Raw genomic sequence first — 144179 nt, forward strand, 5'->3', positions numbered from 1 at the left:
CTGGGCACATCAGAAAAGAACAGTTAAAACAGGATGCAGTACAACAACTGTTGTACAACAAAACAAAATCACATTGCAGTAATGCAGTACAAAGGCAAAGCAACACAAGTAGCAACAGCACACATAACTCCCACAAAAAGATGTCAAACAACAAACAAGCACAAATCGTCTTGCGAAATACTGTTTTCATAATACAATGGTTAAGTTGTTTGGAGCAAGGACTGGCTTAACTTACCACCAATTAAATGAAATTGTGCAGTCTACACTGTATTGTGATCTGGCCTTAGAGTTTGGGATTGTAAACAATAGCAACTGGCACATAGGCAAGACCTTGAAAGCTACAGAATATGAGGATATCGACACAAGAAGCACTTGGGGCTGAGGAGTGTGGGCAAGAGGGACGGGGTTAGTGATTGAACGAGAAAGGGTTCATTTAATGCATATTAGAGAAAAGAGGGAGAATATTTAAACGTGAATGGGTAAAAATAAAAATGTAAACCACATGGGTGAATAAATCAATTCAGGTGTTTTTACATTTTCACTAACATGGTAAATGGGTGAAAGTACTACTGTGTGGTTGTATAGAGTGCTTCAACGCCAATACTGATACATAACTCACTGTGGTGGAAACCATGGCAACGAGCAGTAAGTGTAGAATATTTACATTTACTGAAGACAGGTGAATATCAAGAATGGACTATTTTCCAATATAAGTGTAGTAAAAGTATAGAATTAAGTTTGCGATAATTATGTTAGATGAATTGTTTAACCCTTTTAGTGCTGCGAACGTTCGGCGGACGTCGCGTGCACTACCTCGCTAGTGCTGCGCACGTCCGCTGAACGTTCCTATCTCATTAGCTCAATGGAACGTTCCGCACTAGCACGGAATTTGCGGCGCAGGCAACGGGTTAATGTATCTATCTATTTAAATATATAATATATATATATATATATATATATATATATATATATATATATATATATATATATATATATATATATATATATATATATATATATATATATACACATGGAAAGGTGGGATTTTCTCTCTAGAATCCCATCACAGGTCGACTGGACCTTTTTACCTGTCATAGAGTGTAGAAGGCAATCTATTTTAACACCACAATGTCAACTTGAACTATCCCCAACCACTGACAAAAAGTCAAGTTTAAAGATTTATTATAAAGCCAAAAACAGTTGTGTATATAAACACCTCAGTAAAAGATTCAAAAGATAGACAGGCACTAATACAAACATAATTCTACGGAAAAGTCTTAATCGACTAAGAAACAATACAAGTATCAATTCCAAAACCATCAGACTAACAAGAATTGCTATAACTTGCGTCTTAGTAGGCATCGGGAAAGGAAAGAATAAATCCAGGTTAATCTGTCCCTACACTATACTAAGTGACATTCCTGCTTTACAAGGTTCCCTCCTACCAAAGGTGTCAGCCGTGGTGACTTCCAAAGAAGCACACTCACTTTGTTCGGACTTAGCCTACGAACCCATCTTGCATAGCAAAGCTCTCTGCCTGACCAACATCTTCCTTCGCCCTCATGCTTATCTGCTCTAAACTCCTACGGGGTGCTGTCCCTAATACAAATCCCCCAATATGGGCGACACGCCCTAAGGTACGCCCCTCTCAAAGGTATTAACTTTCAAAAAACTCCATTACGACATCTTCATCCTTGTTCATTGAAAAACGTCCTTGGGTCCCAGAGTCTTCTCCTCTTGAAGTTGCTTCCCTAAATTCCGCAGCCACTCCTCCATGTCTGGGACTACCATCCTAACGCTCATACACAATGGGCCCTTCTTCTACTATCTCTAGTTAACCTTGCACCTGCAAAGGAACGCACATAAATCGATTCACAGTTCCATGCTACTTGCAATTAATTTTCTAAAGCAACCTTCTAGAGAAGACATTTCCATGATTTAATGTCAAGAAAAACATTCTCAGTTCGGCCTACACAGCCTTTCTCCCCACCTGGGCCTCTGCACGTTTCTGGGTATCACATTCTAACATGAGCAAATACATTTTCGTTCGTAAGGCCTTCCTCATTATAACAAAAGAATACTTTTTCTAACTTAAACACTTCTATGTCGTTATACGAATACAATAATGAATTTCTAAATAAGTATTTAAATACATCAATGACTTATTGAGCATCCCTTAACTGAATTAGTATTTCACTGCAAACAATATTTCCAGATTAACGTGGCATTATTACTTTCAACACACATCACGTTACAGCTATGTAAATTCTAACACATTATTTCATAGCCCTACGTCACATTTAGCATGATTATAATCCTTTATATATGCAGGTGCTGATTACTCATGAATATGGTGCACCCCTACAATTTCTAACACAGTTTAGCGCTATCTCAGTCCCCCCTTTGATGACCTGTGTCATCACCACCAACCCAACATTCCTTAGGGTAGGGACCGAGCTACACAGCACTTGTTGCCAGTTTCCCTCGCTTGAGCATCTCTAATGCCCTTAGACTTCGATATTGATTGTCTTGCAAGTTCTCCATTCTCTGCTCTTGTACTCTCATCGATCTTGTCAACCTATTTGACCTATACCATTTGTACAATCTTAGCAAGCCCCATAATCCGATCACACATGCCACTATGATGATAAGGGGTTTCAGTATGTATCCAAGGAAACTCCTTCCCAGGCTTGCAAACCAGTTTCCAACACTTCCAAATCCTTTACCAACTTTTTCCCATGCATTCTCTTGCGTCAAATCCTCAATTTCATAATGAATTGCAGTAATGTTACGTATATATTTCTTCAGATCCTTGGAATTATCTGGAATATACGTGCAATATTCCTGAACCTTTCAAAGTTTACAGACTCCCCCCTCTTTCACCAGAAGGACGTCTAGAGCAAGACGGATCTGCAAAACCATTGTCCTTATCGACAGCATCTCACCCACAATCAACACCAATGACTTAGCTGTACTCATTGACAATTCATCCACCACAGTTGCCAACCGCCGTATCTTCACGTCATTCAAGATTACTCCCAACATTGGTATTGCAGCTCCAAACACATCTCCCACTATTGCACCAGCACTCTCTCCTCGCTTCACCCTCGTCAAGTGTCCACCTTCCACTAAAGCAAAGTCCTCAGTGTGGTATATCTTAGGAATAATAATCGCCAGGTAACATGTCCCATACCAATTATCCGGCAACCTCAGGTACGCATTTTTCCCACAGACGAAAAACACCGTAGGGATCACTTGTACCACACTCTTCAGGAAATCCTTGGAGTAATATTCTAATGTGAAAGTGTGTTCGCAAGTTGTCTGCCCACATACACGTTTTCATAATACGTCTTTGGTCTGTGAAGGCATAACTTCCCTTTCTGTACCTCGTCCAATGCTATCAGACCATAGCTTCCCCTTGTCTTATGCAACTTCTCTTCATCCGTCCAATCTACTTTACCTTGGCCTGGCGCCTGCAACTGCTTCTGTTTTTGATACCTATCCTCTACCTGTTCTATGAACTTCTTCTCTACCTCTGCCAATGAACAGGTCAAGTTGTGTCGATGAGCATATGAGGTGTCTATTTCTCGTGTTGGAATGAAAAAGTATCTAAGTCTATCCTCTGACTTATAATAATCCCACTTGTTCAAGTGCTTATAATTTGGGACTTCCGGTAGCACAGCATCATAATTCGAAAAGAAATATTCAAAATGATTCCGCCCATAAAATATGCTAAGCAGCAAACTACATGAAATTCCATATGTCAGTGGCAGGTGATGGTATCTAATACCCTCATCTACTGAAGCAGGCAACTGCATACACACATAACAATCTTTCGCATCCATCGCATCAATGTACTCATACAACAACTTGGCATACGCATTCTTTCCAAAGTTTCCTTTAGACAAATCTGCATGCAATCTGCGGCTTTCTTCTGCTAGCAAAGCTTTCTCGGCTCCTATGTTTACCTCTTTCTGGTTAGGAGTGGTAGGTGTAGGTGTTCCCTCGACCTCCGCTTCCTGCTCTTGTGGTGCTAAATAAGAAACTAAAACTACTAAAAATATAAAGAATATCACTACCCCTATAAGTGTGCCTATAAAACATTTTTCCCTACGGGTCGGGTTCCCAGCCTCCATGGTCTCAGACAGTGTGATTCGATTCTAGCAGCAACACAAGGTCTCTTCCTTGGCTTTATGGAATTTCTCGAACCACACCTAGAAGCAGAGATCCCCTTTCAATTCTTCATTTCAATTCGCATTCAGGCGACCCTGACCCTTCTCCGTCCTCTAAGGGATGTCCCTAAATTTCTTCTTCTTCCACTCGGCTCTAAGTAAATTTTAACAGCTATTTACAAAGTCTTTACTGATCAATGATGATATTTTCTCCAACTGCACATAGCACGTAATCCAAGAGTTCCATTCGAAGGACTATTGATTCATAAGCAGGTATCTCAGGGCCAAATGTAGGGAAGACCAGTCTATTCAGGATCAAGTCATTTATCTTGCTTAGGTAAGGGGGATTACGAATCGTAATTGTCAGTATACCTTCAATTTCCAGTTCAGGTACTAACAGTATCACTTCCAACTTAACATTGGGGGTCGTATTGGTCACAAGCACTGACCTCACCCTCCCGGACCTCAGTACACCTGGCATTTGTCAACGGGTAGGTCCACTCCGGAGTGGCGTATCTTCGAAAAGATACTCTCACCCTCCTTGATCTCCTCGGACCTTTTTCCTCTGACTCTTTGTTTTCCCCTTCCGGGTCTGATTCTTCAGATACAGGTGCAAGATCTCTTTCAGAGGTCAGTCTCACGTTCAGCCTTCTTCGCCTTTCAGGCCAACTTGCCTCTGTGCTGTTCACTCCTCTGCTTCTTGTCGGCACAACCTGCTCATCACTGCCTTCAGCTCTTTCAGGGTTGAGATCACCTTCACAGCAGCTTCCCCATTCAGAGGCGGATTCTGTATCACTGTCGTCGTGATCTCCTTCAGCTCGGTCAGATGAGTTACCAGCCTCTTCAGACACCCCCACAGCTTGACTTGTCCCCTCTAGTGGATCTTCCTCCACGGCTGGATTTCCTTCAACGAGAGGAGCTGTTTCTTCCAGGGGCGCTGGGACTCTTCGAGTGTGAGAAGCATGTATCCAGTTCGTCAATCCACCACACTTTACGGCAGTGTTCGTCACCAGGATAACTTGAAACGGGCCTCGCCAGCGCACATCCAAGCAGCTCTTCCTCACGTGCTTCCGCACCAGGACCCAGTCACCTGGACACAGGTCGTGACAAAGGTCTTGAGAAGCCGGGATTTCAGCAGTCTGCACCTGAAGATACACAGAATGAATGACATCAGATAGTCCCTTGCAGTAGTCAAGAATCAGATCATCTGTGATATTTAGCAAGGCTGCTGAAGGGACGGACAGCAATCTCATAGCTCTTGCCATCAGCACCTCATGAGGCGAAAGTCCTGTCCTCCTGTCGGGTGTATTACGCATGCTCATTAACACCAACGGTAAAGCATCTGGCCATTTCAGGGACATGGATGAGCACACTTTCGCCATTCGAGTTTTGAGGGTTCCATTTATTTGCTCTACAGTGCAAGAAGCCTCTGGTCGATAGCTACAATGCAGTCTCTGGTCAATGTTCAGTGCAGAGCAGAGCATTTTCACAACTTCACTGTTAAAATGTGTCCCTCTGTCCGATTCCAAAGAGGTCGGGACCCCGAATCTTGGCACTAACTCCCTCAACAATAGTTTTGCTACTGTGAGTGTATCGCACCTACGAGTTGGGTATGCCTCAACCCATCTGGAAAACACACATACAATCACCAAGACATATCTGAGGCGATTACACTTCGACATCTCAATGAAATCCAGTTGCATTCTGTTGAAAGGCCCTCCAGACCTTCCAACGTGACTTAACGTGACTGGTGTCCTTTTCCCAACATTCATTTGTTGACACGTAACACACCTCTGACATACTGCTTCCGCAGCCGTTCTAAACTTGGGATTGTACCAAGTTTGCCTGAACACTCGTATCATTGCATCCCTTCCCAAATGCACAGGACCATGTATCTGTCGAGCCATCGGGCTCACCAGCTCATTTGGTAACACAGCTCTCCCATCAGCTGAAATCCACAAGTCCAAATCTCCTTTGATACAACCAGAGGTCACCCACACTCTTTTCTCAAAATCTGACGCTTGTTCCTGCATCTTCCTCAATTCATCCCAAGTATCTGCCACTTCAAGTATCATGTTTAGCTCGGCCCCTTTATGCATTCCCTCGATAACTTGGTCAGTTAATCAGTAAGCTTGTTCTGCACAATAGCGTGCAACTTCATCAGCATAACGATTACCCAGGGACACAAAATCAGCACCTTTGCTATGTGCTGTATATTTCACCACAGCAATTTCTGCTGGGCCCTGCAGAGCCTCCAGCAATAACCTGACAAATTCTCCATTCCTAATAGGGGAACCTGACGATGTCATGTAACCCCTTTGAGACCACAACTGACCGAAGTCATGAACCACACCAAACCCATATTGGCTGTCGGTGTATATGGTGACTCGAATTGTGTTGGCTGCCAAACAGGCACGCGTCAACGCAACTATCTCAGCCACCTGAGCGGAGTGTACTCCTTCTAGACAGGCAGCTTCTATTATCCCATGAATCGTGCAAACGTCAAAAGCCGCTCTTAACTGTCCAGCACTGTCTCTTATGCATGAGCAATCTACAAAGAAAATTTAATCAGGGTCTTCCAATGGCTCATCGACAATGTCTGGTCTAGGTTTGGTGCACAGTTCAGTCACCTCAAGGCAGTCGTGGTCTTCACAATCATCATCTAAGGCATTTGGCAATGGCATCAAGGTAGCAGGATTCAAAACCGAGCACCTCTTAATGGTCACATTCTCCGCGGCAAGTATGACTTGCTCGTAGCGTGTGAGCCTATTGTTGGTCAAGTGCTGCGTTTTGGTCCTGGTCATTAACAGTTCTACTGAATGTGGAACATGTACAATTAATGGATGCCCCATCACATCACATCTCTCAATGCTGACACCCGTTGCAGCAACGGATTTGAGACATCCGGGCAACGCTGCGGCTACTGGGTCTAAAGTAGCCGAGAAATAAGCAACTGGTCTACGGGCACCTCCATGATCTTGGGTTAAAACTGCCAACGCGCAACCCTCTCGCTCGTAGCAGAATAATGAAAACAATTTGGTATAATCAGGCATTCCCAGAGCCGGAGCATGACATAAGTCCTCCCTCAGCTCAAGGAAAGCCATCATGCAGTCTGTGTCACATGGTACCGGATCACTCACGTCCTTGAGCGTCAGTTTCTGCAAAGGCTTCGCCTTCAGGGAAAAGTTAGCAATCCACTGGCGACAGTAGCCAACCATTCCCAAAAACATTCTAATTTCTCTCTGCGTCGAGGGCACCATCATTTTCATTATGGCCTCCATCCTATCCGGAGATACCTTTCGTTTGCCCTTTTCTATTCTGTGTCCCAGATACTGGACTTCAGACAGACAGTACTGTAGCTTGCTGGGAGATACCTTGTGACCATTTTCTGCCAGATGGTTCAACAAAGCGATGGTGTCTATTCTACAGGCATCTTCTGTCTCTGACGCAACAAGGAGGTCGTCTATGTACTGTACGAGAACCGAGTTCTGGGGCAGTACTAGACTCTCAAGATTCCTTTTCAACAATTGATTAAAGATCGATAGGCTCTCTGTATACGCTTGAGGGATACGACACCATGTTAACACGCGATCTTCCAGCTTAAAAGCGAAAAGAAATTGGCTCTCCTCATGTAATGGTATTGAGAAAAATGCCTGGCACAAGTCAATCACTGTGAACCACTCAGCCTGTGCTGGAATCTGAAACAATATCACTGATGGATTCGGTACCACTGGACAGCATGGAACAACTATGTCGTTCACTTTTCGTAAATCCTGCACAATCCTAAACTTCCCGCTAGGCTTCTGCAAGCCCATGATCGGAGAGTTACATGGACTGCCCATTACTTCCTTCAGAATTCCCTGTCTAATCATGGATTCAATCACAGGTTTTATTCCCGCAATTGTTTCTGGAGTCAGCTTGTATTGGGGTGTTCTTGGAAACTCTGCATTAGGTCTCACTTGAATCTTAACTGGCTCCACTCCTTTGATCAATCCAATCTCCTCTCCTGTAAAGTCCCAAACTTCCTGTCTGACTGTCTCTCTCAAGTCCCAGGGGAGTTCCTCCACCGTTAGTGCAGGATACAGTTCTATGCACACACGTGTGTTTGCAACCTTAAAGGCAGCATCATCATCATTTGTCTCTAACTCTACTCCCTTTGGTGTACAGTAGATGGTGCAGTTAAGTTTACATAATAGATCCCTTCCTAGTAGACACACAGGACTAGAATCGCATACCACGAATTGGTGGTTGTCCCTGAAATTCCCTATTTTTACTGGGACTGGCTCTGTCAGTGGGTTTGTCATTCTCCTATTTGCGACCCCTACAACTTGGATAGTTTGTCCGGAAAGTGGTAAGTTAGGAACTACTGCGGACCGTACAGTAGAACGAGTAGCACCCGTATCCACCAGGAAAGTGGTGGGGTGCCCAGCTACATCAGCTTCTACAAAGGGTCCCCTCTGGTCTATCTCTAGTACTGCTCCTAAGGTACAATCTTCCCCTTCTCTCAGGCACCGTCCTGTCACTGGGTCAAAGTGATAGTACTCGTCTCCGTCTACCAGGAGAGGCATCTGTTGGTAAGCCTTGTTCCCTGCTGCTATCTTCGGTGGCTGGGGAACTGGAGCTCTAGGAGCGGAAGTCCCCCCTTTTGCCGCCTTGAACTTAACTACCGTTGTTCTCGGTACTTGAGGGGCCTGACTCTCCTCTTCCTCCTCCTGTACCTGATTTTCTGGGTTATGGGGACACTCGCGCCTCCAATGCCCGATCTCGTGACATTGATGACACCTACTTGTCTTTTTCAGAGTCGCCAGGTCCACCCTTGGCCTTGGACCATCCTCGCTGTCTCTTTTCTGACCGCCCGATTTCCTCCCGAATGTTCCATTTCCAGACTGACCCTGTCCTCCCGGTTGCATCTGGACTAGCATCAGCTTATCTTTGAGCTTCTTAGTCTTAGAGTCTATCTCATCACTGCAGTACCTTGCATACCTCAGGATCTCGTCTAGAGGTTTGTTCTGACAACAAATCAAATGTTGCTGTATCATGAGGCAGATCTCGGGCCTCAGTCCCAGAACAAACTTGGACACAAACTGTCCCATGTCCTTTGGATCCATCACATCCAAACCACTGCACTGCTTGAATATCTGCAATAATCTCTCATAGTACTCATGGACTGTCTCCTTCGGTTCTGGTCTAGTTCGATCTATTTTCACCCAATCTATGTCTTGTGGTGGCACCTTAGTTTTTAACCACGTAATCACCTGCTCGTACTTTATCATTACCCTTGATGAGGGTCCATTTGTGAGTGCATCTCGTTCTGGCTCCTCTGTGGGCCATTCAACGCTGACCTTACATGCTACCCACAGATCTCCTGGAACCACAATGTCAAACAATGTGTTCAAATCAACCCACAGTACCTTCGAGATCTTGACAAACCTCTCTACCTGCTTGTACCATTCTACTGGGCTCTCTCTTAATTTAGGAAATGTGTTCGTAAAAGCAGGCAAATCTCCCCTGCTCCAGGGTACATGCACATATCCTCCATGAGCTATCTCCCTGAAGGGTTATGCTTCTGCATGCATCAGCCCCGCTTCTGGAGATGTCTCTATAATGCTCCGCCTAACACTCTTCTTTTTTGACCACCTTTCCTCCCATTTGTCCAGTTGAACTCATGTTCGGATTCCCACTATTAATTCTCTGTTGTGGGTTTTTAATCCGATCACTCTCTTCTCGTCTAGATCTTGGTCTGAGTACTGCAGCCTATGGCTACCCTGCAAGGCCTTTGTCCTGGTCAGATCCACTGAGTATTTGTTCGCTAGTTCAGTTAGCTTCTCGTGAGCTGTCCTAGTTCTGCGAGTAACATCTTCCGCTACAAACAACAGCTCATCTGGTTCGTAAATTTCTATTCTTTCCAGGGGTATTGTACCTTCCACTATCTCCTCCACCTCTGATTTAAGTCTCAGCACATCTAATCTCCTTGCCTTTATAGCCGCCCTCAATGTGCCTTGACTAGAGGTTTCACTCGAGTCTCTCCCCTTACATTCCTGACTCACTCGTCTGTCTTCCTCGGGTGTGTTATGGGGAACGCTTCCTTGCTCCCATCTTTCACGGTCCCAGTCTTGTCTTCTATCTGTAGATGCAGGGGGGGACGCTCCCCTATGTTCCTCCCCCCTACGGTCCCATTCATGCCTGCTTCCATTAGACGTACAGTGAGACACCCCCCTGTTGTCCTGACTTTCATTGCCATTTCCATCCCTTGACCTGTCGCTCTGAGTATCCGCGACCGTCTCCCAAGTTCGCAGATCTGGCCTTAGTTCTCTGATCGGCCTTGGCCGTGGCCCTCTCAAATTCATCGGTCCTCTAAAACCCCCCAGTTCTCTGGATGAATCTGTCAACAAAATTTGTACAAAGTTCCCCACCGGGATTAACTAAAATAACATGGAGGAGCCTATCTCTTGCAGGGTGTGATAAAGCAGGGAGTAAAGTAATCCCTTATCGGAATTTAGGGTGCCTCACACATACCAAAGGTTTGATGGCTGTTGTCATCCCACCCGATGAATGTCCAGTATCATCATTGGCACCCTGCTCCAACGGCAGGCTGGCGGTGCAATGCCCGTCGGGCAGCACAAAGTGCTGCACTTTAGCGGAGATCTTTTATTCCTTTTGCCAGTGGGTGCATGTGTGTGAGGGACCTAGAAAGTGCAAAGGTGAGCGTGAGTGAGATTAAAACAGGTCAGTAGAGTCCAATAGGGGAACCTTTAATAACATGGCTCACTGCCTCATTAAAATACGTGAAAAGGTGAGGGGTACTGAGGCGTGATGGTTAGGGTAATCAAGCCTCATTCAACCCTCAGTCCAAGTGCGGTCGACATGTTTCATGCCCAACAGGGCAATTCATCAGGACCAAAAGTGCTCATAGTTTGCTATTAGATTCCTCAATAATTAAGGAACTGGGTATACGACCTGGCTTGTGTTGCAGGATCAACCCTTCATTGAAGCCCTCCCTGGGACCCCAGTCCCTGGTTGGTGATCCCCCCGGCTTTCCTGCGGTGAGACCGACGTGGGCGGGGTAGGTGTTTAAACGCCAGTGACAGAAGTCAGTCAGGTGCTAGTTAACCAGCACTGACCCCACCAGGTCAGCCGGGGGGATCACCAACCAGGGACTGCGGTCCCAGGGAGGGCTTCAATGAAGGGTTGATCCTGCAACACAAGCCAGGTCGTATACCCAGTTCCATAATTATTGAAGAATCTAATAGCAAACTATGAGCACTTTTGGTCCTGATGAATTGCCCTGTTGGGCATGAAACATGTCGACCGCACTTGGACTGAGGGTTGAATGAGGCTTGATTACCCTAACCATCACGCCTCAGTACCCCTCACCTTTTCACGTATTTTAATGAGGCAGTGAGCCATGTTATTAAAGGTTCCCCTATTGGACTCTACTGACCTGTTTTAATCTCACTCACGCTCACCTTTGCACTTTCTAGGTCCCTCACACACATGCACCCACTGGCAAAAGGAATAAAAGATCTCCGCTAAAGTGCAGCACTTTGTGCTGCCCGACGGGCATTGCACCGCCAGCCTGCCGTTGGAGCAGGGTGCCAATGATGATACTGGACATTCATCGGGTGGGATGACAACAGCCATCAAACCTTTGGTATGTGTGAGGCACCCTAAATTCCGATAAGGGATTACTTTACTCCCTGCTTTATCACACCCTGCAAGAGATAGGCTCCTCCATGTTATTTTAGTTAATCCCGGTGGGGAACTTTGTACAAATTTTGTTGACTGTTACATCATAGGACATGTACACTGGACCCCAGTAAAAATTGTCCACCCCCTGTTCCCTCTCTTTGATAACACTCTGGATGAATCTGCCGATGCTGCCAAAGGTGTGCTCCTTTCTATAGGTCTGGACCATTGGTTCCACTCGTTCGCCACATTACTTCTACCTTCGCTGGTATTCCTTTCTCTATCTATTTGTGGTAGACTCTCGTTTTGTGTCTGTTCTGGGTTGTACACTGATACTATGGGTCCTATGGTGACAGGTACCGTAAGAGCGTCTGGTAGCCTCTGGGTACTGACTCCCTCCTCGCAGTGTACTTTCTGCACCGTAAATCTTCCCACTACTCTCGCTTCTGGGGACTGTTGAGATACCCCCTCTCCTTCCACTGAGCCGAACCTGTCCCCTACTGGGCCCAAGTCGCTCTCTCTTAAAACTCCACCGTCTACTATGGATGTCTCTCTTCCTATTGGTGGTGCTGGCCTCCCTTCTACTTCTGGATTATATGGAGGTGGTCTTTCCGACAACAGTCTCTCTATCAGACTGTCATCAGTTTCGCTGTCATCATCCTCTGTACTCTTTTTCTGCGCCTCCCCTTCATTGACCAACAGTGGGTACAATCTGTCTCCCTCTATGGTCTGCACTCTCCACCTCTTGGCCAGTGCATCCCACCTCGCGTCCTGTACCGCCCTAACTGATCTCTTCACTCTTTCCTGTCTTCTATCTCTGTTTTTCTCGTAGGCTGCCCTGATCCATGCATTTAATGCTTCAAACTGTGTTGGTCTAGGTAAAGGTCGCAAAGAAGACATAGTCGCTTTTAACTGGTACAACACCTCTAACCTGAATGTCCTGTACCTAGGAAAGGTCAATTCCTCACTCCCGTCAGTCATCTTACACCAGTTCTCAAGCCACAGTATGGTATGTAACCCAACATTCGTAGCCATATAATGAGCTGGTGTATCCTCGGGTGGAGCCTCTTCCCCACCCCGAGGTTCTAGCTTCTTTTCTCCCGTAAAACAGCTTTGCAATCCTTTTAGACATTTCATGATGAAACCCACAACGCTTCCTTGTTTACTATGCTCGTTTACTTCACAATGACAATCCACCAATCCCAGCGCGGCTTCACTCTAACCGTCCTATCCCAGCGCGGCTCTCTTCTGACGTCACTCGCTTCTCGCTAACCGCCCAATCTCAGCGCGGCTCCACACTAACCGTCCTATCCCAGCGCGCTCTTTCTGACGTCACTCGCCTCCGCTTCGCAGCAGTTCCCCTCCCGTCTCCTCTCGTCTCTCGATCATGCATGCGTCCCAATCATACACCTGAAATGATCACTTCCGACCAAGCCACCACTTCTTTGACTGTACGTCCACAGTCTGACTGTAATTGTCACCGAACTGGCAAATGTCTGTCCACTTAACGACCAGACAATCGCCTCTCTGATAGGTTACATACACACGGCAACTTCCGACCAGCGTCCGTTACCCACGCATTCACACATTCGTTCCCCCTATCTCGGTCCTGCGGGCAATCAATGGTACCTCATGATCCCCTTTTCAATGGTCGACAATTACTGTAGGTGTTCGATACACCCAAACCACTTAAACTCTCCTTGAGCTTAAGATTTTCACCGGTTGCGCGCGCTCACAACCTGATCTCCTTTCACACTACAGGCACTCAACTCCGCTAGACAATACAATTCAACAACACAATGCACACCCCAATCTAACACGCATGACCCTTTTCATACTCACTCTCTTACGACCTGCTGCTTTCTGCCGCACCGTCACTCTCTGTCATTTTCTGTGGACCGCCATCCTCCATCCGCTGCTCTACGGACGCACATCTCCAGATCTCAATGGGCCTTGGGGAAATCTTAGCCTACTCTAGGTTACCCTCACTCCAGAAGAATAACCATCCTCTGCTACCAACTGGAAAGGTGGGATTTTCTCTCTAGAATCCCATCACAGGTCGACTGGACCTTTTTACCTGTCATAGAGTGTAGAAGGCAATCTATTTTAACACCACAATGTCAACTTGAACTATCCCCATTGTTTTCCCCGAAGAACCACTGACAAAAAGTCAAGTTTAAAGATTTATTATAAAGCCAAAAACAGTTGTGTATATAAACACCTCAGTAAAAGATTCAAAAGATAGACAGGCACTAATACAAACATAATTCTACGGAAAAGTCTTAATCGACTAAGAAACAATACAAGTATCAATTCCAAAACCATCAGACTAACAAGAATTGCTATAGCTTGCGTCTTAGTAGGCATCGAGAAAGGAAAGAATAAATCCAGGTTAATCTGTCCCTACACTATACTAAGTGACATCCCTGCATTACAAGGTTCCCTCCTACCAAAGGTGTCAGCCGTGGTGACTTCCAAAGAAGCACACTCACTTTGTTCGGACTTAGCCTACGAACCCATCTTGCATAGCAAAGCTCTCTGCCTGACCAACATCTTCCTTCGCTCTCATGCGCATCTGCTCTAAACTCCTACGGGGTGCTGTCCCTAATACAAATCCCCCAATATGGGCGACACGCCCTAAGGTACGCCCCTCTCAAAGGTATTAACTTTCAAAAAACTCCATTACGACATCTTCATCCTTGTTCGTTGAAAAACGTCCTTGGGTCCCAGAGTCTTCTCCTCTTGAAGTTGCTTCCCTAAATTCCGCAGCCACTCCTCCATGTCTGGGACTACCATCCTAACGCTCATACACAATGGGCCCTTCTTCTACTATCTCTAGTTAACCTTGCACCTGCAAAGGAACGCACATAAATCGATTCACAGTTCCATGCTACTTGCAATTAATTTTCTAAAGCAACCTTCTAGAGAAGACATTTCCATGATTTAATGTCAAGAAAAACATTCTCAGTTCGGCCTACACAGCCTTTCTCCCCACCTGGGCCTCTGCACGTTTCTGGGTATCACATTCTAACATGAGCAAATACATTTTCGTTTGTTAGGCCTTCCTCATTATAACAAAAGAATAGATTTTCTAACTTAAACACTTCTATGTCGTTATACGAATACAATAATGAATTTCTAAATAAGTATTTAAATACATCAATGACTTATTGAGCATCCCTTAACTGAATTAGTATTTCACTGCAAACAATATTTCCAGATTAACGTGGCATTATTACTTTCAATACACATCACGTTACAGCTATGTAAATTCTAACACATTATTTCATAGCCCTACATCACATTTAGCATGATTATAATCCTTTATATATGCAGGTGCTGATTACTCATGAATATGGTGCACCCCTACAATTTCTAACACAGTTTTGCGCTCTCTCACACACACACACACAGGCAAGTTACGAGGATCTGCTCATGAATGTAACCTATATATATATATATATATATATATATATATATATATATATATATATATATATATATATATATATATATATATATTACCTACTGGCGGTCGCCAGTAGGTATATATAGTTAGGATTTTTTCCCTATGGGATTTTTGAAAATTCTATGTCTAATAACTTTGGCGTTTGTGGACGGAATCGGCTGAAATTTTCAGGAAAATGGCACATTTTGTTTCTGAGCAGCCCCTGAAAATTTGGTGGGGTTTCGTCAAGGGGGGGCCGAGAAAAAAGGGGGGTCCCAAAACGCATTTTTCCCATTCATTTTTCCATAGGGCGGTTGGACTCACTTTTAGCTCGAACGGCTGAATGGATTTGCACGAAACTTGGCAAAATTGTAGGGACTGTTAGCCCGATGTGCCTTTGCTAGGTCTCAATATATGTGCTCCGGTAGTTTTTGAGAAATTAACGTTCAAAACAAGATATATATCTGTAACAGCGCTCCGGGCAGCGATCCGGTCCGCTTACTTTTCGCGAAACGGAACTTTGCGCGCAGAAAGCTGATTGGCTCTCCGGTGTCTGTCAACATTCTAAACAGTCCGGAGCGGCCGCCATCTTATCTCTCGGTAGGATCGAGAGAGAAGAAGAGGTGAAAAACAAAGGGGGAATTTAATGAAAGGGGGCAAGGTATACCCCTCTTGACCCCCTAGGATTGTTGTTGGGGTTATTAAAGGGTCCCGTGGGGAAAATAAAAAAAAAATGATTTTTCACGGTAGAAGCGCTTCACGGGCCGCGAACTGGGCCGCAAACTGGTAGCGAAACGGGAATTCGCCATTTTGTGATCGCCGCACATCGGCCACAATGCATGAATATCGCTGAAAAGTCAGCGATATTCATGCATTATCCAGCAAATGCTCTTAGCCATGTTATCCACCTTCCATTGGATAACATGGCTAAAAACTGCTCTGTGTAAACAACAAGGAGATTTTCAAATTTGACCAGGGAAATTGGGCGCACACCCGTGTGACCGCACGATAGGGAGCACTATAAGTGGTGGGTATAGGCAAAAGGGCGAGCGGTAATCTCACAAAACTGCCCAAAGTTGGACCCAGAGGATCCACACAAACAATAGAACAACAATGCCCCTGCACTACACAAGTGTGAAAAACATTACAGTAGTGACATTTGTAGCAAAAAATGATCAGTTAGAGTACATCCACACTTCCGGAGTGACTTTATGAGGATCAATTAGTCCAGGTTCAGGTACAAGAGTTCCGGAAAAGAAAGAGAAATGTTCTGTTCTTGGTGTTAAATAAATGATTTATTGTTCCTTTGTTAATGCCAACACGTGTTTCATCGCAGGGAACCTACTGCGAATCTTCAGGGCTGGACGGAAAACATAAAAAGGTGCATTTGCAAGAGGTTCTTATTGTAAATGCAGAAGGTTGGTGACTTGCCACAGTGAAAAAGTGGTCATGCTTATAGTGACTCTGTGCAATTGTGACATGTTTGTTATCAGAGTGAATTTTGTGATTAAAAAGAGTGTGCGAGTGGTTGAGTGAGTTTAAAGTGACATGTGTTGATATCCTTTATTACTTTTTGGTGTAATTGTCTGTCTGAACACTGGATTTTAGGAACATTGCGTTGGTGATGCGTAGTAGGTCAAAACACTTGCCGTAGAAAGAGTGTGGTGGTGTTGTGAAAAAAGAGTGCCTGTGTTTGAAAGGACGGTAATCCCATGTGACATAGGTAAACATACGAATGAAATCAAGGTTACGTTAATGCAGTACACACGATCATCTGTATGAGATCTTATTAGGACGCTTGTCATATATTGCCCTACTTGGGCCTTGCATCATAGTTACTTCACTATGTGTAATCTGTAAGTAAGTTAAAGAATTCGCCTGGCTGGAGTGTTCAGATACCATTGTGGCTAGTTGTTAAAATATCTACTCGATATCTTCAGAAAGCCTAGATGAGTAAGCGTGATGTGTTTGCAAGTATATGTTGTTAGGTGAAAAGACCTACAGGGTGTTTCGAAGGGAACACTGACTGCCATTAGTGGGGGAATTGTATATATTTGAAGGGTTAAAAAAGAGGACAAAAGAGGAACTAGTTCTGTCAATTGATGGACATGGAATATGAGAGGTAGTGTGGTTTTTTAGAAACGTAGTGGTTTCTATCTGGCTCCAAGATATAGCCATTGGGCTAGACCTTTCAACAGTATCTCACGCTTACCTTTGTGAGGAAAGTATGACAAATAATATCGGAATGGTACCGAATGTCCGTGTCTGGACGAGATTCTTGTTATTTGATTCGAGTCAAAAAGAGGTCTGTCGCACGCTGCCTGCGTGTTTAAGAGATCTGGGTGGGAACAAGCTATATTTAGATTCTTAATTGACACCCACTGGCGAAAAAACACCATACACAAAAGAACTCGTAATATATAAAAACACACTTGTACCTTATTCGGTTTAGAAGTATATCACAAACCGGGAGGAGTTGACGAGAATAAATGCGGTGTCTCAGTTCGAGACATAGTTTTCATGAAAGGCGGATACACCTAAAAGAAAAGGATTGGGTGAGGGCGGGTGCGAGAGGAAATATATTCTTATGCTAAGTTCGATTGGCGCTAGGCTATGGAGTCCTCTCGGGAAGGGGGAGAGCTGGCTTACCTTCTTAGTGCTGAACTCCCTCTTGTGGTTCCCGGTGCCGTTTTACGATGACGGTCACGTGACGGGAAGTGTATGCCGGTTATATACCGGAAATCCGTCTTCAACTCACTGAAAAGACTAGAGCGTGTCTATCTTTTCGGAGGGCGAACAGTTATTGTCCCAGAAAAGAAGAGTTGCTACATATTACTGTTGGGAGGTGTAGAGAGAATTGGGATGTCGTTCAGGCAGCGTTAATATATAGGAAAGCTCGATGCATTTAGATGCGAGTAGAGCTAAGTGGTGGCAGTGATTTAAGATGTCTTATTTGTAACGTATCGAGGAGCCATCAGTGACAGTTCATGAAATGAGAACATTGACTCCTGAGTCGGTGGGTTATGAACAGGAATTAAACTGTGGTTAACGGTACAGAAATTCATTGTTGACTTCTCTTTTATGAAGCTGATGTGTTGCACATGGACCCTTACTAGTGGGGCAGAGTGTGCCTGGTAGTGTACATGTGAGATGAAGGTGGCAGATGAATTACGCTATTAGTGTAAACATTGATAGAGAGAGAACTGCTCATAGTGTGTCTATGGATAGATGTAACTGGATTGGTTTCACTACTGATTCAGATTACATAGGGAGAAAAACACTAGTCAAAGAAATACATCAAAGTCTGTTAACCTAGGAAGTACTGAAGCTCGGGATCATAATTAAGCCCGAATTCAATACTCCGGAGACGCATGATCCAGGTGGCTTCTTTCCGTCTCAGAGTTAGTTCACGGTTACCCCCTCTGATATGGGCGGGCACTGTTTCGATTCCGTAGAAAGACACACTAAAATCCTCCGTGTTGGCCTGACATTTGGCTACATGAAGGGCTACCGGATATCTTGGATCTTGTTTTTGGATGGCTCTCATATGTTCCGATATTCTGTCTTTTAGCATCCTGATGGTGCTTCCTACGTATTTCTTGCCACATCGACATTCTATTATGTAGATCACATACTTTGTGGTACAGTTGATGTTAACTCTGATGTCAAATTTTTCTAGTTTGGGTCCTTGAAAGTACTTAGTTTTGTGCTTGGCCCATTTGCACATTGTGCAGAAACCACATTTAAAAAACCCATTGTTGCGTTGGGTGAGCCAGTTAGGGGCCATATCTGCCTGGGGGACAGTGGGGCTTAGTCTGTTTCTCAACGTTCTCCCTTTACGAAAAGTGATTTGTGGAATGACTGGGATCAGTTCTCTCAGTACCGTGTCTTCTTTAAGCAGATCCCAATGTTTGGTGATACTTTTTCTGACCAAATGGTGTAGACCATTATACTCAGTGATCATTCTAATAGTGGAGTCTTTGGGCTGTTTGGGGTTCGTCATTTTAAGAATATCTGGTCTTTTAATTTTTGCGAGTCTCTTTTTAGCTGTCGATAGTGTGGCCTTTTGATAGCCACGTTTCACAAATCTGGACTCCATATCATTGACAGTTGATTCAAGATCTGTGTCATCACTGCAATTGCGTCTGGCTCGCAGAAATTCTCCGAAAGGTATCGCCTTGATTTGATGGTGAGGATGGAAGCTGTCTGCACGGAGTATAGCGTTGCAGGATGTTGGTTTCCTGTAGAGTTTGCTTTCTAGCTTGTTGTTCTTTACATAGAATTCCAGATCTAAGAATTCTATGTTGGTTTTGCTGGATTTCATGGTGAAACTGAGTTCCCAGTTGTTTTGGTTGAGGTGATTGGCAAATTGTTGTAGTAGGTCATCTGTCCCTGTCCATAATAGAATGCAATCATCTATATAGCGACCCCAAAACAGAATAGAGTCTGTATATTTGCTTCCATGGGTGCCCCAGATGTGATCAGCTTCAAATGCACCCATGAAGAGGTTGGCGAAAGAGGGAGAGAATTTAGAACCCATGGCTACTCCACGTTTCTGTTGGAACCATTGTTTGTGGAAAATAAAATAGTTGTTTTCGAGGATCAAGGTCATCATGGAAATAAGCATTTGAGTATGTGCCCATAGGGATGCCGGTCTGTTCGATAGTACGCGAGTAATTTCTTTTAGTCCTAAAGTTGGATTGATACTAGTGTAGAGTGCTACAACATCCATGGTCACTAAGGTAGTGTTGGGTTGCCATTCCAGGTCACTCAATAGGCTCAATAAATGTTTCGAGTCCTGTATATAGGACGGAAGATTTCTGACTAGTGGACCCAGAAACACGTCCACATATTCTGCCAGTCTTTCAGTAGGACCCCCTATTCCAGAGACGATAGGTCTGCCTGGCGGGAAAGGGAGATCTTTGTGGATTTTTGGGAGAGTATATAGCCAAGGGTACGTGGGTTTGTTAACTTTAAGGTAGAGAAATTCGTCATCATTTAAAAGACCATCCTCTTTCCATTTGCGTAAGTGGTCGTTGATGGTCACAGTTAGTGGACCCATAGGGTTACATGCAAGTGGTTCATAGCAGGTGGGATCTGCTAATTGGCTTGATATTTCATTATTGTAGTCTTCGGTGTTCATAACCACGATGTTTCCTCCTTTGTCTGCCTCACGAATAACAATGGTGGGATTTTGTATGAGTGTTTTAAGTGCAAAACGTTCTCCTTTAGTTAAATTATCCTTGAATGTAAATGTCTCGTTCAGTTTGCTAGTGTTAATTTTGTTCAAGTCTTCCAGAACCCGTTTATGAAAATTGTCAATGTTATTTCCACCCGGTAAAGTGGGTATCCAGGTGGATTTACTTTTGAGACCACTTACCGTCCCAAGTTCTGTGTCTATATTGAGGTCCTGCAAAAGTTGTTCCATTTCTATGGGACTATCCTCTCGTTCAGTGATAGACAACAGTAGATGGGTGGCTTGTACATCCTTTATTGTAAGCTCATCATGCAATACAAAATCAGGAATATTCAGAACATTTTTGTTAATGCAATTTTTACCAGCAAAATGTTTTTTTATTTTAAGATTGCGGACAAATTTGAAGAGATCTATCTTAGTTTGGCAGATGTCTCCTGTGGAGTAGGATTAAAGTTAAGACCTTTTGAGAGAAGTTTATTCATGTCAGGAGATAGAGAGAAAGACGAAAGGTTTATCACTTGGACATCATTGTTCACGCTGTCTATTTTCTCATCGTCCCTGATCTTAATTTTTTGCGATAATCTTCGCTTGCCTCCTCTACTACCTCTATGGGTTTTTGATTTTGTACGACCCTTTGGGGTTGAGTCCTGCTCCCTTTGCGGATACGTTTCATTTCCACTAAAAAAGGGAGATTATTTGCATCTGAAAGTCCACCCAGTTCTTGGTCGGGTGCACTCGTGCCCGCACTGTTCAAAGATGTGTTACTAGATGAAACAGAGCTGGGGGCAGATACATTGTCTCCAGATTTTTTGGAGTTGTCAGGCCGGATCATCGCATCATATTTGCGGTCATAGGTGAAAATTCTACCGTTGCGGTAGTCTGCGTCGTCTCTCTTAATTTGCCTCGCTTTTCTAGTTTTAATTTCTTCCTGGTGTTTAAGTAGGACATCATCTAGGATAGTATAGTTTTTACATGTGGGTTCCGGTAGGTTGAGATCCTTGATCTCTTGTTCTAGTATAGCGATTTCTCCTAGTAGTTGGTTAGATTTGCGGTCTGCGCTTTCTATCAGGATATCCATTAGGTAGAAGGAGTTATTGGTTACAGAATCTTCCCACTTTTTTAGAAGGTCTATGTCAAGATCATCATACGTTGGGAAGATGTTGGAGCGCAAACCTCTAGGTATTTGTTTAACTCGCATATATTGTTTTAAGGTCCTAGCATCCCACCATCGGGAGTTTTCTTGTTTTTTTAGCTTTTCTAGTCTTTTGAATTTGTCTTTAAGGCCCTCTGTTCTAGGGGGACCAGAGTTGGCCGTGGCCGTATGTGTAGGTACGCCTTTGGCAAGATTCTCAAAGAGGTCCGTTGCTATCTTGTCTCTATCCATGGTTGTGGTAGAGGACGTGTGGGTGTATCGTTGTTCTATTGTTTGTGTGGATCCTCTGGGTCCAACTTTGGGCGGTTTTGTGAGATTACCGCTCGCCCTTTTGCCTATACCCACCACTTATAGTGCTCTCTATCGTGCGGTCACACGGGTGTGCGCCCAATTTCCCTGGTCAAATTTGAAAATCTCCTTGTTGTTTACATATACTGTATTCCAGAGAAGGCTGCCCCCCGCTTAAGACAACTTTATCTATTTCCCTCCGAAATCAACTCTCTGACACTCACCTTTATCGATACACCCACACGTCCTCTACCACAACCATGGATAGAGACAAGATAGCAACGGACCTCTTTGAGAATCTTGCCAAAGGCGTACCTACACATACGGCCACGGCCAGCTCTGGTCCCCCTAGAACAGAGGGCCTTAAAGACAAATTCAAAAGACTAGAAAAGCTAAAAAAACAAGAAAACTCCCGATGGTGGGATGCTAAGACCTTAAAACAATATATGCGAGTTAAACAAATACCTAGAGGTTTGCGCTCCAACATCTTCCCAACGTATGATGATCTTGACATAGACCTTCTAAAAAAGTGGGAAGATTCTGTAACCAATAACTCCTTCTACCTAATGGATATCCTGATAGAAAGCGCAGACCGCAAATCTAACCAACTACTAGGAGAAATCGCTATACTAGAACAAGAGATCAAGGATCTCAACCTACCGGAACCCACATGTAAAAACTATACTATCCTAGATGATGTCCTACTTAAACACCAGGAAGAAATTAAAACTAGAAAAGCGAGGCAAATTAAGAGAGACGACGCAGACTACCGCAACGGTAGAATTTTCACCTATGACCGCAAATATGATGCGATGATCCGGCCTGACAACTCCAAAAAATCTGGAGACAATGTATCTGCCCCCAGCTCTGTTTCATCTAGTAACACATCTTTGAACAGTGCGGGCACGAGTGCACCCGACCAAGAACTGGGTGGACTTTCAGATGCAAATAATCTCCCTTTTTTAGTGGAAATGAAACGTATCCGCAAAGGGAGCAGGACTCAACCCCAAAGGGTCGTACAAAATCAAAAACCCATAGAGGTAGTAGAGGAGGCAAGCGAAGATTATCGCAAAAAATTAAGATCAGGGACGATGAGAAAATAGACAGCGTGAACAATGATGTCCAAGTGATAAACCTTTCGTCTTTCTCTCTATCTCCTGACATGAATAAACTTCTCTCAAAAGGTCTTAACTTTAATCCTTACTCCACAGGAGACATCTGCCAAACTAAGATAGATCTCTTCAAATTTGTCCGCAATCTTAAAATAAAAAAACATTTTGCTGGTAAAAATTGCATTAACAAAAATGTTCTGAATATTCCTGATTTTGTATTGCATGATGAGCTTACAATAAAGGATGTACAAGCCACCCATCTACTGTTGTCTATCACTGAACGAGAGGATAGTCCCATAGAAATGGAACAACTTTTGCAGGACCTCAATATAGACACAGAACTTGGGACGGTAAGTGGTCTCAAAAGTAAATCCACCTGGATACCCACTTTACCGGGTGGAAATAACATTGACAATTTTCATAAACGGGTTCTGGAAGACTTGAACAAAATTAACACTAGCAAACTGAACGAGACATTTACATTCAAGGATAATTTAACTAAAGGAGAACGTTTTGCACTTAAAACACTCATACAAAATCCCACCATTGTTATTCGTGAGGCAGACAAAGGAGGAAACATCGTGGTTATGAACACCGAAGACTACAATAATGAAATATCAAGCCAATTAGCAGATCCCACCTGCTATGAACCACTTGCATGTAACCCTATGGGTCCACTAACTGTGACCATCAACGACCACTTACGCAAATGGAAAGAGGATGGTCTTTTAAATGATGACGAATTTCTCTACCTTAAAGTTAACAAACCCACGTACCCTTGGCTATATACTCTCCCAAAAATCCACAAAGATCTCCCTTTCCCGCCAGGCAGACCTATCGTCTCTGGAATAGGGGGTCCTACTGAAAGACTGGCAGAATATGTGGACGTGTTTCTGGGTCCACTAGTCAGAAATCTTCCGTCCTATATACAGGACTCGAAACATATATTGAGCCTATTGAGTGACCTGGAATGGCAACCCAACACTACCTTAGTGACCATGGATGTTGTAGCACTCTACACTAGTATCAATCCAACTTTAGGACTAAAAGAAATTACTTGCGTACTATCGAACAGACCGGCATCCCTATGGGCACATACTCAAATGCTTATTTCCATGATGACCTTGATCCTCGAAAACAACTATTTTATTTTCCACAAACAATGGTTCCAACAGAAACGTGGAGTAGCCATGGGTTCTAAATTCTCTCCCTCTTTCGCCAACCTCTTCATGGGTGCATTTGAAGCTGATCACATCTGGGGCACCCATGGAAGCAAATATACAGACTCTATTCTGTTTTGGGGTCGCTATATAGATGATTGCATTCTATTATGGACAGGGACAGATGACCTACTACAACAATTTGCCAATCACCTCAACCAAAACAACTGGGAACTCAGTTTCACCATGAAATCCAGCAAAACCAACATAGAATTCTTAGATCTGGAATTCTATGTAAAGAACAACAAGCTAGAAAGCAAACTCTACAGGAAACCAACATCCTGCAACGCTATACTCCGTGCAGACAGCTTCCATCCTCACCATCAAATCAAGGCGATACCTTTCGGAGAATTTCTGCGAGCCAGACGCAATTGCAGTGATGACACAGATCTTGAATCAACTGTCAATGATATGGAGTCCAGATTTGTGAAACGTGGCTATCAAAAGGCCACACTATCGACAGCTAAAAAGAGACTCGCAAAAATTAAAAGACCAGATATTCTTAAAATGACGAACCCCAAACAGCCCAAAGACTCCACTATTAGAATGATCACTGAGTATAATGGTCTACACCATTTGGTCAGAAAAAGTATCACCAAACATTGGGATCTGCTTAAAGAAGACACGGTACTGAGAGAACTGATCCCAGTCATTCCACAAATCACTTTTCGTAAAGGGAGAACGTTGAGAAACAGACTAAGCCCCACTGTCCCCCAGGCAGATATGGCCCCTAACTGGCTCACCCAACGCAACAATGGGTTTTTTAAATGTGGTTTCTGCACAATGTGCAAATGGGCCAAGCACAAAACTAAGTACTTTCAAGGACCCAAACTAGAAAAATTTGACATCAGAGTTAACATCAACTGTACCACAAAGTATGTGATCTACATAATAGAATGTCGATGTGGCAAGAAATACGTAGGAAGCACCATCAGGATGCTAAAAGACAGAATATCGGAACATATGAGAGCCATCCAAAAACAAGATCCAAGATATCCGGTAGCCCTTCATGTAGCCAAATGTCAGGCCAACACGGAGGATTTTAGTGTGTCTTTCTACGGAATCGAAACAGTGCCCGCCCATATCAGAGGGGGTAACCGTGAACTAACTCTGAGACGGAAAGAAGCCACCTGGATCATGCGTCTCCGGAGTATTGAATTCGGGCTTAATTATGATCCCGAGCTTCAGTACTTCCTAGGTTAACAGACTTTGATGTATTTCTTTGACTAGTGTTTTTCTCCCTATGTAATCTGAATCAGTAGTGAAACCAATCCAGTTACATCTATCCATAGACACACTATGAGCAGTTCTCTCTCTATCAATGTTTACACTAATAGCGTAATTCATCTGCCACCTTCATCTCACATGTACACTACCAGGCACACTCTGCCCCACTAGTAAGGGTCCATGTGCAACACATCAGCTTCATAAAAGAGAAGTCAACAATGAATTTCTGTACCGTTAACCACAGTTTAATTCCTGTTCATAACCCACCGACTCAGGAGTCAATGTTCTCATTTCATGAACTGTCACTGATGGCTCCTCGATACGTTACAAATAAGACATCTTAAATCACTGCCACCACTTAGCTCTACTCGCATCTAAATGCATCGAGCTTTCCTATATATTAACGCTGCCTGAACGACATCCCAATTCTCTCTACACCTCCCAACAGTAATATGTAGCAACTCTTCTTTTCTGGGACAATAACTGTTCGCCCTCCGAAAAGATAGACACGCTCTAGTCTTTTCAGTGAGTTGAAGACGGATTTCCGGTATATAACCGGCATACACTTCCCGTCACGTGACCGTCATCGTATAACGGCACCGGGAACCACAAGAGGGAGTTCAGCACTAAGAAGGTAAGCCAGCTCTCCCCCTTCCCGAGAGGACTCCATAGCCTAGCGCCAATCGAACTTAGCATAAGAATATATTTCCTCTCGCACCCGCCCTCACCCAATCCTTTTCTTTTAGGTGTATCCGCCTTTCATGAAATCTATGTCTCGAACTGAGACACCGCATTTATTCTCGTCAACTCCTCCCGGTTTGTGATATACTTCTAAACCGAATAAGGTACAAGTGTGTTTTTATATATTACGAGTTCTTTTGTGTATGGTGTTTTTTCGCCAGTGGGTGTCAATTAAGAATCTAAATATAGCTTGTTCCCACCCAGATCTCTTAAACACGCAGGCAGCGTGCGACAGACCTCTTTTTGACTCGAATCAAATAACAAGAATCTCGTCCAGACACGGGCATTCGGTACCATTCCGATATTATTTGTCATACTTTCCTCACAAAGGTAAGCGTGAGATACTGTTGAAAGGTCTAGCCCAATGGCTATATCTTGGAGCCAGATAGAAACCACTACGTTTCTAAAAAACCACACTACCTCTCATATTCCATGTCCATCAATTGACAGAACTAGTTCCTCTTTTGTCCTCTTTTTTAACCCTTCAAATATATACAATTCCCCCACTAATGGCAGTCAGTGTTCCCTTCAAAACACCCTGTAGGTCTTTTCACCTAACAACATATACTTGCAAACACATCACGCTTACTCATCTAGGCTTTCTGAAGATATCGAGTAGATATTTTAACAACTAGCCACAATGGTATCTGAACACTCCAGCCAGGCGAATTCTTTAACTTACTTACAGATTACACATAGTGAAGTAACTATGATGCAAGGCCCAAGTAGGGCAATATATGACAAGCGTCCTAATAAGATCTCATACAGATGATCGTGTGTACTGCATTAACGTAACCTTGATTTCATTCGTATGTTTACCTATGTCACATGGGATTACCGTCCTTTCAAACACAGGCACTCTTTTTTCACAACACCACCACACTCTTTCTACGGCAAGTGTTTTGACCTACTACGCATCACCAACGCAATGTTCCTAAAATCCAGTGTTCAGACAGACAATTACACCAAAAAGTAATAAAGGATATCAACACATGTCACTTTAAACTCACTCAACCACTCGCACACTCTTTTTAATCACAAAATTCACTCTGATAACAAACATGTCACAATTGCACAGAGTCACTATAAGCATGACCACTTTTTCACTGTGGCAAGTCACCAACCTTCTGCATTTACAATAAGAACCTCTTGCAAATGCACCTTTTTATGTTTTCCGTCCAGCCCTGAAGATTCGCAGTAGGTTCCCTGCGATGAAACACGTGTTGGCATTAACAAAGGAACAATAAATCATTTATTTAACACCAAGAACAGAACATTTCTCTTTCTTTTCCGGAACTCTTGTACCTGAACCTGGACTAATTGATCCTCATAAAGTCACTCCGGAAGTGTGGATGTACTCTAACTGATCATTTTTTGCTACAAATGTCACTACTGTAATGTTTTTCACACTTGTGTAGTGCAGGGGCATTGTTGTTCTAAAAACTGCTCTGTGCGTGAGCTTTTTTTTTTTTTTTTTTGCTGCGTGACGTTTGTTAACGTTCGATTCGATGGAAATCAGGAAGTGTTGACCACCATTTTGTCACTGCGAGTAAATATTTTGTTATAAATGAATCCTTATTGATAAACATTGTCTGCGCCATCTTGCGTTTTTGTCCAATGCCACAATTTTGTCGTGCACGGCAGCCATTTTAGATGCCTTGACCAGGGCCACTCTCTGTACGTCGCTGATCCTCAGCATGGCTCCCCACCCTCGCAAGCATCTCCCCCACGCACTGGTCACCCCCGCTGTTTCTCTCATGCATGGGCCATATACTTCCCCCCATCTGCGCTGCTCTTCTCTGAGAATCACACCCTGTGCCCGCCCGACACCTCCCTTTCACCCTATTCACTACCGCACCCTCTGACACTCCTCTTCCTCTGTGTCCGATTGTCCAGGCCGGACCTAGGCTATCACCTAGCCCTGCGGATGTAGTTTATGGCCCCAGCTGTAGAGTATCCAGACATGCCAACCCTCCCGATTCAGGCGTGAGACTACTGATTTCAGTGCTAGTCTCCCACCTCCCGATTCCTGCAAGCAAAAACCCGGGGGCATATTACCAACAACTAGCGATAATTTTTGTCTCTAACTTGTTTAGAGACAAACATTATCGCCGCACATCGGCGAATTTTATCGCACATAAACCTTGCTATTAGCAAGGTTTATCGCAAATGCGATAAAAAACGGCCGCAATGCATGAATATCGTTGAAAAGTCAGCGATATTCATGCATTATCCAGCAAATGCTCTTAGCCATGTTATCCATTTCCCATTGGATAACATGGCTAAAACTGCTCAGGGCAGGTGTTAGGTTTTGGAGATATTCGCGCTTAGCGCGAATATCTCCAAAAGTTTGTAATAGGAGATAGGGATGGTTAGGGACTGTTTCCAGTCGCTAAAATCTTGGCACGCCCACTTTGCATGTCATTAGTGATAAATATCACTGATATGCAAAGCGGGGCCCAAGATGGTCGCTATCACCTTTTAGCTGTCACTAACTGGTGTTAGCGACAGCTTGGTAATAGGGAGATAATTTTATCTCTTTTTTTTTTGGCTTTTAAAGCCCAAAAAGCGGAAATAAACCCCCTTGATAATATGCCCCACGATTCCTCGGGGGTTTCAGCTGACAGGGCTTGGTATTGTGTTACGTGCTAATTCTTCCAGGAAACGTCAGAGGGTCGATGCAGGGGTTCTAGAAGGGGTGATAAACCATTTAAGCCTCATGAACAAGCGCATGGTCTTTTAAAGATTTGTGAAGTACTCGGGGCGGCGGTGTGTGTGTGCCCTCTTTCAGGAGCGGGCGGGGGGGCACTGCCAGCAACTTGCCAGGCCAGGCAGTGTTCAACACGTGCATCACCCTTTCTCTGCCTGCTATTGCGCTCCATGCTTCGGAAAGGTAAGAAAAAGAACGTGCATTTGAGTTTGAAATGTCCGATCTTGTAGCAGTACACTTGCAAAGCCCACACATGACAATAACCCGATTCAAGGCCCCATTCACCCGATTTTTTAAACATATATAGCACTCCAACAAAGTTAGATTTTAAAACTTTATTAACATTTAACTATAATGAACGGAACAAAAACTGTAAAAACATTTAAACATTTTTCACCCAAAAAAGCAACAATGGTCAGAAGCTGTCTTTTGTGCGAATAGTCCCAAGGCAGCACAACGTGCAGAGTTCTGGACGGCACCCAGGTGATGTCGCCTGGGTGCCGCACTGGTTTTGGGATCCTACAATGCTGCTCCGAAAATTGGCGTGGGGCGTCCCGGGTGGGGCGGGGGGAGGCCTCATCAGTAGCGGTCTGTTGTGCGAATAGTCCCAAGGCAGCAGAACGCGCTGAGATGTTGATGGCACCCAGGTGATGTCCAGTAAACTGCCGCACTGGTTTTGGTATCCTACAATGCTGCTCCGAAAATTTGCGTGCGGCGGCCCGGGGGGAAGGGGGGGCGTGGGGGAGGCGGCGTGAACGGGCCTCCCCAGGTGGCGGCCATCCAGCTGAGTTGCGCCCGCTCTTGCGGCTACAGCGTCTCGCTCACCATGTTGTTGAGTTGCTCCCACTCTTGCAGTGCAGCGATAGGCGCCTGCCACATGACTCTTAAAATGGCGGACGGCTCTTCGGTTTTGGGCCTGGTGCACTGAAATGGCCCTGGGACACCTTGGAACTCGGACACTTGCCTGCTAGGGCTTGGGCTCCATTCTCGAAAAGCGTCCCCTCAGCCGTGAAGATTCTACAAAAGTCTTGGGGGCCCCCGACTCCCGCAGGCTTCCGGTGGGGAGCGGCTGCCATGATTGCTCGCGGAATGACCACGACGGAGCCACGAGATGGTGGTGCTCTTATGCTGACGCCAGCTTCAGTCTGAATGATCCAGAAACAAGGTGGGGCTTTCATCGTTTGGGAAAAAAAAATGTTCTAAACCAATGAAAAGTGTTATTTTTAGGTCATATGACCAAGCCTTCCATCTTTAGGAAACCAAAAGTAAAATGATCCAATGAAAAGTTTTATAAACAAGTCACATGACCTGTTATGCGGCATAGGGCTACAAAAAGCGTAGAAAATCCGTTGGCACGTGAGGTGGCGTCAGTAGCGGACCGATGTGCGAATAGGCCGAAGGCAGCACAACGCGCCGAGATCCGGATGGCACCGAGTTAGTGTCCAGCAAGTTGCTGCACTGGTGTGGCTATCCTACAATGCTGCGCCGAAAGACGGCGTGTCCAGCTGAGTTGCGGTCACTCTTGCGGTACAGTGACTCGAACGCGCCGAGATCCGGATGGCACCGAGGTGGTGTCCAGCAAATTGCCGCACTGGTGTGGCCATCCTACAATGCTGCGCCGAAAGACGGCGTGTCCAGCTGAGTTGCGGTCACTCTTGCGGTACAGTGAGTCGAACGCGCCGAGATCCGGATGGCACCGAGGTTGTGTCCAGCAAGTTGCCGCACTGGTGTGGCCATCCTACAATGCTGCGCCGAAAGTCGGCGTGGGGTGCCCCGTTGGCTTATGAGGTGATGTCAGTAGTGGACCGATGTGTGAATAGGTCGGAACCAGCACAAGGCGCCAAGATCCGAATGGCAAGTCCTGGATGTTGAGTGCCTCAGTTGAGATTTCTGAGCAGTGCTTGTAAGACTGTCTGAAGCTTATTTGCACCTGCTGCAGCTTCACTATTGCCCTGGTGTGGCCAAAGGTCGCACATGACATAGGCGGCCGGCTCCCGAGGTCCGGCGGAACTTTTTTCCTTTTCCTTTCTGCTTCTTTTCCTACAATCCGTTTCATCTGAAGACACGACCAGGTCCCTGAATGTGTGCAGGGGGACGCTATTGATTGAATGAAAATGGCGGCTTGACACAAAGCTGACTCAAGCGTTGCTGTTGATGCTATACAGACAAAAATTGGTTTTCAGTTTGTACATTCTTCAGGATTTTTTTTTCTATCCAAGTCTGATTGAGAGTTTGTAGAAAAATGGCTTCAGATTTTCCACATACTACTCTTCAACATTCTTCCTAAATGTAACAATGTGAAACTCACTAGGAGAACGGCTGTTTCTGTTTCCTTTCAAAATGCTGCCAACAATATTTTCTGAATGGAAGACACCATCTTGTAGCATAAAGGGCCGAAAGGGGTTCTGGTCTGGCCGATGGTTGGTGGAGACATTTTGACTATATCTTGGACCTGCCCGGCCTCGCCCAAAATGGCGCCGGTATAAATGGGACTCGTAACTCCTTGCCCGCAAATGTATATCTAGAAAATGTTATTGTAAGTGGCCCTGTCGTATTTTAATTACAAAATGTACGTCCACCGATTCCGCAACTGTTAGACACCTTAGTTCTTGCAACCTAATGGCCCGCCCGTTACGTTCCTCTACAGTGTAAATGTCTCCTCATCATATACGATTTCAGTTTGCTCCGTGGCCGGCCCACGTGGTTATAGGCCCGTATTTGTATACTGACATTTTCACAATAAAGGTTTTTAAAACAAAACACGGTAGTAGTATTTACATTGGTAAAGTTTTTACTTTTAGTCACTGTTTTCGAATCAGTAAAAGGCAAGTGAAATAAAGCAGTCCAATTACATGACGGATAAAAGGTATAATATGTAGGAACGCAGTAAAGATAAATGGTCAAGGGCAGTTGTGTTTTTCATTTCTGCAACATAAAGTGATCGATAAGAATCTGATAATCAGGCGTATCAGCGACTAAGACAGCAGGCCGAGTCTCTTTTACTCAACGGCTCCGTCATGGAACGAAGAAACGCCCTTTTTCTCGAAAAAGGAATATATTTTACTTGCAGGACAGTTGTAAATTTTCCGGGAAAGTACATTAGCCTGGAATATTATAACATATATGTTTTTAAAAAAATAATGTTCGAAAACAATAAAAAGCGTAATTTTTAGGTCATATGACCAAGCTTTTCATCATTAAAATAACAAAAGCAAAATGAACCAATGAAAAGTTTTATTAACAAGTCACATGACCTGTTATGCTTACGTTACGCGCTGCGCGCCGCGCCTCGGATCACTTCCGGGTGCGCTAATGCGGCGTGTCATATAACGCATTACGCGACAACGTAGGTCAAGAATATAGTCAAAATGTCTCCACCAACCAGCGTTCGGAACACAACCCCTTTCAGCAGTCCAAAAAGTTCTGTTAAATGACAACAGAGGGGACAGGCAACAAGAACCATCAGTCAAAGAGGGGAGGGCAAGTTCTTCTCTTCCGGGTCATGTTGGGGCGCTACCGGAACTGATCGAATTGGTAGTCTACAGTGTTTCTGGATGTTTCAGACTAAAGCTGGCGTCAGCATGAGAGCACTACCATCTCGTAGCTCCGTCGTGGCCATTCCACGAGCAATCATGGCAGCCGCTCCCCACCAGAAGCCTGCGGGAGTCGGAGGCCCCCAAGACTTTTGTAGAATCTTCACGGCTGAGGGGACGCTTTCGAGAATGGGACCCAAGCCCTATCAGGGAAGCGTCCGAGTTCAAAGGTGTCCCAGGGCCATTTTAGTGGACCAGGCCCAAAACCGAAGAGCCGGCCGCCATTTTGAGAGTCCTGTGGCAGCCGCCTATCGCTGCACCGCAAGAGCGGGAGCAACTCAACTACATGATGAGCGAGACGCTGTAGTCGCAAGAGCGGGCGGTAAACAGCAGAATGGCGGAAGAGGCACAGTGTAGCAAAAGCGGGCGGAATGGCAACTGAAACGGTAAAGGGGCGCCCCACTACAGCGTGTCTTCAGGTCAAACGGATTGTGGGACAAGGTCCAGAATTGAAGAGTCATCAAAAGGCAAAAAGTTCCGCCGGACCCCGGGAGCCGGCCGCTTATGTCGGGGGCGATCTCAGGCTACACCAGTGCTATAAGACTTGGGGAGGGTGTCGGAGCCAAGCGTCTTCTCCGAGTCCATGGCCATCACACCGCCCCTCAGGGGCCTCCGTCAAGCTGTTTAGGAAGGTAACATATCACATTGTTTTCTAATGCAGTCAGGTCCACAAACGACACTCACTTACTTTGAGAATAGTGAAGCTGCAGTAGGTGGAAATAAGCTTCAGACAGTGTTACAAGCACTGCTCAGAACTCTTAACTATGGCACCCAACATCCAGAACTTATGCCATTTGAGAATGGCAGTGACATTGAAGCAACTCAGGGACCAAAACCATTAACGTACTTTCACGTATGAAAAACTTACTTGGGGAGGGGGCAGGAGCGAAGCGCCCCCTCCCAGTCCGCGCCACCACACCGTATGTTGAAAATCTGAAGCCATCGTTCTACAAAGTCAACCAACCTTGGATTGAAAAATCTAGAAAAATGTACAAACTGAAAACCAGTTTTGGTCTGCATAGCATCAGTAGCAACGCTTGCTATCAGAGTGCATGAGTTTCATGCTCGATCGATTGAGCTAGCCGGATCGGGCAATAAAAAGTATAAAATAGTTATGTAAATCGTTAGTTAATAAAATGTTTTACCCTGTTTCTTTGCTGGTGTGTTGTCTATATTTTTAATATTTGCATAGGGTTTGTCGTTATTTTGGGCGGGGTGGGTGACGGAGTCGAGCTGTCTTGCAGCCCTCATGGTGTGGAGCTCAGTTCATCTCACTATTTTCGTATTTCTCATGAAGGGTTGTTCCTAATATTTCTATTTTAGCGAGGTCAAAAAGAGATCCAATTAGTGGCCTACTGATTTTGCTCGATTACTTTTATTTTTTTACACGATTTTTCACTATCTGCAAAGACTAAACAGAGTATTGCGACTTTGTGCTTGTTTGTAAATAGAGAATGATCCAAAGAGAACCAATTCTAAAACAGTAAATGCTTGGATAACAATCAATCAAATGGAGAGACAAGCAGGCACGACGGATTACAACGGGGGCAAAGGCCTGCGTTAACTACCGTTCACTATCTGCAAAGAGAGAGTACTACTAAGAGAAAAGAGGGGAGGGGGGGGGGCAGCGTTCAAAGCACATCAGCGTGCATAAATACGAAAATGTTTTTATCTATCACGTACTTGACATTTTAAAGCTTTTCATATTTGCTATTAAAAAACCAATGAAATTCACAGAAAAAACCATAGGTTATAGTGGATATATAGTTAGGAATTTGCATTTACAAAACCTTGAAAATTCAATGAAAAAACCATTGGTTTTAGGCCATATATAGTTAGGGATTTGCATTTACAAAACCTTATTTTACTCGCATAAAACCATTGAAATTCCATATATAGTTATAAGCGCTAACTATATATCGCGCACCCGCAATCCACTGCTGATGATGTCACATATTACATCATTCATGACATGGTTAGTGACATCACTGATGACATCACTGATGACATCTCAAATGACATCACTGATGACATCACTGAAAACATCTCATTTGACATGACTGATAACATCACTGATGATATCATTCATGTGATAATACCATGAACCTCTTCAGACTCTAATATAACCTTAGATACAATCAGTGTAAACAGACAGTCACAGACTGTCACTCATCCATGGAGTTACTCACACACCTAGTCAGTTATGCCAAAAATCAATCACACCTCCATTTTCTCAACTATACAGTTATACACACCTTACTTATTCAAACATATACTAACACATATTTACTTTACTCTCTTATACAATCTCTCAGCCACTCACACATTCACTGGCTCTTATGCACAGTTATTTATAGATGTCAACTCTCACATGTACTGTGTTTTACATATGTACTTAATTTGACATGTAGCACTGAGATATCCATTCACTCACTAATACACTCATGCACAGTCAACCGCCCATACAGCTGTTTCCACATACACTTTTGAATCCATACATATAGTGAATCAACTACTCACACATCTATGTAAAGTCCCACACCTCCCAGCCACCCATACACACACACTCAGTTTCCCATACAAATACTTGGACAACCAATGAATAACCCATACAGTTACTCATATAGCTACTGATCAACATATGCAGCAGTTTGTAGAACAACAGATATAATGATGCACAAATTAAAACAGTTTAGTCACTAACCCATGCACTCAGTGAGACACATTTAATCACTCACTCATACAGTCAGTCATGCACCTACTAAATCCTTCATCCAGACACTTATACATCCACTCATTCTTCAATATGTAAGACATATTTTAACTTTACAGAAACATACAGTCACTGGATGTTGTCATCAGTGATGTCATCAGTGATGTCATTTGAGATGTCATCAGTGATGTCATCAGTGATGTCACTAACCATGTCATGAATGATGTAATATGTGACATCATCAGCAGTGGATTGCGGGTGCGCGATATATAGTTAGCGCTTATAACTATATATGGAATTTCAATGGTTTTATGCGAGTAAAATAAGGTTTTGTAAATGCAAATCCCTAACTATATATGGCCTAAAACCAATGGTTTTTTCATTGAATATATATATATATATATATATATATATATATATATTTATATGGGTTACATTCTCTGACACCAAATCCCTTTGATACGTCATGTGATAGATTTTTGTGAAGAACACCTATGCTGTGATTCATGGTGCTATATGAAGCCACAACATAACACATTTCAGATATCTGGAGAAACGGCCACAAACAACTCTATTAATTCAAAAGCATGGGTTTGAGTTTCAGGTTTCCGCGGGTAGTGTAATGCAGCAAATACATCTCGCATCTCAATGTTATTGTGCGCTTATCTGGGCTGTAATGTTGCTCCTGTGGCATTGTGTAATGCTTGTCGTCGGCCTACACAAGGTGTAAAAGACACAGCAGCCAGACTGCTTGATGCATATCACACCTCTAATTAACCACGCACGAGGCTGGAGATACCTTACTGTGCTTTCCTTCTGGGACAGAAAATAGACCTTGACGCCAAAATCAAAGTAACGCAACGCCCCCCCCCTCCCCTCCACCTCCCCATTAGTGAATCAGACATAAGTGTTTTAAATGACATGGGAGACTATATTTATGTACACTTGCTGTGGGCAATGTCTGTAGTAATTTCAGACAGTGGTCGAAGTGGTGGGGGGGGGGAGCGGAGGGGCACGACTTGCCCACACTTTTTTAATTTTAGAAAAACAGTTCCCATACTTTTTGTGAAATCAAAGGTGTCCCGAGATGGTTAATTTCGAGAGTTGAAAGCTTCAGCAGAAGTGTGAGGCAGGGAGTCTCCTGTGCTGTGAAACCGAGAGAGGGGCAGACAGCTAAACAAACCTTCTTGCCAGGGTACCTACTTCCATGAAAGAAATGTAAATGAACACAACTGGTCAATCTGCAAATGTAAAAGGGGCTTGGAAGCTGGTAGTGGCTTTAATTGATGGAATCATTTGAAGCTTCCTGATGACACAGATGTATTCTTTTTCAGAGGTACTGTAAGGGAGATACCATCTAAGCTGTGAAGTGTGTGCTTTTAAAAGACAGTTATATAAAAAAAATTGCTTTAGGAACAGTCTGCAAAAAAAACGACATTTTGAAAACACTATTTATCTTAAACACAGTGAAATGCAAGTTTAAAACGATGACTTAAATGTTCACAGTGCTTTCCGCCACAGACTGGGACCTCGTAGCACTAAACATACACAAGTCACTATTCTCCACTGCATCAACCAGGATTCAGTTCTATGGCTCTCTGGTACTGTGCATCAACTATAGAGGTTTCATAATGGATGACAGTGCATTTGTGACGGATTAAAATAACTTGTCATTTATTTTCATTTAAGCTGTGTTTTATTTCATATGCCATTACCTGAAGGTGAGAGACTGAAAAAAGTTACAGAATATTTTTATCAACCACTCCTTTGACCATGCCCCCACTCCCACTCACCCTCCCACCCTTGCGCACAGCATCACAGTTCCCATACACTTTTTAATGCACTTTGACCATTCATATCAGAGAACAGTAAAAACCGGCCCATCAGTCCATAAAACAGCCCTACAAACAGCCCAAAAACTGAACTGACCCACACACTGATCTGTCAGACCAGCTCTATTGGCACGGCCAGATTGCATTGTTGGCCAGTCCGATCCTGATTCCCTTGATGCACTGCTCTTTAGTGCTCTGGCTCTTTGGGAGTTATTGTCCGACACAAGCTCCACATTACTAGCTGTACACTGTCCCAATTAAGCAGTAGACATATTGTAGTGTGTATGTCCTAGTGGCAGATGCCCTGGCGTAGCCTATATATTGCAGAGACACAAAGAGACCTGTGCACACAGTTTGTCAAGTGGCTAATGGGACTAAAAGAATATCCTGTTTCTAATTTGTGAATGCAAACCAATTGAGGAAGTGCAATGGGTGTCTTAGTAGTACGTTTGTTCTCCTACGCATGCGCACAGCGGCAGGGGAGGCGGGGTTGCCTGTTTCGGCACACTAGTGCACAGTCGCAGGTGGGTTCAGACGTCAGTTGTTTAATCACGAACTATTCATAAATTACAGCTATGTAATTAACTCGACTTCAGAGGTCTATTGCATCCCACCACCAATTACCTACACTTTTGAGTTTTTTTTCTGTGTTTACACAAGATTTACATGGGCAGGACTAAGAGGCGGTACTAGTGGTAATGAAAGTCCCTTGTATTGTAGTGGAAAATAAAAGCATAGTCAAATGAAGGTGCGGCTAGTACCTAGGCTGACCTTTCTAATGGGCCCTCTGTTGATACACCACAGGATACAAGTGACAACAAAGCCAAATCTTTGTTGTATAGAGAAAAATGTTTGCCAAGAATCACCAAAGCACAGCATGCAAAGCAGCCGTGCAAGCTTCCCTAATACACAGAAAGGCTCAGCAAAGCCAACAGCAGAACTAACTACACCGACAAGTATTACAACAGGTGCAGTCTCCACCTTAGACTCCATTACGTGTAAAAGTAGGGCACTGGGATCAGCAGTGCAAGTGTCTCTAACACACAGGAAAGGCCTAGCAAAGGCATCAGCAGCAGGACTAACTTCCCTCACCTACACAAAATACAGCTACAGCAGATGTAGGCACAGTCCTAGTATCCTTTATGTAGAACAGTTCAAGCACTGGCAACAACAGGTACAACTTCCATTGCCCTTTAGCTTCTCTGAGTTATTAACCAGCATACTGTTCCACTAACACATCACCTCATGCACTCTGACCTGCACCAGACAATCTCCAGTACCAGATGCATGCCCCTAAATAACCACTGCTAATACTTTTGTAGCACCTTCCACTTCCTGCAATACATTAATGGACCCTCGTGGGACACTAGAACGCAGTCTATGTTCCACTTCTCTTCCTTTTAAGTTCAAAGAATTGTATTGGTCAGAGAAAAAGATTAAGGTGTCAATACAAAAAATAATAGCAGGCAATGAGAAAAGTACAACACAACATTATTAAAGGTGAGATGGTCTAAAGGGCTAAGGATATGAAATACAATAATTGTGAAGGTTACAGCAAAGCAAATGTGCAAATACATAAAACGATAAAGAAGAAGAAAAGGAATGTAAAGAGCAATTAAGCAGGTTTAGAAACTTCTTGCTGGGCGGGTTGCGGTTGAAATGAACAATTAGCACACATATCAAGGTACATTGTGAGAGGGAGCCATAAGTCCATATGTTTAGTTGCCAAATGAATGGGAAAGACGAAAGCAGTGTCCAGCCTGTGGTTATAGCACACATTGTACCACCATGCTCAAAAGGAAATGTTAGAAGAATTTTTCCAGTTGAGTGTAATTTGTTGAAACGCTACAGCCAGCAGTAAGTCAACAATCCGAACATTAAGTTCAACGTTTTCCCAGCAAGGGGAGAGACTCCCCAAGAAGACATGGGTGTAGGAAAAATGAATGTAAGTGTGAAAAATGACATTAATTTGGGCCTATACTTGTAGCCAGAAACTGTGGACCGATTTGCAAAGAAACAACATATGAAATAAAGTGGCTTGTGGAGAGGAGCAGGACCAACAAGTGTCGGAAGTGCTGGGAACCGCTTATGTAGGTCAGAAGGTGTGAGAAGTAGTCTGTTATATATGAAGAAAAGGATTGCGTCAAGTTCGCCTCTCTGGATGATTTGTGAATCTTAGTCCATATCTTGTCAAGTCAAGTCAAGTCAAGTCAGAAAATTTATATAGCGCGCTACATACCCAGAGGGTCTCAAGGCGCTTGAAGAGGGGTGGGGAATTACTGGTCAAATATCCACGTTTTAAGTTGCTTTCTGAATGCAAGGTGGTTCTGAGTAAGGCGAAGGTGAGTGGGAAGTGAGTTCCAGGTTTTAGCTGCCAGGTAGGAAAAGGATCTACCTCCCATGGTGGTTTTGTTGATGCGAGGTACAGTGGCCAGGGCTTGGTTGGATGATCGTAGCTGGCGAGAGGGGGTGTAGAAGGACAGTCGAGTGTTGAGGCATTCTGGTCCGATTTCATAGAGTGCTTTGTGTGCGTGGGTTAGGAGCCGGAAAGTGATCCTCTTATTGACGGGGAGCCAGTGGAGGTTTTTCAGGTGACCAGAGATGTGTTCTTTGCGTGGGATGTCTAATATGAGCCTGGCTGAAGCGTTCTGAATTCGTTGGAGTTTTTTCTGGAGTTTAGCGGTAGTACCGGCGTATAGGGTGTTTCCGTAGTCCAGTCGGCTCGTGACCAGAGCGTGGGTGACCGTTTTCCTAGTTTCGGTGGGGATCCAACGAAATGTTTTTTTGAGCATGCGAAGAATGTTGAAGCAGGATGAAGAGACGGCGTTGACTTGCCTATTCATTGAAAGTGAGGAATCCAGGATGACGCCCAGGTTCCGTGCGTGGTCCGTCGGGATGGGTGCTTTTCCAAGGGCTTATGGCCACCAAGAGTCGTCCCAGGCAGAGGGGGAGGTGCCTAAGATAAGGACTTCTGTTTTATCTGAGTTCAGTTTCAGACGGCTGTGTTTCATCCATTCGGCTACTTCTTTCATTCCTTCGTGTAGGTTAGTTTTTGCGGTGCTAGGGTCGTTGGTGAGTGAAAGGATCAGTTGAGTGTCATCCGCGTAGGAGATGATGTTGAGGTTGTGTTGGCGTGCGATGGCCGCGAGGGGGCTCATGTATACGTTGAAGAGGGTGGGACTGAGTGAGGATCCTTGGGGTACGCCGCAGATGACTTCAGTGGCCTCTGAGATGAGTATCGGCCAAGACGCAGCAAGATCATGTTCCCATTGTTCCTCTACTTTAGATCTGTGCCTCAAGGACTCTTTGGTATGGAGGTATTTGTAAATGTGGGAAGCTTTAGAAGTGGTACGTAGAAAGGAATGAAGTTGTGCAGTTTGGGTAATTGGTGCGGGAGGGGCATGTATTTGTGAGACTCGAGTATAAGCTGTCATCACCGCCTCTTTAAGTAAAAGATATTTGTGGAAAAAAGAAGCGGGCAAGGCAAAATAAGATCGAAGAGTTGGAAAAGATAAAAAGGAAGAGCCTGAGAAAAGTTGGGAAACCCAAATCAACCCCTTGAGTCTCCAGGACTTCCAATAAAAGGGCTTGTTGCGAATCGTCAAATGTACATTGTGCCATATAGTGGAAGTGAGTAAGTCAGCTACAGTAGTGGGAGGAGAAGGAGTGGAAGATAAGAGTATCTTAGTGGTGAATTTGTGGATGAGTGTAGAGATAAAAGAGGGTTTGCGTGAAAAGGAGACATATTCAGCAAAAGAAAAGGGGGAAAGAAAAAGGCGCTCAACTTTGGCCCATAAAGGGCAAGGAGAGTCAGGGTCTTGTAGCCAAAAGGAAGCCTGTCTGAGCAAGAAGGCCTTATGATAGGCCGGAAAGTCTGGAAAATTGACTCCGCCTTCCGATTTGGGACGTATTGGTCTAGCGAGAGACATCCTAGATTTCTTGTTGTGCTAGAGAAAGGAGGACAGAATCGAATTTATTTTCTTGAAAAATTTCGAAGGGACGGATTCCGGGATACTTGAGATTGTGTAAAGGATTATGGGAGAAAGCACCATCTTGATAGTGTCAAGGCGTCCCCACCAAGACAGGTAGAGAGGATGCCATCTAGCTGTAAGGTCCGATATTTTTTTAATACATTTATTGAGGCAAAGAGAGACCATTTCGGAGATAGTAGGAGTAACATGCATACCTAGATATTTGATATGAGAGTAACTCCACGTAAAATTGGAAGCACTGAAATCGGGCTTGAAGGTAAACTTCGTCAAGGGCAGGATCTCACACTTATCGTTATTGAGCTTGTAACCAGATATCATGGAGTATTCCTGAACTTCAGCAAGGAAAGCAGGAATAGATACGGTGGGGTTAGGAATAAACAGTAAGATATCGTCAGCGTATGCAGCAAGCTTTATTTGGAGTGCAGAGTCTGGAAACCATGGATGTTAGGATTTTGGCGAAGCCTGGACAGAAAAGGATCCAAAGCCAAATTAAAAAGAAAAGGGGACAGGGGACAACCCTGACGAACTCTTCTACCCAGATCAAAAAAGGGAGAAACCAAACCATTAGCGCATACTGCTGCACGCGGCCTAGAGTATAGAAGGGAGGTAAGATAAATAAATTTGGGACCAAACCATGTAAGCCTGTGAAAAAGATTAGACCATTCAACCCTATCAAATGCCTTCTCGGCATCTAACGCAATGGCTGTGAGGGCATGGGGCAAACGTGGAGATTTAGACAGAACATTAAACAAAAGCCTAGTGTTGTCAGTGATATATCGGCCCTTGACGAAGCCAGATTGTTCTTCACCTAGGAGGTCAGGGAGTAAGAGGTCTAATCGTGCAGCTAGTGACTTAGCAAATATTTTATAGTCAATGTTTACTAAAGAAATGGGTCTATAATATTTGCAGTATTGAGCATTTTTCCCTTCCTTGGGTATGAGGCAGATGTGGGCGTCAGAGAAAGAGCCTGAGGAGTTACAGAGGGTGGCAAAAGCATCAATAAGGGAATTAAATTTTGGAATAAGGAGTTTGGAGAAGTGGAGAAAGAATTCGACTGGAAAGCCATCTGGCCCAGGGGCTTTGTCTTTTTGAGATGTTGGAGCGCAGTGAGTAATTCTTGTTGGGAGATGTCTGATTCCAAATGAGAGAGATCAAGAGGGAAATGATCAGGCTTGGTTATGGTAGAAAAGAAATGTGCTAAAGAGTGGGGAGAGGGTTGAGTTTCGGAGGAATAGAGGGATTTGTAAAACAACGAAAACTGATCAAGGATATCAACATCGTTGTGTTTGAGATTAGCATTGATATCATAAACAGATTCAATATTCAACTTGTTGTGTTTGATCTTCAGATAGTAGGTTAGAATTTTCCCCGCTTTATTTCTACCCCCATAGAACTTTGCACTTGATTTCAATAGATATAGAGAGGCATCCTCTGTAGATCTTTTGTTAAAGCTCATTTTAGCGGTAACAAGGGCTGTCAAACTGTCTTGCGAGCGTGTAGTGAAGTAGGCGTGCTCCAATCTCTTGATATCTTGAGTAGATCCCCAGTGTATTTGCGAGCAGCTTTTTGTTTTTTCGCCGCAAACCCAATTATAAAATCTCTTGCTGCGGCTTTAAAAGCATCCCAAATAGTATGTTTAGAAATAGAGGGAGTGTCATTAATCAAAAAAACTCTTCAAAAAATGCGGTAAAAGAGGCAGTAAACGAAGCAGCAGATTTATGATAACTGGCGCATCCCCAGGGATGCGCCAGTTATTTTGCGCCGCTGCTCCGCCACCCATGGTGCGCCGCATTTACAATGCTTTACAAAAAGTGAGCAACCCAAGAATACCCTTGAGGGCTTGGGTAATGAAAATGAATGGGTGAAGATACCTTCAAGGGAATTTATTTTATGCGTGCTTAATTATTTCGACTAATTTTAGGAAGGATCGATTAGTGATCCTTATTAAGAATCAATCAAACACTGTGGAGTTTCAATTCAGTTTAAACAATTTGTTTCAACAAGACACAACATACAAAAAACAACACAAGGTGTATTAGAAAAATATAATTTTATCCAAGACATCAACAAGACATCTTATCCCTGTCTTGTTTTATTCAGTGTGATTTGGGATAGGTGTTTTTAGGTTCTGTTGAGTCACGTATTAATTACTTATGTGTGTACCCACAGTCCTAATTTTCTGTTTGTTCACTTATCTGTATATGAAGTGATTTCTTTTAAAAAAAATTGGATAAAATTATATTTTTCTAATACACCTTGTGTTGTTTTTTGTATGTTGTGTCTTGTTGAAACAAATTGTTTAAACTGAATTGAAACTCCACAGTGTTTGATTGATTCTTAATAAGGATCACTAATCGATCCTTCCTAAAATTAGTCTAAATAATTAAGCACGCATTTACAATGCGGCGCACCATGGGGCAAAAACGGCACAGATGCGTGACTCATCTGTGCCGTAAAAGTGGCGCATTGCTGGAGTTGGGTCGCAAGCGCGACGCAGCTCCAGCAAGGCTCGGGGGTGCCCCATCTTTACAATGCTGCGTCAAGACCTACGCCTGCTTCAAGCAGGCGCAGGGTTTTGACGCAGCATTGGCCTGAAAGTGACTGAGTGAAATCTTATAGATTTCACTCAGCCACTTTTGCGAGGCGCACCCACCCTGCGTCGGAACGCCCACAAGTGGTGCAGGGCTTTACAACGTGACGCATCTGCCTAGATGCGTCACGTTGTAAATGGGTCGTAGGGATGCGCCACGTTTACGCCGCAGTTGCATGACGCAAACGTGGCGCATTCCCAACATAAATCTGCCCCATAAGGTCCAAAAGAAGACTATTGTTAAAACGCCACCTTTTGGGACCAGAGACTTTAGGCAATAAGTCAACATTAACTGAGACAGGAGCATGATCCGAAAGTAAAATCGGACCTATTTCAGCCCTGGTGAGGGTCTGAGCAATGTTATGAGTAACAAAAATATAGTCAATCCAGGATTGGGAATGATGGGAGGGGGAGTAGAAAGTGAATTCTTTTATCGTTGGGTGACATAAGCGCCAAGCGTCAACAAGTTTGTGTTGGGAGATTGCCTGAACAAAAAGTTTATGAGATTTATTTGGGATATAAGAAGCAGTGGAGTTCCTGTCTAAGAAGGGATCAAAGGGTTGGTTAAAGTCCCCTGCTAGAATGAAATTATCATCAATGAATCGAGTGATATGCTGGGACATTGCATTCCAAAAACTGGGGTCTCCACCAGTAGGGGCATTAACGTTAAGGAGAGAGATTGGAACACCTCTAAGAGACAGTTTGACATGAACCCATCTACCATCGGCATCCGATTCCTGAGCGACCAATGAGTGACATAAAGACTTACGACACAATATTGATACACCATTGCGCTTACCATCGCCCTGAGAGTAATAAACATCGCCCACCCAACTTCTCTTAAGTTTTGCAGACTCTGCATCAGAAAGGTGGGTTTCTTGCAAAAATACAAAGTCAACATTCAGTTTAGCTAAATGGGACAAAATCCTCTGGTGCTTAATTGGGGAGTTGATACCCTTAACATTCCATGTTATAACTTTCAATGACATAATATGCAAAACATGCTAAAACATGCGAATAGAACGAATATGAGAAAAAAGCCCATGAGAAACAACAATCGAGAAAGAAGCCAATACTTGTGAAGAATGGAGAGGCAAAAAGTAAAGAAAAAGGAAATGAAGGAAGATTTAGGGGAAGGAAGAGAAAGATGGTTAGAGGTAGAAGAGAGGACAGAAAGAAGAGAAAATAGAAACACATCAGAGAGTGAAGAACGTGAGGGAAGCTGATAAAGGAAAGTAGTAGTGCAGTCTACGTGATAACTAGCAATATTCTGGAGCAAGAAGAAAAATGAGTCCTCAAGGTGCGGAACACTGAAGAAGGAAGCGAGAAAATGAACAGAGGAATAAAAGACTGAAAGAGTAAAGGATGAAAAAGCAATCAAGATAAAGACCGTCAGAAGGAAGCAGGAAAAGACAGAAAAACAGAGCACAGAGGTCCAGAAAATAGATGTACGAGGCATATAGAGTCATTTAGAAGAAATATATTAGCCCCCATGAGTAGTTGAGAGGGCGCCGGGCACTGCAGGGAGCTGTTGAAGTCAGAAACAAGCCATCCGTGAGGTGCGCCGCAGTAGCTTAAAGTCGCAAGATGACGGCCATGGCCGTCATAAAGCCGCGTCCAAAGGAGCTTTGTCCGGAAAATAGCACATGCGATCACAGGAGACCCCCCAAAAAGGTCTCAGCGCATACCTGAAGCTTTCAAATAGTAATATCCTCCTTCTGCTGGGTTGAAGGTAAGCAGCGCGTTCCGCTAATCTACTCTGTCCGCGACGGAACGCTCACGCCAGCGCTGCCATCCTCGTCGGGTGCTAAGCCACGCCCCCCCCCCCCCCCACTTCTCTTCCTGATATTTCACAATCCTTCTCTGTGAATGCCAGTCCAGGAGCCCCAATCCGGAGTATTGTCTTCAGTGGGGACACATCTGGAGTTGCACCTTCTTCTCAGCATGTATGAGCGGAAACAGTAAGAGGTAATGAGAGGAACACATAATGGCTGAAAGGGAAGGAAGACAGCATTAGAGGCTACAGACTTTATTAGAAGGACACTAGCTGAATAGGATGGAGTCTCAGGAGTAACAGGGAAAACTAGGGGTGGGCTGAGCTCGCAGAGTCACATGAAAATTCGCAGAGGTTCCACAGAGTTCCGCGAGAGGGTAGAATCCAGCAAGTTGCGCTGCTCACGCTGATTTTTAGTGGCATGAGCTTGTTTTGCACTGTAAAATCAGCTCGACCTGCCGGGACCACCTGCGTTGAGACTATCTCGCTGGTGGGTATTCTAGCACCCAAAAATCACGCTAGGAGATAAAAATTCTTCCTTGCCAACTTAATGATGGTGAGCCTCACCTGAGAAAAGAAACTTTGCCATGTGGCAAATGCCAGAGTTTTGCTGGAACATCGCAATAATCACAGAGTGGGCAAAACTCCATGAACTCCGCCGGCGGAGCAGAATTTTCCTTCCACCCGTAGAAAAAACCCTTTCTCATGGAAGGAAACATATCAGTGCCTGAACAAACCCCAGTAAATGTGACAGGTAGAGCAGCAGAAAATGAGTGAGGGCGGTAAGAAAGGGTCAGAGCAGGCAGAGGAAGCAAGGCAAAGCCAGAGACAATGCAGAGCCTGCAAGAAACAAGCAGAGTGTGACCTGTGATGATAAAGCTGGTGACTATGCAGATTCTCTGAGTAAAGAGGTTGCTGGGAGTAGAGTAATACTGTCTGTGGTAGAGCTGGAAACTTTGTAGAGGTAGTGAGTATGGAGCAGAGCATGATGAGTGTATCAGTGGTAAAGCTAGGGGTCATTTAGTGCCTGTATCTAAGGAGCTGGTAGGATCTATCAGTGACAAAGATAGATATCAAGTATTTTCTGTACGGAAGAAGTAGATGGATAGGGCGGCAACATGCACCAGTTGGCGGTAAACTAGAAAACTTTTACACCGGACAAGAAGCAGGTAGGGAACCGGTGGAGCTTCGCCTGGTACAGCAACGCTTGAAATCAGACAGATTCTGTTTTTAAGGAGCATAGAGGAAGAGAGTGATTCTTGCCATGGTAAAGCTGAAAACCATGTAAAACTCATAAGAAGTGGCAAAGATGGGTTTAGTATTCGAAAAGATGGAGACAGTGCAGAGACCTCCAGTAAAGGGTGAGCAATGAGTAGAGATTGTAGCTGAAAATATTGAAAAGCAAGTGAGTAGGAAGCTGTGTACTGTGAGCATGTGTATGGTAAAGCCATGAACTAGTTGATGCTATTTGAGGTAAGGTGGGTGGGATCTAGCAGTGGTAAAGACGGAGACATGTACAGTCTGTGCATACAGAGCCCGCGGGAAGGATGGTGGCGTTCACCGCTGGATGGTAAGCTGAACAGCCTGTAGAGCCTGCAAGGCGTATCTAGGGAGGTAAGGGTGCTACTGGGATTAGTAAGGCTGGAGACCACACAGAACATGCAGGGGCATGCAGGGTGGTCTTGGTGAAAGACGTCTCTTGCCCTATCTACACCACCAATGATCCCTGTCAGTGCCCTTAATATCAATATTGAAAATAATTTAAACATTTGTACTGAGCTGTTGGTCTGAAAAACCAAAATGATATATATGTAAAAGTAAACTTGAACTAGTTAGCCAAAGCATTTATTTGTCCATTATATTTTAGAAGACTTTAACAGGGTCCAAGCGCATTAAGTATGTTAATGACCTGTCTTTGCTTTGATGGTTATTGATCATTTCATCTGAAGGAAATACTGATGGGCCATATGAAGTAGTTAACATACCTTGAGGGGAGTTACTTTTCTTAAGGGGAGACTGCCATACCTACAAAAACATGGTTAAATCATCAGTATTTCCTTCAGATGGAATGCTCAATTTAACACTGAATGAAGGTGAATATATTGGAGTTTCAATTGGCTCATTAGTTTAAATAGCTAAAACTATGGTAGGAGTCAAAATTTAAACGACAAAAATATAGATTAAAAATAACAAATGTAGACTGATGAAAGACAAAACTGTTGATCTAATTAAATTAAGCATCCAAAATCTAAAATTAATATTAAAAAATGCAAGTTGTGAGGTTTTCCCCTTATTTGAGATTATAAATCTAATCGGCAGGACTGAAAAATCAGTAAAAATGATAAAGTTACACATGTTTTGTTTAAGAGTTCAAAAGGATATAGAATCCTGATTTCTCAGATTTGCATGATACAGAGGAAGGCTATTGAGAATTGGAGACAAAACTGAAACTTAAAGTTTGAAGGTGATAACATTTTATTATAGTGTAATGGATTTTTAACCAAGTTTAACAAAAAATGTTTTCCTATTAAAACCGAGGATGAACTATTGAAAAACATTCTTCATTTATCATTGAACCCAGCATAGAAGGAAGGACAATATGAATGAATATGAATGAGGAATTTTTGCATTTGAATGGAAGATAATCCAGCCATATTGTTCGTAAGAGAATGTTGTATTACATTCTTTTTTATGAATGATCCATTTTTGGAATCTTGCACAATTCATCAAACTGTCAATTTAAATTGCTGGTTTGCTAACTATGTAATTTATCTGTTATAACATCTATGGATTCCTCAGTACTCAGGTTCATACTTGAAAATTAAGAAATGGAACATATATCATTTGTAGCTCTAGCCGACAAATATCTATTTAATATGCTTCATCTCATATTTTTTTCTGAAGTCTATATATATTTACAATCTGTATTTGGGGGTGACAAAAACTTAAAATTCATGAGCAAGTGGAATTTGCTGGAGAATATATGTATATATTTTTTTGCTAGCTTTTTTTTCTGAACTTTTTTTATGTGGTTAAGTTGTCCAGCAGAAAAGTAGTTTTTATGTGCTTTGTTCCTCTGGTTAAATATCTTTGTTGTATGATTTTTCACATGTAGTTTTTTTTAACATTGTCAACTCTGTGAAGTTTTGGTAAAGGTTTCCCAAAAATATTTCCCAGAGTCAACAAAGTTCATTTGAAAAACATTTCCTCCTCAAATTATATTAGTAACTGGTTCTTAGAGAATAGTGTTTGATGAGAAACAAGGGGCATATTTATCAAACTTTCATGCAGTGCAACACAGCAAGCCACCTTGTGTTGTTCTTAACATTATATGGCGCATTCCTGTCCTTCCCTGGCACCCGCACACAATGTGCTACCTAGCGCCAATACAGGCATCCTTGCACCATGGTGCAAGGGTGCCTGTATTGTAAGCAGGTTTGTTTTTCTGCAAGAAGGGACACCTTCCTGCACAAAACAATCCTCTGAGGTATTTTCCTATTTCTATATGTGCTGCTCAATGCAGCACATGTAGAAACAGGAAAAAACTAGGAGAAATAAGGATATTTCTCCTCATTACGCCTCACCTGGGGAGGCTTAGCATTGTGACACTTTCCCAGGTCTACCACAAATGGTAAATCTGGGAATGTGCCAAAATCCATGGGTGGACGTGTGGGAACACTCAAGCTTCACCCATGGAGCATCTCCCTGGGGCAGAGTACTCTAGATGTATCAAGCCATGTAGTGCCATGCAAGGTGGACTTGTGTGTCTTGACAAATCTGACTTTATTGTTGTGTTGCACTTGTGCCTCCTTGCTTGACACAAGGGCAACACACCAACAATGATAACTGATGTCCCCAAGTGTTTACAAAACTTTACAAGCCATTGAGGCATTACCACCTGTGCTGAATATTTGCCCGTATTCACAGGTATTGAGAGGATGGTGTGTGCCATATGTACAGAGAATAAAACAATAAATGTATTAACGAAGAGGGATTTATTGAAACTTTTATTGCTTGGTGGGATATGGGCTAAAGTGCGAATGATAAATAAACAAGAAGAATCCTACTACCAGTGTGTAAAAGGAAAAAAAGGGGGGGAACACTCAGTGTTGTGTAAAATACCCCTCACACACCAACAGGCCCCTTGGTGTCATGCTTCATCATCGGGGTCTTCGCACCCCGCTAAGGGGATGCGGCACGCTTCGACCTGCGACTACACGGGAGCGTTGACAAATTAGACTATGTGTGGTGTGTGTTGAGTGTAAGTGAAGGGGAATAGATGTGAGTGGGAGGTGTAGTGAAAAATTAAAAAGTACCTGGCTAGTGGGTAAAATGAAAAAAACTTTATTTCGTACCCCTGGCTGGTGCTGTTAAAAAAGTGTGCAAAAGAACGAGGTTTTTTGTCTTAATTAGGGACAGAACCTCTGGTGTGCGTCGACATGTTTCGGTACTGGTGTACCTTCTTCAGGACGGGGCACAACTCCCAACCCTACTCACGTTTTTCTAAGGAAAATGGGTTTATTTTAATTTTTCTAAAAAGTGATGACACTCATTAAAGACGGCTACAATGTGCCTACAGCGGTTCTCTGGATCATGTAATTACATGTCCTGAAAAAAAGAAAAAACCATTAGGTTTGGTTACCATATAGGATTGGCTCAGACAGGTGCAGTCACCTGGAGCCCCAAACAGTTAATTAAACCTGTAAAGGAAAACAGACATACAAAACACACAACAACATATAAGACACATTTAGGTTTTTTTTGTACTTATTGTCTTTGGACATACTCATGGTCTTTGCTGTCTATTGCCTCATGAGCAAGTCCTGAGCATCAAGGTAGGTAGGTGGATCCACAATCTATAAGGATAGAGAAGTGGATTCAGTGTTGTTGCTTTTACTCACTTTTCAACTCCGCCATACACCTAGACAGGCTAGACTTTGTTTGAAAAATACTCACGAAATCCGCCTATATTGGCCTCCTTCTACCACCCTGTGCTGCTCCGCCGTGAATGAAGTACGGATGAGATAGGCGGTATATAAAGGAGGATTGGGTGTGTTTCCATTGGTTGATTAGCGGAAATGGCAAGTGACCATGTACGGAGGATACCTGTGTTGCCGCCCCCTCCACGCATGTGGTCTAGTCACATGTAACATGTAACCCTCTGTTATTCGTTCATTGCCGGGTTTGGGTATGTCCAAATATGGACTTTCCGCTCGTCAGCCACTCACTGGCTGTTGCTGTGACTCGCGTTGATCGAGAGCCCATGGGATGCAGCTGCCGCGCGGCTGTCTCTCGTACGCGCATGCGCCCAACGGGTTATTCGGCGCATTCTTCGAGCATGCGCAAATCCGATTGTCGACAGAGCATGCGCGATGATGTTTATGTTATTGGCGCTAGTCACTGAGGGTACTTGGTCTCCAGTTTACCAAAATATATCATCATTCAGGGTGCATCCGGTTGTTGATTGCCAGTTAGTTATCTAAACAAAAAAGGGCATTGGTTTAAGTATGAAATGACCATGTCTCTTTCCGTGCCTGCTTTTTTGCTTAATATTTTCAGGGATTTGGTGCACTGTATTGGTTGTTTGGAGGGGGTTGTCATTCAGATATATTCATTTCTGTGGCGACCTATTATCTGTACAGAGGGTGGTACATTCAATGGCCCAATGATTAACGTTTTTGGCCACTGGTATAGGTTCCCAGGCTCACACTTAAATCGGAGGTTGTTGTTATTCCTGTTATATTCTGGGGGTGATCAGGTGATTTGGCTCCACGGTATATCATCATTGAGTCCTGTGATATGAGTTGCCAGGCGGAACACCCAACGTTGTTCCTTTTGGAACAAGCCTGCTTCCGAGGGTAGTCTGTTCGATGACAGTCCAGCGTAGATCGTTGATGCAATGCTGGTGTGACAGAAAATGTGATGCCATCTTGGTTGTTGTTTTCTTGCAGCGTATATTGCTTTTATGTTCCCCTATCCTTATTTTGACGGGTCGGGTGGTCATGCCTACATATTCCAGTCCACATGGGCAAATTATTATGTAGACCACATTTTTCGTATTGCAGTTGGAAAAATGGCGTTGTTCCCATGTTGTGCCATTTCTGAAGGTTAGGTTTTTGCTTTTCTGGGTTTGATGACAGCAACTGCAATCTCCACATGGGAAGTGACCCTGTACACCAGTCACATTGAGTCTTGCCGTCTGGTTTTCCCGTGGTCTAGTATGGACCACGATGTCCTTTATGTTTTTGCCCCTCCGATGTGCATGCATCGGTTTCTCAAAACTTAGGTCTCCACAGTTCAATATACCCCAGTGCTTATTGATGACCTTTGATACCTGGTTTGATATGGTAGAGTAAGTTGTCACACAGATCGGCCTCTTATTTGTTTCTTTTTCTTGGAGATTTTCTTCTATGAGTGCCTCCCTGTGATTGTTCTTTGCGCGTTTCATCGCTTTTTCGATGGTTCTGGTGGGGTACTGCCTTTGCATAAGTTTAGTTTTTAGGTCTTTTGCTTGTCGATTGAATTCGCTCAATTCTGTGCAGTTCCTCCGTAGTCTCAGAAACTGCCCATACGGCAGATTTTCCCTTAGATGTCTGGGGTGAAAACTGTCGTAACGTAACAGACAATTCCTGGAGGTGGGCTTAAAGTGGGTAGTGCTTTTCAGCCTCCCGTCCTCATTGTAAATGTTCAGATCCAAGAAAACCATTGATGTGTTTGAAACGGTGCTGGTGAATTTTAGATACTCGTTCTGGTTATTTAGCCAGGTTACAAAATTCATGGCGCTGTTGACGTCACCGTTCCAGATGATAAAAATGTCATCTATGTACCGTTTCCAGGTGCCAATCTGGGAACGGTAAGGGTTATTTTCATGTAGAATTTTTTGTTCCTCTAGGTGGTGGACGTATAGTCCTGCTAAGCTTGCAGCAAAAGTACTACCCATGCTCGTTCCGTGGGTTTGTAGGTATAGTGTCTCTTTGTACTGGAAGAAATTGTCTTTCAGGGCCATGGTGATACACTCTAAGACCAGGTTTCTTGGTGTCTGGTATTTCCAAGTGTGGCTGAAGAGTACTTCTTCAATGATCTCTAGTGTCTCTTCATGGGGCAGGCTTGTATATAAGCTCTCCACGTCGAGGCTTACTAAGAGCTGTGTGGTTGGATCAAAAGTTTTATCTTCCAGGAGTTGTAGGACCGATTTGGTGTCCTTCAGGTACGTATTTGTTGCTTGTACCATCGGTCTGAGGAAGGCGTCAGAGAATTTTGATAGAGGCTCCAGGATAGACCCAATCCCAGAAACAATTGGTCTTCCAGGTGGGTTGTCGATGTTCTTATGTATCTTGGGGATACAATAAAAGTATGGTATCCTAGGGGTGGATTGTTGTAGGAAATCAGCTTCCTTCTTGCTGATCCAGTCATGGGCTAGTCCTTCCTCCACCATGCCACCGATCCATGTTCGTAGTCTTTCTGTTGGGTCACTCTCCAACATTTTGTAGTTCCGTTCGTCGGACAAAAGACGTTGGCATTCTTTGTCATATGTCTCAAGGGTTTGTAACACTATTGCTCCCCCTTTGTCTGCTGGTTTGATGACGAGCTCGCTGTTGGCCGTTAATTCTCGAAGGGCTTGCTGTTCCTCTCCACTTGTATTGTAGAAGACATTTCTCCCTTGTGTGTTCAGCTTGTTGACCTCTGTGATCACTGCCTTCTCAAAGGTTAGAATCTCTACGGGGACGCCTGAGTCGGGAGGGGTGAAGGTTGACTTCAGCCTCAGACCCGTGTCTGTCTTCTCTTCTGGCAAAGGTTTATCCTTGAAAAAAGCCTGCAGTTTCAGTTTTCTGAAGAAGTCTTGTAGTTCCACATTGAGTTTGAAAACATCAGGTTTCTGAGTGGGTACGTACCCCAATCCTTTGTTTAGGATATTTTTCTGCATCACTGTTAATGTGATGGGTGTGAGGTTCACCACTAAGTCCCCCTCTTGCTGGTTGATGGTTGATTGGGTAGTGATCCCGTCATGCTCCGAGTTGTTCGGGCATTGGGCTGTTCCTGGTCTTCCCACACTACATTGTTCCCTTTCCGGTTCTTCCCCCGTGCGTTCTGGCGCGCCCCTAAAAAAGGCTGCTGTTGCCCTCCATAGGGTTGTTGTTGTCCGTAATAACCATCATTGTATTCCTGGTTCCACATTGGTCCGAACTGGAAGGGGTTAAATTGTGGTGGACCCATAAATTGTTGGAAATGGTTTGGTGGTTGGTATCCCCGCCATCCTCTTTGTCTAGGGAACTGTTGGCGTCTCTGTCTCCATCCTCCTCTGCGTTGTCTGTTTCCTTTGTTTCCGCTCGAATTGGAACCTGACGAGCCAGTATCTGAAGTGTCGCTGTCCGCGTCGCTGTAGTTGTTTTTCGAGACATAATCCACTTTTGTGTACGGATATGCACTCTCAGGAGTGAACTTTGCCACATCTTTGGTCAATTTGTTGGTTTTGCTCTGTTTTAAATTGAACTCGAAGTCGGTCATCTGTTGGTTTAGTTCCTCGAGTCTGGTTTTCAGTTCTTCAGGTGATATATATGTTTTCAATTGAAAATTTTCATGTGGAGATTGCAGTTGCTGTCATCAAACCCAGAAAAGCAAAAACCTAACCTTCAGAAATGGCACAACATGGGAACAACGCCATTTTTCCAACTGCAATACGAAAAATGTGGTCTACATAATAATTTGCCCATGTGGACTGGAATATGTAGGCATGACCACCCGACCCGTCAAAATAAGGATAGGGGAACATAAAAGCAATATACGCTGCAAGAAAACAACAACCAAGATGGCATCACATTTTCTGTCACACCAGCATTGCATCAACGATCTACGCTGGACTGTCATCGAACGACTACCCTCGGAAGCAGGCTTGTTCCAAAAGGAACAACGTTGGGTGTTCCGCCTGGCAACTCATATCACAGGACTCAATGATGATATACCGTGGAGCCAAATCACCTGATCACCCCCGGAATATAACAGGAATAACAACAACCTCCGATTTGAGTGTGAGCCTGGGAACCTATACCAGTGGCCAAAAACGTTAATCATTGGGCCATTGAATGTACCACCCTCTGTACAGATAATAAGTCGCCACAGAAATGAATATATCTGAATGACAACCCCCTCCAAACAACCAATACAGTGCACCAAATCCCTGAAAATATTAAGCAAAAAAGCAGGCACGGAAAGAGACATGGTCATTTCATACTTAAACCAATGCCCTTTTTTGTTTAGATAACTAACTGGCAATCAACAACCGGATGCACCCTGAATGATGATATATTTTGGTAAACTGGAGACCAAGTACCCTCAGTGACTAGCGCCAATAACATAAACATCATCGCGCATGCTCTGTCGACAATCGGCTTTGCGCATGCTCGAAGAATGCGCCGAATAACCCGTTGGGCGCATGCGCGTACGAGAGACAGCCGCGCGGCAGCTGCATCCCATGGGCTCTCGATCAACGCGAGTCACAGCAACAGCCAGTGAGTGGCTGACGAGCGGAAAGTCCATATTTGGACATACCCAAACCCGGCAATGAACGAATAACAGAGGGTTACATGTTACATGTGACTAGACCACATGCGTGGAGGGGGCGGCAACACAGGTATCCTCCGTACATGGTCACTTGCCATTTCCGCTAATCAACCAATGGAAACACACCCAATCCTCCTTTATATACCGCCTAGCTCATCCGTACTTCATTCACGACGGAGCAGCACAGGGTGGTAGAAGGAGGCCAATATAGGCGGATTTCGTGAGTATTTTTCAAACAAAGTCCAGCCTGTCTAGGTGTATGGCGGAGTTGAAAAGTGAGTAAAAGCAACAACACTGAATCCACTTCTCTATCCTTATAGATTGTGGATCCACCTACCTACCTTGATGCTCAGGACTTGCTCATGAGGCAATAGATAGCAAAGACCATGAGTATGTCCAAAGACAATAAGTACAAAAAAACCCTAAATGTGTCTTATATGTTGTTGTGTGTTTTGTATGTCTGTTTTCCTTTACAGGTTTAATTAACTGTTTGGGGCTCCAGGTGACTGCACCTGTCTGAGCCAATCCTATATGGTAACCAAACCTAATGGTTTTTTCTTTTTTTCAGGACATGTAATTACATGATCCAGAGAACCGCTGTAGGCACATTGTAGCCGTCTTTAATGAGTGTTATCACTTTTTAGAAAAATTAAAATAAACCCATTTTCCTTAGAAAAACGTGAGTAGGGTTGGGAGTTGTGCCCCGTCCTGAAGAAGGTACACCAGTACCGAAACATGTCGACGCACACCAGAGGTTCTGTCCCTAATTAAGACAAAAAACCTCGTTCTTTTGCACACTTTTTTAACAGCACCAGCCAGGGGTACGAAATAAAGTTTTTTTCATTTTACCCACTAGCCAGGTACTTTTTAATTTTTCACTACACCTCCCACTCACATCTATTCCCCTTCACTTACACTCAACACACACCACACATAGTCTAATTTGTCAACGCTCCCGCGTAGTCGCAGGTCGAAGCGTGCCGCATCCCCTTAGCGGGGTGCGAAGACCCCGATGATGAAGCATGACACCAAGGGGCCTGTTGGTGTGTGAGGGGTATTTTACACAACACTGAGTGTTCCCCCCCTTTTTTTCCTTTTACACACTGGTAGTAGGATTCTTCTTGTTTATTTATCAGTGCCCGTGGAGTAGGAATCCTACGTTGTACTCTACCTCCCTTCTTTGTTAAGTATAGCTAAAGTGCGAATGAGTCAGATCATAGCTAAACAATGATGATAGTTCGGAAATCAGATTAATGATGCAACATCCTTGGATAGCCTATTTTAATTAATAAATGAAATAATTTATTATATGTCATTCTCATACATAGTATAATTAATATTGCATGGGCTTTGATGTCTGAGGGTCTCCCACATGCAACCCTCTGTGTGAGAGTGGCAGCTGTCCCCTCAAGGCAGGCTATGAGAGACTGACAAGAGTGGCCATGTAATCTGTAGGGGGGTTACAGGCCCGTTTACCAGTATCTCCATATAGAGTCAATCCAGGTTAAGTCTGTGTGGTCCATCATAAGTGGAGTCCGTTATCTTTATGATGTCGAAGACATGCATGAGGATTGCCTGCACATGTCTATGTGCGTGTGATGATTTCCTGTGTGTATCTGAACAGATTAATGATGAGTCCATTTGTTTCCACGCTGCAGTCGAGAAGGACCTGCACAGCTGTGAAGGAAGACAAAAAGGAGTAGTGACTGGTCCTTTGCCCCTCTTCCAAACTGAGCCCAAGTCTCCGAAACATCTTTGGAGCAACCTTACCAGAGCTACAGAAGAAGTAAGACCTCACCTGTGGTGCCCATGCCAACAGAAGTGACCAGCTTCGCAACATGCCAAAGCCTGCTCTTAGAAAGACCTGCATGGGACTGCCTACATGAACAGAGCATACCCAGAGGCAATGGGTCACCCCAGTTTGCTGTACAGAACAAACAACACAAAGCATAATGGCATCTGGGTTCAGGCGCGGCTCCACCATCTTCAGCCATCGAGAAGAATGAGCTTGTTGTGTCTCCAACCCACCCGTGGCACACACTATGAGTGCCCACAGGCCCTGCATGCCCGCAATACTGGAAAACTATTTTCAAACAGTTAGATTTCAAGCTAGAGACTCACACTTCTACCCCTAATACCTAACTTCTGACATTTAAGTTGAGTTAGGACATTGAAATGTTGAGTGCTATGGCGATGTCGGGCGCTTCATCAGCGCCCGACATCGCCATAGCCATCCCGGACGCTTACAAGATCATCCGATAAGACCGCACCAACCAAACAGGAGGAGGCATCGCCATCGTCCATATGAACACCATCCCAATCACGACCGGCTCCGACGATAACCTAGCGACCGCCGAACACCTTCATTTCCAGATCCACACCGACCCCAGGACCACACTTAGAGGCACCCTCATCTACAGACCACCAGGAACCCGCACACAATTCAACGAAGACATCACCGACTTCATCAGCCCACATGCCCTCACCTCCGAGAACTACATTCTACTGGGAGACCTCAACTTCCACCTGGAAAAGAAAAACGACAGCAACACCACCACCCTTCTGGACAACCTGGCCAATTTCGGACTCAAACAACTTGTTGACACCCCCACCCACCTTGCCGGACACACGCTCGACCCTATATTCACCTCCAGCAAACACATCTCCTTCGATCACACCACAGCTCTCCATTGGACAGACCACAACTGCGTTCACTTCAGCTACAAAAAGGCCACGACCCACAACCCCCCACAACCTATTCCTCGAAGAAACTGGAACAAAATTACCACGACCAACTCTCACATCGCTAAACCAAATCCCTCTTGCCATATCATCGGACCCAAACCAAGCTGCCACCAAACTCACACAATGAATCACCCACAGCGCTGACGTATTAGCACACTTGAAAAACCATCAGATCAAACAAGGTAGCAAAAAGGTCCGCTGGTTCAACGATGACCTTAAGAAATCCAAGAAGTTATGTCGTACCCTCGAGAAAACCTGGAGAAAAAACCCAACCTCTGACAACCTGACCACCTTCAAGGACGCCACCCGCAAACACCACCAATTGATCCGATCCACCAAGAAATCAGCATTCAAGGATCGACTCGACAACAACGCCCACAACAGCAAGGAACTATTCAACATCGTCAAAGAATTTACCAACCCCACCGCCGGCACCAACAACATCACTCCCTCCCAAGACCTCTGCGACTCTTTATCCTCTTTCTTCCACAACAAAATCGCCGACATACATAACAGCTTTGAAAACCAGTCCGATGAACAGCCCACTCCACCCACCTCCGAACCAAAACAGCACTCTCACAACCTTTTCGCCTGGAACCCAATCACCACTGAAGACACCATCTGCCTGATGAACTCCACTCACTCAGGATCACCAACCGACCCATGTCCCCACCACATCTTCAACAAAGCAGACTCCATCATCGCACTCCATCTCCGCGATGTCATCAACTGTTCCTTCAACTCCGCTACCTTCCCGGAAAGCTGGAAACATGCCGAACTCAGCGCCCTTCTGAAGAAACCCATAGCAGACCCCTCTGAACTTAAGAACTACCGCCCCATCTCACTCCTCCCATTCCCTGCCAAAGTCATTGAGAAAGCCGTCAATAGTCAGCTCGCCGCCTTCCTTGAATTCAACAATTCCCTCGACCCTTCACAGTCCGGCTTCCGAGCCAAACACAGCACCGAAACCGCCCTCATCGCAGCTACAGACGACATCCGAACGCTACTGGACAACGGAGAAACAGTTGCCCTCATCCTACTCGACCTCTTAGCCGCCTTCGACACAGTATGTCATAGCACACTCATACAACGCCTCAACAACGTCGGAATACAAGGAAAAGCTTTGGATTCGATCATCTCGTTCCTCGCCGGAAGAACCCAGAGAGTCCACCTCCCCCCATTCAAATCAGAGGCCACCGAAGTCATCTGTGGTGTACTACAAGGATCTTCACTCAGCCCCACCCTCTTCAACGTATACATGAGTCCCCTCGCATCCATTGCGCGCCAACACAACCTCAACATCATCTCCTACGCAGACGACACCCAGCTGATCCTCTCCCTCACCAAAGACCCAAACAACACCAAAACCAATCTACACAAAGGAATGAAAGAAGTAGCCGAATGGATGAAGAACAGCCGTTTAAAACTTAACTCGGACAAAACGGAAGTCCTCATCTTAGGATCATCCCCCTCTGCCTGGGACGACTCATGGTGGCCACCGGCCCTGGGTACAGCACCCATACCTACAGATCACGCACGTAACCTGGGCTTCATCCTAGACTCCTCCCTCTCGATGACCAGACAAGTCAAAGCCGTCTCATCTTCATGCTTCAACATCCTACGCATGCTCAAAAAAATCTTCAGCTGGATCCCCACCGAAACAAGAAAGACAGTCACCCACGCACTGGTCACCAGCCGATTGGATTATGGAAATACCCTTTACGCCGGGACCACAGCCAAACTACAGAAAAAACTCCAACGCATCCAAAACGCCTCAGCCAGACTCATACTGGACATTCCCCGTCATGCTCACATTTCCGGTCACCTGAAGGATCTCCACTGGCTCCCCTTCAACAAGAGAATAACGTTCCGTCTCCTCACCCACGCACACAAGGCCCTCTACGACCTAAGACCCGAATGCCGCAACACACGACTGTCCTTCTACACACCCACCCGCCAACTATGATCATCCAATCAAGCCCTCGCCGCAATTCCGCGCATCCACAGATCCACCATGGGAGGAAGATCCTTCTCCTACTTAGCGGCCAAAACCTGGAATTCTCTCCCCACTCACCTCCGACTTACACAGAACCACCTCTCCTTCAGAAAGCAACAAAAAACCTGGCTATTCGATAAGTAATGCACCCATCCTCCCTCAAGCGCCTTGAGAACCTCTGGGTGAGTAGTGCGCATTACAAATTCCTGAACTTGAACTTGAACTAGTGCTTCATTGAAAACAATAGTGTGCTCCGGGCTTCTAATGGTTGGTAGAAGCCCAGAGCATCAACATTCCAATGTTTGTTCACAGCTCTTACTGTGAACAAAGGCCTCACGGAGCCCAGGGGGATTTCAACCCCCTCGGGCTCCATGAGGCCTTTGTTTTACAAATTAGAAAATTTTGCCCACTAGTGGCGGAATGTTCTAATAGCCTTAGAGCCCTCCGTAGCTGGCTCTATCGAAATTTAAATGCCTGCTCCCTTGTTAAAGGCCCTCGCCTTCGGCTCAGGTCTTTAACGATGGATAGGGCCTTTAATTGCCGTAGAGCCGGCTAAAGTGGCACCTTAAGCAGTCTTACTGTGACTGTATCTGCTTATACATGGACACAGAAAATATTGGGTTACCCCTCTATTGGCACCACCGGAATACCCCAAAGTTGAAGGATCTGACGTACCAAGGAGACTTGGCTCTTCAGTTTTTGGGTGGTGGGTACATTGGTCATCTCTTGTTATCTGTTTGGCTTTGTGGCATATGTGCAGGGAACATTATTTTGCCCTTCATCAGAATCATCAGAACCAAATCACATCAACCAAAACTGCATGTCTGTGTGCTGTGGCTTATGACGTCACCCTGAAACGCCTGAGGAGAAACACTGTTGTTGAGGTCCTAGAGCCAACCCAGCACTTTACACATAGGGTGTCAAGGGCTATAAAGCCCAATACTAAAATTATCGCACCAAATTTGTAGATGCTACAAACACATGTGCGGTTTTAACTTTGGACCAGAATATGGTATGCACATTACTTAAAATGGAATATAGAAGTGCTGGTACTCACTATCCAGAGTACCTATTTGCTCCAGAGAAGTACTGGTACTCTCAAATTAAATACTAGTCGTATTCCCCTCTCACCTGTCTCACCTAGACCCCCTCCTCATCTCACCTCCATCCATGCCCTCACTTCTCCCAAACCCACCCCCAAACCCCTCACCTGCATGCTTGTTAACTGCCGCTCCGCTGCCCGACATGCCTTAGAAATCTCTGAAACCATCCTTAGCGAATCTATTGACATCGCGTTCCTTACAGAATCCTGGCTTAATGACCACTCTACAAGCATTCTAGACCTACTCTCACCCCTGGGCTACTCCATCATTAGGAAAGATAGACCCATTCGAAAAGGCGGTGGTGTAGCTATCATCTTCACAGACGACTTACAGCTCTCCCTTATCAATAACGCCGATTATGCCTCCTTTGAATACCTTGTAGCCGAACTCAAAATACAGGGCTCCCACCCCATTCGCCTTCACAATATATATAATCCGCCCGGAAAGCACTACCCATTCATTGACGAGCTATCTAACCTCCTTACCCAATCCTCAATTTCCAAATCTAAAAACATCTTCCTGGGAGACTTTAACCTCCATTGGAATGATACCAAAGATCCCTCAATCTCCCTCCTCTCTGACCTTCTCGAGATTAATGACCTCAAACAAATCTGTCAGTCGCCAACCCATTCCAAAGGAGCCACCCTTGACGCTATCATTACCAGCAAGGATCTAGCCCTCCTATCTAATATCATTCCCATTGACTGGTCCGACCATCACCTTATCCTGTTCTCCAAAACTACTAACCCTGGGCGAAGCACTACGCTACGCTTGCGTAGTTTGCGAAGTTTGCGCAACTTCGCGCTACGCGAGCTGCACGTAGCACAGTGCGAACACGCGTAGCGCAGCGTAGCGTAGTGCAGCGGTCATTTTTTGCTTGTTCGCGGTCCTCAACGTCAAGTTCGCAACCGGGAGCAAGCAAAATGACATCCCGGCAAGACTCTCAACGCTGGGAGGTCAGGTTTCTCATTGCGAGTGGTCGTGCATGCTCGCGACCGCTCGCAATGAGAAACTATCAATTCGCGTTGAGAAAGCTGCCGCTCGAGTAAAAATCTACTCGAGCGGCAGAAAACTACAGCTCGCACTGTGCAAGATGCCGTTTTCAATGATTGCACAGTGCAAAATGCTTGTTCGCACTGTGCAATCATTGAAAATGCATCTTGCCCAGTGCGAACATGCTACTACGCAGCTCGCGTAGTGCTACGTGAAGTTCGCGTAGTGCGAAGTGCACTTCGCGTAGCTTCGCGTAGCTTCGCATAGCGCTACTTCGCGAACTACGCCCACCCCTAATAACTACCTCTGCCTCCCCATCCTACCAAAACTATTAAACCCTTGAAACTGATCAGAAATCTCAGTCATATCCCTCCCGACTTACTTGAATCCAAACTACATGCCCAACTTCTCGCTATCCCTCCTTTAGCACGAATGAACTAACCGAACAATATAACAAAGCAGTCATTGATACCCTCGACCTTTTAGCCCCTCTCAAATTAAAAAAACAAAGAAATATCCCCTCCAAATCATGGTTTAACACGGAGCTAAAAAATGAAAGACTCAGACTGACGGAAAGATTATGGAGACAGCACCCCTCTCCTTCTAACCTGGCCCGCCTCAGACTTGCTAGATCGTCCTACAAAAAACACATCTTTAGACAAAAAACTTCCTTCTGCAGGACACAACTAGATCGAGCACAGAATAGGCCAAGAGAACTATTCAACATTGTGCGCAATCAAACTGCTTCCGCTCCCCCTGTCCCACTCACCTCGATGACTAGATGTGAAGAAATAGCTCTCTTTTTTTCAGACAAAATAAGACAAATTGAGCAATCCTTCCTCTCTACTGCGATCCCTAGCGCCATTCCGAACATCTCTCTTAATATCCCCCCTCCATCACAACTCCCCCTACACTCACCACTACCCATCGCAACTCTGATCTCCCTCACCCCCCCCCCTTGCCCTCCAATCTCCTGGACACCAATCATCCTAATCCTCTTCCGAAAAACAATGCCACATGGCATAACTTCCAGCAAGTCACTGAAAGAGACGTCTTTAACATCATTACCAAACTCAAGCCTTCCTCCCATACCAAAGACCCTCTCCCCTCCAAACTTGTCCAAAACCTTAAACACATCATCACCCCTTCCTGGACCTCTATTATCAACAGCTACCTTGCCACCGGCTGTGTCCCCACTTCATTGCAACTTGGCCAAATCACCCCCATTATCTAAAATCCTTTGGCAGACCCAAACGACCTCAATAACCTTCGTCCCATCTCCAACCTTCCCCTTCTCTCTAAAGCCCTGGAAAAATGTGTCCTTCTCCAACTAGATAGACACATTGAACACTTTAATTTACTAGACCCCTTCCAATCTGGCTTTAGGAAAGGATGCAGCACTGAAACGGCCATGCTAAACATTGTTGACGACATCCACCACTCACTTGACAATGGCAAATCTAGCCTTCTGATCCTCCTTGATCTCTCTGCAGCGTTTGATACTGTTAACCACTCTGCTCTACTCAATGTTCTTAGAGATCGATTCGGCCTGAATGGTACGACACACAAATGGTTTGTCTCATACCTACAACACCGTTCACAACAAATCAAAGTCCAAAACTGCCTATCTAACCCTACCTCCATCTCTTTAGGAGTTCCACAAGGATCCATCCTCTCTCCCTCTCTCTTTAACCTTTTCATGGAACCCCTCGCACTCATTCTTAAACAAGCCGGGATCAACTACCATCTCTACGCCGACGACACCCAACTCTATTATAAGATTAAAACTCATGCTGACATCCTTCACCTCAACAACACTCTCATCAAGATTCAAGCCTGGTTCCACATTAACCACCTCAAACTCAACCCTAAAAAACCTGAAATTATTTTTTTTTACCCTAAAAATAACCAGCTCCCCATTCAGAATTGGATCCCAGACCTTAATGCCCTCAACTGCTCCTTGTCTTTGTCCTCCTCAGTCAAATCACTAGGGATCTCCCTTGACAACCTCCTAACCCTCAAGGTACACATCAACAATTCTGCCATGGGAGCCCACTTCACTCTCCGCCACCTTAAGAAAATTAAGCCCTTCATCTCTATCGATGATTTCAAACTAGCAGTCCAATCCCTTGTTCTTTCTCGCATCGACTATGGCTAAATGCCATTCTCACCGGAATTCCCAAGATCCACCTTGCACCTTAAATCTGTGCTTTACCTTGCAGCTAGGCTTACTACAGACTGCAAGCGATTCGACCACATCTCCCCTGCCCTTAAAACCCTTAAATGGCTCCCCTTGAAGGTAGGTCCACTAACAAAACAGCCTGCAATACACACCAAATTCTCCATCAGAACACTCCGACCTACCTCGCTAACAAACTCACTAAAACCGGCTGCTCCCGTTCCTAGAGAAGTACTAACACCCTCTTTCTTATCCCCCCTTCTAAAAAAGAAAACCACTCAGTCACGATCCTTTTCCGGCAACGCTCCTTGCATTTGGAATGCCCTTCCAATTGACCTTCGCTGCAACCCTTCTTACTCTAGCTTCAAAAAAGAACTCAAACTACATCTCCTCAATAAATAAACTACATCTCCTCAATAAATACTGGGGACTCTAATCCCTATCTGTTCTCCTCCACCGGCCACATCTGTCCGACCCTAGAGGCATCCGCCCTCTCTTTATCAGCCTTACTCGCCCTTCCTCCTCGTCACTTCCCCATCCCTGTTTACCACCTTCACTTTTCCTTGCACCCCCCCTTCCCCTGTCCACCCTCATCCCCTCCAACCACACCCACTTCTGGCCCTCCCTCTCTCTTCCTTACCTACCTATCTGACCACTAACCTCCCTATCCCGACTCTGCAATTTTTCTGGCTCTCTTTTCAATGTGTGCCTTATGATATTTTTGATTATCACTTCTTCCACATTTTGGTGTGCTTATTTCCCATATTTATCATTTTGAAATCTGTCAGGCGGAGACTTATATCTTGTATTTATACACTGGTGCTATGTATGTTCCCTGTCTTATTGACCTTCTTGTCTCAAAAATGTAAAGCGCTCCGATACCCCTGGGTCCAGCCAGCGCCACATAAAACCTTTATATATACATATAGATTTGTGCTAGATCACACATTTTGCCAAGTGGGTAATGGGCTCAAAAGAATAGCCTGTTTCTAATTTTTCGAATGCAAACCAGTTGAGGAAGTGCAATGGGTGTCTTAGTAGTACGGTTGCTCTCCTACGCATGCGCACAGCGGCAGGGGAGGCGGGGCTGCCTGTTTCGGCACACTATGCACAGTCGCAGGTGGGTTCAGAGGTCAGTTGTTTGATCACGAATATTCATAATGTTACAGCTATGTAATTAACTCAACTTCAGAGAGCTAATGCATCCCACCACCAATTACCTACACTTTTGAGTTTTTTTCTGTGTTTACACAAGCTTTACATGGGCAGGAGTAAGAGGCGGTACTAGTGGTAATGAAAGTCCCTTGTATTGTAGTGGAAAATTAAAAGCATAGTCAAATGAAGGTGCGGCTAGTAAATAGGCTGACCTTTCTAATGGGCCCTCTGTTGATACACCACAGGGTACAAGTGAAAACAAAGCCAAATCTTTGTTGTATAGTGAAAAATGATTGCCAAGAATCACCAAAGCACAGCATGCAAAGCAGCAGTGCAAGCTTCCCTAATACAAAGAAAGGCTCAGCAAAGCCAACAGCAGAACTAACTACACCGACAAGTATTACAACAGGTGCAGTCACCACCTTAGACTCCATTACGTGTAAAAGTAGGGCACTGGGATCAGCAGTGCAAGTGTCTCTAACACACAGAAAAGGCCTAGCAAAGGTATCAGCAGCAGGACTAACTTCCCTCACCTACACAAAATACAGCTACAGCAGATGTAGGCACAGTCCTAGTATCCTTTATGTAGAACAGTTCAAGCACTGGCAACAACAGGTACAACTTCCATTGCCCTTTAGCTTCTCTGAGTTATTAACCAGCATACTGTTCCACTAACACATCACCTCATACACTCTGACCTGCACCAGACAATCTCCAGTACCAGATGCATGCCCCTAAATAACCACTGCTAATACTTTTTTAGCACCTTCCACTTCCTGCAATACATTAATGGACCCTCGTGGGACACTAGAAAGCAGTCTATTCTCCACTTCTCTTCCTGATATTTCACTGTACTTCTCTGTGAATGCCAGTCCAGGAGCCCCAATCTGGAGTATTGTCTTCAGTGGGGACACATCTGGAGATGCACCTTCTTCTCAGCGTGTATGAGAGGAAACAGTAAGAGGTGATGAGAGGAACACATAATGGCTGAAAGGGAAGGAAGACAGTGTTAGAGGCTACAGTCTTTATTAGAAGGACACTAGGGGCCCGATTCACAGAATGAACTTAAGACTCAATCCTAAACTTACTACTATTTTGGTATTCACAGAATGAACTTGCTACTTTTGGTATTCACAGAATGAACTTACTTCTTTTGGTATTCACAGAATGAACTTACTACTTTTGGTATTCACAGAAGTTAGGATTTTGTCTTAAGTCTGTCTTAAGTCTGTCTTAAGTTTGTCTTAAGACAAACTTAAGACAAAATCCTAACTTCTGTGAATGCCAAAAGTAGTACGTTCATTCTGTGAATACCAAAAGTAGTAAATTTAGTATTGAGTCTTAAGTTCCTTCTGTGAATCGGGCCCTAGCTGAATAGGATGGAGTCTCAGGAGTAACAGGGAAAAACTAGGGGTGGGCTGAGCTCGCAGAGTCACATACAAAAATTCGCAGAGGTAGCACAGAGTTCCGCGAGAGGGCAGAATCCAGCAAGTTGCGTTGCTCACACTGATTTTTAGTGGCATGAGCTTGTTCCGCACTGTAAAATCAGCTCGACCTGCCGGGACCACCTGCGTTGAGACTATCTCGCTGGCGGATATTCTAGCACCCAAAAATCACGCTAGGAGATACAAATTCTTCCTTGCCAACTTAATGTTGGCAAGCCTCACCGGAAAAAAAACTCTGCCACGTGGCAATTGCCAGAGTTTTGCTGGAACATCGCGATAATCACAGAGTGGGCAAAACTCCATGAACTCCGCCGACGGAGCAGAATTTTCCTTCCACCTGTAGAGGAAACATATCAGTGCCTGAACAAACCCCAGTAAATGTGACTGGTAGAGCAGCAGAAAATGAGTGAGCGTGGTAAGAAAGGCTCAAAGCAGGCAGAGGAAGCAAGGCAAAGCCAGAGACAATGCAGAGCCTGCAAGAAACAAGCAGAGTGTGACCTGTGATGATAAAGCTGGAGACTGTGCAGAGTCTCTGAGTAAAGAGGTTGATGGGAGTAGAGTGATACTGTCTGTGGTAGAGCTGGAAACTTTGTAGAGCTAGTGAGTGTGGAGCAGAGCATGATGAGTGTATCAGTGGTAAAGCTAGGGGTCATTTAGTGCCTGTATCTAAGGAGCAGGTAGGATCTATCAGTGACAAAGATAGATATCAAGTATTTTCTGTACAGAAGAAGTAGATGGATAGGGCGGCAACATGCACCAGTTGGCGGTAAACTAGAAAACGTTTACACCCGACAAGAAGCAGGTAGGGAGCAGGTGGAGCTTTGCCTGGTACAGCAACGCTTGACATCAGGCAGATTCTGTTTTAAAGGAGCATAGAGGAAGAGAGTGATTCTTGCCATGGTAAAGCTGAAAACCATGTAAAACTCATAAGAAGTGGCAAAGATGGGTTTAGTATTCAAAAAGATGGAGACTGTGCAGAGACCTCCAGTAAAGGGTGAGAAATGAGTAGAGATTGTAGCTGAAAATATTGAAAAGCAAGTGAGTAGGAAGCTGTGTACTGTGAGCATGTGTATGGTAAAGCCATAAACTAGTTGCTGCTATTTGAGGTATGGTGGGTGGATCTAGCAGTGGTAAAGCCGGAGACATGTACAGTCTGTGCATACAGAGCCTGCAGGAAGGATGGTGGCATTCACCGCCTGATGGTAAGCTGAACAGCCTGTAGAGCCTGCAAGGCATATCTAGGGAGGTGAGGATGCAACTGGGATTAGTAAGGCTGGAGACCACACAGAACATGCAGGTAAGGGGCAGTATAGAGCAAAGCAGGATGGGCTTGGTGAAAGACGTCTCTTGCCCTATCTACACCACCAATCATCCCTGTCAGTGTCCATATACCAATATTGAAAATAATTAAAACATTTGTACTGAGCTGTTGGTCTGAAAAAACAAAATGATATATATGTCAAAGTAAACTTGAACTAGTTAGCCAAAGCATTTATTTGTCCATTATATTTTAGAAGACTTTAACAGGGGCCAAGCACATTAAGTATGTTACTGACCTGTCTTTGCTTTGATGGATATTGATAATTTCATCTGAAGTAAATACTGATGGGCCATATAAAGTAGTTAACATACCTTGAGGGTAGTTACCTTTCTTAGGGGGAGACTGCCATACCTATAAAAACATGGTTAATCATCAGTATTTCCTTCAGATGGAATGCTTAATTTAATACTGAATGTAGGTGAATATATTGGAGTTTTAATTGACTCATTAGTTTAAATACCTGAAACTATGGTAAGAGTCAAAATATAAACGACATAAATATAGATTGAAAAATAACAACTGTAGACTGAAGAAACAAAAAACTGTTGATCTGATTACATTACGCATCCAAACCTATCTAAAATTAATTAAAAAAAATTAAGATTGTGAGTTTTTCACCTTATTTGAGATTATAAATGTAATAGTCAGGACTGAAAAAACAGTCAAAATGATAAAGTTACAAATCTTTTGTTGAAGAGTTCAAAAGGATATAGAATCCTGATATCTCAGATTTGCATGATACAGAGGAAGGCTATTGAGAATTGAAGACAAAGCTGAAACTTCAAGTTTGAAGGTGACAACATTGTATTACAGTGTAATAGATTTTTAGTCAAGATTAACAGAGAATGTTATACTATTAAAACCGAGGCTGAAGTATTAAAATACGTTCTTCCTACATCAGTGAGCCCAGCATAGACGGAAGGACGATATGAATGAATATAAATGAGGGTTTTTTGCATTTGAATGGAAGATAATGCGACCATATTGTTCTTAAGAAGATGTTGTGATAAATTATTTTTTACGAATGATCCATTTTTGGAATCTTCCACAATTCATCAAACTGTCAATGTGAATTGCTGGTTTGCTTACTATGTAATGTATCTGTTATAACATCTATGGCTTCCTCAGTACTCAGGTTCATACTTGAAAATTAAGAAATGAGCCGTATATCAATTGTAGGTCTAGCCGACAAATATCTATTTAATATGCTTCATCTTAATTTTTTCTGTAGTCTATATAAATTTAAAATATGTATTTGGGCGTGACAAAAACTTAAAATTTATGAGCAAGTGGAATTTGCAGGAGAATATATATATATATTTTTTGCTAGAGTTTTTTTCTAAACTAAGAAGAAAAGTAGTTTTCATGTGTTTTGTTTCACAGGTTAAATCTCTTTATTGTGTGATTTTTCACATGTTGTTTTTTTAACATTATCAACTCTGAAGTTTTGGAAAAGATTTCCCCAAAAATGTTTACAAAGTCAACAAAGTTCATTTGAAAAACATTTCCTCCTCAAATTATAATAGTAACTGGTTCTTAGAGAAAAGTGTTCGATGAGAGACAAGGGGCATATTTATCAAACTTTCACGCAGTGCAACACAGCAAGCCACCTTGCTGTGCTTCATGAAAGGGAAACGGCAGGAATGTGCTGTTCTTAACATTATACGGCGCATTCCTGTCCTTTCCTGGCACCCGTGCACAATGTGCAACCTAACGCCAACACAGGCATCCTTCTTGCACCATGGTGCAAGGGTGCTTGCGTTGTAAGCAGGTTTGTTTTTGTGCAGGAAGGGACACCTTCCTGCACAAAACAATCCTCTGAGGCATTTTCTTATTACTATATGTGCTGCACAATGCAGCACACATAGAAACAGGAAAAAGCTAGGAGAAATAAAGATAGGAGGCTTAGCATTTTGACACTTTCCTAGGTCTACCACTAATGGTAAATCTGGGAATGTGCCAAAATCCATGGGTGAATGTGTGGAATCACTCAAGCTCCACCCATGGAGCACCTCCCTGGGGCAGAGTACCGCAACGCATTGATATGCGCTGTGTTGAGTTACTCTAGATTTATCAAGCCATGTAGGGCCATCCAAGGTGGCCTTGTGTGTCTTGACAAATCTGACTTTATTGTTGCTTTCCACTTGTGCCTCCTTACGTGGCACAAGGGCAACACACCAACAATGATAACTGATGTCCCCAAGTGTTTACAAAACTTTACAAGCCATTGAGGCCTGTGCTGAATATTTGCCCTATTCACAGGTATTGAGAGGATGGTTTGTGCCATATGTACAGAGAATAAAGCAATAAATGTATTAACGAAGAGGCACTTACTGGAACTTTTATTGCTTTGGTGGAATATGTGGGTAAAGTGCGAATTAGTCAGATCATAGCTAAACAATAACGATAGTTCGGAAATCAGATTAACGAAGCAACATCTTTGAATAGCCTATTTTAATTAGTAAAATAAATAATTTCTTCTATGTTATTCTCATACATAGTATAATTAATATTGCATGGGCTTTGATGTCTAAGGGTCTCCCACATGCAACACTCTGGGGTCGATTCCGATTCGGGAAAAAAAGCGTCCGTCCGAATCGTATCCGTAGCCCTCTCCGTGAGAATCGTACACGTCCGTCCGAATCGCGTAGTACGATCCGTATCTCGTCAATCCGTCGGAATCGTCGCGAACCGTCCGAATTGCAAGGGTGAAACCGTACGACAAGGACCCTTCACAGTGAACCGTACGATTCGTAAACATGCTGTACGACCCAATGAGTACGATCGGACGGGGTATGAGGACGCGATTTGTTCGGTCCATGTCAGGTAAGGCGGTTCATACGGAAAGGCATACAATCACATACACACCATACGGTCCGTACACCCCATGATCGCGGGGTACGGTGCGTACCCCTGCGATCATGTGGTGTACGGACCGTACGGTTGCGATTGCAGGGTGTACGCACCGTACAGCCAGCGAACATGGGGTACGGTGCATACACCCCATGATCGTAGGGGTACGGTGCGTACACCCCATAATCGCAGGGGTACGCACCGTACCCCTGCGATCATGGGGTGTATCCACCGTACCCGGGGGTGCGTTCCGTACCTGTTTTGGGGCGAACTCTGCTTTTACGGCTGATTTCAGCTCCCGTAGAAAAAGGGTCGTACGGTGCGTACCTGACACGAAACGTACTTGCTGGGTCGGAAAAACCAGATGCGAACCGTACAGATGTCGCGTGCAGCGCGTTCCGAGGGAGATTCATACGGGATTTGATTCGTACGGTCTCTGTACGATTCGTACGGAGTCCAGCTGCTGGTACGAATCATACTTCATCGTTCGTACGGGGGACGTTGCAGGGTACGGTTCGTATGGGAAAAACGCTCTGAACGGCTATTCGGAGCGTTTTTTCCCAAATCGGAATTGACCCCTCTGTGTGAGAGTGGCAGCTGTCCTCTCAAGGCAGGCTATGACAGACTGACAAGAGTGGCCGAGTAATCTGTAGGGGGGGTTACATCCCCTTTTACCAGTATCTCCATAGAGGGTCCATCCAGGTTAAGTCTGTGTGGTCCATCATAAGTGGAGTCCTTTACCTCCATGATGTCGAAGACATGCATGAGGATTGCCCACACATGCCTATGTGCGTGTGATGACTTCCCATGTGTATCTCAACAGATTAATGATGGAGTCCATTTGTTTCCACACTGCAGTCGAGGAGGACCTGCACAGCTATGACGGAAGACAAAAAGGAGGAGTGACTGGTCCTTTGCCCCTCTTCCAGACTGAGCCCAAGTCTCCGAAACATCTTTGGAGCAACCTTGCCAGAGCTACAGAAGAAGTAAGACCTCACCTGTGGTGCCCTTGCCAGTAGGAGTGGCCAGCTTTGCAACATGCCAAAGTCTGCTGCTAGAAGGACCAGCATGGGACTGCCTACATCGACACAGAGCATACCCAGGGGAAATAGGTCGCCCCAGTTTGCTGTACAGAACAAGCAACACAAAGCATAATTGCATCTGGGTTCAGGCGAGGCTCCACCGCCTTCAGCCATCGAGAAGAATGAGCTTGTTGTGTCTCCAACCCACCCGTGGCACACACTATGAGTGCCCACAGGCCCTGCATGCCCGCAATACTGGAAAAACTCTTTTCAGACAGTTAGATTTCAAGCTAGAGACTCCCACTTCTACCCCTAATAACTAAGGGGCCGATTAGGATCGCGGTGAATCCGCATCCTCCGGGCCGGCGGAAGCCACCGCCGGCCCGGAGGGTGCGGATCCACCGCTGCGGTGATTTACAAGACCCCCGCCAGATTAGGATGGAAGGGGGGTCGTGAAGACCATCCGCAGCTTTTCCGCCGCGGTTCCGCACATGGGGGGTGCCTGCCGCTCTGTGCATGCAAATGCACTGCATGCAGTTTTAACATTGCGGCGGGTGCTGCTTCAAGCAGCACCCGCCGCAATGTTAAAAATACAGGATGTGATCGCCAGGATGGCGGTCACATCCTAATTCGCTCGGAGGGACCGCCGCTGCCACTGCAGACGGTCCCTGCACCTCTGGGGTGGCAGACGGACGCAGGTCCGTCCGCCATCATAATGACCCCCTTACTTCTGACATTTAAGGTGAATTAGAACATTGAAATGTTGAGTGCTCCATTGAAAACATTGGAGTGCTCCGGGCTTCTAATGGTTGGTAGAAGCCCGGAGCATCAACATTCCAATGTTTGTTCACAGCTCTTGCTGTGAACAAAGGTCTCACGGAGCCTAGGGGGATTTCAACCTCCTCAGGCTCCATGAGGCCTTTGTTTTACAAATTAGAACATTTTGCCCACTTGTGGGGGAATGTTCTAATAGCCTTAGAGCCCTCCGTAGCTGGCTTTATCGGCCATTAAATGCCTGCTCCCTTGTTAAAGGCCCTTGCCTTCGGCTCAGGTCTTTAACAATGGATAGGGCCTTTAATTGCCGGTAGAGCCGGCTACAGTGGCACCCTAAGCAGTCGTTGTACAGTGGCAGCTGTACTTGTATTACTGTGACTGTATCTGCTTATACATGGACACAGAAAATATTGGGTTACCCCTCTATTGGCACCACTATGAAACCCCAAAGTTGAAGGATCTGACGTACCAAGGAGACTTGGCTCTTCAGTTTTTGGGTGGTGGGTACATTGGTCATCTCTTGTCATCTGTTTGGCTTTGTGGCATATGTGCAGGGAACATTTTTCAGCCCTTCATCAGAATCATCAGAACCACATCAACCAAAACTGCATGTCTGTGTGCTGTGGCTTATGACGTCACCCTGAAACGCCTGAGGGGAAACACTGTTGTTGAGGTCCTAGAGCCAACCCAACACTTTACACATAGGGTGTCAAGGGCTATAGAGCCCAATACTAAAATTATAGCACCAAATTTGTAGTTGCTACAAACACGTATGCAGTTTTAACTTTGGACCACAATATGCTATGCACACTACTTAAAATGGAATATAGAAGTGCTGGTACTCACTATCCAGAGTACCTATTTGCTCCAGATAAGTACTGGTACTCTCAAATTAAATGCACTGGAGTAGTGCTGAGGAGTACAGGTACTCTCCCTTTCAAATTAAAGGAGTGCAGGTACTCAGTACCGGAGAGTACCTTTCAATTTAAAGCTCTAACTGGGCACTTCTGGTTTTCTTCTCTTTTTTTTAAGTGCTGAACATTTTACTTAGCAGTAAATTCATTTTTTAATAAGAAAATAACTATATGGACATTGAAATTATTGCCTGCTATTTGCTGTGAATGCAATTTCTCTGGACGTCTTGCCTCGGCCACCTCCTCGAGTTATTCTTGACTGCTCCACAATGCTGCCATAGGGAGACCAGTGCCACAAAGAAGTAGTTGGGGAATAGGTAATAGGACTGGGCAATGGGTCTCTGGCTCCAGGACACCGGTGGTCAGCAATTTCAAGTAATCTCTGACACCCTTAGGCTCCAAGAGAAGGCGTCAAACAGTGCAAACATATTTTTTCTTGCATGCAGTGTTGTGAAGGCAGATTGAGCAGCAGGACCACACCAAATTAAACCTTATTTTAGTGTGTAAAATAAGGCTATTGTGTATAATTTAGTTTAAAGTGAGTTGAGATGTAAGGGGCATGGTTTTCTTGACCCTTCTAATCACTTGATGGGTCCCACAAACCTCAGCCTGCGCCAGTTATGTCTGTAATGTAGGGTTGTGGAAAAATTTGCATTATGGGTGTGAAAATCACAAATTTGGCGTTATTGAAATTTTCAAAATGCCAGGCATTTAGTGGCTGTAAATTTTGCATATTTGTTTAATGCTGAGGAGCGATTGAGCCGAAAATGTTTATCGGGAGCAGAAAATGTTTATTGTAGAAGATATTTTCTACTCAAGCGTGTTCAATTCATACAAGGGATACCAAAAAAAATGTTCTTTGATGAAACTGCATTGCATTTCCCAAAAATGTGAAAGTTTACAAACTGAATCGGTTTCATTTCATTTTCACAAGTCTACTGCAAAGGGTTGTTATGCAAGTAATATGATGAAAAGTATCAAGTAAAAGATGTTTTGAGGGTTACAGTCGTGCAAATAAACATTTAGCTCTGTTTTTCGAAAATGCTAGATTGCTGCGGGTGCGTGTCCTATCAATGCCTAGACTGCTTGTCGGTGACATGGGATCAGGTGGCCTATTGGAGGTTAGCGGAAAAGTGTATATACGTGCCCCCACTCCCCCGCCCTCAGTTCCGCACGGGCGGTTTCCTCTTCCACCTGCCTCTTCTGATCTCTCCTCATGAAGGTCATTCATTAGCACTCACCTTTGACCCTTTGCAGCAGACTGGTCTCTCCTTCCCAAGCAAGTAATTTGTCTCAAGTTTGAGATCACCTGCCAGTGTCTCTTTACTTGTGTAGTGGTTTTTTAGGTCTTGTTTTCCCTTTTTGCCCCTGGCATTCTCCTCCGCCTTCCAGCTGCCCCCTGCTCTTTTGTGACGAAGTAGGAAACACGTTTATAGACCACGTGCCACAAATCCTGCGCTCTATGGGGTTTTTCTCCCGTAGAGAGCAGGCAGGTCTCTGGGGAGAGATGGGCAACAGGTGCGCCATACTGTTTAGCAAGACTTCAAACGAAAAAGACTGGGATGCGTCACAATGTGGAATGACCTCCATCAATGCAAGTTTCTAGTCAAGACCTGGGGTGACCTCTGACCTCTCCAGGCCTTCTTCCAGCCAGAAAACACGTTCACTACAGGCAGGGTCGGACAAAGACAAAAAATAGGCTGATCACTAAAATAAAAGTGGCCCCCATTAGCATACCAGATAGATAAAAAAGAGGCCCACGTTTGCATATCAGGCCAGTTTTGAACAGGTAAATTCCAGCTGTGTGGGCATTTTGCAAGGTTTTGGAGAGTGTAAGTATGTGCCTTTGCTGCAGGCAATGTCTGTGGTAGTATCAGGGAAATCAACAGAAAAAGTGGCCCCTCTTGCCATAAAACCAGTCCACAAACTGCTAAAAAAAGACCCACACACTTACCTGTCAGACTAGCCCACTGGGCACTGCCTGATGGTAAACAACCCTGAGCATGAAACCATCACCCCCATGTTGTTACAACACGGTCCTTACAACGACCGCATAGTAAGAACGCATACCATTACCCCGCTAGTTGTAACAACGACTTGCAGAGGGGGTAGAAGGTGTTGGATTTAAAATCCAGCATCTTACCTACTGAACGCACACACTGGATTTGGAATAGTAAATTATACTATTCCAACATCCAGAGCCCCCTTCCGCAAGTCGTTGTTACGACTTGCGGGGTAATGGTATGCATTGTTACAACGCGGTCACAACTGCGTTGTATCAACATGCGGGGTGACAGGCTGCGGAAAAAAGAGGCCTTTTAAAGATTGTGTAGCTTCCGCCCAGGCTACCACCCCTTGTTGGTTTTCTAATTCCTTTTTTCCTCATAGATTTATTTGTTCAGTAGTAGGCAGTGTCCTTGCTTTAAAAGAAGAGTGAACCGCTACTACTCATGTCACCAATTCCAATTCTTGCCCTTTAGCATCCTTCTACATTCAACACCATCTCTGCCTGCCGCATATTGCCATATGGATTACTAGGCCTTCTCTGATCACTACCTCTGTTTTGATGTACACACACAACTAGCCTCGTCAGGTTAGTGCTGTGTGATTACCTATATGTTTTAGTGCTTAATATAATAATACTGTGCGCATATGTCCCTGACAAATCCTCACTCATCACACCGACAGGTGTTGTGCCCCATAACACAGTAACACAATAACCACACCTTGGTGGCCACCATACTTAACAAGAAAACATTTCCCACATAGACTCGAAACAAAAACAACACCCTTCCACTATAAACCCTACACAGTGTAGATTTCTATCTGTGTAAGTGCTTTAGTGGTCCACATATGTGTAATCAAAGCTGTACATATGCTACAGTGCAATCAATGCAACAAATATATTCCAGGTGTAAATAATATTTCAGCAGAGAAAAAATATTACTTCAATATAATCATCAAGATGGAATTTTATAGAACAGACCCCAGAAGGACTGAACAGTGATGTCATCTACCCAAGTTAACCCAAGTTAATGAGGAACATTAACTAATTTGTAAAAGAGCTTTAAACATTTCTTTTTAAGTTCAGAAAACGTTTTATTGAAAGAAGAAAGGTGTCAATATACAGTATATAAAATTAATCACAAGTCATTACATTACAAATTTACTCCAACAGAAATACATGAATTGGATTAATGAATGGAAAAGTGAAAACAAAGTGGTAAAGAGGAAGTATAGTTAATATTGAAGTAGAGAAATGAGGAACATTTGGGGGGTTCATGGTGACTTAAGCACTTCTTGTTGAGAGGGTTGCAACAGGGAGAAAATGTTGGCACTTCCATCAATGTACAATGTAACAGGTGACCATAGTTTTAAATGTTTCGTAGCCATGTATATAGGATAGTCAAAGGAGGTATCTAACCTATAATTATGGCAAACAGCATACCACCAAGCCTTATAAGAGATTTTAGTGAAATCTTTCCAGTTCTTAGTAATTTGCTGAAAATCAACCGCTAAGAACAAATCAACAATTTAGATATTGGATGTAGAGTTGTGCCAAATGGGTGAAAGACTTCCCAAGAATACATGAGTGAAGGAAAAGGAAAAGTTAGTACAAAAAACTGAATTAATTTGAGATCAAACATGTTTCCAAAACTGTGCACAAATGAGCAAGAAAATAACATATGAAACAAATCATCGTTTGGGGATGAGCATGTCCAACAAGTATTGGGTACAGTGAAAAACCTTTTACTTAAGGTAATCAGGGGTAGTAAAAGTCTATTATATACAAAAAACTGTGTTTGCGTTGTATTAGCTACTCTTGAAGCTTTTCGTATCTTAGTCCAGATGTTACTCCAGAGAAACAATGGCCAAGACGTTTTAAAATCCTCTTCCCATGCAGTCTCTAACTTAGATTTCTGTCTAATAGAGTGAGTACATTGTAAATAATTATAAATAGTGGATGCTTTGGGCAAGGAGCGCAACAGGGTTTATAGGTGTTCAGATGGATCGGGAGTATTAACATTAACAGGGGTAGTGGTGAATTCAAGAGTCTCATGAATTAAAGGAGAAGTTGACCCAAGGAATTTAGAAGTACATTTGATTACATTGGTGGAGAAGGATTGTGGTTTACGAGTTTTAGGAAAGGTTAATTTTGATATAGATACTCTAGATCTTTTATTACTCCACAAAAAGGAGGAAAGGATGGAATTAACTTTTTTAAATAGTTTAGCAGAAATTGGGACTGGAATGTTGGAGATGGTGTATAATACTAATGGGGGGAGCATCATCTTTATAGTGTCTAGGCGTCCCCATCTAGATAAGTAAAGAGGATGCCATTTAGTAGTTAGCTCTGAAATCTTTTGAATACATTTATTCAGGCACTAGCAGCCCGTTCCGACGTTGTCCGGGTATGAATTGCTGCCGGCCAGTAGTATATTGTTTTGTAGGATTTCGTTTTGATAGCATTTCTTATCTGTGACAGGCCTGTGAAACGCTATGATTCACAGTGCACTGCTGATGCACTTAAGAGTGTGCGCTCAATAGTGTGTGAACTCGAGTTGCCCTACTTTATTTTTCCTTGAAATATTATATAGCGCAAACTCAACAACATGGCATGAGCACAATTTACATTACAGAAGAACACATTCATTTGTGGTAGGCACGAGGAGACAAAGCGATTTGCCTGGAATCACAAGATGTTGAGCTGATGCCGAGATTCGAACGTAGCTCCCCAGCTCTAAAGTTCGCAATTCTAGAACTTGTGGTGGGAGGTGTGCCCCAAAGTGTATGTCGTGCTGGCCATCAATGAGAGAGACCTGTGCATTTTTCAAATCGGTGGTGAAAAAATATGAGTATGTTGCTGGAGATGTGGGCGGCCGTGCCACCAATGTACTTACCGGGGGAGGATAAACACCCATTATTCGGCAACTTTCTTTCCGCATACCATCACTCCACATACTTTCATTACGAAAGTACCATGACTCCGCAATGCCATTATAACGCATGGCATCACATTTTATATGCTTTTACCACGCATACATTTACAACAAAATTCGTTGTAAATGCATGAATGGTAAAAGCATTTTTTTTAAATGTTTGGATAAGGTAAGTATGGGTATAGGGGTATATGTATTGGGGTTCTAAGGTATATGTTTTGGAGTGCTTGGGTATTTTAAGGGTTCAGATATAGTTTTGGTTATGGGGTACATGGGTAGTTTTAGGGTTTAGGGATAGGTATGGGTTTTGGGGTACAGGGGTATTTTTAGGGTTCAGCGCTAGGTTTGGGTTTTGTTGTATAGGGGTATTTTTAGGGTTCAGGGGTAGGTTTGAGTTTTGGGGTAGAGGGGTATTTTAAGGGTTCAGGGCTAGGTTTGGGTATTGGGGTACAGGAGTATTTTTAGGGTTCAGGGCTAGGTTTGGGTTTTGGGGTACAGGGGTATTTTAGGGTTCAGGGGTAGGTTTGGGTTTTGGGGTACAGGGTTATTTTTATGGTTCAGGGCTAGGTTTGGGTTTTGGGGTACGGGGTATTTTTAGGGTTCAAGGGTAGGTTTGGGTTTAGAGGTACAGGGATATTTATAGGGTTCAGGGCTAGGTTTGGGTTTTGGGGTACAGGGGTATTTTTAGGGTTTAGGGATAGGTTTGGGTTTTGGGGTACAGGGCATATTTATAGGGTTAAGATGGGTTAGTGTTTAAGGGTTTTGGGATATTTTAAGGAGTAAGGGTGGGTTATGATTATGGGGTGCAGGGGTATTTAAAGGGAGCAGGGTGGACACCCGGAGCTGGAATGTACAGAACCTGGGAAGAAAAAACAATGAAATTTTTGGCACAACGCTTGCTTTTTTTCCCCGTAATCCCGCGCCCCGCACACGCCCAGGCCCCCAGCACACGATATGATACATGGCATGAAGTGCGGAACGTAAAAACAACAGTTGGTGGACAGAATGCAGAACAATGTCATACATTCACCCCAGTACAGAGATCTGGACCTAAATCCATCGTTTTTTTGCACTCCACACCACCCCAGTTCAGACATGGCCATATGCAAATCAGCCTTGACCCTGTGCCTCATGGGAACCGTCCAGCCCGAACTGCCAAGCCATGTCTTTCCTGGACCGGAATCAAGCATCCTAGGACCGGTTTTCTTCAGCCAGGATAGCTTGAATCCAGTGGTGTGGAGAGCATGGGATTCACGTCTGAGCATATCCATCCCACTCGGGGTGACAAATGCAAAAACAACAGTTGATGGTCAGAATGCAGAACAATGTCATACATTCACCCCAGTACAGAGATCTGGGCCTAAATCCATCGTTTTTTTGCACTCCACACCACCCCAGTTCAGACATGGCCATATGCATATCAGCCTTGACCCTGTGCCTCATGGGAACCGTCCAGCCCGAACTGCCAAGCCATGTCTTTCCTGGACCGGAATCAAGCATCCTAGGACCGGTTTTCTTCAGCCAGGATAGCTTGAATCCAGTGGTGTGGAGAGCATGGGACTCAAGTATGAGCATACCCATTCAACTGGGGGTGAAAAATGCAAAAACAACAGTTGATGGACAGAATGCAGAACAATATCATACATTTGCCCCAATACATAGATTTGTGCCTAAATCCATCATTTTTTTGCACTCCACACCACCCCAATTCAGACATGGCCATATGCAAATCAGCCTTGACCCTGTGCCTCATGGGAACAGTCCAGCCCAAACTCCCAAGCCATGTCTTTACTGGTCCAGAATCAACCATTCTAGAACCAGTTGCTGGCTATCAGCTGTCTTCAGCCAGGATTGCTTGACTTCAGTGGTGTGGAGAGCATGGGACTCACGTTTGAGCATACCCATTCCACTCGGGGTGACAAATGCAAAAACAACAGTTGATGGACCGAATGCAGAACAATGTCATACATTCACCCCAGTACAGAGATCTGGGCCTAAATCCATCGTTTTTTTTTTTTTCATTGCAGTGGTGTGGAGAGCATGGGACTCAAGTCTGAGCATACCCATTCAACTCGTGGTGAAAAATGCAAAAACAACAGTTGATGGACAGAATGCAGAACAATATCATATATTTGCCCCAATACATAGATTTGAGACTAAATCCATCATTTTTTTGCACTCCACACCACCCCAGTTCAGACATGGCCATATGCAAATCAGCCTTGACCCTGTGCCTCATGGGAACAGTCCAGACCGAAGGGCAAAATGTACCACACGCCCCCAGCGTTTGTCACGCCCACAGCACAATGCAGACACGCCCACAAGGGACTACTTTGCTGGCACGGTTCTTTTACCTTTTAAATGTATATGGTGAGCGTCTGTGTAGCCTATGTCCCTCTGCTGCAACTGCCCTTTCCAACGCTGTATTGTGTGTTGTGATTGGTGCTGTGGTTCCTGAGATTACCTGCCTCAAAGGTTTGGGCTCTCTCTTTATTATATTAGTATGGATAAAGCCATTGTGTCAGGAATTAAAGGAGCAAAGTGTAACCCTAAATATTTAATATGGTTGGGACTCCACGTGAAGCTAGAAGGAGTAAAGTCCGCTTAGAAGGTGTACTTGGTCAGGGGCAAAATTTCACACTTATCACTGTTTAATTTGTAACCAGAGATGGAGGAAAAGGAGTGCACCTCCTCTAAAAAAGCATGAATCAAGTCAATTGGTCATGACATAAAAAGCAAGATATAATCAGCATAGGCTGCAAGTTCAATATGAGACGTTGGTTTTTCAAAGCCATGTATATTTGGATTCTGACATATTTTAGAAAGAAAAGGCTCTAGAGCCAAGTTGAAAAGAAAAAGGGATAGGCGGCAACCATGACGTACTCCTCTGCCTAAATCAAAAAATGGAGAGATTAGGCCATTAGCGCAAACAGCAGTGCAAGGATAGGAATAGAGGAGAGAGATTAGGGAGATAAATTTAGGGCCCAAACCAAACCATCTAAGGGTAAAAAATAGGTAAAGCCATTCAATTCTATCAAACTCTTTTTCCGCGTCTAGTGCTATTGCTGCGAGGGGATGCTTTAGATGGGAAGATTTGGATAAAATGTTGAAAAAAAGTCATGTGTTGTCAGTTATAAATAGTATATTGACAAAGCCGAATTACTCCTTACCTAATACATTTGGTAAATACGATTCTAAACGAAGAGATAGTGCTTTGAAAAAAAGATTGTAATCGATATTAACAAGGGAGAGGGGTCTATAGCTTTTACAATATTTTGAATCCTTACCCTCTTTAGGAATGAGGCAAATGTGCTCCTCTGAAAAAGAGCTAACGGAACTGTTCATGGAACAAAAATGAAGTAAGAATTCAACTGTGAAACCGTCTGGTCCTGGTGCTTTATCATTTTTAAGGTGTTGGAGAGCATCTAGGAGTTCCTGTTGTGTTAGATCTGATTCCAATGAAGATAAATCAGGAGGAGTGAGTTGGGGTTTCTGAATGGTGGAGAAAAATTGTGACAGCAAATGATCTGTGGAGTGCGTTTCTGAAGTATATTATGACATAAAAAGAGAAAATTCGTTTAATATTTCTGCATGCTTAAATTTTAAAACAGAAGGTTCATCATAGATAGACTCAATGTTTAGTTTGTTGTGCTTAATTTTCAAATAATTAGCAAAAATTTCCCTGCTTTACTTTTGCCTCCATAGAATTTCGCACTACATTTTCATAGGTATAATGAGGCATTATCTGTGGATTTCTTGTTAAACTGAAGTTTAGCTTTTATGAGACCTGTTAGACATTCTTTCGAGTTTGAGGAATAGTATGAGTGCTCCAGTCTCCTGATGTCTTGAAAGAGAGTATTAAGATGCTTATGCACAGTTTTACGTTTCTTGGCAATATGACTTATAATGAAGTTTCTTGCTGAAGCCTTCAAGGCATCCCAGATAGTCGATAAGGATAGAAAGTCATTTTGGTTTAACAAAAAATATTCATTAAAAAAAGTGATGAAGGAAGAGGTAAATGCTGGATCCAAAAGAAGAGCATTATTAAAACTCCATCTTCTGGGAGCATTAACCTTAGGCAATATATCAAGGCCAATTGAAATAGGGGCCTGATCCGATAATAGTATGGGACCAATTTCTGCATTTATAAGGGCTTATATAAATTATGGGATACAAATAAGTAGTCAATTCGTGATTGAGTGTTGTGAACGGGAGAATAAATAGTATATTCCCTGGTAATGGGATTACATAATATCCACGCATCTAGGAGTTTATGTGGGGTGTATTAGGGATAAAAGAAACTTTGGAATTTCGATCTATAAATGGGTCAAAAATCTGATTACAAGCACCAGCTAGTATAAAATTATCTTCAATACAAAGAGTAATTTGCTTAGCTAAAGAGGGCCAAAAAGAGGTGTCACCACCAGCGGGAGCTTAAACATTAAGAAAGAAGACTGGAGCACCCCTCAATAACAGTTTAACATTCAGCCATCGACCATTTGCATCAGAATCTAGTGATATGAATTTAACAGGAAGCAATTTATGACACAGCATCATAACTCCGTTGCGTTTACCATCACCTTGAGAAAGAAATACTTCCCCCACCCAACCCTTTTTTAGTTTTAATGATTCAACATCTGTGAGATGAGTTTCTTAAAGAAACACTATATCAGCATCTAATTTAGCCAGGTGAGTTAAAACTCTCTGTCTTTTGATAGGAGAATGTAATCCCCTAACATTCCAGGAAACTAATTTTAATGGCATAACATGTCAAAAGTAGGGAAGAATAAAAAGATTGAGAAATAATCCAATTCAATGAAAAAAACAATAGAAAATAGAAAAAAAAAAGGAGTTTCAGATAAATAATAATTTTAACTATAGGGTAAAGAAAGAGAAATAGAAAGATCAATAAAAGCAAACAATAAAGTTGATAAGAAAAGATATTTGGGTAAGTTAAGACATTAGACAAATAGTGAGTGAGAAAAGAAGTAGGAAAAACTAGAAGAATAATGACAATGGTATTTATGAAAATGAATAGAAAGAGAAAAATGTCAACAGTGAAGACACCTGAAAGAAGAGAAGGAAAAGAATGTAGAAGGAAACAAAGAGTAAAAGGGAGAAATAACATACCTACAAAAAAGGAACAAAAATGCGAGAGGGATGGTACCACATGGAACAGACAGCACGTCCAAGGTCGACCAGACGGAAAACCGGGGAGGGGAACACACCACTAGGCCTGGGTGGTAAATTACGTTCCGCTCGCGGAATTTGCGGAATTTGGGTAATTTCACGTTCTGCGGAGAACGCGAAATTGCCCAAAATTCTGCGTTCCGCGATTTCGCGAAATGTTTTGCTTCTTCGCATTCTCAAAATGCGTGTTCGTGAGATATTGCCCCCCTGAGCACGCAAATAGCGATTGCGAACAGTAAAAAAGCATCGCGAACACACAATTTTGCGTGTTCGCGGAATTTCTGCGTGTTTGCAGAGATTTTTTACCATTTCGCAGAGATTTGCGTTACGCAATTACGCAAATTCCGCCCACCCCTACAACCCACAATGTTGAAATAGATGTGGAAGCGAAGAGTGACAATTTTGTAATTCATAAAGTTAACAATAAACAGGAGAACATTAGAATATAAGTAATCAATCAAATATATATGAAAACATCAATAAACTATAAAACTATTTAAGTTCTAAGACCAACACATGTGTAAGAAAAATGTAATGGAACCTGAAATGAAGAGAAGAAAGAAAACTTATAAAAGAGTTTTAAAAAAGTCAGGTAATATGCGAGAAAGAAGGTCCGAAAAAGTCCATATGATCTGTCTTGAATGAGTTTATAAAACTTTGTAGTCTTATTGGTTCTTCATATGTTGTTGTTCTATTGTTATACGTAACTTTAAAAAGACGAGGCTGGAATAGACCATATCGGGCTCCCCTCGAGCGAAGATCAGGTCTCATACTGAGAAATGTCTTGCATCTGGCTACAGTGGCTTTGGCGTAATTGTGTGGGAAAAACAATGTCGAACCAGACCAGGTAATTTGTTGAGTGGCTTTGACTTCTGCCAGAACTTTTAATAGGTCAGTATATTCTAGGAAGTATAGGATGACTCCCCTTGGTCGTTGTGAAGGTGAGGCATTTGAGGGAGGGTGACCCAACCTATGTGCATGTTCAATGTTAAGCACAGTGTCCTCTGGCATATGGAGTAGTTTTGGGAGGAAGGACTTAAAGAAAGTGAGGGAGTCTGTACCTTCAGCCCCTTCCATCAGCCCATAAATACGTTAATTATTTCTCCTGTTGCGATTTTCAAGGTCTTCAACCTGCCTTTGGAGTACTGAAACTTGAGATTGAAAATGAGTAACATTCTTAGTGGTATCCCCTATCGAGGAGACGTTTTGCTTTACTACTAAGAGTCTTGCATCAAGCTGAGACCAGCAATCCGTAAGGAGTTGTAGTTTGGTGATGGTTTCCACAACAAAGGGTCGAAGGACCCTTATTTCTTGTAATAACAACTCCATTGAAACAGTCGAAACTGATTTAGGCGGCGATGGGGGGGGGGTCTTTTTTCAGATGTTTCATATTGGATTTCCCTGGTGGCTTTGTAGCAGGATCCATTGTTTTGGTAAAGCCCTCAGGTGTGGATAACCCTGAATCTTCCAATTTAGAAAGTTCAGTGAAAAGTTTTGAATTTTTGATAAAGATATGATTTGGCTTAGAAGAAATAGATAGATTCCCTCTCAATCTGCCCATGACCCTTGAAGCTAGGTGCTGCAGAAGATCCTAGGAATGAATCTGTGGTTACTGAGAGTAACAAGCAGGAAGCTGAAGAGCAAACCTATCCAGAAAAGAATGTAATTCGTGAGGAAACAACACGGACAAAACTGTGCACAATAGGTAGGTACTGCATCAACAATCACTTAAAATAGCCTCATCTGTGAATTAGTCGAAGTCTCCTAACATTAAAGATCAATACATTGAAGTGGGAGCTGACCAAATAAAATGACCGTTGGAATATCCCCAGTTCATAATGATAAAACACATTATGAGAAAATATAAAAAGGAAATAGTGAGAAGAGTGAGAAGAGTGTCCTGGTTAAAATTTTGCATCAAAGGTATGCAGGAATTCATGCAGACTGTGTAGAAGTAAGCAAAGGCTTACTGAATCTAGATGAGGTGTGCTCCACAAAATGGCGGCCGCAACCACCTCACCTCAGATTTTGCTGAATAATGAGGAGAAACTGGGTTGTTGAGCCGCTCATAACCAATGCTAGGAAGGAGTGTCAAAGTCATTAATCATGTGAAAAGCTAAGGTGCTTGTAGAAAGAAGCCATTACTGCCACGATTGAGGAAAGCTTTTGCGGCTCGGTCCGTAAATCAAAATGGCAGCTACGATATCGCGGAGTCACGGAGAAGAGTTTACCTTCAAACGTAGCCTTTCTAGTGCCATAAAATGAGGGGTGCAAGGTCACATCCTAAGCAGCCGACCTTCCGAGACTCCTTCAACCAAATTGCTTCACGTTTGTTGGACAAAGTATGTAACCGCTGTGCCGGTCCAGAGAGCCTCACTCATACGCCGTCATGTTCCACGCGTGTCAAGCCACGCCCCCAATTTTACAAATTTCTAACATTTGTTTATTCTCATTTTACTTTATATTTAATGTCTGATTTTATGTGTGTTGTAGAATGAATATTATACCTTTATGTGTGTAAATGTTTCAGCTATGTACTACATACTGAGTTGGCTGTCCTAGAGCCCTGAAGATGCCCAAAGATTTTGTGTCCTGTCAGGAAGGCTCAATGTTTTAAGATGTCTCTGTACATTGCAATTCACCACTGCAAATCCCAGCAAGGCAGACTCAGCCTTTCATCCTTAAGAGATTGAATGTACAACACGTGGAACAAGTGGAAACTGTTGTATTATGGACAAAGTGTCCCATACACCAAAACAAGTGAGCATGAGTGGGAATTGAGAGGTTAAAGTTATGGTTGCTGTTTCCAGTACAGAACAATTGTGTGATAGCCTTGTCAATTCTGAGTGTAGCAGTCTTACTTTGCTTTCATTCAACTAATTAGACTAGCACTAATTGATAATTGACTAAAGTCAGTGCTTTTCAAGTGAAAGTTTGGTATTTGATTAAAGTATCTGTAATTACCTGGCGTGAGATGGGTACTCTACTTGAATATTGCATCACTGATTTTGGTTCCCATTGCGATGTAATTACTGCTCACAGCCACTAGACGTCTCTGTTGATTGACTGACCAAGAGCAGTGGTGTGATGAGTTGGCAGTCTCCTGGTTGTTCTGGCTCCTCATAGAGATGCAGCCAGCCTCGCTGCATATTGAAAGTTGTGCTTGTGGAAGAACTGGAAATTTCTGAGATGACTGGTGTAGGCTCCTTCAGAGCCCTCCAGCAGTTCTGCTGAGTAAGCCGGTCACAGGTCACCCCTTACATACCCGAGAGAATGACTGCTCCCCTGGACATACCAGCTCCAGACTTTAGCTCACTTAAATGAGCTTTCCATGACCTCAGACTTAGAAGACTCTCACCTGCTCTGCAACTAGACTTTGCTTAAAAGCTTAACAGATGGCCCTGGGCAGTTGCCCAAATTGGCCTAAGCCCTGGCTGTCGCTGGACCAGCCGCACCGGTCAGTAGCATGGTTGTAAATTCCAGCATTTAGGGCCCAGACCTGACAGAGAAATTCTCTATCTCAGGCACACTGATTTTCTTTTCAAATCCTGAAGAGGTCAATGATCTGGGGAGACTCAAAGAAACCATCAATCACAAACTCATGACTCACATCAGAAAACCTAAAACAAGTTCAACTGCAGAAGTGAGGAAAGCCAACCTGACTACACCCTCATCAATTACATACATTAGTGCAAATCATGGGTACCTGTTGGCACCGCTGTCATGTAGATCTTTTGCAGTGAATTCCTGGATCTACTATTGCAGACAGATGAGTCTGTTGCAAGCATAGGAAACAGCACACCTGTATTTTACCGAACAAAAGATACAGCTGCAAAACAGTACAGGTTATCAGAACCAATAAAGCAAAAATAATGTGGCAGCGCCCAGAAAAAACAACAAAAATAATTAATGGTATCTGGAAAGCGAAAAGGTCAGCAGCTTAGCTTTACCAAGGCACAACTGCCGAGTATGCAGACAAAATGGAGTTGGCAAAAGCACAAATGAGCAAAAGACACAAGCCCCTAAAAAACAGAATTGGGCTACACCTCACCTCTGTAACCGCAGGAAACAACATATCCTAGAAGGGAAAGCTCCTAATTAAGAACAATGAGAAGAGGCAAGAGAAAAGCTGAGCCAAGCTTATGGTAAAACTCGAGTACCTCTGCTGGAATGAAATATGTAGCAGACAAGGCACGTCAACCCCCCATGTGATAAACTAAATACACACAGAGTGCACGTGCACAAGAAGTAGGAAGCAGCAAGCACCAGTCATAGTCACTCTGGGCCCGATTCACAGAATGAACTTAAGACTCAATCCTAAATTTACTACTATTTTGGTATTCACAGAATGCACTTACTACTTTTGGCATTCACAGAATGAACTTACTACTTTTGGTATTCACAGAAGTTAGGATTTTGTCTTAAGTTTGTCTTAAGACAAACTTAAGACAGACTTAAGACAGACTTAAGACAAACTTAAGACAAATTTAAGACAGACTTAAGACAGACTTAAGACAAACTTAAGACAGACTTAAGACAGACTTAAGACAGACTTAGGACAGACTTAAGACAAAATCCTAACTTAAGTCTGTCTTAAGTCTGTCTTAAGTTTGTCTTAAGTCTGTTTTAAGTTTGTCTTAAGACAAACTTAAAACAAAATCCTAACTTCTGTGAATACCAAAAGTAGTAAATTCATTCTGTGAATACCAAAAGTAGTAAGTGCATTTTGTGAATATCAAAATAGTAGTAAATTTAGGATTGAGTCTTAAGTTAATTCTGTGAATCAGGCCCTCTCTCTTTAGGTTTTTGTAGTGGATACAAAGTGTGAAAAAACTAGACTTCTGGTCTGCATCACTAGATCACACACACACACTGACAGCGCTTTCACTTGGGCTGTGTGGTATGAGTGGGAGAATTGAAGTCATTTTTTTCTGGTGTAGCATTGGGATTCTCACAAGAATTATGGATTTTATGTGTGCTACAAGACCGATGCTGCTTTTGAGAGAACCCTATTCTAAGCATCTGTTCGCGAGTGAATTATTTTGCAAACCTTTCCTTGCAACTCCTGATTCTCGCAAGACATTTCTGCTCAAACCCACTTTCCCACAAGCTGCACATTTGGGATAAGGAAGCTGAAAATGAAAGGTTATATAGGGAGGCTACTAATAGGGATTTGTGTGAGATTACCCTTGCAAAATAAAATTACTCACAGGCCAACCATATTCCTCCAAAGTATCCACATTTTAGCGGATTACTTAATAAACAAGAAAGGGGCCTTCACCCTAAGCAAAGGTTTGGGCTACTTATTCCATGGCTTGCCTTATCCATCTTGTGTTTGTCCCTCTCCAGGAGCATAACCTCTTTACTTGGTCCCTTCCACTGCTCACTACTATTTTCTTTCTACTCGAGCACTTCTGAGAGTCTATGTGTTTTACAGCTGTCTACTTAAGTGCTTCTTTCCTCTCCTTTCCATGTTGCTCTCTTTCTGCTGTCTGTTTTTCTCTTCTCTTCCCTACTCCGCTCTCTTTCGTTTCTATTAGCCTTTCGTTTGGTGTTTTTCCATATTTTACCTTCTGCACCTCCTCCTCCATTACCACTCAACGCTCCAGCATCATTGATCACTTTTTGTTGTTTGCTTTAACAAATCCTTTTTTTTAAATGACTGATCCAAATGGTGTCCACCATCTTGGATCAGTGAATGAATCCCTAAAGCATGTAGTGCCCACGTCATTCCGCTAGCATGCATATGTATTCTTCTGATGCATGCTCGCATCAATGGAATGACATGACTACCATTTATTTTTTTGTTTTGACAATGCTATTCAGTGTTCCAATGCTGTGCAATTCCCCCAAGAGCAATTGACAAAGCCAATAGGCCCCCAAAAGTGAGACTTGCTGGCTTTGTCAATGTTTGCTTCCTGAATTCTATGTTCGCTTTCTGCGTCCAGGTTTGGAGTATAACAAATCTGATTGGCTTCTTCTCCTTGAATTTTTAGATAGACATGAGCTACTGTAGGGAAATTAATTTCACCTAGCACCTTCCCTCGTCATTAACTCGTTACTTTGTCACAGAGCTCATTCAGTCCAAAGCATTAAAAAACACTGAAGTATTACACTTATAAAAAATGAATGACTTACCAGTATTGGGGCATGGAATTTATTGACTTCCCTCCCAACTCCAACACAAGACCTGCTTGGAGTGTTCTATTCTATCTCTTTGGCTTGATTTTGGGGTACAGTCGTCAGTGGCAGTGGAAGTAGGGATGTATTCATTTTGGATTCTTTTCTGGACATTGCATGGACTAGTTCTAACGACCAATTCTTTGACGGTTCTTCAAAGCTAAGGGCTAAATCGATGCTCCAGGGCACGCTGAGCTTTCTTGAAAATTGTCTAGTTTATAACTCCATTAAGAAAATGGGGTAACCCATAAGGCATGGACCTGGGTATATATTGATATAAACAAACAGTGGTCCTGAACCTATAGATTATAATGATTAACTTAATCAATTATTCATCAATACTTTATACGGAGCAACCCTACCCAGTCTGCTCTATAATACTCAATTGCTTAGTGTAATGAGGTAAACCTACACCACGGTTAACGAAAAATATTTTCTGTTTTATTTTCTCATTTTAAATGATGAAATAAAACAGAATCATTATAATCTAGTTTATAACTCCATCATCCTATATTGGTATTTTTCGGATATTCAGGTACATTTTGTGTGACTAAGCAACCTACCTAGTGGTGCCTCCTACAAATACAGTGTCCTGATGATGACCTATTTCTAATTAATTTTTCATACTGGGACGAAACGTCGACAAAAATTCTAGTGCGGACTGTTTTATTAAATTTGACTGTGGTTCTTCGGCACTTCTATCCCGTGTGTCGGTAGTAACATCTCGATCAGTCACATGTATATATTGACATTGTAAATAAAACTTGGGGCACTTAATGCTCACTTTATTCACTTGCACTGCGCCGTCACTTGATAGGAGCAGCTATTGTGTCTAATTTTCTTTATGTAGTTCTTTGGAAATTCAAGTTATTTGTAACAAAGGTTTTGGTTACATACAATAAAATCCATGAAAAGAACATCAAACCTTACCTGTGAGGGCGGTTACTTATTTCTAGTACTACTGCTGTGGAAGTCAGGGCCTACACTTGCCCTCTTAAGAACCATTTTCCTTATATTTGGAAGTAGGGATGAGGTAGGTTCTGTAGCACCCCCAGACTTGGAGTCACTACAGAAAGATAATGAACTTTAATGAGACCTGAACAGTACTTTTCCATGAAGCATACACTTTTTTGTATGTGCTTTCAAACATAAGTAAACAGAGCACATAAAAAGTCTTACAGACCACTGCCCATTCCTCTATCCTAGGCCAGTGAACTCCACTTTTAGCTGCTGTGTTCCATTTAGCTTCTTGATCTGGAGTTAAATATACATTTTAGGTTATGTCATACTATGCTGTGATACATAATCTAAATACAACAGACTCACATTCGTGCCACTAGTCGTTTACACGGTCTGGGATAGTTTGGAATCTGTGCATGTACCTACCCCCCTGAACTGTTTTACCTTAACATGGCATTCTAGATGCTAGATGAAAGCTGGCTAAGTGACCAGTTGTATTTTTTTTATCATGCTACATCCGCTCTCAGGGAGGTCTTAAGGATTTCGGGGGCCGTGGGCCAAACGCACTTTGGGGCCCCTGTTCAGAGTAGTTTTGGATTCGTGGAGCAATTTCACTCTTTTATGCCTTCTTTGGCCCGGTCACTGAGAGTGCACAGACACAGTGGTTCAAATTCTAAATGTGTTCACATCAAATATTCAAGCATAGTGACGTGTTAACATTAGGCTACACAGCAGCTCAATAATATTATTGCAAATATTCTTTGTAAGGCACACCCATTTCCCTTATGTGAGGTCTTGTTTTGCTTTAAAATAAACTTTTAATGAATATTGTATAATGTTGAAAAACAAACAATTCTCTGCAAAATGTCTGTAATACACTCTCATATACCATCGAAATTAAAATGCAATTAAAGGAAAACGGTATTGAAAACACTGTTTAAGAATTCTTCAAGGTCATCAGGAAAAGACTCCCTGCAGAACAGAGTTGGCAGTCTTGGGGCCCCCCTGAAAGGATGGGGCCCGGGGCCCACTTTGCCCATGCCTTAAAACAACTCTGTCCGCTCTACATACACAAAAGCAAGCAAACGCACTTCTACGTGTATGTTTCTGCTCATGTGCTCTTTCAGTAGTTCACAGATTGTTAAAAAGTCCTGTGCTTTTAGTGGGCTGATGTCACTGGCAGGCACTCCACTCCCAAAGTTGTTCCAGTTTACTTAATTCGAGGCATCCAACAATACTTTGGATTAATAAAATGGCTTCCAATGTATGAGGAGGGGTGTTCGAAAATACTGGAAGAGCTCGAGAGACCGTTTGTACCTAAAATAAAGCAAGAATGGAAGCGGGGAAAAAGCAATCAACTTCTCTCCTCTCTGACTAAAGAGGGAATTAATCGGGGAGCTACTTAAACACCTGTGATAGGCCTCCTTGGCGGCCGTTATGACCGCGCACAATCGTTCCGTTTGATAATTTGTTTTCAAGATGCATAAACAAGCACTTCTAATGGCCCACCTCTCCAGTCGGATAAATTAAAATCTTCATTATGTCGACCTAAGGCTTTAGAGAGCGCGTGCTCTTCGCGCGGCCTGGCACGATTGCTGGGCTTCTCGCACGTTAGTGCCTTGAACACTGTATTGTGTGTCCCTTCTTGTGATCCGTCCGTCTTACCCGTTCGATGACCTTTCATCTGCAGCCATTATGTGGCGTTGGCCTACCGCCGTCCATGGTGTAAACGCATGCCTGTGTAATACAATGGGAGTGTGCGGCCTGCCAATCAAACGCTCCTCTGGCGTTGAAAGGAGGGGGCAGCCTCCAAACTTTCTTTTTCTTCTTCTCAAGTCCCCCCTCCCGCCTTTTCCTCTCTTTGGCTTTATAGACAATGAGCAACACAGAACACGATGGAAGACGAGCTTCTCCACGCAAGGACGTGGATGTGTTTATACGGGGCCTCATCTGGCGCCGGGGACCCTCAAGGCTCTTGGTCTGTTGTGTTCTGCTGCCTTTGTCTCATTAAATAGTTCACAGCTTGTTATATTTTCGAATCTCTTCTCAGTTTTTAATGCTAGGGCCATATCTGTTTGCCTTTCTGCATACTGATGTCATTTGCTCTCTGTGCGCCCATCCATCCATCCATCCATCCACCCACCCATTTAGCCATTCAGCCATCATCCATCCATTCATCCCTTAATCCATTCATACACCCATCCATCCATCCCCTTGATAATACAACTTGAACACAATTGCAGCCACAAGATCCTAGAACCGTGCATCCTTATCCTCGGTTGATTGTTCTAGAAGGTGGTTAAGGTGAGTGATCGTCACTCAAGGAATGGAGAGCGAATGAGGGTTCAAAGCTGAGTGTTCCAAGTTATGAGCAGTGAGTTGAAATACCTTTAAAAGTAGGACTTTGACCGATTTATAGCGCCGCCAGTCTATCTGTTTGTCTGGCATTTTGCCAGAACCATGAAGTTTGTAGCTATGTCAATGGTAAGAAGTCATATGTTGTGTACTGACCATTGTGGGAGCCGAACCCCAATATGGCCAGGGCGGCTAGCCATATATATTTTACACACACACACAATTTAATAAGACATAAAAAAATCACATTAACCACATTATTTACATATTGCTTACAAGTGAAAACCTTACCTTAACAGAGGCTCTAGTACATGGGAGTCACCTTACCATAGCTAGTTTGTTCCTGTGTAACCAACAACATAACCGTTCCTGAGTGAGGTCATGACTCAGGTGTCTAGCTACAGTCATATAAAGTCTGTATTACACCTCTATAATGCTACGTGTGTTCCAACCGTGGCCTTTGGAGCGGAGATCTGGGGTTTAAAATCCTCCATTACTTTACAAACGTCAGAAAATAATTTTCTAGAAAACGGTTACGTATTCCGCAGAATGTCCCCGCAAAAATAGTACACAATGAGATAGGTGCAGGCTTTATTGCTGACTATATACATTTGCGCCCCATACTTTTATTGTTTCAGATATGGGCCAAATACGAGTTTGAATTCAACAGATTGATATTGAGAGATTGTCTGAATGTAGACTATAGCCAGCTCATACCTTGGTTGAGTTGTGTAAAAACGACCCTGACAAATATGGGTAAACCGCATCTTTTTAATTCACCAGAGCTAATTTCTAAATCAGAAATTGTATGGTCTTAAGAGAGAATTTAAGGTGTATAATAACTCTGGGCGGAGCACTCCGCCCCGCCATCAGAGTTTTGCCTACTCTGCGCTCTTTTGAGAACGCGGAGTTCAGGCAAAACTCTGACTCCGCAGCGTAGCCGGCCCCTCCGCCCTCCCTAATTTTATTATAACAAAAAAAGGCACTTACCTACTGTGGTGTCTCCGGGTTGCCTTCCTACTCTCCGTGGTCTCTCTCCTCCTCGCCCTCGCTGTCCTCTTCCACACAAACCCCTACGTTGTACATCTTGCGCAGATGAGGAGGAGAGAGAAACCACGGCGAGGAGGAGGGCAGCCCGGATATGCCACTGCAGGTCAGTGCCTTTTTTTGCTATAATTAAATTAGGGAGGGTGGAGGGGAACGGAGCAGAGTTCCACAGAGTTTTTTCCAACTCAGTGGAACTCCGCGTAGTGGCACTCCACCAACTCCACCCGGGCTTAGTGTGTAGCCAAGAAGCTAGAAATTTAGAGTCATAGCTCAAACATTGCTATATACACTATGTCATAGTGAAATCTATGGAAATAATTGAATTGTAGTTACCATTGGATATGCTGGTTACTCACAGAAGATTTTTAACATACTTATGTCTGAACATATTCCCTCAATGACTAGTGAGATGGCATAAGTCATCACACTCTCCATTTGCACATGTGATGCATTCTCTGTCCAAGACACTTTGCACATTGTCCTAATTTGACCCAAATGGGCCAATTTGCGGCATAAATATATTCGCCCATTACTCATGCTTTTGAATTTTAAGCAAGCAAGACCAGCTCTGTTATATTTGCAATTTTTAGAAAATGTTACTGTTTGCTGGTATTTATCCAGATTTTTAACAGGAGTGTATTATGCTTTCGCATGACACTGTATTTTTACTGAATTTTATGCTATGGACTTGAAATTTATGGATGTTTTTAATGTACTTTTATGATTGCTGATGCTAATTGAAATAAAGTAAGTACTGACTGACTGACCCAGAGGTTGTTATACAAAACTCACACAAAATATTAATAGATTCTGCAAATTCAATATGATATGATCATGGTTAGGGCTCTCGTTGGCAAATCAAAAACTGCAACGTAATATTCAAAATTCATAGTACGAACCATTTTCTAAGGTAAGAGAAATCTTCCTCCTGCTCCCTCAGCAATCACACTCCAGAAATGCAAAACACAACATGAAACACTTCCTAAACAGTGGCTCATAGAATTAGCACATCTACAACCGAACTTCCAGTGAAAGTCCTTAAAAATAATACTTTGGGTACACAATGGAAGCTTAATTCACAATACACACTTTCTAATACACTTGTGTATCTTTGAGTCTTTGACGTCATTCACTTGGTGATCTGTGGATATTAGCAGAGAAATGTTTTGCTATGGGGCTCTGACTGGGAGTGGGAATGAGCAGAAGCAAGATGAGCAGAAAAGCAAAAACTCTACTCGTTTTAAAATAAGTGGTCTTACATACAAAGATGTGTCATAATTACTTCACAGCATTAATTACTCGTACAGGTGCCATAACAAATTTGTTTCAAGTACAACATCATTAATTCAGTGATTATGACCCTATCTATCATTAAAACCATCATTTTCTAAAATAATGTTCACGCAATATTTGCACATTTTTTGAAAAAGCTACTACACCAGGATGCTGGGTACATGGTCTTAGAAAGGATGGTGAGCTTCCAAAGCCTTTATCAGTATCTGGGCTATGTAAGATGAGCAGTCTAGACTTTGCACAAAGGAAGTTGAGTGAAAGATGAGACCAGATAAAATAGACAGTTCCAATAAATTTGGACATGTCAACAAGAGATGTTACTTAGTTAAAATAACACTTTAATAATTTATTACAGATATATACACAGGAAAATGAAAATCAAAGGGTAAGGGATATCACTATACTTCAAATACAAAGTATTACAAATTAACAAAAAGTATCAGCAATTAATGCCCAAGTTACTTTCAAAGTTTACAGTTACAATGATCAGAATTACTGTTCTGTTCATTAGACATGAGAAGTGAGAAGTAACAAATAAATACACAATCTCTAAAAATAACAATATTTTTATTGTAGGAAATAAAGCCTATGTTATCTATAGGAAGCAATTTGACTACCAATATCACGATTCCCACCGCACTGTTTGAAATTACTAATGGTAATAGTAAATCAGTATTCACAATATGCAAATTGGAATCCACGCTCATAGGAATCACTTAATTAATCTCATAGTACAGGAGGGGACCTGAATATCTATTGCCAACATTGATGAACCTTACTGTACTGCTGGCATTCTATAGATAATTGTGATACGAACAAAATCACAGCACCAATGGCACAATCGACGCAACTTATGGAAAAGCTCATTGCAACATTTGTGTATCTATTTTCAGTATTTACATTATAGTTTTTTACAACAACTTTAGGGTGAGTACATTCTAGTTAAGGTAGCCTTGAAACTTAAAAGTGAGATGTCATGTGACATTCAAGGTCCAAGCTAGAGGCACACAATGGTAATATTGTCACCCACAAAGTCTGGTGATTTAGGAAATTTTGCCTTGAAGCTACACAAAGTTTTACAGTTTCACTAATGCAAAGCTTTCCTGCCCCTAGGTCCACTGCTTTGTTTCTCTGGCCCAAGAAGACCTACCCACATTACATGGAGGCTAATGGGTAAGAGGAATATGTCAAAGAGGGTTGTGGTGTCCCAAAAGGAGAACAGATCTTGAAAGATGGAGAGTGAGCTTGTCATATAGTATCTCCGCCCAGCACACCAGGAATTGCAAGAAAGGTTCTTGGGCATCTCTCCTCAGTCTCTGATCAAGGATACGGAAGGCTGCTTAGAAATCTGGGATACTATCTCAAGACTCCTTGGACTATCTGAGGACTTCCATGCAAGCAAGGATAGGTATAGCCAAAAAGTATGCAATCAGACCCTTTTTGCAAAGTCCTGAAGAAAGGACGTCACCAGGCAGGGTGCACAAAGGTTTTGGTCTTCTGATGGTCTTCGTCCACAAACGTCTGGTCTTGGTGAAGTTCTAAGTGCTGGAGCAGGATTCCAGGTTATAATTCTAGTCCATGAAATCTAGACAGGAGTCTGTTGCCAATCAGTTTTGGTGCATCTGTTTGAAATTCCAACCACTCAGAGGAGCTGAATTATTCCCATGCTGGAAAGGTGCAGGTGTTCCGGTCTAAAGGCAGGCTTGTCCTGCTCTTAGCAATCATTGCAAGTAGTGGTTTGTGTTATTCTTTATTAAACTAATTGACAAAGAAACAAGGAGGTCTCCTTACAAATCCAATTAGGGACAAGGAGCAGTAGATAATCAATATGGTATATCCCTATTTTACCAAATGTGGGAAAACACTCTCTATCCACAAATACCTTTAGAACCCATCAATACCACATATCCATCCTCAAAAGTAAAATGGTAAAGCATAAAAACTAAAAAAATATATAAAAAACAATGTTTAAGAAAATTGTACAATTTATTGCATACAAAAAAGTATTACGCGCATAAGAAAAGTGCCATACAAAAGATTTAAAAATGTGACAATGCACATAAAGAACCATAAAATACAAATGATCAATGCAAATAGGGAACAATATAGTACAAGTTGTCGACGCAGCGTTTCAGTATCATTATAACACCTTCATCAGGACAAAGTTCTTATATTTGTTTGGTATTGATTCCATTTCTTTAATCAATTCGAGATTTTTGAGTCTCCTTCTTGGAGATGGGTGCTTCAATGTATATTCAGTTAATTTGAAGTCACCTTCCGAGTCTGATTCCTTCGTCTTTTTGGAGTATGTCCTTATAACAAGGTCAAGGGAGCCACCGAAGTCTGTTAACCTCATGGGCGCGATAGTAATTACGGCCGTATGCTGGGATTTTAAAAAACCCATGTTACATGACGAGCTGGGCTCGTCATGAGCGTGCGAGGAGACTACACCATGACGAGCCCAGCTCGTCATGAGCGTGGAAGGGGTTAATATGTAGCTTGTTGCTGTCCACTGGTATGAATATCGGCTTTTAGCAACTGCGCATGACTGGATTCTTTGATAGTAGCGCTATCTTTCTGGTAGGTTGCGTGAAGGCGGTATCTTTTTTAATTGACCAGCCCTGTATCTGGGCAATCGGCCTCCCTGCTCCACTTGTGCCTTGTTTGTCCGTCATTAAATGACGGACAACCAAGGCACAAGTGGAGCAGGGAGGCCGATTGCCCAGATATAGGGCTGGTCAATTAAAAAAGATACCGCCTTCACGCAACCTACCAGAAAGATAGCGCTACTATCAAAGAATCCAGTCATGCGCACTCATGCGCAGTTGCTAAAAGCCGATATTCATACCAGTGGACAGCTACAAGCTACATATTAACAGACATCGGTGGCTCCCTTGACCTTGTTAAACCTTGATTAAATGATGGACAAACAAGGCACAAGTGAAGCAGGGAGGCCGATTGACCAGATATAGGGCTGGTCAATTAAAAAAGATACCGCCTTCACGCAACCTATCAGAAAGATAGCGCTACTATCAAAGAATCCAGTCATGCGCAGTTGCTAAAAGCTGATATTCATACCAGTGGACAGCTACAAGCTACATATTAACAGACTTCGGTGGCTCCCTTGACCTTGTTATAAGGACATACTCCAAAAAGACGAAGGAATCAGACTCGGAAGGTGACTTCAAATTAACTGAATATACGTTGAAGCACCCATATCCAAGAAGGAGACTCAAAAATCTTGAATTGATTAAAGAGATGGAATCAATACCAAACAAATATAAGAACTTTGTCCTGATGAAGGTGTTATAATGATACCGAAACGCTGCGTCGACAACTTGTACTATATTGTTCCCTATTTGCATTGATCATTTGTATTTTATGGCTTTTTTTATGTGAATTGTCACACTTTAAAATCTTTTTTATGGCACTTTTCTTATGCGCGTAATACTTTTTTGTATGCAATAAATTGTACAATTTTCTTAAACATTGTTTTTTATATATTGTTTTAGTTTTTATGCTTTACCTCTTTATTAAACTAAGCCACTTTCACCTGTTCTGTGCTGTGGCTCTTGCATGTGCATTGTGTTCTAATGTGGAATGTATTTAGCTTGGAATGTTTGGCCTCAAGCTGTAGGACTCTAGCTTAGAGTTTACAATAAAACTCTAGTTAACTTCACCTCTGCCTTTCTGCACGTCTTTTCATCGACTACACTACATGGTGCCACCAATTAAAGGATACGCCTGGTAGGACTGTAGCTGACATAATCTATCTATCTATCTATCTATCTATCTATCTATCTATCTATCTATCTATCTATCTATCTATCTATCTATCTATCTATCTATCTATCTATCTATCTATCTATCTATCTATCTATCTATCTATCTATCTATCTATTTATCTATCTATCTATCTATCTATCTATCTATCTATCTATCTATCTATCTATCTATCTATCTATCTATCTATCTATCTATCTATCTATCTATCTATCTATCCATCCATCCATCCATCCATCCATCCATCCATCCATCTATCTATCTATCTATCTATCTATCTATCTATCTATCTATCTATCTATCTATCTATCTATCTATCTATCTATCTATCTATCTATCTATCTATCTATCTATCTATCTATCTATCTATCTATCTATCTATCTATCTATCTATCTATCTATCTATCTATCTATCTATCTGTCTGTCTGTCTGTCTGTCTGTCTGTCTGTCTGTCTGTCTGTCTGTCTGTCTGGATATCCATATATCTACTTGTCTTTGTATTTGCTTTTGATATCTGGTGTTTTGACATCTGCTATGGCTGAAGCCTACTGAATAGAGTCAATTATATGTACTCTTTTAATAAGATATGTGTTTTTAGTTTCCAAATAGACAAACCTGTTACTCGCGTAAAACCACTATCTGTGAGGATATGTCCCACATTGTTGTCTGGAGTGCTAATAGGAGAAGTATTAGAGAAGGATAACATGATTGCAGTCACTTCTAAAACTAAAATCATTGGTTTTGGAATGCATATAGTTCAGCCACATAATCCCTCAGAATATTCTCTTGCTGGAGAAATGGAATGTTGCAATTTATTTGCAACTTTTGAATCGCAAATGCAATCAGAACAGGGGGTCAGATGTATAAGGGTTTTATCAAACAGGGGACCACTGACTCTTCTTAAATGAACATAAAATAATTCGACTTTTCTTTTTAAATGCAGTCCCATTTCCTTTAGAGAAAATGAGCTGCATTTAAAAAAAGCTTTGCTTTATTAAAAAGTAATCACAGACATGGTAGCCTGCTGACCTCATCAGCCATCGTCCCTGTGATAGCTGTGAATCGTACTGGGTCACAATTCGCAACACACCTCATGAATATTCATGGGGTAGGCCGAATTGCCACCCTCTCGAATTATTTTCTTGTAAACCATTTTTTCAGTACATAGTTTGCAAAATACCACTTGGTCTCAAAAATGTTCACAAATTGTGACCAGTATTTTGCAACCAGTGTTAAGTACTTCTGGCCCCAAATTTGGAGCATGTAGGAACATGATCTAGCAGGTTGGCCAAGGTGTATTCCACCTATACATATGCTCCTTTTAAGTAGCTACATACCCTAACGCACTCCAATGACATACATTCTGACTGGAATCACTTGCGCTTCACGCGTGCTAATTGCAATTGCTTTGTTCTGTAGCTTCCATGTCAAAGGGGCTTCACACAAAGCATTGGATGGTAGAGGAGACGATGCTGCTGCTTCAACAATTGATTTTTAGATGATGTAAAAACACTTAAAGACATTGTTAATTCATACATTAAAATGTGAGTCACAAATGCTTAGTAGAGATGCAAACTTTTTTTGTTCACACTCAAACTCTTTCTTTCTCTGTTCATTCTGACCTAGAAGCCATTTTCCACCTGGTCACCCGAATGTTGAAGTAAACCCCTGCACCTCAAATGATTCAGTGCCCATTAGCTTTGGGCATACAGAATACCTGCTACTTGGCATGGCTCAGGTGCACTGCTCCCCAGGTACTGACTATGCTCGCCGCGTAAGCTAGTGAATGTAGATTGGGAATCAGCAACATAACCTCCGCCATCCAGTTTTTTTTACCACTTTTATGAAGAAGACACCCAAACAGTTTTCACTACAGCTTCCCAGACACCCTCATAACCTCCCCAAATGTTGTATTAATTACCATTTTTAACTTCAAAGGAGATTTTTTCAACTCTCATTTCCTTCCTCACTACTAATTTCACTTAGGGAGAGAGTTGACTAAAAAACGTCTGTAGTGCTCTGAGTGAAAACAATGAGCCCCCTTGCACTGCAGCTGCCCATGCTGCACCTTCGGCATTAGTGAAAGTAGCAGGTAACCATTTTGGTCTATCATTCAAAAAGGGATGTCAGGGGTAAGAAGGCTATATAGGGCAGCCCCCCACTCAGCAAATATGAAACAAAAAGCCCTATTAAGCCTGCATGGTTTAATTCTCAAGCCCTGTAACTTCTGGGGCCACACTTCTTATTGGCTCACCAAGAAAAATTTAGTCACTGTTGTATGATTACAGGTCCGGCCATGCCTTAAAATATAAAAATGGCTGTGCACAGATTCACCCACATATAGAAAATATGTGAGAACGCAAGGGAAGTACCTCACGGACGTAACACCGAGGGGGTTCCCGGTTTGTTAATCACCGGTATACCCACTTCTCATCATCGGTTACTTTCCTTGCTGAGAGGATGAAAGATGTGCAGAGAAGATATGCACAAGTGAGAATAGAGAAAGAGACAGACAAGGAGTGTACACATACACTGCCTGGTAGGACAGAAAAAAGTGCTTAGAAAAGAATAACAAGTACCTACACCCAACAACCAACAAATATAAAACGTGAGGTTTGGCTGGCTGGAGCGATTTTATTCTGGTGCTGCCAAACTCCACCATTAAAAAATGGTTAAATTAGTACCAGTAATTTTTGGTAACTGGACCGACATGTTTCATTGCCTTGTCATTGGCAATTTCGTCAGGGCAAGTAGGTGGGTCTCTATTCTCAATCCTCCATTTTTTCATATGAGGACCTTATGCTCGATTGTAGTGGTCGTACCGTCGAGCATCAAAAGACGGCGTGTCAAAGATCACGTATCCGTCGTGGAAACTCCTAGATGTGAGTAACCGCTGCCGAGTCCCTCCGGCGCTTCCGACGTCTCGCCCATTTTGGTCTTACAACAGCCGAAAGGACTGATTGGTCTGTTCAGTTTCCTATTCACTCTTTGGCCAGGGCTTTAATGGTACTACTACTCTGCAGTCGAGGGAAATAACCTTTCCCTCAGTAAGACTGGATTGTGGGTCAGAAGGAATGATCAAGGATTCTTGAGCCTCCAATATTCTGAACTGAGATACAGTAGAGAGGGCAGGATTTGAGTCCATGCTGTCAACTTTAAGGACCGCCCTCCTATCCTTAACCAGACTGCTCCCTGCTACGACTTTCCGAAAAGCTGAGCGAACGTCACTCATCCGAGCAGCTTCCTCGTGAGTACTCTCTGGTGGGTTCGGCCTCACTAGTCAAGTCCTGGTTTGATAATCCATGTAGTCTCCTGTTCCTCTAATTTACACGTATATTCTTCTGCCAGAGAACCAAGAGGCAAGAGCAGAAATAGTCATATCAAATGTCTGTTTAAGTAATCTGTACAGAATTTTGGTTGAAACGCTCTTTAGACACACAATTATACACACAGGGCCCGATTCACAAAAGTAATCGGAGACAAAATCCTAACATTCAGACTTTCAGTATCTACAAAAGGGATTTAGTAGTAGTAAAGTTAGTATTCCTAACTTTATTGCTACGAAATCCCTTTTGTGAATACCAAAAGTAGTAAATGTAGGATTTTGTCTCAGATTAGTTCTGTGAATCGGCCCCTCAGCCTCTTAGAGTGGACAAGATGAGCATGTATTCACAATGAAGTGACTTGTCAGCAACTCCCAGTTGCATCAGGCCTCTTTAAAGTGGTTTACCCTGGAGCAGCTCAGGAGATGCCCAGAACACCTTTGTTCATTCTGTTAAGAACCTTCATTCATTGTGTACATCTTGTCTGAGCTCAATCTTCTTCACTCCCTGCACCTTATACATATTTGAAATACAGTAAATATATATACAGTGAACAATGCTGGATCCTCTTTAGATGTGTTCAAACCCCAGAGATTCCACACAGAGGAATCAAAACCGTGCAGCAGGGCCTTCCCCATTCTGCAGGAGAAGGCTCCACATGGATACTGTCCCTCCAATTGAAATTTCAGCCAAAGTAAAGTGTGTTCGATGGGCAGAAAGACCCACCATTCCTGCTCTGTAAGGTTTCTTGGAGCCAGAACGCTCGGGCAGATCTACAAGAAACTGATGGATTCATTAGCAGAGATGCGTCAGATTCCCTGTGCCAGCCTGCGATACCCGAGCACCACCAAGGATGAACCATTTTTACAATACGGTACACCATGGCGCAAGGTTTGACATCTGTTGGCCCAAAAGTCACGCATTGCTGGAGTTGTGTCGCAAGCATGACGCAACTCTAGCAATGCATGTTGAGGCCTATACTTATTGTACGGCGTCACTCTTCAAGCAGGCATAAAGTTTTGACGCAGTGGCGTCCTAGAAGTGGCTTCCCTGCGTCACTTTTACAAGCCTTTCATGCGTTGTAACACCCACCCTGCATACATTATATCTGAAGCAGGTATAATTTGAAGCAGGGCTTTACAACCTGATGCATATTCCTAGAGGCTTCACATTGTAAATTGGCCACATTATTTATGCTGCCTCTGCATCACAAAAGTGACACAACAACAGCGCAAAAGTGTTGCAAGGGGCTTGTAAATCTGCCCCTCTGTGTCAGCTCCATAAGAGAGCAATGTGCCTACTCACTTCTCAGACACACATACCACAGTGATAGGTCCTCTGCTCAAACACGCGATGTCACTGACATCACTCGATCTTCATCGCATGGCCAATCAGCAGGCAGCCTACAATGCTTGGCGAAAAACCATTTATTGCAGGATTAAGCTGTTAGTCCCTTTGCATTGCAAGTAACAAAGAGCATTCTGCTGTGGAGAAGAACACACATCAAGCTGTTCCTAGATCACTGAGGAAGACAATATTGAAGCTCCATCAGAAACAGGCAAGTTACATACCGTGGGAAGGTTTGTGTGTGTGTGTGTGTAGTGTTTTGCTGTTCACCCTATGTGGGAAGGGTATGCCCAGATGTGGGTCCCGTGCTCACTACGCCACTGTAGTCAAGCTATCCTGGCTGAAGACGGCTGATAGCCAGAAACCGGTCCTAGGATGCTTGATTCCGGTCCAGGGAAGACATGGCTTGGCAGTTCGGGCGGGACTGTTCCCATGAGGCACAGGGTCAATACTGATTTGCATATGGCCATGTCTGAACTGGGGTGGCTTGGTGAGCAAAATAACGATGGATTAAACCCAGATCTGTGACTGGGGGTGAATGTTTTGCCATTGTGCAACATTCCGTCCATCACCTTGTTTGTTTTGCTGTGTACTTGTGCTAGCATACATGTTCATGTGTATGTGTATTGTGTGTGTGTATGATGGCCACCCCATGGCATCTAAGGGCTGCCAGTCCTAACATCCAGTGGCAACCTCCATCAAGCATCTCTTGTCTGCCACCCGCTGCACCTGGTGATTACCAGCCCTGTGTCTGCAGACCAGCCACTCCAGAATGACACTCCACCTAGCATAAGAGCTCCCTAAAAATATATTGTGTGCATACTAAGCTTTATGATGACCTAGACAAGCAGGTCGCCCTGGTATATGAGGACCTCTAATGGCTTCTGGTGAGCACATGTCATGAGGTAGGCATGACTGACATTTGGTGGCTAACACTGGGAAGAAATGGCATCCCTTGCCTTTGATTGTGAAACATGGACTTGTGAGACAGAATCATTCCATGATGGACAGTTGTACCGAGGAGTTGATGAAAATGACAAACTGGTATTTGTAGATCAAGTTCACAAATTTACTAAAAATAAAAAGCTGGTAGTTGAAAGACAAAAAAGTAACAGCTTTTTTGTTTGTTAAGATCAAATTTATTTACGAAAAATACATTTGTTATTTGGGAACAAAATGAATGTAAATTCAGAAAATGTGTGGTAATCGGCATTACATTTGAGGCATTTATTGCTGATGTTATTTCCTTGGTGCAAGATAACACTTGCTGCTAATGCTACTATTGGATTACTCGTATGATGCCAACTCATTATTTCTATTCACTTTTTAAATAATATTATTTTCTGCTGTCTGACGCCTGAGCTTGTTAAATGTTGTACATTTACTCATGCATCTGCTGACTGAATCAGTGAGGTCTCTGTAATCTATTGTCTGAAACTGCTATAGCTCTGCTGTCCTGTAAGTGACATTCTGTTTTTTGTGCAACATGTTTTTTTTCCCACCATGCCCCCTTTAATAGATTCTTCTCAGTCAGCCTCTTACTGAGAGCATCTACTTAGAAGAGGCAGAATGAGAAAATGGAGAGCAGGTGTAAGGTTGAAATGAGGAAATATGGCATATGTGTTCTTAACAAATGATAGCAGATCATGTATAACATATAGCTTTTTAGCCAATTATTATAAAAAAAATTTAAAAACATTGTTTTGTCCAACCAACACCCCTTTTTCTTTTTTTACTACATTGCACAGCTTAAACTCAGGTTTTCAAAATCTTTTTGAGGTACCCGCACTCTTGACTCCACTGAGGAAATCCTGGAATGCTCACTCACTCAACATATCTATGTGGGGAGAGGATGTGACCTAACGGCTACAGCGGTCGACCTCGAAGCTGGGAAACCACGTTCGAGTCTCAGCAGAGCTATTGACTCCAAGCTGGGGAACCAGGTTCGATTCTTAGCAGGAACGCTCCACATCCTGTGATTCTGGCCAAATTACTTAGGGCCTCATTTACTAAGGGCGAGGCTAGATGAGCCCGCCTTTAGGGGCCGGCCCCCCGGCCCACGCACCCCATTCGTGCAGGGTAGCCGATCGTCCACCCTATGGGAGGCGACCGGGTAGGGGAAGTCCTTCCGGGGGAGCGGTGACGCGTTTCCGGCGCAGGCGGGGTCAGAGGCCGTGACCTATATAGGTCACTTTCGCAATACGGTCGGCCTCTTTCCTCGCCTGCGCACGGACTTGCTCGCACCTTCTGCCCCCACCTCTTGTATCCCCAGGCTCGGTAGCTGGTTTTGGTTTAATCTGTATCCCGATCTATTAGATTCCCCTGCCCCATAGTCATTACCGGCCCCACTTCCATCGTGCGATCGGAGGATTTGAGCCGGCTGTCCAGGAAGGCGTGAGAGGAGTGCGAGCTTGCCCGGGCGGAACACGGAGAACAGAGTCGGGGCGGCAGCGACCAGCGCGACAGGTAAGGGGTGTAGCTCACGGGGCTGCGGCTTGGGTGGGCCTCGGGGTTCGCCCGGCATACGGGTTGTTTTGTGGGTGTCCCTGGGGCCTGTACAAGCTGTGGCGATCTTTTGTTTTAGGTCCCGCTGAGCTCTGATTCCACCCCCCTTACCTGCCACCTGGGGCGCGTGCCGCGAGGGCGGGTAGGGGTTTGCCGGGTTGTTCAACGGGCGGGAAGGTTGCCTGGTTGGGCAGCGGGCGGGAAGGGCAAGTGGCACTTTTTCCAGTGCGCGATAAAGGAGGGCAATACTGTTATCATTATTCAGCGGGCGAGAGGGCAATCGGTGTTTTTCCCGCGCAAACAATTTGAGGGCAATATGCCGCCTAAAGGCTTGCAGCAGAAGCGGAAGGGGAAAGACCCGGAGGTAGCGCAGCTACTCAAGGCGCTGCTCGCAAAATTCGATGGTCCCGAAGAGAGTAGTGAGGAGGAGGGGGAGCTTCCTGAGCCCGAGGTGGAGCCTGAAGTGGCCGTAGAGCGCCCACGGAGGCCAGGGGTTCCCCCTAGGGCCGCTTTCCCACCTTTGAACAAGAAAGCTAAGGTTCAGAAGCAAGGTGGGAGGGGTAAGAGCAAGAAAGCGGGAGGCCGGCCTTCGACGCATCCTAAGGAGGTGCCTCTTGAGCCCGATGTTTTGATTATACCACCCCCTAGGCAGCCTGAATTACCGCCAGCTGCACCTGGTAATCCCCAGGGCAATCCGGGGACGCCCCTCCCTGTTGGCCCACCGGAGGATAAGACAGGGGCGATTTTAGAAGAAATTCGTGGGGCATTAGCGGCCCTTGCGCCGGTCCCAGTCACTGGGGGGGGTGGGCATCCACCTGATACAGTAGCACCAGGGGCGCCCATACCAGTTCCCCCTACGCCCCCCTTGCCGGCAGCTCCAGTACCAGTGTCTCCTCTCCCGGGGGGCGCAGCTTCGGGCCCGCTCATTGAGATACTGGGGGCACTTAAAGCATTGTCAGCAGGTCCTAAGGAGCAGGGTGGTGGGGGGGTGGGGACGACGCCGGTGGCGGTAGCCCCCCCTCCACGTCAGGGACAGTAGGGGCCACCGCAGCAGTCGCGCCATGGGCCCCAAGTACATCTGAGGATCCCACTCTTAGCGAGATTAGAGCTCAATTGGCATTACTGGTCAAGGAGCGGGGGACCATTGGGCAGTTAGGTCAACATGCCACCGCATCAGGGACGGTCGGTCCCGCGTCTTCAGGAGGTAAGCCTGAGGGCCCGAGTGTTTTGTCTACCAGTGGGCTTAAGGCCGGGGGGGCAGGGTTATGTGTTATCTAAACCTGGCCGCTTGGCTACCCATGTGCCACTGGAGACTAAAGAGAAGATCTGGAAAGGGGAATATGTGGATTTGTTTTCTCTCATTCGTCCCAAAAGGTGGGAGGTGGAGTATAAAGATAAAGATGGTAAGGACAGCGCTTCTAAGGAGAGGAGGCCGAGAGTGGAGGAGTCCATTACAAACCGGCTTTTTGGTTTTCAGGTTTTCATGACAGTGTTGATTGAAAAGAAGCCAGAGCTGGCTGCGTCCTTGGTTTATTATCAGCATAAGATTTTGAAGGCACATGCAACTCATGGTGGTTCTGCTTGGTTATATATACGATAGGGACTTTAGATGGGAAAAGGTACAGGATCCTGACATGGGGTGGGACCAGGTAGAGGTGAATGTTTGGCTTGAAAGCGTGAATGGTGGCAAGTCAGGGGGGTTCCAACCAGCCAGGCAGCCCTTTCGGACTTCGCAGGGGGGAGCCGGGGAAAAAAGAGGGACTTGTTGGGCCTTTAACAGGAAGTCATGCACCTGGCCACCAGATAAGTGTAAGTTCAAGCATGTGTGCTCCTATTGCGGGCATCCCTCCCACCCCGAGTTCAAGTGCATTAAAAAATCCAAAGAAAAGGGAGGCGGGGGTAAGGACATCAAGCCCCCACAGCCTTGAATTGCCCACTCCTGTGGACATTGGGAGACTGGTTTATTGGCTGAACCAGTATCCTGACCGGTCAGCAGCCGAGTTATTGTACCTAGGTTTCTCTGAAGGTTTTCGCATCCCAGCGCAGGACGTTCCCCCTGTTCACTATTGCAATAATTTACTGTCAGCGCGTGCTCAGCCAGCTGTGGTCAAGGCCAAAATTGATAAAGAACTGGGATTGGGGAGGGTAGCGGGCCCCTTTCTGACCCCCCCCTGCCTGGTTATGTGTGTTCTCCTTTAGGTGTGGTCCCCAAGAAGGACCCTGGTCAGTTTAGGATGATACATAATCTGTCGGCGCCCAGGGGGGCCTCAGTGAACGATGCAATTGACCCTGCCCTGTGTTCAGTTAATTATGCATCATTTGATGCCGCTCTACAGAAGTTGAGGGACCTGGGCCCAGGAGCCATCATGGCAAAAAGGGACATAGAATCTGCCTTTCGCCTTTTGCCAGTGCACCCGGAAGATTATCACTTGTTAGGTTTTCAGTTGGATGGCAAGTTTTATTATGACCGGTGTATGCCTATGGGGTGTGCAGTATCTTGCCGATATTTTGAGACTTTTAGCTCAATGCTTCACTGGCTATTTTCATATAGGTCTGGTTATAAAGGAGTCGTGCATTATTTAGATGACTTTATGGTGATGGGGCCAGCGGCTTCCGCGGATTGTAAGCAGGCTTTGGAACAGCTAGTGGCTATGTTTCACGAGTTCAAGATGCTCCTGGCCCCTGGTAAGACAGTTGGCCCGGCGACATGTATGTCATTTTTGGGCATAGAGATTGACTCAGTAGCTGGCGAGTGCAGGTTGCCCCATGATAAGGTTCAGGCCTTTTCTCAGGCCATTGAGGTAGCATTGTCTTCTACTAAAGTGACTCTGCATCAGTTACAGGTACTAGTTGGTCAGCTGAATTTCGCCCTGAGAATCATTCCTATGGGGCGCCCGTTCTCGAGGTCTATTGCAAGAGCTATGGTAGGCCTGTACCAGAAGCACCACAGGGTTCGCCTCAGGGCTGAGGTAAAAAATGACTTGAGAGTGTGGCTGAGTTTCCTGGCAAACTTTAATGGTTCTGTTGTCTGGCCGACACCGGCAGTATCTAACAAGGAGCTGGGATTATTCACGGATGCGGCTGGGAGCATCGGTTTTGGGGCAATCTTGGGCTCACGGTGGTGTGGGGCTGAATGGCCACGTGAGTGGCATGAGAGTGGGCTGACTAAGAACATTGCATTTCTAGAATTGTTCCCGATCTTGGTAGCGGTGAGCATTTTGGCAGAGCACTTCAGGAATAGATGGGTGATCTTTTGGTCTGACAACATGGCAGTGATGGAAGCGATTAACAGGCAGGGGGCTACGTGTGCGCACGTCTTGAGGTTGCTGAAGCGGCTAGTGTTGGAATGTCTGAAGTTGAATTTGACGTTCAGGGCTGCGCACATTCCGGGCGTTGATAACCACGCTGCTGATGCCTTGTCTCGTTCCAAGTTACAGGAGTTCAGGAAGTTCCACCCAGAAGCGGAGGACGAGATGACAGTGTTTCCCCCATCACTGTGGAGGATTGGAGCCCCGCTCTAGCGGGGCTGGTAGGTGCCTCACTGAGTGGCCGCACTCGGGCTGGGTATCAACAGTGTTTTTTGAATTACAGGTGCCTGGTTCAGGAGGCGGGCAATACAGACTGGTTTTCCAATCAAGCCATGTATTCTTTCTTGCAGCGCATCAGGGATCAGGGCAGGTCTCTCTCTTACGCTAGGGCTCATATTTCAGCAGTGGGGTTCTTTGCAAGATTAGCGGGTTCACATGATCCTGGGTCATCCTTTGTAGTCAAGAAGGCTTTATTGGGTTGGGCCAAGCTAGAAGGGCCTAAGCGGGATTGCAGACGCCCTTTAGATGTGAGGACTTTGGGGGATATCCTGAGGGTATTGCCTTTGCTCTGCACCTCAGCATATGAGGGCAGGCTCTTTGCAGCGGTGTTTTCCTTGGCATTTTATGGTGCCTTCCGCCTGGGAGAGATTGTGGGGTCGTCCCGTAATGATCAGGAGGGTGGGATCCAGTTTAAGGACACGAGGATTGAGCACGGTGACCTGGTGGTGATCCTTACGAAATCCAAGACTGACCAGGCTGGGAAGGGGGCAGTGATTCACTTGCGCCCCGCGCTGGGAGCCCCGGTATGCCCGGTGGCCTTCATGCGGGAGTATTTAGCCTCGGGTCCTGTTGGGGGGTGGACAGCCTTGTTCATACATGAGAATGGGGAGTGCGTATCGCAGTTCCAATTCAAGGCGGTGTTTCAGAGGGCCTTAACACATCTGGGCTTGGGGGGCGCGGGTTACTCTTCCCACTCATTCAGAATAGGGGCAGCAACTTTGGCGGCAGGAGCAGGGTTGTCATCAGTGACTGTTATGAAGGTGGGCCGCTGGACGTCCGATTGTTTCAAGCGTTACATTCGCCCTGAATTACTTTGACGAAATGTTGTTTTGCCACGTTTTACTAACTTTTCTATTTCCTCTCTGATTAGTATGCCGGGTATGGTGGTATGGGTGTTGGGTCACTCATTTGTGCGACGGGCGGCTGAGCATCTGCGGCGGCGTTGACTGAGGAAGCCATCGAGTTTGGTCGGGGCTGAATTTCTATGGCATGGTGTGGGAGGAATGCGCATTCGGCATCTGCGGCGGCTCGTGGACAGAAGTCCCCGGACCTAATCATAATCCATCTGGGCGGCAATGACATGGTGGACCGTGGACGCTTGGCAGTCAAAGAGGCGCTCCTCGCCGAATTTTCTTGGCTTGGTCACACCTTCCCATAGGCCAGGATTGCATGGTCATGTATGATTCCGAGGAAATGGTGGGGCAAGGACATCAGGGCTAGGGTTTTGAACATTTCAGTGAGACGTCTGAATGGTGAGTTGGCAAAGCTGTGCTCAGCGAAGGGCCGCTTGCTGCACTTACCCCATAAGATGATTTCTGGCCCGGCCATGTTTCACCAGGACGGAGTGCACTTGTCGGACATTGGCATGGACGCATGGATCAATGGAATCTGGTCTTTTGTGCTGCATCTATTGGAGGGGGGGAAGGGCGTCGGACCTATGGCCCCTAGTCGCCCTTGTGGCGGAAAAGAGACATTCGAACACTGATCTTGATAGACGGCATAGACGGGAGTCCACCTTTGAGCACTCCCTTAGGCCAGCACTGAGGGGAGAGAGGGTAAGCTCTTCACAGGGGGATGGAGACCACCGGTTGGGGAGGCTAGGGCGACAGGTACGAGCCTCCTGGGTCCCTGGTCAACCTGGTGGAGGAGTGGTGGTGCCCTGGAAATGGCGGACAAGTTTACGAGGGCTGGGGCCCATCACTCTATGACGCAGGTGGGTTGCACCTTGCGTGGGCATCGCTTCCTGGGGAGAGCATAGCCAGAGGGCCCCTTGATGCTGGGGGGATAATGTCATTCTGTGTGATTATTGCACATGATAATGTACAGTTTTAATTCGGTGTTCTGATTTGCAAGTTTTAATAACTTTAATAATAATACTTCGTCATGTTTATGTTGTGTGAATATTAAACATGGCCGTTTTTTGACACCCACCAAATCTCAAGTTTAATTATTGGGTGGGTGATGGGAGGGCGTGGAGCATGCTGGGGGATCCGGTCCCTATATGAAAAGTGACGCATCGCTGCGTGAAAACAGCGATGCGTCACTTTTCATTGCCCCCTCCTTGCGACACCAATGATGCGTCATATTTACAGTATGACGCATCATGTCGCAAGGAGTTACAGATACGTCAGTATTTCTGACGTATCTGTAAGCGCAAAAGTGGCGCATTGCTGGAGTGTGTCACAAAAGTGACGCAACTCCAGCAATGTGTACTTTGACATGGGGCAAGCTCCAGGTGAAACGGCCTGCGTCAGTCTTACGCCTGCTGTGAGGCAGGTGCAAGATTTTGACGCAACGGCGTCCTAAAAGTGACGCAGTGAAATCTCATAGATTTCACTGCGTCACTTCTACGACCCTTCCTTGCATCAATACGCCCTCCTTGCATACATTATACCTGGCGCAGGTATAATGTGGCGCAGGGGTTTACAAAGTGGCGCATTTACCTAGATGCGACACTTTGTAAATATGGCGCAACAATGCGCATTTTTTACGCCACTGGTGCGTCACAAAAAGTGACGCCCCGGTGGCGTAAAAGTGACGCACAGCCTCATAAATGAGGCCCTTAATCTCCCCGTGCTTCCAAAATGAATGTGTCCATTTGTAAAAGCAACTGCTGCTCATGTAACGCTCATATATCTTCGGGTCGAGTTTGCGCTATATAAAACTCAAGAAAACATGTATAGTGGATCCGACTGTACATAGAACTTCACACTTCTTACATTTTCACCAGCCAACTCTGATCATTACCCTACATGGACAGTATTGACATAGCCACTGGTTATCATGAAATCTGGCACACATCCCGCCCCCGTGGGCCAATGCTGAACACTTCTGACTTAGTCACTCTGATTACAAATCTATTTAAAGAAAACTAGATTTGAACCTTTATAACCTTCAATAACTTTGTTTAGTGCCTGTTATTAATAACTATTTACTAACACGTTGTCTGACTTACGTCTTCCAATATATAGTGCTCAAAAGTGTAATGATCAGCATCAGGACAAAAGATGTGATGTCACTGCCAGTGATGTAAGTCTGGGTTAAAGATGTTGTGAGGTTGTGATGTAACTTCCAGTGATGCAAGTCTGGGTTGAAGGGGTTCTGATGTCACTTCCATTTATGTCAGCCTGGGTTAAAGGGGTTGTGATGTAACTTCCATGTTCGTCCGCCTGGGTTAAAAAGGTTGTGATGTCACTTCCAGTGACGTCAGGCTGGTTTGATGGGGTTTCGTTGTTACTGGTACCTCGATGAAGTTCGTACACCCGATCCACGGCTGTTTTCCATTCATCGTGCTTCATAAACGGGAAAGCATGCTGTGATCTGAGTGAAGGAAGTTAAAGGGGCTTCCCAGGTGAGGTGGGCTGCAGGCTAATTGAGGTCCTTGGCTCCTGGTCGCCCCCCAGGCTGCTTGTTCTTACTGCAGAAGGGAGTGGAGAGGGACCCGAAATGACTGGAGGGACAGAAACCCGAGACAAAAGAAATGACAGGCTCTAATAGTCACTTTGGGGGCATTTTTATTTCTCTGATGGGGGCCCCACTTCACGCTCGTTAACTAATGAGCCAGTAAAGAGGGCGCGGGCTCTGGGCGGGGTCACCCAGCAGGCTTTGATGGAGCCTAACTATGCATTATATGGGGCAATGCCAAGGCGGGCCGCGGGTGAGTGATGGATGGCGCTGACGTGGCTGCGGTTCACGAGTGATTTCAGTTTACTGTCTCCTGCGGTGCATTTTATTGACGCCCCAGAGGCTGCAGGTGGAAAGATCTGTCTGCGCCGGCCAGGTATGCGCGCGAAGCAGGGGCAGGGGTCACCCTCCAACTCAGGACTACTGGAGTTATGCAACACGGAACGAACTGATTATCTGGCAGAGTTGACTAAATTATGCTTCAAGAAATGCCAATTAGGTCTAATGCGGCACATTTTGTGACAGTATTACTGCATTATTTTGTGTTTCTCTTACACATGTTAATAGTGTCTGGGTAAAGGGCGCCACCTTGGTTACAGCTTAATACTCAATATAGCTGTAGATAATTGAAAGGTCAACTTTTGCGGAGGGCCAGCCAGGCAGCGGCAACACGTGGCACCACAATATTAGTACGTTATGATCCATTGAAGCTAGAACAAAATCGTTTTTTGGTAAAATCTGCAAATTATGCGGCAGATGATGGATTATGTAGCAAATCCATAATTACGAGGAAAACGCTGCAGACACAGAATGACACAATTCCACTCGACCCGTTCTATCGTCATCCCTGGTCTGGTGCAGTTGTGGGTGCCAAGCACGGGCTGTCATGCAGCACCACCGGTGTTTTCTGACCGGCCTCACGCCGCTTCTGATGTTTCAGCAGTGCCACACATCTCACTCCCTGCATCTGTTTTCAGACCTCCATTATTGAATGCTATTGTTGAGGCGGACCCAAGCAGGTCTGCTAAAATCCAATTATTTACCTTTTCCATCACTCATCATATCATCCTCACACAGATGTGCCGCGCACCTTTGTCATACGGGACTTCATCCCCTGAAATACACAGGTTAGGACTCTATAGAGCTCCTCCAGTGCACCTAAGTCTTGACTTAAAACATTACCTGAAATTCAAAGGTAGGGCTGTCAACGCAGCACTCAGCTGAGCTCCAGTGCCTTTTTCAGTTTTTATCACTGGGTCCACTCAAAGCTCTGTCAGTTCACTGCAGTCATGACTGACAGCTTTCTCAGAATTGCAAGGCTGAGAACTTTACACAGGGTGGGAGATGTACCTGCAGCAGCCCCACTAATCAAAGCCCGAGACCGACACTTGTTCAGCCTTCTTACAGTTATATCATGAGACATCAGTATGGACCAATGACACCATGGGCATTATAGTTTAGTCACTTTTGATCCTTGCCTCTATCAAATGCATTCAGACCTTCAGTCACAGCATGACCTAGGTCTAGATAAAAACACACAGCTCCTTCAATGCTCCCCAATGCGGTGCTTCAGTGCCTTCTGCTATTGCCTAAGTGGGACTCATACATGGCTTTAATAACTTGGGCCCGATTCACAGAATGAACTTAAGACTCAATCCTAAACTTACTACTTCTGGCATTCACAGAAGTTAGGATTTTGTCAAAAGTCTGTCTAAGTCTGTCTTAAGACAAACTTAAGACAAAATCCTAACTTCTGTGAATACCAAAAGAAGTAAGTGCATTCTGTGAATGCCAAAAGAAGTAAGTGCATTCTGTGAATATCAAAATAGTAGTAAATTTAGGATTGAGTCTTAAGTTCATTCTGTGAATCGGGCCCTTGGACCCCAAGTAAATCTTCCAAAACCCTCCAATCCTGAACTGCTGGTGCTTCTGCAACTTCATAATAGTGTCCTCTCGCACAGGGGCCCACCCTGCTCCATTAATGCCCCTCAATTCAGCGATGGAGCATGTTCCACTGCTCCTTAAATTTAACATCTGTATTACAGAATTAATGCTCTTTGATACTGTTTGATTTATATTCCGATATTGTTTTTAACTTTGGCTGACTCTCTTCTGTGCCAATGTTTGTCAATCAAGTAACTGAGCACTTTGGACTGTTTCATAAATAAGACTCCTCCATACAGCAGTTAATGCTCCTCAGTCCGAACGGGTTAATACTCTGCAAATTATAACCTGGAACTCCAAAATCCAACCCAGGTGACACTTCTAAGGCTGTATGATAGAATACCAATTGCAGAAATATTGTGTGGGCAGAATATTGTGTCTAAAATACCGAGAAGGTGAGTGCACATAGGTAAGTATAGATTTACTATTCCTAACTCCACATTTACATACGTATGTATCATCAATGTCCATATATATGGAGTTAAGTATAGTAAAACCTTGCTTTTCCATAGAAACCTACCTTCATAATATGTTTGTCATTGATATTCTTGACACAATATTTTGTCCACAATGTATTTTTTCCTCAATATTGTGTCCAAAGCCCTCTTCTATTTCAATAAAGGGCTCCACTACTCTGCCAAAGTTCCACAATGCTGACAGCTCACTGCATCTTTTTTCTCATTCTTAGCTGAGTCCTCACAAACCTCTACCATGGCTTTTCGTTTCTGAGTTTGAACGCCATGTGACACATCAATCAATCAATGAGGGGTTTATAAAGGGCGCTACTCACCAGTGAGGGTCGCAAGGTGCTGGGGGTGCAGCTCCGGATCACACGTGATTCACTAGTAATTTGTTTTCTATTTTCTTAATTCTATGTATTTTTTCTAGATGTAGACAACATTAGATTTGGTGGTGACCAAGATTTACAGCCAAACACATTGAACTGCTCGCCTTTATTGCTTTGGAATGGCATTGAATACACTGACTGAAAGCTGCCTCTTTATTTTACTTCATTCTACCAGTCAATTCGGGGTGTGCAGTCCCTGAATGTTGTGCACCGATATCCCGGTTGTTCGCTGTGTTATACTGCCCAGTTAAGTCCAATATATATATATATATATATATTACACTATTACAAGATGATCTCTTGCGTCTGGACCAAGCTAAGCTTCCCTGATGAGCTCCCAGAAGCATGAAACACACGTGTCAGGAGCTGCTTTTACTTCTTCCAGGTTGACTTGGGTGGTACTTTGCCAATCCCAAGCAGTAATACTGTTCCTGGCGTGGTAAAACGTTTTTGCCATGTTTCAACTCAGAGCAATATCGCTAGCCCTATCCACTGCTCTAAGACTTTGCTGCAAAACATTGAAAAATGATGTTGCTTTTCTATTTTGGCATGGAAGGTACTGCACTAATTCTTTGCCTGAAAACTCTTTTAGAAAAACAGACATTTGAGATGAGCAGATTTGGAGTGTTGTGGTGTTGGAGGGTGCTTCATATAAAGGAGCTGCTTGCTGTCTAAATTCTGTGACCTACCCAGGGTTTCCTACCCTCAAAATATATATCTACCGCAACGTTTCACCTTTCCACTTTCTTAGGTAGAATAATATTATTTGCTGAGTGAATGCTTAGCTCTCAGGTCTGAATTTTCCTAAGCATCATTATGCCAAGGCGCCCCCAAATCGAAGCGACGCGCCTATGGCGAACGTACAGGGGCCAGCCCATTGTCTTGGGGGTAACCATTATAGAAATGGGGTGGCCCATAAGGTATGGACCTGGGTTAATGTAATTATAAACAAACAGTGATCCAAAACCTATAAATTATAGAATTAGATCAAATCAAGAGTAGTATAAATATTCAAAACAAGAGCAACAATAATTAGTCTGCTTTCCGTAACTCAAAGACTGTATCTTTGAAAATAACCTTACACCACGGTTTAAGAAAATATATTCCTGTTTAATTTTCTGTATTCATTTTTTATATTATTTTTGTCAATAAAAAACACATAGGTTGCCCCAAGACGGGAGCGTGCAAAGGGAAAAGGTGTGATCCGAAAAATGAGAGCAAGTGAAAAGAAAAAAAGAAATTACACAGAAGTGATTAAGAAATGCTTTTCATAATTTTTACAATCAATACTGAACACAAACTTCAAAATTCACCGTATTGAACACCTGGCCAACAACGTAGTTCATACGTTCGTGATCCACAACATTGTAGTACATAAACATAAATGTCCTCAGTCCTGCACTGTCTACAATATTGGAAAAACAATGGTCCTAGGTATATATATTGAAAATGTCGACGTTTCGACTTATTCCCAACCGGAAATTTGGACCTGGGGATTGCGAGTCTTCATCAGGACAAATAGCAAGAAAACGAGGCAACCAGGGGATAATAAATAACCCCTTCGTGTTAGAGAAATTGATGTCTGGTGATCCAAAGTTACCACATCCCCACAGGATTCCTTTAATTCATATCTTGGGAGGCCAGATAGTAGGTGAACTGTGCTGGCCTGTGGCAGGTGAGGTCATGATTGGTGGGGCACTTCGGGTCCATAGAAGGCATCCTTTTACTTGGGATAGGTAGGACATAAGTCTCACCGGGCCCTCAAGGGTGTGCTTGCAGCAAGTCGGCTAGAGGTTGCAGGGTGCTGGGTGTGTGGGTACTCACTGCTAACATGCCTCTACAGCCAGTCCCTGCAGTCCCTTCAAGGGATAATGAGGGTGTATGGGGGAGCCCATGGTAGGTATCCTGGTGGGCAGACGGGCCTCCTGCACTAGTTATTCTGGGGAGGCATTCCTAGGGGGTAATGAGGGTACCCATGGTAAGTAACCTGACGGGTCTCCTGCACAAGTTACTCTGGGGAGGTATTTCCCAGGGGTGGGTCTCTTCCCTTAGGCTCTCACAGGTTGAGTAGTCATGATCTCACTTGTAGACTCAACACTGGATACACAGGGACAATGTTAGATATTGTGAGGAATGGCTATGTATTGGAGTCCATGTCAAGGTGAGCCATCAATGAAAATTGTAAATGATCATGTCTCTGCTTTTTGCGTATACTTTTGTGAAATTATTTGAGTGCATGTTAATGTTTTTGTGGTTTGTTAACATAATAAATAAGGCCGGGGGTGTATGACCCCCTAACCCAAAAGATAAAAGTGATGGTTTGTGCTGTCTGTCGCCGTAGGGGATGCTGGAGGGCAGGGGGGGACCAGGGTCACTCCATGGGAAGCAGGACAGACTGGGAACTTAAAACCGCCCTGGCAAAAATGATAAATTCAGCCCCATGTGCAGATGTGCTAATGCACGCTAGAACCAGAGCAACTCTTTCAAGTTTCTGCTGGGACAGCGTAGCGTGCACCACCGCTCCTGGAGGCCGCCTCCTGAGGTATTGCCCGCTTGCCCAGCTAGCCAGGCTGGGCATGATGAGAAGGACTGGAGCTTGGAGATACCTGGCCATAGTGAAAATCCCACTTGCAATTTAGGATAACTAAGTACTGGAGATCTGGAGACACTTGCAGTAATCATGCTGCATTCTCACTGACAATCAATCCACCTGGAAGCATTCTTTTAAAAGTTTTCTCTGGAGCCTAATGTTTTTGCAGACATGTTCAACAGGGAAAATCTTTCAATCACACAGGATATGGTCCACAAGGATAAAATGATTAGCATAAGACAGATCAAGATTTGTAATAATGATAGCTTCTTTATAATCCCCAAACTGTGTACAAAGCACATTTACTGTCTGACCTACCTATTTTACTATAATAATTGTGATGTCATAAGCGTTGTATTTTGTATCTGAGTTAGTCCAAATGGCTGTTGTATGATTTATGGTTTTTTGGGCTAACCATCACTTTGGATATTTTTGGATATTTTGGAGGGGTATTTATAGAGCGTGGCGTTCGCTCCAGAAGGAGCATCATGGCGCTAAAAATCCTTGAAGCCAGGTCGCAGAGTGGTAAGGAGGAGGCTGGATGGAGGCTTTGGTCCAATCGTCGGGAAGATTGAAAATCCATGTTTTGAGAAGTTTTCTAAAAGGCTTCTCAAGTGTCTGAAGTCTTAGGTGTCTGGGCATACTGTTCCAGGCTTTGATAGCCAGGGTGCTTAGGGTTTTACCGCCTTTAGACTTCAGGTTGAACCTGGTGGAGGTCATGAAATTTTCTTGGGCAGAGCGAAGGGAACGACTCGTGATGTAGTGTGGGAAGCGTTTGGTAAGATAGATGGGACCTGTTTTGTTAAAGGCCCGAAAGGCAACAATGAGAATCTTGAAGAGTATTCTCTTGTGCAAGGGAAGCCAATGTAAGGTCTTAAGGGCTGCAGAGATTGAGGACCTGCGAGGTAATTTTAAGACAAGGCGGGCGGCAGTGTGTAAAACACTTTGGAGTTTGGAGAGGGTGGACTTCTTGGTTCCTGCCAGGAGGCCGTTACAGTAGTCCACTCGTGAAAGAATGAGGGCTACTGTTACCGTTTTTCTAGAGTCTAGGGGGAGAAAGTCGAAGAATTTTCTCAAGGATTTGATTATGCCGAAGCATTTGCCGGCCACAGTCGTGGCATGATGGTCAAAAGAAAGATCAGAGTCAAAAAGTACCCAGAGGTTTCTTGCAGTAGTAACGGTCTGGGGGGGGGGGGGGCGCAGAATTGTCAGTCCACCAAAGGGCAGGACAGAAAGAGGCGTTCTTACCGATGGGGAGGATCTCTGTTTTATTTGAGTTGCAACGGAGGTGGTTTGAGTCCATCCATTGAAATACAGCAGTTAGGCAGTGTTTAAGATTGAGCTCTGCCTTGCTGGAGTTGTCGTCTAGGGGGATGATCAACTGAGTATCATCGGCATATGAGGTGACAGTTATGCCGTATGATTCAATCAGGGTGAGGAGAGGGATGAGGTAAATGTTGAAAAGGAGGGGGCTTAGGATAGACCCTTGGGGGACTCCGGAAGAAACCGTTTTCTCATTAGATTGATAAGGGCCCAGGGCGACAGTTTGGGACCTATCGCTGAGAAAAGATCTGATCCATGATAGGGCTAAGTCAGAGATCACTGTCGAATTGCAGTGGTTACTAGGTTTTGTCACCATACCTGTACTTTAACTTTTTTTTTTTAAAGTGAAGCATACCTTAAACTCCTTACTATAACTTTACTTTACCTGTAGATTTATCAGTGAATTTCATTTTTTTGCAGATATACTACATCCAACTTCTCTGAAATTATTATTTTCTCTGCTGTGCACAGTAGCCTTTTGCCTTGCAGTGTAGGGCTTACTGCAGGACCTGGCTGTAGGCCTTGCACCCAATACACGTGGCAGCCAAACCTTGGTGTTCATATCCTGTGGACATGAGCTGCATGTCTTGGCATCAGAGTTCTGCATGAATTGCCCAACCCACAAAATGGCGGATAGCCCCAACTACATACAGCCTTATTTTTAATGTCTTGAAACTCCTCCTTGGCAAAGCCCCTGGCCTGATCCCCAATATAGTGTGTGAACCTTAGAGGCTTTTGGACCTTGTTTGGTCCCAGGTCAGTGAACACAAGATGAGGGCCAAAAAGAGTTCCAGAGCCTTTGCTCATGGCATGGGTTTACAGTCCCTAGGCAGGTTTCTCAGACCTTGGGCATTGCTGTGGGTCTGGGAACCCTGCCTTAAGGCCTGGGACTCACCCAGCAACATCTACTCTTTTTACTTCAACATTCCTAAATTTCATTTTGGGGCTCTTCTACTTGAGTCTGGGGGTTAGATGATGCTCTCCTTTCCGTTCTGTCTCCTTCATTTTTTTCCGCGGATGTAGGAACCAAGTCCAGCATCGTGCAAAGGCTGCCAATGCAGATTTTTCTCTCGAAATGGATGATGGGGGAAAAAAGTGTCACCACTCGATCATATGCCTTCTTTTATTTTAATTTCCATCTGCAAATCTGGATTTGTTGACCATTCATGGACTATATATATATATAAATTCTTTATTCGGTTTTTGTCATTGCAAAACCATAAAAGCAACAGCAAAATTCATACATTTATATGTTTAAAAAATTGTCAGAAATGTTATGACACTATACATTAGCAAAGTTCCAAAGTTTAACCCCTTAAGTGCTGCCTCGGTGCGTTGGCCGACGGCAGCACTACCTCCCCAGTGCTGCGCACGACCATTGGACGTCCATTCAGCACTAGTTCCAATGGACAGCGCAGCACTGGGGAGGGATGTTTAATAGCAGCTATGAGGTTAAAAAGGAGGAGAATAAGTTCATGCATATAAATCAATATTTAGAGGTTGTTCCTGTGCCTGATAATGCATTCAAAAAAATTTAGTACATGGTAACAGGTGCGTTCAGAATCTAACATCTGTAGGGATAACATAGCCGGACGGCATTGTCTAAAACCCCAGGACTTTAACAGTGGGAATAGCCAAATCTTTCTATGGGGATGAAAATATGTACAAAACAGTATCATGTGCATACATGACTGTGGGGAGGTATCGTCACATGGACAGTGAGTCAAATTTAAGTCCCAAGTATTTTTTTTGGAAAGGCCACTAGTCTATGGAAAAGGTTGAGTCTGAATCTAGTCAGGAGCATCTTATCATATGTGCTGATTTCTAGTGTGAGGTAGGGCTGAATTTGTGGTGTGAGCTGTACCATGTTTGCATGTAGTACAGATTGTTTAGTTGATAGCAGAGTAATTCTGAGAGTCTCTAGATGGTTCATAGCTTTTTGCTTCAGCTCTTTCTTAGTTATCTCAGTTAGGGTCGCTGGTGTGAAATAGTACCTTTCTGGACCCAGGTCTGTAAGAAAGTGCCTGATATAAGTAAGCCAGGGTATTTTGTGCGCACGATCCAGTGCCATTGAGTTCTCTAAGATGTTTTTAGTCAGCATGTTCTTGTTCGATAGCCAGATGCGTCTCCAGAGTAGCAATGGCTGAACTTTTATCAGATCTTCTATATAAGGGATTCCCAGTTCCGCGTGACAAGCGTAGATGGAAGAACACTTTGGGGCAGATAGAAGGAATCTCATAAAGGAGTTCTCAGCTATTTGGAGAGAGCCAACATCAGCATGCCCCCATACCCCGGCCCCATATAGAGCAATGGCTTGACATTTTGCAGCATAGATTTTTAGCAGTTCGACTGGTGGTCTCCTTCCGAGTCGTTGTGAAAAGTTCATCAATGCAACGATAGCTCTCTTAAAAAGATGTCTCCTGGACTCGATGGCTGCTTTCCAATTTAGTCTTTCGTCTATCATTATGCCCAGGTAAGGGTACTGGGGGGTCCTCTCAAGTTTTTGTTCGTTTAAATAGATGTTCTTTGTACGTTTTTGCCCTTCACCAGCCACCATAACAAAAGTTTTTTTAACATTCATATGCAGGTCTAAAGCGCTCATGAATTCAGCGTATTTGGTCAGGGATTTCTGGAGTTCTATTGGTGTGCGGGCCAGGATAACGCGTCATCCGCGTAAAGCAGTGCGGGAATCAGGCGTTGTCTTAGTCTGGGGAGGTCCTGCCCCCCCCTCAACATCTTCTCCTCCAGCACGTTAGTATACAGGGAGAAGAGGAAGGGGGCCAGGACGCACCCCTGCCTGACTCCTCGCTCTACTCTGAAGGACGCAGTGAGCTCCCCTTTTGTCCCGTAGCGCACTCTTGCAGAAGCTTCCGCGTATAGCTCTCTTAAAAAATCCAGGAGTGGGAGATCCACCCCCATATTTCTCAAAAGGGTCCATAGCTTCGCATGAGATACGCAATCGAACGCAGAGGACAAGTCCACGTATACCATGTACATTGTCCCCTGCTTTGCGTGAATATACTTGGACACAATCATGCTTAAGTTGAGGGCCTGTTCTACGGTTCCAAAACCTTCCCTGAACCCGAATTGTAGGTCTGATAGGATCTTCCTTTCGTCTGCCCATTGCTGGAGTTGTTCTAAGACTACTCTACCGACTACTTTTCCTAGAGAATCTAACAATGAGATGGGACGGTAGCATTTGACGTCCTGGCGGTCCCCCTTTTTAGGTCTCGCCTGTCGATGCGCATGCGCATCGAGCAAGCGAGAGTATTGCGACGTATCCACTCTTTATCCACACTGCAAGGAATCGTGGCGATTCCTTGCAGTGCCCGTGACTTTTAAGCTCAATGCGCATGCGCATTGAGCTTATGCGCATGCGCATTGAGCTTAAAAGCGCGTGCACGTCCGTCTTTGTTTACCCGCTCCGCCCCCTCCCCTTCCCGCCGTGTCGCATTTCTCCTCCCCCTCCCCTCTCTTCCCTCCGTCTTGTTTTCTTATGGAGGACAATCCCGTCCACCATGTTGAGCGGCGCGGGTCAGGGCCATTATCACAACAAGCGGATGCAACCCGGAGGCTTTTTTTTCTTCCATTATTGCTGCAAGCTGCACTGGGCCTTTGGCTAAACATAGCGGTGGTTTGTCAAAGGGTCATCACCCGATGCCCCCAGCCCATCGCTTGTGCCGATCACTGAATGACGAAGGCAGCAGGGATTATCCATAGGGCTTTGTCCAACCCACTCCAAGCACCCCCCCCCGCGCCCGTCCTTTGGCTCTGTGCACCACGGTTTCTTTTACTATATTTTATTATTTTCGTTTTTCATTTTTTTCTTTACATTTGTTTAATATTTTGCGCACAAAAATACACTTTTAATTAGCTTTGTTATCTCCTACGCAAACTGGTGTCTTTTTCAGAAACTTAAAATGGCAACGGAATTGCCATTTTCTTAAAATAGTTACCGTGGCAAAACAAACATGTTTTTTTTTTCTTGATTATTTTGGATCTTAATTTTCCTCTGAGTAGCCCCATCCCCACTAACGTGTCGCATTTCTCATCCCCCCTCCCCTGTCCTCCGTCCGTCTTCTTTGTTTAATTTAACCCGCTCCGCCCCCTCCCCTTCCCGCCGTGTCGCATTTCTCCTCCCCCCTCCCCTCTCTTCCCTCCGTCTCGTTCGCATTTCTCATCCCCCCTCCCCTCTCCTCCGTCCGTCTTCGACCTAATACTCCGCCCTGCAAGAACCCCCCGACCACCCCATAAGGTTTAATCAGGGGAAACCTCGCCTGCTGCACTGAATCTACCCACGCACGACAGCGCTCACAAACAGTCAACTGGTGCGATGTGCGCCACTCCTTCCACACGCCTCCAAACTGTATTCAGCTTCCGATAAGTTGAGGATTAGCATGAGGGCAAAAATTGCTCCGTACGTCTGCGGATACTACATCAATGCCAGAAGTCTTCAGGTCTCTCCTTCTGACACCATGCGACTTGCATGATGAACAGGTCAGCAGGGCAAGATAACCATCAGCAGAAATCATATGATTATCCGGCTGAAGAAAGCTGCAGATGTTCATTCAGGTACGTGTTATTTCTATCGTGGAGAGGTTTCTGTATAAGTCGCAGCCACAAATTATGTGGTAAGGACACCGACATAACCAGGTTCATGAATGTAATCATTTATTTTAGAGAAAAACCACCCGAGCTGCTGAGCGCCCAAGCACCGCCAGCCTCGGACTCTCAAGTGCTTTGACTGCCTGAACCGACACTCTATAGAACTTTGACATTCACGCTGTCACGAGCAGGTGTGTGGAGTCTGGAATACTACACTATGTTTGATTTTTTGATTCATATTTCAACCAAAGATATGGAGAACCCTGTTCACCCTTCTTATGTGAGCCTGAGGCAAGGGAAAGAGAGTCCGTACTTACCATCATTTTGTCTAGAAATGAAGGCATCATCATCCTTCCTCACAAACACGGGGCCCATCATTAGAGACATGGCCATTGTGAAAACTCATGAGGTTGATCTAAATCCAAAGGTGAAGGACAGGAACCGGGGGAGGGGGAGCAAGGGAACCTCAAACTTCTGATGCTTTAGGTAAGTGGTGACATAAATTTTCGCAATTTAAAAAAAAAAAAATACTCACCCTCAAACTTTCACCCTCAACACCTCACTCACACTCACTCTCACTCACCCTCACTCAGCATCAACTACTCCCCCTCACCCTCACTCACCCTCAACACCTCACCCTCACTCACCCTCCACACCTCACCCTCACTCACCCTCAACCCCTCACCCTCACTCACCCTCAACCCCTCACCCTCACCCTCACTCACCCTCAACCCCTCACCCCCTCACCCTCAACCCCTCACCCTCACTCACCCTCACTCACCCTCACTCACCCTCAACCCCTCACTCATCCTCACTCAGCGCAACCACAGCATCTTCACTAAATATATTTAATACACTTTAAGCTATTGGCAATATAAAATAAAATCCATTTTATTTACGTATTAATTATTGTTTTTTAAAGCCATTGATTTTTTTTATATCAATACATATAAGTCACATATAAGTCCCGTTAATACAAAACATGTTGCTTTACAAATGCTAGAGGTGTCACATTTAGAAAAATTATAACTATTGGCTTTGTAAAGAAGAAAGCTATTAATTTAGCTATTTAGAAAAAACAACACATAAATAAAAAACAAAAAAATAATTAACACCTGTAGGAGAGTAGGGTCTGCAATCCTATGATCACCCAGATTTTTTGCTTTTGTTTCACTGGTTTACGACTTTCTCTGGCTGTGGGCCTGCTAATCAGACCCACAGCCTGGCTGTTCTCTTTCTAAATTACGATATGTACCCTAGGTGCATTTACCAATTGGTACTGGGCCACCCTATCAGACCCTGTAACTCAGGGCATAGGTGTACCCAGGGCCGCCAGGGGCTGCAGCATGTATTATGCCACCCCTGGCTGGCCTCCTAAAATTTGACACAACTGGCTGCATGACAGCTTGGGCGAAGTCGTGTAATCACGCTTTGCTTTAGATATAGTAGCCCTATATCTAACCATACAATGGACACTCGAGTTCCTATCAGTCACTCCTATGGCAGGCCTTGACAATCCTGAAGGCAGAGTGCATGGGCTCGTGTGAACTAGGCTCTGGCCCGAGCCGAGCCCGGTTGCAGCTTGCGGAACCAAGATCCAATGGCTGTTCCATGATAACGCGTACCACATCGGTAACTTCGGTGTCGCGTTATCAAGACATGTCGAGTAAGGTGTCATACGAATCGGGATGCTGCCCTCTCACCAACTCTGGCGACGAGGTTAGCATTCCGCCCTTCTAGAGGGACACGACATGTACGTAACTGTGAACCCCGGTTAAAGTTAACTAAAGCCTCAGCTCCACAAAATGGATGCTGCCACCACAGACACGAGTCTGACCTCCTGCTGCTGGGAGTCCTTCCAGCGAGGAGAGCTTGGACAAAGGGTTTCCTGTCAAGGGCGGTGTTCGCACCGTCCCAGACAGGGTTTGTGTATTCTGGGTAGGTAGGGCTTTTGCGAGAAGGTGACTGCGGAGTGGCACCCCGGTGCTCACTACGCATCTGCCGGTCAGAACCAGTTCCAGGGGCGCCAGCCCTGGCCTGGGGAAAGTCCGGCAGGGGAGAGGGGTGTAACTACCCTCCTTCCTGGTCCCACCCTTAGGGCAGGACCTAGTCATGTACCCACCCCTTTCTTTAGAATAAAGGCCGGAGCGGGGACCCTTCCAAATTAGATCATCTTTGAATCAAGAACTACTTTCTACGAAAGGACATTCAAGACTCTTCTTAAGATTTCTCCCTTGTGACTAAGGAGTAGTCACCCTGCATCAGCGGGCACCATCTAAGAACTCTGCGGTTTGCTGTAAGTCCTTCCTCAAGGAATCCGACGGCCCAGCTCGACGAGAACCGGCTTCCCTGGCACCTCTGACCTCTACCCACGTCATCAGCTCAGCTGTGATCTGTGGGTGCGACGAGACCTCGAGGGACCGGCCATCATCAGAACCTGCACGCTCTTAACCAGCACGACCTTCGAAGCAATTCCCTGGTGAGTGCTCTGGGGTCCGAGAAGCCCCGACCCTGACCCGCTCCAGCACCGAAGTGCAGTCTCCCAGCATCTCCACGATCTGCGTGGGGCCCTTCTGCTCGCTGCTCAGCACGTTGTCTGGTCACTAGCCGCTGGCTTGTGCCCTTCTGTGACGACATCCGACAATCAACACTGCTGGTCTGGTTGCTCCAGACTGGCCCTTGCTTCCATCTTTGCGAGAAGCACCCCGGACCCTCCTGGTCCACTCAAGACGCCATCTTAGGCCCACCACGTAGCCCTGAGATCTGCCAAGGCTTGTTGCCCCATCCTGGGCCCAGCGACGCCGACAGCATCATCCTTCGTGGGACAGCTCGCACCTCCACCGTGGTCGCCGACAACGCCTCCTGGTCCGTGAGACTGCAGAGCCTAGCATCGCCCACTCACCTGGTCGAGGTGACGGCCAACCGGTGCCTTCCTGGTACCCTCTGACTACTGGCTAGTAGTACGAACTTGGTCCCCTCTGCTTTCAGGTATCATCAATCTCTGATCCAGGCTTGGATCTCTACGAACTATTCATCACTGGTCGCCGGCCAGCAACTCCTTTTCTTCCGGCTCCTGGCTCGTCAGCGAAGACCCCGACGCCTGTAAGACTTGTGCAGCCGCAGCCCTCGTGGCTAGGTAACTCGGCATTTCGGTGCCTGCATAGCCTCTTTACTCTAGGGTCCCGAGTCCCTCGCTTCCGACTTGCCTTATCGGGTCCGCCCGAGACCTTAAACTTTCCGTGTCCTCGGACACTTGTTTTAATTGTGCACTTGAAGTATTTTCCTAAGAGATTTGGTTTGTGCTTAGTACCCTGTCCTCATAAAGAGTCCAGGGCTGTTGTGAATCTTAATAAATATCCTGTTTATTTTCATAACACTTGTGTGGTGTCCTTTCACTGGGTGTTCAAGGGGTACATGTGTGGTAAACAGCTGGCTTAACACGCCCTCTCGAGTCTTTAGCCTTAGACTGCTCGTATCCACGCTACTAGGATAGCTGGTCTATAGGTTGACTTACAACCAAACACCATAAGGGTCGTTGGAACGATACATAGCGGTCGCTAGAATAGCGAACGTTGCATATCGGGCCAACTTCTCACAACACCTATAGCTCAAACTTTCCTACTGCGAGACCTATTGCATTTCCAATGCTTGTTGAAAATTGGCACCATGATGGAGTTGGACCAAGACTCCATCAGTCCCAGTTTTGCTGCTGCAATACATACTCTTGTGAGTATGGGGGCCCAGAGATCCGGAAGATGTTTAAAGAGATCTACGGGCACCCCATCTGGTCCTGGTGCCTTACCCCCTTTGCTTAGTTTTAGTGCCTGCACTACATCGAGTATATCAAATTGTAGGTTAATTGGAAAATCGACAGGGGGAAGGGAATGATACAATTCTTCTGTTGGGGATGTTAGTTTAAAAATATTAGAAAAATGATTTACCAAAGTTTCCTCTTCTATGGCCACGTTGATCTGGGGTCTGTTGGAATCGGATAAGAAGGGGGTTTTTACTATTCGCCAGAAAGACTCACTGTTTCTCGTAAGTGTACTTTTATGAAGGTCGTCCCATAGAGCCTGTTTCAGCTCTTGTCTTCTCAGCTTCCTAACCTTATTGTACTGGAGCCTAAGATGCTGGATCTGTTGCTGATCTCTTTTCGGTTGTCTAAGAGTCTCTTTTAACTTGGTTTGCATCATGGTGCAGTCATGATTAAACCAACCTGTTGGATTTGGGTTAGTTTGTTTAATTTTTCTGGTCAGCATTACTTTTATTTTGTCCAAGATGGTCTTAAAATTTTCAAGAACCGTCCTATCGTCTGTTGTGATATCTAGACATTTTATTATATTGGGGTATGTTGTCTTTATTAAGTTATTGGTTAATTGGGTGGGATCAATCTTTTCCCATTTTATCGTAAATCCATTTATTCTGCCCAATTCAAGCCTATTTTGGATAGGGTGTGTGCAATTATTGTTGTGTGCGTTACTTGATTATGCAGGTCTAAATCCAATCTAAGTGCAGAGTGATCGCTTAGAGTATTTGTCAGAAGTGTGAAGTCCCTAATTATATGTCTCAGTCCATTCGTCAAAAGAATATAATCGACGGTGGTCTCGTGCCCCCTCCCTAGGTATGTTGGTTCTAATGCGTTATTAACGGGGTGTTTCTTATTTACTATTGAGAGTTCGAGGTCTGTAAGAAGGTTATTCATTACTTCCCCCGTTCGTTCATGGTGAAAGTGCACGAGAGGGTTATCGTACTCGTCCACTATCCCGCAACTCTGATTGCCCGAGCGGGGGCAAGGGTGTAGATTAAAGTCCCCTCCCCATAATAGATGGACGGTACCCTTTTTTTCGTACAGTTGTCTATAATTGGCAATTTTTTCCTGAATTGTCGAAAGGGTGTTAATAAAATGGTCGTCCTCTAAATTATTGTAGAAATTTATTAGAATGATGATGGCTTCTTTTCCTACCGAAAGGGAGAGCAATTGGAAGTTTGGGGCAGATTCTGTTTTTAATAACTTCCTAGTTATTAAATTATATTAAGTTAATAACTGCCCCCATTACTTGAGAGGGCTGGGGAGAAATATGTTTTATAACCCACAATATGTAACTCCTTCGTGGCCCATGTTTCTTGTAGGCATATTATCTTGTCTTCTTCGAGAAAATGAGCGGCGGGGCCATCTTCTATTTTGGGGCGGAGACCCGCAATATTCCAGAAAATAACAGACAGGGGTTGTGTCTTATTCTCTTGCACTGCAGTCGTCCTCCGTAGGGGATCTGGGGGTGAGGTGAGTTGTTCAAGAGTTGAAGTTTCAGATAATGGTCAGTCGACCATTTCTAGGCCACTGAACCGATTCATGGTCGGTATACCCGACCAATTTTCCCAATGTGGCATTTCTCTATAGATGGGTCTATATGGTCGCTGCGGAGGTCCACCCCATTGCTCCCATTCTCTTCCTCTATTCCGAGGTCCCACAGTCTGCCATGGACCCTCATGATGCTGATAATTGGGGTCTACTGGCCACCAAGGGCTGTCATGATCATTTTGTTGCGGGACCATTTTTGATCTAGGGATGGCAAATTCCCAGGGCTGTGGGACTGCTTTGCGCCAGATGTTGTCAAATTCGTTAAGGTAGCTGTTATGATGTTTTTTGGGGTAAAAAAAGGAAAGACACTTTGTGTCAATCCCACCACTTGTGTTATGATGTTCCCAGGAGCAAATATACTCGACTACTCTTGGATCCTCGAAAGTGATCACAATGCAGTCTCCCTGTGTTACTTTCTTGCTATGTCCCACCTATGGGGTCCTGCATACCGTTGATATCCTGCTTGACCAATTGGGGGGAATAGGTCGATTTGTATTTAACCAGTATTGGACCTTATTTTTTAAGGACCAATTAGGTTCTACAGTCTCCCCCGTTAGTTCTGGTACCCCAGTCATCACAACCACGAATGGGGAGGCTTCAGGTGGCAGATTCGTAGGGAGTCTGCCCTCATGAGCTCCTCTCGTGCTTCCTTTATTCACTATAGAGTTTTTTTTTTTTGAGCAGAAGTTATAGGGGCTGGCGTTTTAGGGGCTGGCGTTTTTAGAACTGTTGTTTTTGTTGCTGGGGTTTTTGGAACTATATTAGTCTGAGGTATAGGTATTATAGCTTTCGGGGGGATTTCGCCACTGTGGGAGCTTTTGCTACTGTTTGTTGTTTGGGAGATGGGCAGGCTAAAGTTGTTTTTTTCTTTTGTGGGACAAGTGCAGCCAAGTTATCTATTCCCTTTTTTTGAGGTTCTTGAATTGGCCTGGATTTTATAGAATTTGAGATTTTTGACAATTGAGTCTCGATATTTGATCATCTGGTTTCTAAAGGTAGAAAAAAAGAATGTAGTAGTGAGGTTATTTTGTTTACCAGCTCCAAGGTATCAGGTTCATTACTGAGAGATAGAAGAACAGGTGAACCTGAGGTAATGGTGCTTGGAATGTTATTATGTGGAGAATGATGTACCAGTACATGATGGTCAGTAATATCAACCGTTTGAAGGGTTGGACCTACCGGATTTGAAGTTACTGTTGGATCAGTTAAATCAGCCATATCAATGACTGCAGTTTTATCTACTTTTTCCTTTTCCTTTCTTTTCTTAACAGCCCTCTCCCTCCTCCCTCTTGCTTGTCTTACTTCCTCTGGGGTGTAATCACGTAAAATTTCAGGAGTTTTTTCTAGGTCAGAGTTTGAAAGTGATAGGGAAAGTTGGGAAGCTGAAAGGTCTACGACATTCGGGAGACTGAGTCTATTGTTACCTTGTGACGATTGTACTAAAGTACCCTCTGTCTCGGGGGATCTTGCTGTAGCCAATGGCCCCATTGAGGATCGCCTTGCGATGGCGAGGTCAGTAGATACTCTGCCCTCAATTAGGCTGATACTTTGGTCGATGAAAGTATTTGCCTTAGTGATAAAATCGTCCATGGGCCCTAACAGCTGTTCGCCGACCCCAACTTTTTTTACCTTTTTTGACTTGCTACCCCTAGTATTCATTCTTGGTGGAAGGATTTCACAAAGTCTTGGTGAGTGGCTGGACAATAAGTGAACAATGTCAATATCTGTAAATTAGAGTGGGACATACAGTTGTGGTCCGTTTAAGCAGAGCTTGGAGGGAGGGCACGGTCCGGTCTCTTCACGTTCTCGAACGGCCTCAAACGGCCCGCTCTTTGCCCGGTCTTCGCCCCGAGCTCCGCCCCGCGCGCGTCCCGCGTCGCGGTAGGGGTTGTGTCAGTGAAATACGTGTAGGCCGTGGGCGTGGCCGCCGGGGGAAGAGGAACCAGCTGGGCTACGTGTGGAATGCTGGTCCTCGCAGTCCCCCGGTCGGTGCCCTCGCTGCAAAACTCGCCTCTAGCCTCAACCCTGGGGACTCGAGCTGGGAGCGATATCAAGTCCTGCCGATTGCAGGACGCGCTCACACCAGCGAGTCCGCGGCGGTGGGGAGGCTGGGGCCAGAGATGCACTGGATAATGGTTGACGGTGATTTCCTCCTTTAGCAGGCAGCAAACTACAGGTTAGGCTCTGTGAGCGGCACCCGCGGAGCGGGTGTCGCGAAAGGTTAAGACCCGGGAGGCAGTGGGCGTGTCCGTGGGCGTGGCCCCGGGGGAAGAGGAACCAGCTGGGCTACGTGTGGAATGCTGGTCCTGGCAGTCCCCCGGTCGGTGCCCTCGCTGGAAAACTCGCCTCTAGCCTCAACCCTGGGGACTCGAGCTGGGAGCGATATCAAGTCCTGCCGATTGCAGGACGCGCTCACACCAGCGAGTCCGTGGCGGTGGGGAGGCTGGGGCCAGAGATGCACTGGATAATGGTTGACGGTGATTTCCTCCTTCAGCAGGCAGCAAACTACAGGTTAGGCTCTGTGAGCGGCACCCGCGGAGCGGGTGTCGCGAAAGGTTAAGACCCGGGAGGCAGTGGGCGGGTCCGTGGGCATGGCCGCTGGGGGAAGAGGAACCAGCTGGGCTACGTGTGGAATGCTGGTCCTCGCAGTCCCCCGGTCGGTGCCCTCGCTGGAAAACTCGCCTCTAGCCTCAACCCTGGGGACTCGAGCTGGGAGCGATATCAAGTCCTGCCGATTGCAGGACGCGCTCACACCAGCGAGTCCGCGGCGGTGGGGAGGCTGGGGCCAGAGATGCACTGGATAATGGTTGACGGTGATTTCCTCCTTCAGCAGGCAGCAAACTACAGGTTAGGCTCTGTGAGCGGCACCTCCATTCATGGACTACAGACCCAGGTTGCTCTAAATTTCAAAGCCCACCATATTTTATGCATTTTTATAATGACAATTTCTCAAAAACGACTAAACAGATTATCACTAAACGAAGAAAAAGCACTTCATGAGTGAACTTCTAGTGGTGTAATTCAGAAACATTTTACCCTCTGTCATGTACAGTGTTGTCATCAAATAATTTCACACGTTGCAGTGATTTTATCAATGTTGTCACAGAACATGTCATTAGTGATGTAATATGTGAGGTCAAAAGCAGTGCAAGGGGAGGGCACAAGTTATATTTACTTTACAGTACGAGTTATAGCCACTTGAGTTAACTCTAACTGGTAATTTTCCATGATTTTGTTCGTTCGAAATTGCATGTTTTAGCTGAGAAGTTCATCTAACTATACCGTCCCTTTATCCTTTGTTTATTTAGTAAATTTCGAAGTTTTTTTTTTAATGCAAACTAGGATATTATTACTATGCCTAACTATGACATCACTTTAACATTTGTTTTTTTTAGTTCCTTTCAAGGGCTTTTTGTTAATGTAAAATTATATTTTATTGCCATACGAAACACCAACACCTCGCAGTCAGCCAACCCTATGTCACGAAAATCCTACTTAGAAACACCATAGGGGGAGAATCTCTAATTCACATCCCTCCGAAGGCACCTTATTTCTGTATGACTGTTTCCAAACCTGAATTAAGCATACTTTGACCTTCATGCAGTAGTCCAGCATGTGGAATTACGTTTCTGCAACTGATTCCTAAAATGACAATTCATTTTCAGGATATTTCGCATTTGCATATTTAGCAAGGTTTTACTTTTTTTCTGATGAATAGTCTTACGGGGAAAAACATTGGAAATGTACTTTCATTGCCTTAATTGTAGCTAAGCCTGGGCGAAATTTGGGTGTGGAAATTGTGCAAATGTCCAAACTGTATGCAAAATTACTTATTAGTCTGCGAAATGTCAATCGAGCAATTTGCGAAACTTTTACTGCAAAATGTACTGTAGAGTCTATTTTGGATAGAAGTACGTATTTTGCTCTAAAAGAAAGCAGAAAATCATGAGCAAACAAGTCACATCTCGTTCATTTGCATTGTTACAGTGCTCCTGCAGTCTATCTACATTACCCAGAGTGGTATAAAACTTGAATGTCGGGCATTTCGTGAAACAATTGTAACATGAAATGTTAAACATTTAAATATGATTATGCTAGTGTAAACAACATTTTGCCCAGGCTCACTTGTAAGCCTGATTCCAACAATAGCTCCTGTTTAATGAAATGACTATTCACTTGACCAAATTGTGTCTTTGCAACTCACCATCACCTTTAGAACCTAATCAGGTGAACTGTTCTGCCTGTCACCTGCTCTTCGGACCTTCCTTCTATATATATCTTAGGTGTCATCTGTCTAATCTTGTCTATGTCTTGGGGTGAGTTTCCACATACCCCCTGCAGGCTCCTTTGACAAAGCAGTCCCATATTGCAAGATGTTCACATTCCTTCATTGGCTGTCCCTCTCTCCACCTGACCTCCAGACCTGATCCCTTCTGAACCGTGACCTTGTACTGTGATCCAGCCTCTGGGCTAATATCTTGCCACATATTTGTTAGAACAACTCATTAACTGCTGGCGACGAAGACATAACAAACCTCTTTGAAGCACTTTAGGTGCTAAACATGTTTTTCGGTCACAGGTACAAAGTTCTGGGACTGCCTGTGTGCTTTAAATAAAAACACCCATAATTCTTTATTAGTTACTAGGAACGTTTTTGAACACAAGGAAAATTACTTTTCCTGACAGAACGTGTTTCCAGGTGATCAAGAAACAACATTGAATACCACTCTTGATTTGTTCGGGTAATTTCTGATTTTTCTATAATTTTGCAATACATCAGTATGCACCATTCTGCATAAATAATGCGCCACTTCCAATACAGCGAATGCAGTTTAGTTCTAAGAGAGAACCTTTGTACCTTTGACAACTTTCATGGATCAGCTTTGGTCTGAACTTTAACAGAAATATTTATTACAATTCTTATTGTGAAAAGTGCGTTTTATCACTCATCCCTACGGTTTACTGAAGCGGATTTGAGTCACAGATTGACTCGGGATTACATCTTCATAGAAACACCACCTGTGAAAAGTAGGATTTTGCTTTCCCCAGTTTGTAGTTCCAGCCTCCTATTCTTCCACACTCTGTTTAGGGGATGCCCAAAATGACAAATGTGGCTAATTTGTTGTGTTTTTTAACTTTTCAATTTTTGAAAAGTTAAACCAGCATTGGCAAAAGCAATCTCTCTGGACTTGGCAAGCATGCAATTGTTTTACCTTGTATTGCTAAACTTTTGCAACTTACTAAACCAAGCAACCCAGACACATCAGCCTTGATCACGTCAGGGTAACTGCTCCCCCCTCGCGCAGCTCCACTGTTAAGGCACTGCCCCCAGCGCCTTCCGGTGATCCAGGTGAGGTGTTCAAGGCCCTTCTCCACTTTCATCCCTGGTAGTCTATTGGAAGAGCCTTCTCTTCTGCTAGCCCGCTCTGAGTGTGTCTTTCCTCTTTCTGTTTTGCCTCTCTCTCGTTATCTGCCTGTTTTGCCTGTTGCCTCTTTTACCTTTCTTTGCCTTTTTTCTGTCTTTTTCTTGTGTTTCCTGTTGTTGCTTTGCCTTTTTCTCCACCGCTGCTGCCTCCGTAGCCCCTCCCCCACATCGTGTTCCTGCTCTCGCCTCCCGCTTCTCTACTGCTCAACCTCCCCGACCCCTACTTAATGGTGGCCGCCAAAGGCAAGCCTGTCTGCACCCGTCTGTGACCTGACTATGACCAGCGCCAGGACCTTGGTCCCTGACCCTGCCGCTACTACCCCTGCACTCTCCGCCCACTTAACCCTGGTTCCAACAACAGCTGCCAGCTCTCAATGCCGAGCAACAGCCAAGGACTGATCTCCTGCCGACACTGCCACCGCAGCTTCACCCACCTCCGGACCCAGACAGTCACCCCCAACCCACTGGACACCAACATACACAAGCTCCTGAGTTGCATCCTCCTCAATATGTGCTCCCTTCACAGACACACAGTAGAAGTTAGGGACCTCCTCAACCCACACTCGCCCTATGCTGCTTTCATCACAGAGACCTGGCCCAACGCCAGTTCCGCACCCGAAATCGCAACCGCCATCCCAGACTGATACAAGATCCTGAGGAAAGACCGCCCCGGAGGAGACCTAGCATCGTCCACAAAAGCTCTCTCCGACTAACAACCACCAACTCGAACGACATCTTGCCCCTCATGGAACACATCCACTTCCAGATCCAGCTGAACCCTAGAACGACGCTCCGCTGAACACTCGCCTACAGACGGCCTAGACCCCACTCCCCCTTCACCAATGCCATCACAGACTACATTGCTCCCCACACCCTCGTCTCCACGTACTACATACTGCTCCGAGACCTGAACATCCACCTAGACAACCTCAGCGAACCCAACACCACACCCTCCTAGAGAAAATCACCAACATTGGACTTAAACAACTCTTCTCCACCCCCACTCACATGGCAGGACACACTCTCTACCCCATCTTCGCCAGAGGAAACAACATTTGCTTCAGTCACACCTCGGAACCGCTCTGGATGGACCACCACTGCGTCCATTTATCTTTCTCAAAACCCACCGCACACAAGCGCAAGCCACACCTTCCATGCTGAAACTGGAACAAAATCACCAAAGAACATCTCACCTCCGCCCTCAGCTGCACTCCTCCACCTGCCACGACAGACGCCAACACAGCAGCAAACAACCTTCAGCAATGGATCGCCAACTGTGCCAACACTCTCGGCCCCCTCCAGAACTCCTCCAGACAACACAACACAAAAGGCACCTGGTTCACCACGGACCTCTGGGAATCCAAGCGCTCTTGCCGATGACTGGCAAAAACATGGACAAACAGCAAAACCTCGGAAGCACACTCTGCCAGCAAGGCTGCAACCATGGCACACCACCAACTCATCAAATCAACTAAGAGAAAATGAATCCAAGACTGAATCCTCTCCAACACCCACAACTCCAAGAAAGTCTTTGTATTATAAAAGAATTCACCAAACCCAACAGCAAAACTAGAGATGTCCTTCCCTCCCAAGACCTCTGCAACAAACTCAGCTCCTTCATCCACCACAAGATCAAGACACTTTGACAACTTTGATGACCAAGACTACTGCACCAACTCAACACCCCCCACCAGCTACGTCATCCAGCCGACCCTCCTCACCTTGACCCCTCTCACCACAGAAGACACTGCAAAGACTATGAAAAGGTTTCAGCCTGGATCACCCACTGACCACTGCACACAGGGCTGCCACCGCAATCGCACCCGAACTACAACAAACAATCACTTGCTCCCTTGAGAGAGCCACATTCCCCGACGACTGGAAATGCCCTCTTCAAGAAGCTCTCTGCAGACTCGGCAGAACTCAAGAGCTTCAGGCCCATCTCTCTTCTCCCCTACACCGCCAAAGTCTTTGAGAAAGTTGTCAAATCCCAGCTAGCGCACTTTATAGAAACCAATGACATCCTCGACTCCTCTCAATCCGGATTTCGCACCAACCACAGCACTGTGACTGCCCACATAGCCGCCACTACCGACATTAGCACCCTCCTCGACCAAGGCCACCCTGCAGCCCTCATCCTCCAAGACCTCTCAGTAGCTTTCAACACCATCTCCCACCGCACACTAGCAGCCAGACTCCATGATGCTGACATCCAGGGAACTGCCTTAGACTGGATTAATCTTTCCTCTCAGGCAGAACTCAAAGAATAAGACTAGCCACCCTTCCTCTCTGAACCTACAGAGATCAGATGTGGAGTATCCCAGGGATTCTCCCTCAGCCCTATGCTCTTCAACATCTACATGGCCCCCCTCACAACCATCGTCAGAAAACAAGGACTCAACATAGACTCTTTCGCTGACGTCACCCAACTCATCCTCTCCCTCACCAAAAAACCTGACATCACCAAGCTCAGTTTCCAAAAAGGATGAAGGACGTTGCATCCTGGATGTGCAGCAGCTGCCTGAAGCTCAACCTGGAGAAAACAGAAGTATTCATCCTCGGATCCACGCCCTCCGCATAGGACAACATCTGGTGGCCCCCCCACCTTCAGAAACCCACCCACCCCTACGGACCACGCTTGCAACCTCAGCATCATACTAAACTCTTCACTCACCATGAACTGCCAAATGAATGCTGTGTCCTCCACATGGTTCAACACCCTGTGCATACTCTGCAAGATCTTCAAATGGATACCCCCTCGACTCCAGGAAGACCGTCACCCACGCACTCCTCACCAGCAGACTGGACTACAGAAACGCGCTCTACGCCGGAATCAACAAAACACTGTTCCACAAACTCCAGTCAGTCCAGAATGCCGACATCTGACGACATGACCACATCACCCAACAACTCCGTGACCTCCATTGGCTGTCGTCGAAAAAAGAATAGCCTTCAAATTTTTCACACACACCTACAAAGCCCTCCATAAAACCAAACCCCAATACCTCAACAAAAGAATCTCCTTCCACGCCCCCAAGAGAAACTTCCACTCTACCGACCTAGCCCTTGCCACAGTCCCCCGCATTCACAGGGCTAGAGCAAGTGGCAGATCCTTCTCCTACATCGCGGCCATGAGTCAGACCTGGAACGAACTCCCCTCTACATAAGACTAAGCCTGGCACTGCACCTATTTAGATAGGATCTCAAGACCTGGCTCTTCAGATGACCACAAAGCTGCTTAATCCCGCACCACACCACCTCCCATCACTGTGAGACCCTCACGGGTGAGTAACGCACTCTAAAAATTAATTGATGGATTGACAAGCAAATGTGCACATGTGATCAGGCAAAATGCATATCTTTGGGCGCTAGATGGCCAATGGGTGAAGTGAGCCATTGACACATGTTGTATGCTTCGGTGGGCAGAAGATAAATCCAAATGACACTTGAACAGATCAATGGATGAATAAGGCTGAGCCAGACTGCTTTAATGTATCTATATGTCTAGATATTTTTATTAGGAATTGTTTGAGGCTGGTGAGATAGGTGAAAGCTGTCTGTTGGCCAGACCTAAAATTTGAAAAATTACAGCTTTTTTAGACTCTTAAGGTAGCAGAAATCTAATCCTGCTGCCTTGAAGCAGCAGTCTGGACAGGGTGTAGATTGCTGCTGGTTATTGGCTGTGTCCTCCTTTCGGCTCAAAGACCCACACATGACACCAAAAACTGACAGAGCCACCCTCCTTGGCCAAGCCCATTGTTTGATCCCACCACCTTTCCCATGTTATGTTAATAATAATTGCTAAAGCACACATTCAGCAGTGGCTTCTTGGCGTTGTAAGACTAAAGGAACAAAAGGGAACCAAAAAGTCAAACTAGCACGTAAAGGCCGATCTGAGAGATGAAGAAATCCTTAAAGCCAAACTAGCACATATCATCTTGTCTCAACGGCCACGTTTTAAGCATTTTCCTGAAAGTCAGATGTCCGTTTTATAGCCTCAAGTAATCAGGAACAAGGGAGCATGAGCTAAGAAATTACTGCCTCCCATGCATTTCTTCTTACATCTCAGAACCTGGAGAAGCTACATTAAATAGAGGAGGCAAGAGAGGGAAGACCCTATATTTATTTATTTATTTATAAAGTTTTATACACTTTTTTTTAACTATGCTCAGTGCTCTGCTGCCTTTTGGCCAGTTTTGGCTCTAGCAATACCATATGCGTATATACATACATACAAACATACAGTGTCAATTCAAGACAACAAAACACTTGCAATCAACCATGCAGGTAACAAAGTTTAAAGGAATGAGTTAGGACCTGAATCTGTGACATGAATGGACAAACTAGAAATTAGCAGCAGTTGATTAACCATTTGTGCTAAGCTATCAGCTCCTGTTAGGAAGAGAATTGCAAAAATAACAACTGATACAAAGAGAATAAGTACCAATCTTAGATGAATAAATCTATCCCTTCTCCTTTTGAACACAGAGTCCATGGCAAAGTAATCAAAGATGGTATTGGAGGGGGGAACAATTTTGTAGAACAGTAAAATAGATGAAAGCTTCTCTTTATTTTAGTCTTTCTGTGGAGGGAAATTTTGGAAAATCCACCCTGCTGGAGGACTACACAAAAAAGAAGGGGGCATATTATCAAGAAACTGCATTAAAGTTATCGCCGCCTCAGCCGCAGGAAACTGCCAATAAAGCGGCGAAAATGGGCTTGATAATATGCCGTAGAGAATTCCAATAGAAGCCCATGTTCTGGTGTGAACCTGGGCTTCTATGGGAATTCACAAGGGCATATTATCAAGCCCATTATCGCCGCTTTAGCGGCAGCTTCCTGCCGCTAAAGTGTCCTATAATGTTATCGCTTTTCTTGATAATATGGCCCAAGATTTCTGTGTCCTAACACAAAAAGCTGTCTGTGTTGCCTCCAAGGAACTCAAAACAAGGAAGGAATAGACTATGGACAGTGTTTCTAATTGGCTGATATCAGCCAATATAAATGGTCCCAACCATTTCTGACTGTTTGAAAAGGAGGCCAATCAGATTCCTGTTGTTCAAATATTCTTACGATTCAGAAAAGGGGGTGGTGATGGACAGAGTATCTGAATTAAGCAGAACACTCATACCCAAACAACAGATCAGGGCTTGATCCATCACCGTTTTTTGGCTCACTGCACCATCCCAGCTCAGAACCTGGCTACATGCAAATTAGTCTGACCCTGGCCCAGTGCATCATGGGAACAGGGCAGACCAAACTACCAAGCCAATTCTTTTACTGGAAAGGAAACAAGCTTCTGGGGACCGGTTTCTGGCATCACAGCCGTCTTCGGCCCGGCTTGCTTGAATCCTGATGGTGCAGTGAGCAAGGGACTCATGTCTGAGCATACCCGTCCACGCTTATGGTGGACAAAACGATTCAGAAAAGGGGGTGGTGATGGACAGAGTATCTGAATTAAGCAGAACACTCATATCCAGTCAACAGATCAGGGCTTGATCCATCACCGTTTTTTAGCTCACTGCACCATCCCAACTCAGAACCTGGCTACATGCAAATTAGTCTATCCCTGGCCCAGTGCATCATGGGAACAGGGCAGACCAAACGACCAAGCCACTTCTTTTACTGGAAAGGAAACCAGCTTCCGGGGACCGGTTTCTGGCATTACAGCCGTCTTCGGCCCGGCTTGCTTGAATCCTGATGGTGCAGTGAGCTGCACCATCAGGATTCAAGCAAGCTGGGCCGAAGACTCTGTCCATCACCACCCCCTTTTCTGAATCGTTTTGTCCACCATAAGCTTGGAAGGGTATGCTCAGATGTGAGTCCCTTGCTCACTGCACCATCAGGATTCAAGCAAGCCGGGCCGAAGACGGCTGTAATGCCAGAAACCGGTCCCCGGAAGCTTGTTTCCTTTCTAGTAAAAGAATTGGCTTGGTAGTTTGGTCTGCCCTGTTCCCATGATGCACTGGGCCAGGGACAGACTAATTTGCATGTAGCCAGGTTCTGAGCTGGGATGGTGCAGTGAGCTAAAAAACGGTGGTGGATCAAGCCCTGATCTGTTGACTGGGTAGGAGTGTTCTGCTTAATTCAGATACTCTGTCCATCACCACCCCCTTTTCTGAATCAAATATTCTTACAGTCCACTCTTTCAAACCAATCAGAATAGTGTCCTGAGTCAAGCACATTCACATTTGTTGATAGTAGCCAGTCAATATAGCTGTGGGTCACCCGGCACCAGCGGCAGCTACGCTCAGCATTATGTGACTGGGCAATAGCTCACTTAATCTTCCCGACGGCCCCCAGCACCTTGAAACCTTAAGGGGTGATATGCTTGCACTTTAAAAATAGGAATTATAAGAACAAACTGCCCACCAACTGCATGTGAGGTAGGACTCTTAGAGTACACTGTGAACCTCCTCACTGTTCATGTTTTTTTTTACTTTAGTAGACAAAAGAAGATCCCTTGCAAATGCCATCTTGTACCCTTATTTGCTACCACTTCCCTCAGAATGAGACAAATATTTTTCCCAGCTCGATTAACAAGGTCTCCCAGAAAGGCATAACTTATCGAAAAGACCTTACAGGATGGGGATCATGTGTGGCCCAAAGAGGGTATGACTCTAATTCTTTAGGTGCCTGTGACTATCGCCCACGACTTTAACTGCAAATCTTGATGACTAGGGGATCAGTAAGGACTTGTGTCTCAAGGACCATTGCCCAGGATTGAGTACATCATTTTTCGGGCAGTTGCCCATGAGATTGGACCCCAAAATGCGTGCTTCATGGCAGTGTGGCAACTTGAGTACTTGTTAAGCAGTTGGTAGCATCAATATTTTCTTCATTTTATAAGGCAGTTTCTCCTAGTATCAGAGGGCCCGATTCACAGAACTAACTTAAGACAAAATCCTAAACTTACTTCTTTTGGTATTCACAGAAGTTAGGATTTTGTCTTAAGACAGACTTAAGACAGACTTAAATTAGGATGCAGTCTTAAGTCTGTCTTAAGAGAAATTCCTAACTTCTGTGAATACCAAAAGTAGTAAGTTTTCTTTTTTTAAAACATGTTTTTACTGTAGCGAAGTCTCAGAAAAAGCGGGGCACAAAGCACAGCGACATTAGCACTATTAACTTACAAGCAACAAGAAGATGCAGTTCCAAGGACACTACACAGCCATGTATGGCCCACATCCCGGAGGCTGGGAGGCGCAGGATCCGGGCATGTCTAACAAGGGAGAAATCCGCATCCGCGCCCCAAGGATAAGCGACGTAGCAATGCCTTCGCCATTTTGTAGCACAGCAGAACAATATAGCACATAACAGTCAAACAACAACAATTTACCCCCAAAATGACATCTCCAGTACTGATCCAATAGAGTAGGATATTTGTGTGAGGGCCAGCGAAGGCCTAGTCAATGTCAAGACTACATAGACTCATGAGAATCTCGGCTATATACATTCATACTTAGTCAGGGTATTGTAACGTGGCAACAGAGGACACCTACACAGTCCCACGGCCCTCCCCTTCACCACTCTCCCCTCCAGATTCAGACCCCGAAGCATCAGAGGAAAACAACTGAGCGCTAGTGGCATCCGAGTCATCTTCCGCCAGGCCCTCCATGCACAGCATCCTCCAAGCCAATAGATCATCCTGCAACTTTCCATCCCTACGGGGAGGGGTGGGCGGAAAATCCGTTCCGCTCGCGGATTTTGCGGATTTTCGGGAAATCCGCAATCCGCGAGATTTGCGAATTTCCTGCAAAATCCGCAAATCCGCGAGCAGCGGATTTTGCTCGCACTGCTCGCACTGTTCGCGTGAGTTCGCGCCCCGCGAATAAGTGCGAAATTGCAGAAATACGATCTAAGCAAAACTGAAAGTAACTACTTACCAGGTTCAAAAGTTCAGGCACATCATTAGTAGCCATTTCCTGTAGTGCTTCCTGAGGGGCCCCTCCAGAGTTCAGTTGCCAGTTGAAACTATTATGTGACCCTGCTCTGAACCTCAGAATAGTTACACATATGCCACAAAGGTCATGAATTACAGCTAAGGGAGACAAGCAGGAGCCAGGCTGGAAGTTAAAATCCATTAATCAGCCCCTAATTCATTATTGTCAGTTGGGGCAGGGCAGGTGTTGTAACTAATTTTGCAACAATGAAAGCACTTAGCAAGTGCAAAAGATCACTAATCAGGGCGCACTAAGGAAGCAGGTGCCAGCTAAAAAAATATTCTGTGACACATTAATCAGCCCCAAATTAATTCAGGTCACTTGAGGCAGGGAAGGTGTGCTTTGCTTTGCCGAAAATAATGTACACTGGACAACCAGAGGGTGTGGTGATGAAACAGAGGGTGGCATGGGTGGGCCAGAGGGTGGCATGAGTAGTCAGAGAGTGGCAGTGGTGACAGAGAGTGGCAGTGATGAAGAAGAGTGTCCCAAACAGGTTGGACACGTAGAAACAACAAGTTCGCAAAACTTGCGACCCGACAGGTAAGTTCGCAAATTGCGAAATTGTAAAAACCCTCGCGAACTGGCAGAAACACGGGCGAACACAAAAAAAAAAAAAATCCGCAAATTCGCGGGAATTCGCGGATTTTGCGGATTGCGAGTTCGCAAATCCGCAAATTCGCGGATTGCCAATCCGCAAAATCCGCTCATGCCTAGTCTGCAT

Source organism: Lissotriton vulgaris, chromosome 1_1, assembly GCF_964263255.1.
Source record: "Lissotriton vulgaris chromosome 1_1, aLisVul1.2, whole genome shotgun sequence".
NCBI lineage: Eukaryota > Metazoa > Chordata > Amphibia > Caudata > Salamandridae > Lissotriton > Lissotriton vulgaris.